Source organism: Globicephala melas, chromosome 12 (genome assembly GCF_963455315.2).
Source record: "Globicephala melas chromosome 12, mGloMel1.2, whole genome shotgun sequence".
Lineage (NCBI taxonomy): Eukaryota > Metazoa > Chordata > Mammalia > Artiodactyla > Delphinidae > Globicephala > Globicephala melas.
In genome coordinates, this window is record NC_083325.1 from 32,523,109 (window position 1) to 32,667,287 (window position 144,179).

At 42.2% G+C, this 144,179-nt stretch overlaps 1 long non-coding RNA gene across 2 annotated transcripts; it reads left to right on the plus strand.

Annotated features, from left to right (window-relative positions):
• The first annotated feature begins 11,634 nt into the window (after positions 1–11,634).
• Positions 11,635–82,422, plus strand: LOC115864046 (uncharacterized). Of its 2 annotated transcripts, XR_004043795.2 has the most exons (5): positions 11,635–12,060; positions 14,919–15,102; positions 27,548–27,703; positions 52,801–52,991; positions 82,315–82,422. It is a non-coding gene; the product is annotated as an uncharacterized lncRNA (long non-coding RNA). The 2 variants fall into 2 exon arrangements; XR_009566196.1 differs by lacking the exon at positions 82,315–82,422 and having other exon boundaries at positions 52,801–53,533.
• The last annotated feature ends 61,757 nt before the right edge of the window (positions 82,423–144,179 follow it).

The window sequence follows — 144,179 nt, forward strand, 5'->3', positions numbered from 1 at the left end:
AAAACTCATCAGTTTTGGAAATACAAACCATATTTTGCTTATTTTAAATATTAGCATTTTATAGTTTTCATTAACAATTATGTTGGGGGAAAAGTATACAGATTTTATTACATTATTCTGTAGATTTGTTCTCCTTGATTAATTTGCTATTATATTGCTTGTGCGCAGGATTTCAAGAAAATGCTTTGAATAATTTTGGTTTGCAGATTTGTTTTCCTTTCAGAGAGCAGCCACCCTCTGACCTGATGTGCCTTTTAAAGTGTTTATTTTATGGTATAATTTTAATATAGCCAGGAAGATTAGTTAAAGCTGTCCAGAAAAGGGGGTAGCTATAGTGATATCTACTGGCAATTGAGACTTAATTTTAATTCTGTAACGCCCTACTCCCAATCTTAGGCCAAAAACCAAAACGAGCCTAGCTCTTTATTACTTATCTGTTTATAAAAGGTTGAGAAAACATGCCAGTCCCTTCCCTCCGACCCCCCTCCCCAAAACCTTGAAGTCTGGCAAGTGTATCATGGCAAAATAACTGCATGCAAGATGTCAGTTTTGTAAAGTGATATATTTCAGATAGTACACAAAATTTCATGGCAGGAAAGATAAGCTTTCATAAATAAAACATTTAAGAGACTCTTTTATTATTTCCTTTCAGTTTAGTGTTGCCTTTAAGTTGTGCCGTTTCAGTTTGGCAGCTACAATAAATGATTGAAGGAAATTGAAGATAATTCAACATTTCAAGATGCTTCTGCTGAAATGAATGTAGACCTCTCCAGGGCTTGAATTTAAAGTTTATAGTAGTACAGTATTTTAAAGCCAAGTACCCAGGAAATTCATGGTGATAGGATTTGAATGAGATGATTAGGAGAAATAGAAAAGAATACCTTCAGTTTCTTATTAGGTGAGTATTAGCTATTGAGAGCCTATGTTGAAAAATGTTATTGTAAAAAGGATAGAGGCTTGTTATATGTAATTTACTATAGTGTATAATTCATCTTGGACCTTGTCCAAAGATGTTTAATTATTAAAATACAAAAGAATGATTATAACAAGGAATCATTTCTGATTTAGTGCTAGAGCAGTGGTCTGTAGACCATGTTGTAATGTATCTGGCTGATATTGTTTCATTTAGTGACCTTTGCTCTCTCTAATAATACATTCCTTGACTTATTTAAATTGAAATCATTTACTATCCCATTTCTGATCCTTTCCTTCTTTACTATTTTCCCTTAAGAAAGAAATCATTGGGCTTCCCTGGTGGCGCAGTGGTTGAGAGTCCGCCTGCCGATGCAGGGGACATGGGTTCATGCCCCGGTCCGGGAAGATCCCACAAGCCGCGGAGTGGCTGGGCCCGTGAGCCATGGCCGCTGAGCCTGCGCGTCCAGAGCCTGTGCTCCGCAACGGGAGAGGCCACAACAGTGAGAGGCCCGCATACCGCAAAAAGAAAAAAAAAAAAGCATTAAAAGTATGTATAAACATTTAGGGTGCTAGTTTCTTTTTTAGTGTTTTTGTTTTTTTCGGATATATACCCAGGAGTGGAATTGCTGGATCATATAGTAGTTCCATTTTTAGTTTTCCAATGTTCATTATTTACAATTGTCAAGGTATGGAAACAACATAAGTGCCCATCAACAGGTAAAATGGATAGAGTGAGTTCCCTGGTGGCCTAGCGGTTAGGATTCCAAGCTTTCACTGCCATGACCTGGGTTCAGTCTCTGGTCGGGGAACTGAGATCCCCCATGCTGTGCGGTGTGGCAAAAAAAACCTCACGGGCCTAGTTGCTCCGTGGCATGTGGGATTCTCCCAGACCAGGGCTCGAACCCGTGTTCCCTGCATTAACAGGCAGATTCTCAACCACTGCGCCACCAGGGAAGCCTGAAGTCCTAACTCTTAATACCTCATAATATTACCCTATTTAGAAATAGGGTTGTTGTGGTTGTAGTTAGTGAAGAGGAGACCACAGGGTGAGCCCTAATCCAATATGGTGTCCTTATAAAAAGGGGAAATTTGGACATAGTCTTGCACCCAGGGAAAACACCATATGAAGATGAAGGCAGAGATCAGGGCGTTGCTTTTATAAGCCAAGGGATACCAAAGGTTGCCTGCAAAGCACCAGACGCTAAATGAGGGGCATGGAACAGATTCTCTCACAGCCCTCAGAGGGAACCAACCCTGCCAACACTGCAATGTTGGACTTCTGGCCTCCCCAACTGTGAGGCAAATACATTTCTGTCTTGTAAGCCACTCAGTTTGTGGTACTTTGTTATGGCAGCCCTAGCAAACTAATACAATGGCCGTTTAGATGGAAGGAATTAAAAAGATTTATAACTTGGAGTGAAAGTATGTGCAAAGAAACTTCATGACACAAGATGAAAATGTAATGTTGAAGAAAACCAGGAACTTATGTAGACTTAATCTAGGACTATTTTTGAATTGGAGCAAAGATCTCAAAATTTAGACCTTGAAATGTCAAGGGTCTGTTATACTTTTTCTGAAGCCAAAGTGTTCAGACCTCTCTAGCAGGCTTTGTTAGTTTTGATTGAGTGTACCATCTTTTAAACTTTACCTTGGTTTGAAGAAACTCATTTCCCTGAAGGAAAGAAAACCCTGTCAGGTTTCCATGGGGGAGAGATTTTCACTAAGCCTATTATCATGTGCCATGTGGTCTCTTCCTAATATAACACAGCAGTCAGGTTCAAATAATGAAAATAAATACATAAAACATCTTACACAAATTGTATGTAATTTGTGCTCATCCAAGAGCACAAACCACTTAAAAAATTGCTTATTGAATTCATCTGTATAGAGATTTTTTTTTAAAGCCCTAAAACTTTTCCCCCCCGAAATTCTTAACTCTAGTGTACCATTCAGTTTTTTTTCCCTTTAAAGTTAGGTATTAGAGAACTCAGAAGTGGGTTTTTAATCTTAATGATTAGGGACCAGTTTAATTAAAAGAAATTGTAAATGTTGCTTACTGGTTTTCAGCTTTTACAATCAACCAGTAGATTAAACAGAAGACAAGAATGTGAAGGAAATCAACTTTGATAATGTAAAAGTGAAGGTATGGTAGACAGAAGTGAGGTAGAAATGGGGAGGAGGGAAGAGGGCATGCTCATGGCAGGAAACCTGGATGCTGCACGACACTGTTGGGTGAATGTGATTTTAAGTAAGTTGTAAAGGTAATAGCTATATTTTTTCTTTCTTTTTTTAAATTGAAGTATCATTGATTTACAATGTTGTGTTAGTTTCTGGTGTACAGCAACGTGATTCAGTCAAAGTGATTTCATTTCTGGTGTACAACAAAGTGATTTCATTCTTCTGTCAAAAACTGGAAGGAGTAAGGGAGTAAGGTGCCGGGAGTGGTATAAATTAAATCCTCATTTTTAGGCTGGGGAGTCAATAGACGAGGGCCAACGAAATAGCAGTGTAGGTGTGTGTTATGAAGGTAATCACCAGAATTAAAGACCAGTTATTTAAAAGTGATAATCCCTCACATGAGCAGAAGTAAAGTGGGAGCAAAGGTTTTTTGTTTTCTGTTGTGTTGTGTGCATGGTTTCTTCGGTAAAAAGAAATGAGAAAAAGAAGTTGTACTGATCAACATTTGCTCAAAGAAGCAGCACGAGAATCGGATAACCTAGTGAATGCTAGTTATTCAGTTTGTGAGATGTTAGGCAAGAAGTAAAATCCTTCCGTGACAAGGAAATAATGTGAGAATGCTTACGTGCAATAGCAGATATTTCATTGTCTTAAAAAAAACACCATGTGTATATAAAAATGTAGGCATTTAATAGTTTCCTATATGTGGGCCCAGTTTATTTTTAATTTTAATGTTAGACAAATTACATTCAGATATAGCCAGAAAAATGAGAATTCTTAGTTGAAAGTGGCTCTTTTTCTAACCTGCCTTCTATACTCTTTTGAAACTTGTAAATGTTGTTTAAGGTAAGGTGAGATACCACAAAAATAGGGTTATGTGTAAGTGATAGTGGGATCTTTGCTTGATTGTCTTAATAATGCCGAATCGGAAGAGGGATCTTACTGCACCTAATTTTCATAAAGCGAGGTTAGTTCATAGGAAACATGCTTATATATTTTTCAGGATCTGTTTTCTCACTGCAATCTAACTGTATTGTAGTGGAAATTAATTGTTCAGTATCAGAAGTTATATACGTCAGAAGTGTAGCAAAATATAAAATCTTTTTTAGGATTTCTTCTAAACAATTTAAACTAAGCCTTAAGGAATTACAATTGCTAGATTTTATCTATCACTTTTTAAATTTGTAGAAGACAGTAATAAAGACCAACCTAATAGTGTTTCCTTAATTATCGACTACTTAAATTTTTATTTTAGCATAAGTTGTTATTTGAGCTACATTACATATACTTAGCTATATTATACCTAGATACATAACATTGGAAATATCTGTAATTAAATTTCATTCTCTTACTTAGCTAGGCATTTAAAGTAACTTACAATAATTTAAATATATAACATTGAAAAATGTTAAAAGCAGCTGTTGGGAATAGTGTCAATGTGTGTTTTAATCCTTTAAGGGAGGTACCAGGTACAGCTTAATACGTATCTTCTTAGACTCTGACTTGTTAAGCTTAGTTCTTATGTGTTGCCTTGAAATTTACAGAAATATTTGAATTAATCATTTTAAGCTATAATTGTATGAGATGTCCTTGGTGCCTGTACTCCCCTTCCCTCTTATATGTAGTTTTTAATAGATTAATTAATAAACTTTTATGTTTAGAGTAGTTTTAGGTTCACAGCGGAAAACACAGAGAGGTCCCACATACCCCCTCTTGCCTCCACCACCAGACGTCCACCACCGGAGTTGTACATTTGTTACATACCCGGATGAACCTACATAAATACATCATTATTGTCCAGGGTCCATGCTTTACATTGGAGTTCCTTCGGGGTGTTGTACATTCTTTGGGTTTGGACAAATATATAATGACATGTCTCCCTCATGATAGTCTTGTACAGAGTAGTTTCACTGCCCTGAAAATCCTCTGTGTTCCACCCATTCATCCCCTCCTCCTCACAACCCCTGATCTTTTTACTGTCTTAATAGTTTTGCTTTTTCCGGAATGTCATACAATTGGAATCATGTATGTAGTCTTTTCAGATTGGCGTCCTTCACTTAGTAATTTGCATTTAAATTTCTCCATGTCTTTTCATGGATTGATAGCTCATTTCTTTTTAGTGCTGAATGATATTCTGTTGCCTAGATGTCCCACAGTTTATTTATCCAGTCACCTACTGAAGGGCATCTTGGTTGCTTCCAAGTTTTGGCAGTGACGAATAAAATTGCTGTAACCATCCACGTGCCTGTTTTTGTGTGAACATACGTTTTCAATGCCTGTAGGTAAATGCCAAGGTGTGTGATTGCAGGATCATATGGTAAAAGTACGTTCAGTTTTGTAAGAAACTGCCAAGCTTTTCCAAAGTGGCTGTACCATTTTGTATCCTCACCAGCAATGAATAAGGGTCCCTGTTTTTCCACGTCTTGCCAGCATTTGGTGGTGGTGGAATTTATTTTTAAAGCTTTTATTTGTGGATTCTGCTATATGTTTTTGTAGGGGTTCAAAGCAAAAAAATTATTTAAGTGATCAAAGGAGAGGTAGAAAATCTTACATTTCTTGATGATAAAATAGAAATGGAGCTAGGGGCTGCATCCTGAGAAGCTGGCAACTAGAACATTTCATTCTGAATAAGACTTGGGCTTTCCTTTAAAATGTGTCCTAAAATTTTTTGAATTTCCTGACTCATTGGAAGGTATTTTCAATATATTCAAATTTCTATGAGGCAAAGCATAGGAATCCTCTTCCCCAAATACATATTTTTTGTTAGAGAGAAATAAGAAATGCTTGTTAATATGTGAGTTGGGAAGCACAACTGAATTTACTAGGGCTTTGTCCTTTCCAATTGTTTTAAATATTTTTGCCATTTATCAAGATAAAGTGGAATAAGTGATATCTTAAAGTTCCTACTGGATTGCCATTTTCACTGCTGGATTCCAGGCTCATTGTTTACTGTTTTTGTACTAGTACCTGTAGTTAAAGCATAGGTTATAAATTTAAAAAATGATTTACAAATGAATAAAATTCTCCAATCATCCCTTCCTCTCTGAATAATAATTTTTCTGTGCATATGTATATTAAGGTCGTGCCTGGTCCATGTGTGGGCATTTGTGGCAGCTAACACCAGGTCCTGGCCATGGTTGGGGCAGACCTGTGTTATCTCATCTGTGATCTATACAAGCCAATTGAAGTGGGTATTTATGTCCAAGAGCACATAATTAGTGAGGCTAGGATGTGAGTCCACTCTGGAGACTGCACCTCTCTCACTGTCTCTGCCCTGAACTTTATAACCCGCCCAGAAACTGCACACAGAGGGGCTTCGCAGGAGGAGAGGACCCGGGTCATGGATGCTGTTTGCTGATTGGCTAAACCTACACTGAATTTTCAAACACTGGAAAGCTGGTTTCAGTTTTGGTTTATGTAGTCTCGGGGTTAAATTTGCACACCAACTTTGGAGCATGATTTGGAGCAATATCATATCTCTGACCCCGTGCTCTATCGCTTGTGTCCGCGACGGGAAAATCATCCTGAATTTTTGACCGGTTTTGTCAATTTGTTCTCCTGCTCAGACCGTCTTAAAAGTATTTGGGGCTTCCCTGGCGGTCCAGTGGTTAAGGCTCCGCGCTTCCACTGCAGGGGGCGCAGGTTAGATCCTTTGTCGGGGAACTAAGATCCCTCATGGTGCGGGGCGAGGCCAAAGAAAAGGAGAGAAGGAAGTCCTCTCACTGAACGATAATTGACTAACGTTTAAAATACTTTATTTGAGCCTATTATACATTTATATTCAAATGCAAATACAGCTTTTTCGTTGTTTTTTATTTTTCCACTTGATTATAATAAGCATTTTAATGAAATGGATTAGGCTAAACAGGTGTTTAAACGCCTACTACGCGCTGACGCCCAACCAGCCTGAGTCTAGGAAGAGTGAAGTGCTGTGCTCCCATTTTTGCTTGAAATTACAATCTAGGGGAGGTTTTCCCTCAATCTTTATGCAACATAAAGGAACCCTTTTTCATGTAACTGCCTGCTTCGACATTTATCCCTTTTCATAATTTGGATTTTCATGCTTTGGGTTTTCTTGAAGGTGTGTTTCTGTCTCTTCAGTTAGATTTGTCATCCTGGCACTTGCTGATCAGAGCCACTGGGTGGCAGCAAAAGAACATAGAAGAGTTCGTTTTGCTTTTGCATTCGCAAAAATGAAGAGAAAGCTATTTGGATTTCGTGGGTGATGAGAAAATAAAGTGATTAAAACTTGATATGTAACTAAAGCAGGTGAGACGCCAACACATCTCATCACTGGATGTATGTTATGGTAGTAACATAAAAGATTAAATGTATGCTTTATTGTTACCAAAGCCATATTGTAAAGTTCTATTCCAGTTTCTTTTAGTCACAAAATATCTTTCAAAATTCCCATGCCATTACTTTTTTTAAAAGTGAAAATAAGAGCCAAACTAGATATTAAGAAAAACTTGTTTAGCAGGAAACTTGTGAACAGAGATTTTGAATGTCAAGGAACCGTGGAAAGGGGTCATTTTCTTGATACCCTGTTTTAAAGATCATTCTTGGAGAAAAACCATTGAGTTTGGAGATCTCATTCATATACAAGAATTTGTTTTCCTTTTTCTTTTAAAAAATTGCTTACCAAGCAGATTTAAAGTAATGAGTGTCTTTGAAGATTTCATCCCATTTCTATAAAGTTACAATGGCTTTAGTTCCGAACTGAGCATACCTTACAAATGATATATAGCTCCAACTGAAAATGTGAAATGGAATTGAGGCAGTGACAAAGTAACAAACACTTGTTTTTTATTTTATTTTATGATTTTGTACAGATATATGAAATCTGCTTAGGTGAAAATACAGCTGTCCCTTTCTCCCAAACATTTGTCAACGTACTCCTTTAAAAGAATCTTTTAATTTTTAGACAAAATATATTTAGTCTATCTGAAAGCTTCAATGAGTTACATAAAATATTAAGTGCAGAATGGAAAGGTTGCATTTGTCCAGAAAACTGAGTATTGAGTGAAGCCAGGGTATCATCCTGGGGCTTGTTGTCAGAGGATCATGGAAGAACAGAGCATGTGTTTCTTCCCCTGTTGAGTTTGGGACCTTCCAGTTGTGCCTGGAACCTGAACCCTTCTTGATTTTATTTCTTACTGGCACATTATCATTGCCTTTTGAGGTACGTATGATATGGATCAGGTTGACCTTATGTTACGTAACTCTAAGTGGAAATGAACTTTTGGAAAGTGGGATAGTTTTCCCCCAATAATGAAGTATATGGCCATCAGAGTCTCAATGTCTAATTTCCTTGAACAGTACTCAAGAAGTCCCAGCAGTATTTATGGGTACTGAGACCTGAAACCCCAACCTGAAACTATATCTGATAACCTTCCTGGGTTTGGACTGTGGCCATCAGTGTCTGCTGTAAACCAAGAACAAGGAGAGAGAAATAATTCTTATTTTCACCATTCCCTCCTTTTGGAGCAATTTTTTTTTTTTGGAGGGGGGTGAAGGGGCAGAAGTGAAGCATGTGTATTGTCTCAATGCAAGACAGATTTATGTGAGATGTATTTAGTACCTTTAGAAACTACATAGAGTCACTACACTGAAAGAGTCTCAGTTGCTATTAGTCCGGAGTATCTGGGGGCTGAGGGTTGTAAATCCTCTTGGAAAATTTCTAGGAAAGAAAGTTCTGGGGCTGCCCTGGTGACACAGTGGATAAGAGCCCACCTGCCAATGCAGGGGACGCAGGTTCGGTCCCTGGTCCAGGAAGATCCCACATGCTGTGGAGCAACTAAGCCTGTGTGCCACAACTACTGAGCCTGTGCTCTAGAGCCTGTGAGCCACAACTACTGAAGCCCGCGTGCCTAGAGCCCGTGCTCTGCAACAGGAGAATCCACCGCAATAAGAAGCCCGCGCACCGCAACAAAGAGTAGCCCCCGCTCGCTGCAACTAGAGAAAACCCGTGCGCAGCAACGAAGACCCAACGCAGCCAAAAATAAATAAATAAATAAATAAAAATAATTTAAAAAAAGAAAGTTCTACACACTTCTTCAGTAATAGTCACCTATACATCTCCCCTGTGTCTATCATTTGGCCATGTGGTTTTGATTTATTTGTATTTGCTATCAAGATAAAGGGAAATTATAAATAAATGAAACAAAGTTCGTTTTGAAAGTAAACGATGGTAAAACTAAAGGCTGAAACTAAATATAATTTGTAGCTGTCTTTACAGACCATAGAGACTAGCTTTCAAATTTCAGGATTTATTTTGCTCGACTTATTTTTGTTGCTATTTTATTTTATTTTTTAATTAATTATTTTTGGCCGCATTGGATCTTCGTTGCTGTGAGTGGGCTTTCTGTAGTTGTGGTGAGCGGGGGCTACTCTTCATTGTGGTGCACGGGCTTCTCATTGCAGTGGCTTCTCTTGTTGGGGAGCATGGGCTCCAGGCGCACAGGCTTCAGTAGTTGTGGCTCTCAGGCTCATTAGTTGTGGCTCGTGGGCTCTAGAGTGCAGGCTCAGTAGTTGTGGCACACGGGCTTAGTTGCTCCACGGCATGTGGGATCTTCCAGGACCAGGGCTCGAACCCACGTTCCCTGCATTGACAGGCGGATTCTTAACCATTGTGCCACCAGGGAAGTCCTGTGGCTATTTTAAATTTAATGGAATTTGAAGATCCAGGCTTAAATACTGCTTCTTAAAATATATCTTGAGGAAAATATCTTAATAGAGTATTTTTTAGTATAAATTGTAGAACATCAGAAGGAACATTACAACACAGCTTTGATTTTCTTTTTTTTTTAAATTTATTTATGGCTGCGTTGTGTCTTCATTGCTGTGTGTGGGCTTTCTCTAGTTGTGGCGAGCGGGGACTACTCTTCGTTGCAGTGTGCAGGCTTCTCATTGTGGTGGCTTCTCGTTGCAGAGCACGGGCTCTAGGCACGTGAGCTTCAGTAGTTGTGGTGTGTGGGCTCAGTAGTTGTGACTTGCGGGCTCTAGAGTGCAGGCTCAGTAGTTGTGGCGCATGGCCTTAGTTGCTCCGCGGCATGTGGGATCTTCCCGGACTAGGGTTCGAACCCGTGTCCCCTGCATTGGCAGGTGGATTCTTAACCACTGTGCCACCAGGGAAGCCCAGCTTTGATTTTCTTGATTCTGTCAATGATTGCTGACTTTGAAATAAGTCACTGAAATTATGCCTGTGTTTCTTCAGCTATAAAGTGGGTACAACCATGCCCATTTTTCACCATCAACTATACAAATGCAAATGAAAGGGAGTAGGGGCTTTGTAAGAAAATGCTACTTAAAATGTTATGTTGATAGTACTAAAATTAAGATGACTTACCTCAAAACTGGACAAATTTAATGGAAAGTTTCTCTTCTAGTTTGTCCTTTATTTTCTTTGTTCCAAATAAGGTTTCTAAATTAATATTTGAAGAGGTCCTGTTGGGAAGTTAGTGTTCTCAGACCTCCACATGTATGGTTCTTTGCCTAGAGTCTTATGTACTCTGTTTGGATAGCTAAGGTTTTGCTACGTTGTTTGAAATCATGGGCTGACCCTTGAAGGAGTCAGGCAGTGAACAATTTCTAGCAAAGGACAAGGTATTATATTATATGAGAAAGTGTCAACCCTTCTCTAATTTATTTGGAGAGAGAAGACCACACCACAAGAAATAGATTCCCCTGTGTTTGTTATGAGTGGGAATTGTTCCTCTTGACTCCAGAGCAGTGTCTAGACCAGTGGCTCTGAGTTCTGGCTCCACATCACTTTTGGAGTTTAAAAAAAAAATCCTCAGGGCTTCCCTGGTGGCGCAGTGGTTGAGAATCCGCCTGCCAATGCAGGGGACACGGGTTCGAGCCCTGGTCTGGGAAGATCCCACATGCCGCAGAGCAACTGGGCCCGTGAGCCACAATTACTGAGCCTGCGCGTCTGGAGCCTGTGCTCCGCAAGAAGAGAGGCCGCGATAGTGAGAGGCCTGCGCACCGCGATGAAGAATGGCCCCGCTTGCCACAACTAGAGAAAGCCCTCGCACGGAAACGAAGACCCAACACAGCCATTAATAAATAAATAAATAAAATAAAAATTTTTTTTAAAAAAATATCACAGTTCTTTAAAAAAAAAAAAAAACCAAACCTCAGGTTTAGGAAGAACGAATCAGACTTTCTGGGCATGGTGTCCAGGCATTGGTATTGTCTGAAGCTCCTCAAGATATGTAATGACTATCCAAGGTTGAGAAGCATTGATCTAGAGACAGGTAGGGAATAATAACAACTTTGTAAAAGCCTTAAAAAGAGAACAGCCTGGGGCTTCCCTGGTGGCGCAGTGGTTGAGAGTCTGCCTGCCGATGCAGGGGACACGGGTTCATGCCCCGGTCCCAGAGGATCCCACGTGCCGTGGAGCTGCTGGGCCCGTGAGCTGTGGCCGCACGTCTGGAGCCTGTGCTCCGCAATGGGAGAGGCCACAACAGTGAGAGGCCCGTGTAACGCAAAACAAACAAACAAACAAACAAAAACGGCCTTTATTTGAAGATAGGATTATGTACATAGAAAATTTAGAAGAATCTACAAATAAATTATTATAATTCGTAAATCAGTTGAGAATACTAATTATCCAGGAATAAATGCAAAAAGTTTGGCCCAAGGCCTCTGTTAATGGATTGAATGTTTGTGTACCCCAAAAATTCATATGTGGAAACCTTAACCCCCAGTGTGGCTGTATTTGGAGATGGGGCCTCTAAGGAAGTAACTAAGGTTAAATAAAGTCAAGAGTGGGGCCCTGATCTGGTAGGATTAGTGTCCTTATACGAAGAGACTCAAGAGGGCTCTCTTGCTCTCTGCTCATTCTCAGAGGAAAGACCATGTGAAGACAGAGTGGCCATCTGCAACCCAGGAAGTGACCCTCACCTGGAACTGAATCAGCTGACACCTTAATCTTGGACTTTGAGCCTCCAGAACTGTGAGAAAGTAAATTTCTGTTGTTAAGCCACCCAGCTTGTGGTATTTTGTTATGGCAGCCCAGTCTGACTAATACAGACTCTACAGAAAACTATAAAAAATTATTGAGAGCCATTAGGGTAGACCTAAATAAATGGAGTAGTATAGCATGGATTGGAGGATAATCATTTTCTTCCAAGTGATCTGCAAAAGTACTTCTCAAACTTTACTGTGTACACAGATTTTACGAAGGGATCTTGTTCATGTGGTTTCTGATTCAGGAGATCTTGTGCATGGCCTGAGATTCCCCATTTTTAGCAAGCTGGCAGGTGACATTGATGCTGCTGGTCTTTGAGCCACACCTTGGCTACTAAAGGTGTACAGATTCAATGGAATTCCACTCAGTGCCCTAGTACCCTCACCCCTTCCCTCCCTCCACCTCTCTCTCTTTCTGTAATATTAACTAGTGGTGTAACTTCCATGATTCTCATCACATGGTCAGTTGCATTTCCTCGAATCTCCCTCCTCCCTCCTGCAATGGATTATTCTGGAGTAAAATTAGACATTATATCATTTTATCAGTAAATACTTCAGTGTGAATCTTTTTAAAGCATTAGTACAATGCAGTTATCAGATCTAAAAAAATGACACTACTTAAAAAAAATAAATATGTAGAACGTTTCCAACTCTCACCTCTTGTTTTCTTACAATTATTTATTAAGAAGGTTAACGTAGTTTCTCTTTTCCTCCGTGATATGGTTCAATATGTACGTCCACCTTCTCCATTACCCATAAAATGATAATAGACCTATAGATGAGGCTTGATGAGTTCTGGCTTTTTTTTTTCTTTTTCCAAGAATACTTCGGAGGTGGTGGTGTATACTTCCCATGGCACTTAAGAGAAGGCACATAACATCTGTTTCTGTTTTTCATGACATTAAGATTGATCAGCTTTTCACCTACTGGTTTTAGCAGCCATTGGTGGTATCTGCCCATGTCCATTATTTCATTAGGGGTTGCAAAATGGTGATATTCCAATTCCATCATTTCTTGTTTATTTTGGAATTCTTCTCCTAAAGAAGAATTTTCCCTTTCCATCCATTGTTACCCAGAGGTATAGTTCATATAGGAAAGGGGGAATAAATACTTGATTCTTTTCCTTTGTTTGCCAGTCTTCAGAATAATGATTTGAGTCTCTGGCACTCTTAAAAGGCGACTAATTTTTTAAAAAAGTATTGTTAGTCAACTCCGGATTTCCCACTTTCACTGTGTTTCAATTTTTGGTAGATATCATTCTTTTCAAGGTTTCATTTATCATCTGTGGTCAGTGGGAGACTTTTCAAGTTGTCTGCTGCATACTTTTGACACAGCCCCAGTGAGTCTGCAGCTACAGCCCCATTCACTGCTTAGCATTTATATCCTTTTCTGACCTACAGAGATTTTTATCTGGTGTTTGAGCCCAAGTTTGGATTTTTGTCTTTTTGTCTTTATACTTTATCATTGCTTTCTTTATGAAGCAGAGTGGTGAATCACTGCACCAGCTTGAGTGAAAAGTCAAAAGAATTTTTGAAATGATCATCCATTTGTAAGATACCCTGAACAATAAAAATTGGAATTTCAGTGCATGATGATGTAAGACGAAAGTTTCATGATCATGAAACACATGTAGGGAGATGAAAGGTCCAGAAAGGGTCAAGCTGAAGATGTGTGGTCTTGACGACAGGGTGGAGGAAGGGGATGTCAGAACTCCATGTTCACTGTGTACATTTCGCCACAGGTCAGCCATAGGAAAATGTTGATCATTCTCATTCTAGAATGTGAATTAGCCACTCTCAGCAAGTTATTTTGCCTTAAGTTTTAGCTCAAAGGACTTTTCCAGGTGATGTTTATCCACAGATTCTTGGATGGGGTGACCTACATACCTCATGTAGAGAATAAGCACAAACAGGTAGAATGCCCTCCCAAAGAGCTGTCCTATGAGGTGTATTTTTGTTGGACTGGCCTTTTCCTCTACAATGACATATCCAATATTTTAAGTTCTCATATTGATACTGTAGGAATAATCTGTTCATTTTCTATTTTTAAAGAATCCCCTTTTTAAATTTACATTAATTTTTGAATAGTTAATATTTCAAAAGGATGTGTGTTTCTCGTTAAAATGATTTTTTCTGTGCTGAATGAAACTGTCTGAAATATGTTTATTAATTTAAAAAGACAAATGTTTGTGTGTGTTTATTGTTTTGGGTTTCAATGCTATCATCCTTATCTGGAATAACAAAAATCTCTGCCCTTTCTCCTTCCCAAATGTTCATGATTAACTTTTTAAATTGGAGCTAAGTAGCGAAAAACAAATATATACATCAATAAATAATTATTATTTTCTGAGATACTCTTGAAATATGAAAAGTTTCTTTAAATTTACTTTAAATTATTCTTAAGTTTAGAATAATTGAGCACCTTCTTCTGGTAGGAAAGATGCTAAAATTAATCCTAGACTGATATTGCATTTTTCTGAGGAGTATTATAATTTAAATTAATTCACCTTATGTTAATGCAGTTGAAACAAGTTCAGTTTCTTTTATATGTATCACTTGAGTGGAGGTTCAGACTATTGGCATTAAAAAGTAATGTGAAAAAAAGGTAACAGAATATTTGATGGTTGATGAGGTCTAGACTTCTTAGTTATGTTGTGTATGAATCCACAAACACCAGATTTTGGAAAGCGAGTTCTCACTAAATGGACTGGGTGGTTTTAACATTCCAGTGTTGACTGAAATCAGTTAATTTCCCCATAACATTCTTGTTTCTGCTAGAGTTACTTCGCTGATAGTTTTTTTTAAATTTAAACTTAGGTCCTTTTTATAAGTCTGGATTTTCAAATTTTGTAGACAGGCGATCCAAAGCCAGGCGTGAAGTTTAGGAAACCAGGACCTCTGCCTTGGCTTCCTCCTTCTGTCACCTCCAGGAGCTTGCTGCAGGCACTAGGAATATGACTGAGAAGGCCCTCTGATTCGGAGCTTAGTGGCACATGAGATGACAGATCTAAAATGACCGTGCTACCAACACCACAAGGTGGGTCACCTCTTTCATGTTGGGTACAATATGGTTCTGAATTGCCTTGTTCTTAGTTTTGAATTGGACAGTTTAGTTGCTTGTAAGAGCTACATTTTATCCCATCTTTTAAATGCTCTTTGCATTTCCCTCTGGTATTTTTAGTTATATGTGTTTTATTCTTGTTACTAATTTAATAAATTTATTGTAAATATTCAACATGAGAGAAATACAATGTAAAAAATGAATGCGTTCAGCAATCTCATTGTAGCAGATGCTGTTGGTGGCCCCATCCACAACCACTCAGACTTGTCAGTTTCATACACTTGTCAGTTTCATGTATCACTACCAACACCAGAAAGTTCTTGCCTGTGGACTTTGCCTGAGGGCCCACTCTACCTGTGTTTGGGATGGTTGGAAGTGCTGGGGAATGAGTAACCCTTGGGATCCCTCGACCAGTGACTGACAGGATGCGTGAGTAAATATCTCAGCCTCCTTGCCTCTTGGTTGGGATAACTGAAAATAATGAATGTTCTGCAGTCTCTCCCGGCATTCCCTGTTGGAATTAAGATGAAGTTGCCCACAGTAGCAACTTGCTTGAAAACACACTTTCTAATGGCTTCCTTCCTTTCCTGGTATTACATCTCCACTCCCCTACTGAGGTTTCCAGGTATCACTTCCCAAATGAACCACTTGTACTTGTTCCTTCTGGGAGGACCTAACCTAAGGTACCCATCATCCAAGGATGACACCATGGCTTTAAATTCTCACTCTTCTCATGTGGATGTGAAGAAACTACACTGTTCTAGGGACTTTCTTGAGTGCTATTAGGCTGGAAATTTAACCAGAGATCCTGTTCATTATTTAGGAACTGAGTCAGGTTGGCTGTTCCCTCTAGACAGTCACTTATCTGGGTTTCTCCAACTTGGCACCACTGACATTTAGAGCTGGATAACTTTGTTGCGGGAGCTGTCTTGTGCATTGTAGGACGTTTAGCAGCGTCCCTAGTTTCTATCCACTAGATGTCAGGAGCATCCCTGACCTGAGTTATGACAACCCCAAATATTTTTAGACATGGCCAAAAGTCCCTGGGGGCCAGAGTTGGCCCCAGCTGAGGACCACTGAGTTAGATCCAAGTTTATGTGGGTCTAATGTGGCAAGTTTGTTTAGGGTACTTAAACGCTTTCTGATCACCCAACGGGAAGGAAAGGACAGATTGAGGATGACCTGAAAAAAATCTTTGTGGTTATCCCCTTGCATTGGAGCTACCTCCTCCCACTAAAATACATATAAAAGGTATATATTAGAAGAATTTTTGTATGGCAGTAAGGGTTCTTGGGTGGTGATACTTAGTCTGAGAGAAGTTAACATCTTTAGAGAAGGTGGCAGCTGGCTGGTGTCCTGAAGTAACTTGGGAAGTTACCACTGAATTTTGCAGAATGCCCAGTGGATGCAATTCTTCAGTAAGAGGGAGTTCATGAAGACCTGGGAATTCCTGCTTTCAGTATGCAGGTAGATAAAGAGCATTTGATGTTTCCACCTGCTGCTCTTCTGGTTTGGTGTAGGGGAAACCCAATCCCAGATGCAGACGGGAAGCCAAGAATTCTTTCCACAACAAGAGTCAATCCAGTCACATCCTAGAGCGACATAGGGTGGGAATCGAACAAGTATTTGACATACTTTGTTTTCACGCTAGGTGTGAAAAGGTAAGACTGTCCAATGCCAGCGAAATGGTTAGGGAAAAGAGATAGGTTGACATCTAGTTGATAGTTTAGGATTCCTGACTCCTCCCTCAGTTCTAGTTCTCAAAGGCTTGGCCGATCCCTTTCATATACCCTGGGAACATAGTCCAGGCTTACCTGAGCTGCACCTTTACTCACCTCAAATAGGAGATATCACTTCTCCTTTTCAAAGTGACTCCACTTTTTCCTGTGTTGAAAACTGCAGTGGCTGATTCTGTCCTCAATTTGGAATCCTGAGGAAAGGCATAGGAAAGTCAGTCTTTTCCAAAATGATTGGATTGTCATGGGAAACATGCTACTGCACCCTCTGTTTCATGGTTGACGGTGGTGATTCTCAAAGTGTAGTTCCAAAACCAGCTGCAGCACCATCTCCTGGAAACTAGTGAGAAATGCAGATTCTCAGGCCTATCCCAGATCTGTTGAATTAGGAACTCTGGAGGTGGGGCCCAGAAATCTGTTTTGTAACAGGCTCTTGGGGGTGATTCTGGTTTGTACCCTCAGGTTTGAGATTATTGGTCCATGTTATAGGGGAAAAGGAAAAGTGAGGATGTGACTTTCAATCAGGCTTCTGCTTGGATTCCTGCACCCAGGGAGGGTCCTTGTCTTCATCTCGTTGCCCATGGAGGCCCTGACACCAGGCCCTGAGGCCGATCACCCCTCCCATAACTCAGACCTCTGTGTAGCACCAAGGACATAGACACGGGGAGTGAGACTTCCTGGGACCAGGGAGCAAGGCCTGCCTAATTCTCAGTAACAGGCAATGATATCCCTTTTGGAAATGTCATTGCAAACTGCCTGCCAAACACAGCGCTGGGTGAACAGTGGTGCTGGCCTGTGGAAATGCTTCCTCTGCCCGTTCCCTAAAACAAATGAGAACAATGGCCATCTTTAAACAGTGCCAGGCACCGTGTTAAATCAGCCCTGTGTGTGTAAATTTCATTTAACCCTCACAGCATCTCTCTGTGGTGGGTACTTGCTATGGACTGAAAGTCTGCACCCCTCAAATTCATATCTTGAAGCCCCAACCTCCAAGGTAATGGTATTTGGAGGTGAGGCCTTTAGGAGGTGATTAGGTTTAGATGAGGGTGGTCATGAGGGTGGATCCCCCACGGATGGGATTAGTGTCCTTATAAGAAGAGGAAGGGACCAGAGCCCTCTCTCTCTCCACCATGTGAGGACACAGTGGAGAGGGGACATCTGCAAGCCAGGAAAAGCAACCTCTCCAGAACCCGCCTCTGCTAGCACCCTGATCTCAGGTTTCCAGTCTCCAAAACTGTGACAGATAAATTTGTTGTTTAAACCGCCTGGCTTATGGTATTTTGTCATGGCAACCAGAGCAAATACAGTACTATTATCATCCCATTTTACAAATGAAAAAAGAGGTTCAAAAAGACCGAGTCACCTGTCCTGGTTCACCCAGCTAGTGAGCAGCAGAGTAGGTTTGGTTGTGGCCTGTGTGATTCTGTCCTTGTCAACCTGCAGGTCCCCATCTCCTGGGTGGCTGAGGGTATAAATCCCTGCTTTTGGCTGAAACCTTAGTGACAGGGCCCTCTTGTCTCATCCATCACCCATGCCTGGCCTTTGACCCTTCCTCAGTGATCCAGGCCTCAATTTTCCTGTGTGCTTCCTCTTGACTTCACACAGTTGTCCAATTTGGGGAGTAGCTATATTAACCTGCTCTGTTCAAAATCACTCTAAGGCCCTTGCACGGGCCTCTGTTCCCTCCTCCTCTCTTGCCCTTCCCCCATGAACCCACTCTCTCCTGGTGACTTGTTCAAGTGCCACTGGCAGACTCTCTGCTCTGAGAAGGCAGTTCTCTACCTCTCAAGACTATGCTCTCTCGTCTTGAGGCTGCTTTTATTCACTCTAAGCAGACTGGGGCCTGGCCTGTCCCTTAGAAGGTGGATTGCCATATCTTTGCATGTGTTGTCTGTGTTTGCCTTATTCTTTGGTGAGCTCAATACTGGAACCCCTGTGTATTGTCACTCAATGAGGCTGAAGCAGAATTCTGAGGAGAAGGGCTCAACTGGGTAACTTTTATGACTGAGGAAAGATGGTGTGTGTGTGTGTGTGTGTGTGTGTGTGTGTGTGTGTGTGTGTGTGTGTGTGTGTGTGTGTGTGTGTGTGTGTGCGCGCATCTGTGTGTTGCTTCGGGGGTGCTATTGGCAGAGAGGGAATGGTGCTATTCTCGATGTATCTATGTTTGTGCTGACATTTCATGTTTGTAAAACCTCACAGCTTGATGTGTTGATCCAATAAAATCATCCGGGGAGTGAAATAAAAATACCCAGAAGATTGGTGGGCAGGAGAGCTGACTGTGTGTGAAACACACCAGAAAACTCTTCTTGTCACCCAAAGCATTGCTAGAAGGAAAAAAACAAACAAACAGTCAAGGAAAGAAGACCTAGCAGGCGATAGGGGGATGGCGGTCCTGAGTTTGCCTTGGGCCTCTCATGACAGGCTTTTGTCTTGTTAGAGCTGATTGGCACAGAACTTATTAAGACATTTAGAAGTGTTTATTCCTTGGACTATTTTGGACATTATACCAACTTCTTCTGGTGGGCTTTTGAAAGGACTCTATTATGTCATTTTGGCTTGGGACCCAGGAAATCAGCCGGCACTCTTCAAAGTTGATAAAACATCATCTGTCATAGAATTTGCAGGTGTGACTCAGTTCCTGCACTAAAATATACAACAGGAGGCCAGGGCTGAGGAGCCAGCCCTTTGGCAGGCGTAACGAGCATGCTCTGAGCAGTCTGGAATCTTCTGTGTGCTGTCTAGGTTTGAAGTGACTTATTTGTGGGAGGATCAGACCTGCTACCCTCAGCACCATGCAGGCCACTCTTGCCCCTGGGACGTGCAGGAGAACCCCCTGTTGTTTCCCTGGGGATGGTTGCAGGTTACCCTACGGATGTGCTTTGACATCACACATGACTTTCATCTTCCTAAAGAGGGGAATTTTGTTGACAGGCTCATGGCACTGGTGGTGGCCGCACTGGCCAAAATCTGAGTCTTTTTTCTAGATGAGGTGGGTTCCAGGAGTGACTGGGAATATAAAGTGGAGTGCTCTTGTGTTTAGAACCTCACCTCCCCAAACCATGTGTTGCCTACAGGATCTTCCCCCCAGGGAAAAATAAGCAGGCTGATTTTTGCCCCTTGGATGAAGGGCTCCCACCTTGGCCTGTCTCCCCCAGCCTTTCTCTTGTATGAAATTCCTTTTTTTTTTTTTTGCGGAACGTGGGCCTCTCACTGCTGTGGCCTCTCCCGTTGCGGAGCACAGGCTCCGGACGCGCAGGCTCAGCAGCCATGGCTCACGAGCCCAGCCACTCCGCAGCATGTGGGATCTTCCCGGACCGGGGCACGAACCCGTGTCCCCTGCATCGGCAGGTGGACTCTCAACCACTGCGCCACCAGGGAAGCCCTGAAATTCCTTTTGAAGATGATAATGTGTTCATACTTCGGGTAGAACAGTGATTTTTCAATCTTTTTGGTCACAGGACCTCTTTATACTTCTAAATTATTGAGGACTCCACAGAACTTTTGTTTCAGTTGGTTATATCTGTTGACATTTATCATGACAGGGGTCAGCAAACTGTGGCCCATGGGCCAAATCTAGCCCATGACTGTTGTTTGTAAATAAAGTTTTGGTGGAACACAGCCAAATGCATTTGTTTATGTATTGTCTATGGTTCTTTAACGCTCTAATGGTAGAGTTGATTAGTTGTACTAGAGACTGGCTGGTGAAGCCTAAAATATTTATTATCTGTACCTTTATAGGGGAAGTTTACTGACGGCTAATATAAAAAGTAAAATGAGAAATGTTTAAATATTTATTTATTAATTCATTTAAAAAGTCAGTAATAAAACCATTACAAGAAAACAGACAACTTTTTTTAAATTGAAAAATGTCCATACTTTCCAAAATATAATAAAACAAAAAATATTTAGTGAGACTCAGAGTGGCGTTGTTTTCCATTTCTGCAAATTCCTTTGATGTTTTGCTTAATAGGGACAGCTCAGTTCTCATCTGCTTGCATTTAATCTGTTGTGGTATGTTGCTTTGTTTGAAGTGGGTGAAGAAAATCCAGCCCCGTAAAGGTATGTAGTTAGAAAAGGGAGGGGTATCTTAGTAGTCATTTCAGATATTTATGGATGTTTCCCTTTGACTACAACCAATCTTGACAAGTGGTAATTTCTAGAAGGCTGCATGTAGAATCTGAAACCATAGCAATGAAAATTTCATACTCTGTTATGTTAAAATCCACTGGTCTAAATTGTACTTTGAATGGTTCTTATACCCATGTAAGATTTTTGTAACATCATGCATTAATTATTTTGAAAATATTAGTTCACTGAGTTATTCATATCTTCCAAATGTTGACATATTTCATTTTGTGTCATATCAAAACATCACATTTGTTAATATCCCCATCGAGCTCATTAGAAGAGTCTTTAAGCTGTCAAACGCATGATGGTGCATACAGTTTTCCAAAATTCTAATTTTTGCTTGAAAGCTCAAATTTTATAATTGACATCAAACTCTGCCAGTTGTTTTGCTTGTCGGGATCTGCTCATTTCATTCATTTTCAAGAAAATGTCTGCCAAGTACTCAAATCTGTATAACCATAGTTTGTCTGTCAGTCAGCTAAAGTGGTGTCCCATTTAAAAAAGGACTAATTCAGTTTTCAGCTCTAACAATTACACAAGAGCATTTCCCAGAGACAACCATTCAATAAGCAGAAGTGCTTTATGTATATTTTTTATATATTCACACAGTATGTTATATAAAAAAAATGTATATATTCAAAGGTTGCAATGAATAAAATTAATATTTCTTACAGCTTCATAGAGGACATTTTTAAAGTAAAACTGTTTCTTCTTTCTTGTGAGTACGTGGTGGGAAAGACATACAGTACGAGGCCACTGCCTTGACATATGCTAAGGCACCAGCAGTTTTACCCTCCCCCTCATTGCTTTTGGATCATCCGTGTGAATGTCCAAATAGTGAAAAGACAAATAACATCTTACTATTATTATGAACATAGATTTGACCTTGTGGATCTTTTTTTATTGAAGTATAGTTGATTTACAATGTTGTGTTAATTTCCGCTGTACAGCGAAGTGATTCAGTTTTATACACACACACACACACACACACACATTCTTTGGTGGGAATGTAAGTTGGTGCAGCCACTATGGAAAACATTATGGAGGTTCTTCAAAAATCTAAAAATAGAACTATCATATGATCCAGCAATCCTGCTCCTGGGAGTATATCTGGACAAAACTCTTAATTCAAAAAGATACATGCACCTCTATATTCATAACAGCACTATTCACAATAGCCGAGACATGGAAACAACCTAAATGTCCATCAATAGATGAATGGATAAAGAAGATGTGGATCTTTGAAAGTGTGTCCATGGGCCACTCTTGGAGAACCTGCTGAGGTAGAAAGGGAACAAATTGAATTAAATTCTGCTGGTTCTAGGAGATGCCATGTGGGGAAAGGGTGATTAAGTCCTGTTGGGAAAATGCAATGTATTCTATGACAGTGTTGGGATTTCCCAGTGCTCATTAGCTTTTAAATGCTCTGAGAAGTCCTCGAGAAAATAAATGTCTTTGAACTTGGGATTTTTCAAACTCGTTTGGGCAAAACATCCTTTTCACTTTTTCAATATATGTGAATACCCTTTGGGAAACCATGGCTTTCAGGGTGTATACGTGGCTGTTGGGATCCCTGAAAGCAGGCTGTGATGGGCTGAGAAGTGATGTGTCGGGGGAGGGCTCGGAGAATAGGCGGACCCTGGCCTGAGACCACCCTTGGGGCATCTTTTCTTCGTTCCTGGGCTGAGTTCCTGACCACAAAGCCAGTGACTGAGCCCTTGGAAAGTATGCAATAGTGTAATCCTCCCACCCATGTGCCTACTCCTTGCAGAGGATGCCAGCAGATCTGCATTTTTCACATTGCTGGGTAGATTTTGAAGAGCTGAGCCAGGCAGAAAGGCCCAGACGTCTGCCCTGAAGGGGGCAGGTATGTCTCAGGGGTGCTTAGCAGTGAGGGGTTTATTTCTCTCTTCCAGCCCCGTTTGTGTTTACGGGTCTAGAACCTCAGCCACCTGGCCCTAGGGTTCTTGTGATAATTGGGTGCAGCCCCTTTTTAACTGTGACAGGCTGGGGACTCCGAGATGGCACAGGACTTTCTAGGGGCCATTCTCCTGAGGATTTACTCTGTACAGCCCATCCTCCGAGAAGAAAATTCCCCGTCTAAGGAAAAATACTGAGTGTGATGATTCATCCTCAGTGAAGTTGAACTTCTGAAGTTTCTTCCTCAGTTGCACTTCCTTCCCTCCTGACAAATACCTCCTGTCAATTTGTATACACACCCCTTGGTTGTGGCTTCCCCAAACTGTCCCAAGGCTCTGTGCCTGCATAGTTTAAACAGATTTGTGTCATGGTTTTTCCTACAGATAATGACAAATCTGCAAAGGGAGTGTGTGCTCTTTCTGTACAAAGTCTTTCCAAACACCCACCCAGATATTCCATCCTGTCCATGGGTCTCCTCTCTGGTTGATGCCACCAAGGTTGTGGTGTAATTCTGGGCAATCACTTCAAGAGCCTTTTGTTGGGCATCCACTGTGGGCAAAGTGCTCCCCAAGGTGTGTGTGTGTTTGGGGGAGGGAACAAAGTCAATTAAACTGCCCAGCGTGGGAAAGCAAGATGTTCACAAATATCCCTGGGGGTGAGGAAGTTGGCGGGGGTTTGGAGGTGTGTGAAGCAGGAGCCTGGAGGGCAGGGCAGGGGCACTTTTGACTGGAAAGATCCCAGGAGGCTGCCTGGAGGAGGAGGCATTTCTGGTGGTCCTTGAAGGTTGACCAGAAGGCTGCTGGGACAGGGTTTGTGTGACAGTGGGAGGTGCAGAGTGGGAAGGGCCCTGCACACAGTGATGTGTGGGTCGGGCTCAGGGGAGGGGAGGGAGGTGTGGATAGGGATGGGAGGAAGAGGGCACAAAGGCTGTTAGCCAAGACAGGTGAGAGGGAATCAGGACATTGGTGGTGGGACTGCAAAGGCAAGGGAGGGTGACCCTTAGTGTTCTCCTCTATGAATGAGTGGGGCATCAGACTGGATCCGTGGGGTGGAGAGGGCATGGGAGATGGGACCGTCCCACCCCAGTTCATTTGAACATACCCGCTTTTACCTGTTCTAGACTCTGCATTTTGGCATTGGACTCATTCAAACCAAAGATTCTGTTGCTTAAAAAATACACTGAAAATCACCAGGTAGCCTGTCTGCTAAGGCTCCTCCCATCTCTAAATGTATCCCACACTTCTTGGTAACCTCAACTTCCTGATGTTTTCCGGGTATTTTCTTATGATTCTCAAGCATTTGGCCTTTGTCCATACTCAGTGACAAGCTTCTAGAGGGCAGGGAGCTTCTATACACTTTGACTGTTGTTAAAACACCCAGCAGGGGTGTGAACACAGGCCTTCCATAACTGCCGCTGGGGTGCTGCCACCAGTGCTCTGAGCAGGCTTCTGAGTTCCCACCGTTTCCCTCTCTCTGAAAACTGGCCAGTGGGCGCCTAAAGGGTTTGATGAAAATGACACTGAACTGGGCAGGAGACCTGGGTTCAAATTCTGCTTGCCATTCCCTAGCCCTGGGACTGGGGCCATTCACACAGACTCTCTTTTTCTTGGTTTCGTTTTCAGTGAAATAAGGGAGCTTTTTTTAAAAGCCATGTTTCCCAAGTGTGACCACAGAGAACTAAGATGACAACAGGGTGTCCAGACACATTATGAAGACATAATGTCTTGTATATATGTAATTTATTATTAAAGTGTTACTGAGTTCATAGTGCCTGTTAATGGCAAGTGTAATAAAGACTAACATTTATTAAATGCTTGCTAGTTGTGAATTATGTGTGAGTGCCTGTCTCAGGTTGGACTTTCAAGCCCAGAGAAAAGAATTTGTATGCAGGAGACTCATGTAGGATTTCTCTGAGAACGGACGAAGCAGGGCAGAGGAAGAGAAGAAACCAGGCAGGGGTGTGATTTTAGGTGAAGCCCCAGTCTCAGCCTGATCACGTAGGGGGCTCTGGAGTGTAAGTTACATTGTGGAGTTTGTCCTCACTGATGGCAAGGGAACTGGGCTTTCATATACCAACCCCGGTCCACTGCGGGCTCAGGGCCACCTCAGTGGGGTGATGGTGGTGTTGGGGGCTGTGAACTCCCAGGTGCTTCTGGCTTTTTGTGTCACATCACAGAGCAGCCTTGGTAGCCTTCAAACAGTTTTCTGATGAGAGTTAGAAAGAAGATGAAGGGAAAAAGCCCAAGAAACCATGTGAATGCTCTGATGGTTCTGGTGGAGTGTTCACAGGGCCTGCTTGCTCATTCTCAGCTCACTCAAACTGACAAAAGAAATTTTCACATATTGAGATATAGGGAAGTCATTCTGGCTTATCCATGAATTAACCTGAATTTTACACTAACTAAAATAGCCTGTTTATGGCCTATCAAACACACATTGTACATGTGCTTTAATTATTAGAGAAAAGCACACACTGACCAAAAATAAAGAATGTCCATGTTAAAAATAAAGATTAAATGCCTGTCTTCCTGGGATGCCAATGCTGGTACTCCTTTAACAATAAGACACCCTCCGCAGGTGCAAGGCCATGCTGACTTGCTATGTACATGCTCTGGTCTGTTCTTTTTTATTTTTTTTTTGAAACCTTGAAGAAATGTATCCCTGACTTTAATGTTCTTTGCTCTGACAAGGTATAAAACTGTGCTGGAAACCATGCTTCTCTGGGACAGTTCCTCTGAGTAATCTGGGCAGTGGGCATCCAGGCTAGCCCTCAGTTTGGCTCAAATAAAACTCTTTTCTATTTCTTATTCTTGATTGTTTATTGCTTATTTTCATTGACAAATCCTTCCAACAACCTTGGGAAGTAAGTAGTATTGTCTCCATTTTACAGGAAACTGAGGCACGGAGAAGTTAACTTGCCTATGGTCACATAGCTAGGAAGTGGCAGACCCAAGATTCAAAGCAAGAAGCCCATGCTTTTACCACCATACTGCATGGTGCTTCCCTAAATACAGCAGCTGTCATGTGTGTAATCGAGAATATTTGGGGAAAGAGTGAACAAAATATTGGAGGGTCTGTGTGGCAGTCTAACGTTCGATGACATCATGAGCTCTTGCCAGTTTGTGCTCTGATTTCAAAGCAATTTCAGGGGCAATTTGGATTTCAATTATTTTCTGTCTTAACAGTCATTCTGACTGAAGCAATTTAAATCAAAATCATAAAGGTCCAACCGTAGTTGGTTAATAGCTACGAAAACAATGGCCAGAGGTGAAAGATTTTTAAAGAACTACAAGGCATTTCTGTTGGCAGAATAATTGAGAGATGGCTGTTTGGGCGGGAAGCAAGGTGATCTAGATTTCTAGTTTCGGTAAAATTACTTAACTGACAACATATGGTTCCCAGTCACTGTAGCAGACCAGGGAGGTGTCTTTTAAGTGGGGAACACGTGGAATGGTGCAAGATGGAAGATTCCTTACTATGGCAAAGAGAAAAGGTTGTCTTCTAGTCACTGTTAAATTGTTGGCATTAATTGTCTCTTTCCTCCCTGTAATCCTGTGTTCATGAGGACAGTGACACAAAGTTCCCATCATGGGCCACTTTGAGACTTCCATGGGCGGTGAAGCACTCTATAACTGTGCCGTGCGCAATACAGTCAATTGTTGAGGGCGCTCGGGGGAGGTCTTGACCTAGACTCACAGTGGTTCTCAATCAGGGACAGTATCCTTGGCCCTCCCCAAGGGTTCTTGGAAATATGGGAGGGATCACAGTGAATAGGTTGTCTCATGGTGAGTGTATGTGAGCTACTGGAATTTAGTTCCCAGGGGACTAGTGGTGCGAAATATCCCGCAATGCACAGGACAGGCCCACTTGAGGAAGAAGTCTCACTCGAATGCTAATGACACCAACACTGAGAAACTCTGGGAGAAGTGATTTGAAGAAAGTGAATCATATACAAGTAGGAGACATCATGGCCTCTGAAATGACTTACACTTTTCCATGTACCTCTGGAAGACCACATGTGAAATTAGATGGAGACCAAGCATCTCAGCAGCTAAGGCTGCTCAGGATGGACTTGTCCTTGTCTTCGGTAGTAAGCTCCCCAACACTGGAGGTATTCAAGAAGAGGCCTGTTGACCTCATGGGATATTGTGAAAGGGATATCCAGCCTGAAGAATAGGATGGATTAGATGATCCCTGAGAGGTATCCTAGTACCAAGATACAAGGATTCTTCTTATGGTTTATTCTCAGAATTCCAGGTGAGGCTTGGGAAGGAAGGAGTTAAAACTGAAAATCCCCCTGCATATGTGTGAGGTCTAGTCTGAGAAATAATGATGGACTGAAAGAACATGAGTCTAGTATTAAGAGATAAAGGAAAAAGCACATTGTTTTGGAAAGACCTCTGGGTGAGGAGTCATCCAGCCCTGATTCCTGTCTCCACTGGGATCTCGCTGGTGAGTGTGGTGCTGGGAGGATCACATTTTCTCTGCATCTGTCAGGTGATGGCTGTCAGTGGTTCAAAGCTCAGAATCTGTGATTCTATAGTTTAGGGGTAGACCCGTGTTCTTCTTTTTTTTTTTTAATGTGGGCCATTTTAAAAGTCTTTATTGAATTTGTTACAATGTTGCTTCTGTTTTAGGCTTTGGTTTTTTGGCCACAAGGCAAGTGGGATCTTAGTGCCCAGACCAGGGATCGAACCTGCGCCCCCTTCATTGGAAGGTGAAGTCTTAACCACTGGACCACCAGGGAAGTCCTCTAGACCATGTTCTTTGACATAATTCTACTGTGGCCTTAGGTAAGTACTTTATGATTCTTTCCCAATATGTGAAATAAAAATAATGTCTATTTTTTTTTCTAATTCACAAGGAAATAGAATCAAGTAAGCTTGACAGCCAGAATACCTACCTTAAAAGTAGAAAGGATGGTAAAGTAAGTGTCATTTTGACATTTTCCTTCTCTAACACCACCTAAACGTTCTAGTACCAGTGGGTAAACGGGTCTCACTAAGTTGTTTGCATCCTTCACAAATCCTTGATACCCTTCTTTTTGGAGTCCCGTGCTTCATCATAGCGAACATATTATAATATTCTCACATCCCCATTAAATAAATTTACATATAACAGTATGTTTTTTATTCTGATAAAATGTTTTATAAGCATTTAATTAAATTATACTGAGTTTCATATTTTGGAGATGATGAACTTGTTTTTTCTTGATCTCAAACCTTCTTGGTAGGCCCTTTAAAAACTCAGAGCTACTTGTCACTGTAACTAATAATGCTTGGTAAATGTCTTTAGAGAAAAGACTTAGGTCAGTTGGTAAAAAGAAAAAAATTCCTTTCTCAGAGCCTCCCTCTATGCTCCAATAGGCTAGCCCTTTTATTTATTTATGTTTTATAGCATTTTTAAAAATATCTATTTATTTATTTGGCTGTGCCGGGTCTTAGTTGTGGCACGTGGGATCTTCGTTGCCACATGTGGGATCTTTTAGTTGCAGCATTCGGGATCTTTAGTTGTGGCATGGGGATCTTTTAGTTGCGGCATGCGGGATCTAGTTCCCTGACCAGGGATTGAACCCAGGCCCCTGGAAATGGGAGTGTGGAGTCTTAACCACTGGACCACCAGGGAAGTCCTGGTTAGCACTTTTAGGTCAAGATGCATCTGGGCACAGGAAAGGAGGACATGGGGAGGCCATTGGTAATGGCCAAATGCCTGCAGCTAATTTGTAGGTACCTGTGAAAAGTAGTGAATGTGCATGCATGTGTGTGTGTGGTAGTGAGAGTGACAGATGAGGGCCCTGAGGGGTAAAGGGTTATGAGAGAAAGGACAGCACAGGGTCAATGGTAGGGCATGGTAAGCAGAATTCTGAGACGGCTCTCAAAATACCCACCTCCTGGAGTACACAGCCTGTATAATCCCTCTCCCCCTGCCCCCAGTTGAGTGTGTGAACATGATGAGATTTCACTCCTGTGGTTAATGTCATATGGCAAAGGTGAATGGATTTTGTAGATTTAATTAAGGCCCTTAATCAGCTGACTTTACATTATCAAAGGGGAGATGATCCTGGGTGGGCCTGACCTAATCAGACGAACACTTTAAAAGGAGGTCTGGAGGTCAGAGATGGAAGAGGTTAGAGATACTCTCCTGTTGGCCTTTGTTATGGACTGAATGCTTGTGCCCCACCCCTCTCCCCAGTCGTATGTTGAAGCCTTGACCCTTAATATGATGGTTTTAGAGCTAGGGTCTTTGGGAGGTCATTAGGGTTAGATGAGGTTGTGAGGGTGGGGCCCTCATGATGAGATTAGTGCCCTTATAAGTAGAGGCACCAGAGAGTTTTCTCTCTGTCTCTCTCCCTCCCCGCCTCCCCACCCCGAGCACATGCATGTGCAAAGGTCACGTGAGCCCACAGTGAGGAGGTGGCTGTCTGCAACCCAGCTGGAGAGCTCTCACCAGAACTCGACCATGCTGGCACCCTGATCTCGGACCTCCAGCACTGTGAGAAAATAACTTTCTGTTGTTTAAGCCACCCAGTCTGTGGTATTTTGTTATGGTAACCTGAGTAGATTCATTTAGCCTTGAACAAGCAAACTACCATGTTATCAGAGGGCCATGCAGCAGGACTAGCAGGTCTTTAGAAGCTGAGAGCCTCAGTTCTACAAATGCAGGGGGCTGAATTCTGCCAACAACCAGTGAGCTTGGACAGGAACCCTGAGGTTCAGATGAAAATGCAACCTTGTGAGATCCTGGGCAGAGAACCTAGCTAAGCCATGCCCAGGCTCCTGACCCATGGAACTGACAGATAATAAATGCGTGTGGTTTGAAGCCACTAAGTGTGTGGTGATTTGTCGCATAGCCTAGAAGACTGAGGCATACTGCCTGTTGGAGGGCTGCCTTTGCTCAGGACAAGACAAAGTTGGGGGGGGCGGTAACCTGTTTTCCGTCACTTTCCTTCTTAGTGTCACTCAGCTGAATTTTTGCACCTATATGATTCACAATATATTTCTCTCAGGAAAAGTGAGGAGAGTCTCTGTATTGGCTTCAGTATTAAAGGTCCAGCTAACCATGGACTCCATGTGTGATGGAATTTCTGTGCTGAAGCACTTTGCAAGTTTTCTTTGGAAGGTAGCTCAGGATGGATTTAAGAGAATGAGAAGCTTTTATCGGCCATGGCTTCAAGGAAAGAAGCAGTGCCATAGGAGACCAATAATTCCTTTCCGGATAATATTTCCCATTCTTCTCTCCTGTTGCTGACAGTTGCTCTTTATTTGTTCTCAAATGAATTCTACCAGTCGGCCCGCAGCTGGAAGTGTGTTTGGTCACCAGGAGGTTCTCTGCCCTGCATTCCTCCTAGAGAGATGAAAAAACTGGGAACTCACCCTGTTACTCTCGAGTTTCCTGCCTTTTTTGACTCAGCATTAAGTGGAAAGAAAGTTGAGTTTTGATAGAAAAAAAATCTCTCAGACTCTCTCCCCTTTCAGGTTAGAGGAAGAAAATGCATCCACAAACTGGAGCCCTGGTGGGTGTGAATTGCACAGTTTCGAGGAAACTTGATATTGTGTCTTTGACATCACGTTGCACTTGATTAAGGGCCGTTTCATCCTGCTGATGGAGTCTCTTTCCCCCATGACCCAGGTCCCCTCCATAATCCCTCTCTCAAAGCCTTTTCCTTTTCATTATGTGGTCGTAATTATTTCTCTGTCGAGCACATAACCTAACACCTCTCGGTGCACAGTGCCAAGGTTTGAAACCATAATAAGTGGAATGCTCACCTTTGAAGCCATTACTTCAATCATTAGAACAAAGTTTATTCCTCAAGAGGACATTAACATTTGAAAATGTGTCAACCAGAGTAAGAAATTCATCACGATCATGGACTACCTGCCAACTGGTTAAAATGCAATATTCCAATTTTCCTGGATTTTTTCAACGATCTAACATCTGACATTAGTTTACGTTTTTAAGTTGCCTTTGTTCAGTTCCTGGTAAGTTGTTTGTGAAGGTCAAAGAAGTTGATTTTTAAACACCAAACTAGGAAAGAAATGCAGCCAGAAGAAGGCAAAGGGATCCACTGAGCGTATCAGGGCTGATGGGAGAGACTTCCCAGTCCAGGAAGCCATTTCCATCCTAGTGGGACTCAAAACGGACAATGGCCTCTGCGTTTGGGCACCTATAATTTTAAACAAAAATGAGTCTGGTTGCTGTGCTGAATTTCTTGGAAGACTTTAATGAGATTATCTCTTAAGTTCAATTGGGAAGGAGTAAAGGACAAATATTCCACTTCTGCCTAGCAAAAAGCCACATTTCATCATTAATAGCATTGAAACCATTAGTTGAAAACATCTAGCAAAACAGTGTAGGTTGGAAAGTAAAAATATAAACTCCCCTAGATGTGGAACGTGGAGGTTAGTAATACGTTAACCCAGTGATTTTCTGGATGGTCTTTGTCATCAAAGTAGCACCACTTCTTTCTAAAGCTCAGGGACGGAACCAGCAAAGTGAAATGGTGCAATTAGAGTGACCTTAACCGTTCACCCTGCAGCTTCGGGGATGTATTAAAACTGGGGAATCTTTTTGGTTGGGTATTCCATAGCTCCTTGCCTGTGGATCCAAATCTCTTCCTGTTATCTAATGCTGCATGACGAACCACCCAAACTTCAGTGGCTTGAAACAATAATATTTATTTTGCTTATGAATTTGGGCAATGGGGACTTTTGGGAAGTCAACTGGGGTAGTTTGAAGGCTGGGGTTAGAATCATCTGAAGGTCATTCCCTCCGATATCTGGGGATTAATCCTGGGAAGATTAAAACAGCGGGGGCTAGCACAATTGGAGTTCCTTGGGCATCTTTCTGTTTCCATGTGTCCCCTCCAGCTTGGTGGCTTCAGAGTAGCCAGCCTTCTTATATGTCAGCTCAGCATCCCAAGGTCTACATTCTAAGAGAGAGCTAGGCTATGATCAACAATACTACACTGTACACTTAAACTTTTGTTAAGAGGGTAGATCTCATGTTGTGTTCTTATCACAATAAAATAAAATTTAAAAAGAGAGAGAGAGAGCGCCAGGGAGAAGCTATATCACCATTTGTGACCCTGTCTTGGAAGATATGCTGCATCACTTCCACTGCCTTCTGTTTATTAGATGCGAGTTGCTAAGCTGGCCCACATCCAAAGGCGGTGGAATTCCACTTCACTTTTTTTTTTTTTTTTTTTTTTTTGCGATACGCGGGGCTCTCACTGTTGTGGCCTCTCCCGTTGTGGAGCACAGGCTCCGGATGCGCAGGCTCAGCAGCCATGGCTCATGGGCCCAGCCACTCCACAGCATGTGGGATCTTCCCAGACCGGAGCACGAACCCGTGTCCCCTGCATTGGCAGGTGGACTCAACCACTGCGCCACCAGGGAAGCCCTCCACTCCACTTTTGAAGGTGTCAAAGAATTTGCAGACATATTTTAAAAGTGCTGCAAATCACTAAAATGTTTTCGAGCATCTCTGCCAGCATCTCTGGAGGCACAGTTGGTGATAAAGAGACACATGAGCCACGGCCCTACCCTCATCTAGGTGCATCTCAGCCTGGATGTAAGGTCATACCAAGTAAGATGACAGTAGAGCAGGAAAAAATGATGAAACACATATAGGAACATTATCTCTAAAAGAGATTAATTACTGAACAAAGTCAAAGACAGAGCTAGGAAATCTGAGGCTCTTGAGATGATTTCTCACTGGGCTGAGGAGGTCTGGGAGGGTAGCTGTGAACTTGGAAGCTGCAAGTAGTAGTACATTTACAAAACACTTTCACATGCTGTGTAGTCACATGGTAAGTGCATTTGATTTATATGCCGACTTTAAACCTACCCCCCTCCTAGGATGAGACCTGTGGTGCAGGGCATGAGAAGTAGGTAGCTTCATGGCACTATGGAGACCCTGACAGGAAGTGCCAGCTTGGAAAGACAGGAAGTGGGGGGGCAAGTTCTTTTCTATGCTTTCAAAAGCTATGTGCCCATGAGTCTGACCAAGCCAGGTGTAGATTCACAGCCAGCAGATATTCATTTTAAAAAAATTAAAAAGAAATTTTTTTTATTGAAGTACAGTTGATTTACAATGTTGTGTTCATTTCTGCTGTACAGCAAAGTGATTCAGAGACATATATATCTGTATCTGTATACACATATATATTCTTTTTCTTATTCTTTTCCATTAGGTTTATCACAGGATAATGAATATAGTTCCCTGTGCTATACAGTAGGACCTTCTTATCTATCCATCCTATATAGAATAGTTTGCATCTGCTAACCTCAAACTCCCAATCCTTCCCTCCCCCACCCCCCTCCCTCTTGGCAACCACAAGTCTGTTCTTTAAGTCTGTGAGTCTGTTTCTGTTTTGTAGATAAGTTCATCTGTGTCATATTTTAGATACCACATATAAGTGATAGCATATATTTGTCTTTCTCTGTCTGACTTACTTCATTTACTATGATAATCTCTAGTTCCATCCATGTTACTGCAAATGGCATTATTTCATTCTTTTTTATGGCTGAGTAGTATTCCATTGTACATATGTACCACATTTTCTTTATCCATTCATCTGTTGATGGACATTTAGGTTGTTTCCATGTCAAAGCCAGCAAATACTGATCAAAGTGCTTTGCCCTGTGCTAGATGTTTTTACATACATTTTGTCATTTAATCATCAGAACAGCAAACAGATACATTAACATGTAATAAAGTTTCAGAGACTTAATTTTAAGGAAGAATGGAGTAAATACCGCAGGCAAGCAGGAAAGCTTTAGGAAACCTAATTCTCATTTACCCTAGGGCAACAGTCCTCAATTCTTAGTTGGGGTGATTTTGTACCCTCCTGGGGGACGTTTGGCAATGTCTGGAAACAGTTTTGGTTGTCACAACTGTGGGGACGGGTGAGGGGGAAGAAAGGGAGGTTTCTATGGGCATCTAGTGGGCAGAGGTCAGGTTGCTGCTAAATGTTCTACAATGCACAGGACAGTACCCCACAACAAAGCATTATCTGGTCCCAAATGTCAATAGAAATGAGAAAACCTGACCTAGAGATTTGATAGTATCTAAAAAGCAGATTACTATAAATACTCATGAAATCTCATGCCTTCATCTACATATAAACTTTGCTTTTATTTTCTTAAATTTAGCTGTTTTTCAACTCTTAGTGTGCAAAGAATAACTGTTCAGATCTATATACATAAGACCATGTAGATATGCTCAGTGAATGTTTTAAGAGTTTTCCCAAGGGTAATTTCCTTGATATTTTTGCCTAATTGTTGATTCGAGGACCTCACTTACGTTTACAGTAACCTGGGAGTTAGCCACGGCAGAGTATAGTATCTCCATTTCATTGATGAAGAAACTGTGACTTGAAGAGGAAAAAATGACTTGCTTAAGATCCTCACAGCTGGTAAATAATTAAGCTTGGATCTCTCTCTTTTTATTCTGCTGTTCTTTCAGTTCATCTACACATGGATATTCAATAATTTAACTGACATTTGTCCAGGCCCTGTGTTATGTATTGTATACTCCCAAATGAATAAGATGGTGACCCTGCCAGAGTGACAGAGAAAGATTATTCCATAATGGCCATTCAACATTCTTTTACACGACCATGAAATGAGAACAGGCTACTATATAAAGGAACATCTAGAAAACCAGAAAATGGTTTTAGAAATAAAAATATTATAGCAGAAATAAAAACTTTACTAGAATGGTAAATTTGAGGAAATCTTCCAGAAGATAGAAGAAAAAGACAAGGAAATAGAAAAGAGAGGAGAAAAAGAAAGAAAATGAGAGAAGTACTGAGAATGACCAACATCCAACTAATGGAAGTCTCCAAAAAATATTTCTGACATGCTCTAATCTGGACCGGCTGCTCTCCAGGCCAGCTGCCCAGGTGCCATCTTGGAATCACTCTCCAACATCATTCTGGGGATTCATGGCTTTGTTCCCGTGTAGACAGAGGGAACAGCTTGAGGGAAGGCTTGGGGGTTAAAAGGAGCAAATTTGAGGAACAGAAAGAAAGTCAATGTGGCTGGTTTAAAGGACTACACAGAGAGAGGGGAGCACGAGATCTGAGTAGATACACAAGCAGAGTCAGGTCATACAATGCTGTGTAGGCTGTGATAAGAATATCTGATTTTATTCTAATAACAAGTGTATATCATTGAGGAGGTTCAGGCAGTGACAAAGGAATGACATGATATTTATGTTTTAAAAAAACCTCACTGTGTACTATTTCAGTGGTCTGTTTGGGTGCTGACACTGTATAGATTTCAGTAGGGGCATTGAGTTAGAAGAGTGTGTACCCAAGGGGTACTAAGAAGGAAGACTCAACAGGACTTGGTGATTTAGGGGATGTGGCCAATGAGGGAGAGGGACGTGTCATGACTTGTGTGATACCTACCTCTTCTGTTTTGTGATTTTCTCAGGAAGTACTGCTTCCAGGATGCACATGGTTAGAGATGGTGGGTGATTTGGTTGATTCAGGGCTGGGGTTCTGCCAGCCAGGTTGAATGGAATGGAGGCAGCAAAGGACTGGGAGAATTTACCAGGGATTAATTATAATGATAGACTATGAATTCCAGGATAAACTAAGAAAGAAATGAAAGCAGAGAGAATTGACAGAAAGTGGAAAGATATTCTCCAGTCTTCCATAGGGAAGGACTGTTATTGTGGGGATAGTTGAGCAAGTAACTTGAAAGGATTGGAATGTTTGAATTAATAATTTGTAGTAACGCAGAGTTCAAGGTGTGATTGAGGGAGGTGCTGGCTGAGCTGGGGAGAAGAGAAGGTGACTGGAAATGATAGGAAGACACTGGGATGCTGCATAGGGCTGTGCAGAGTGTGCAGTTAACAACTCCAGGGGGCACCATTCCCATAGGCTACAATGTTCATTACGCCCCTGGAGTTGGGCAATGTGGCAACTGCACCAGGGGATGAAAACAGAGGATGTTGGATGAAAATTACACATGGGTGTTGAACTCACCAGGAAAGATGGCAATAATTGGGCGAAGAAGGATACTGTGAGCCAGATGTGTAGATGAGAGTAAAGGGGAGGAGGTGGCAGGGTGAGAAGGCCTTGTCCTCAAAGGAGCAGGGATCTTGGCTGGAGGCCAGAGCAGTAACTGCCTAGAAGTGGCATTGGGAATAAGGTTACCTTCTGACAATGAGATGTGAGGGGAATGAGAAGATAAAGATTCTCATGCGGTTGTGCTCAGTGGACAGCTGAGTCTCAATATAGAAAAGGGGTGGAAGGAACTTTCTGAGACAAAATGAAATGTGAGCATTTGCTGATCTCGATGTAAGAGCTTCAGAAACCACAGTGGAAGGGTTTGATAAAGAGGGGAGGAACAGGGGCTTGTGCGTGGGGCAAGGAAATACAGAGCATCCCGGGGGTATTAATAATGCAGAGGAGAGGTTATGGAGAGGGGGGTGTATGTTGGGAGCTGATAAATGAGAGTAGTGGACAGTACCCAGGGGCCAATAAAGAGAGGTCTTGGCACCAGACTAGGGGTGGTGACAGCTCAGCAAGAGCTGAGCCCCTTGGAGGTATAAGGTGCTCCCCAGTTCTGAACATGAGTGTACTGGGGTAATGAAAGGGCAGCTTCTTAGCTCAGGCAGTTAGGGAACAGTGCCAGCTAAATCATAAAAATGGTCCCTGTTCTTTCCAATGCAGAAAAATGTCCCCTCTCCTGATTTACCAGCCATATGGCTCTGATTCTCTTAGCATTTACACAACCTTGTAATGCTAACCTTTTGCTGTGTATTTGTCTACCCAACTATAATAGAAACATCTTGAGGGCAGGAACTATACCTTTTGACATTCTGAGAGCCTGGCATGGCACCCAGTAGATATTTGTGGGTTGGTTGGTATCCTGACATCCTGTGTTTTCTAACCCCTACTCAGTTCTATTAGTCAGAAACCTCTAAGTTGCAAGTGACAGAAACCTAACTCAAACTAATGTAAGCTACAAGGTCACTGAAAGTTTATCACTGGAACCCCATCTTGCCTGCTCCCTGCCTTCTATTGTCTCTAATTTCTACACTTTGATTCTTTTTTTTATTTTTTTTGGAGGAAGGCAGAGGGAGATTTTTTATTTTTAATATTTATTTATTTTGTTGTGTTGGGTCTTAGTTGCGGCAGGTGGGCTCCTTAGTTGTGGCATGCATGTGGGATCTAGTTCCCAGAACAGAGATCGAACCCAGGCCCCCTGCACTGGGAGTGTGGAGTCTTAACAACTGCGCCACCAGGGAAGTCCCCTACATTGATTCATTCTTGATTTAATTCTTTTCTGCTTGTAGCAAAGATAGCTAGCTCTGGGCAGCTCAACTCCAGATTTATTTTGCTCTCACATTTTCTGATCAATCTCAGAGAAAAAAGAGGATGTGTGTTTCCTGAAAGCTCTGGTTCCGGTCCTTGGATGACGATGATTGGTCAGATTTGGGCTGGGGTCCCTCCTCTGAAACACTCTGTGGCCAGGGCTTGGGGTGCTCTGTATTTGTCATCACACCTGTGATGGGAGAATCAGGGCTGGGTGGTAGCCAGCCCATCAGACCAGACGGTCAGCGCTCACAGGGGAAGCACAGCAGGCATTTCCTGCGACAGCTGACTCAGCAGTGAAGGAGAGACGACTTGGGGGTCTCAAAGGAGGGAGTGTAAGGCAAGGAATGAAAGGGAAGGAATCTGCTCTTTTACTGAATACCCAATGAATACTAAGCAGTGGGCTCTTTACAGGTTCTGATCTCGTTTGATCCTCCCAACTGGTCAGTAAGGCAAGTAGGATAATTTCAAGTTTAAAGAAGGGGAATCAAAGCTTGGATAGGTTAGGTGGAAGACGAAGGTAGGATTCAAATCCAGGATATCTGACTTCAAAGGCCCCGTGCTTTCCTTTAACCCGGGTTTCTCGGCTTCAGCACTATTGACGTTTAGGACCAGGAAGTCTTTGCAGGGAAGCCTGTCTTGTACACTGCAGGATGGTTAGCAGGATCCCTGGCCTCTACCCACCAGGTGCCAGTAGCACTCCTCACCCAGTTGTGACAACCAGCGATGTCTCCAGACATTGCCAAATGGCCCTTGGGGGGCAAAATTGTCCCAGTTGAGAACCAGTGTTCTAAACCATGCAGCTCAGCGAATTCAAAGTTGTACTGCCTAAAAATCCATGACCTGCAATTGGGAAACACCACTGGAGTTCATGTCTTTACGTTTTCACATGGTTTTGTGTGTTTTAGAAAACTGTAGCATGCACATGAGTGATCTCTGAAATCCAGTCGGAGACAGTAAATGGTTTGTCCTATGAAGTAATTTTGGGTGTCACTGGCTTACGGAAATGTGTCTTCATTTGGAACTCCCTTCCAGGAATCAGTTGCAGAGTCAGACAGAGCTTCTAATATTAAGTAAAGAGAAAAGGTGGTAAGTTGCAAAGTGTTCCGCTCTGACACAGTCTAGGTAAAAATCAAAGTGGGGACGGGCTGTGCTGTAACTGTCCGCAGGAGCCACTTGGCATGTGTACCAGGTTCTGTTTCTGAGAGCAACCAGGCCGCCCTGTCTATGTGGAGAGAGGGTAGCGAGCAGGGCCTGGGTGAGCAGAGCCTGGAAGAGGAACTTGGCATGGCCCCTGCTTACTTCATCCCGCCTGCCAGTCTGAGGCGATCTGTAAGGCTGTGTTTGGTGCCAGGGACCGGCTGGGAAAGGGGAAGTAAATTCAAACAAAAGAATGCCCCTGAAGTGTCTGAAAAGAGGCTTTTAGCACCATTCTTTCAGTGCTCTCAACCAGACGGAAGGTGCAAAAATTTAAAAAGCAGCCACAATCACTTTGGAGAACGGTTTTGTGGATCCAACACAGTGATATTATCACATCTATTTGTTGGACAAAGGACTTCATTGTATCACAAAATAAAACATGTTTCTCCTTCCAGTTCCTGCTTTGTGACATGTCTTCAAAAATGAGCTTACAAAGGAGCGGCCTGGAAACTTGGCAAAGGTGATTTTTAGACAAGCGCCTTCCAAAATATCTGATTAAAAGGGTTTTCAGACTGTTTTCCTGGCCTGCTGTGCAATTTGCAAACAATCCCCTTTTTTGGTCAGTTGGGGGTGAAGGATTGATGAAAGTCTTTGAAACTCATTTCTGACATTTATAGACAAACCTCTTCCAAGTTAGTTTTCAGCATGGGCAGCAACTGAACAGGCTTGCCATTAATTATGGAGTTCACATCAGGGCCCCCAAACATCCCAGAGGGTCTAGTTCCAGGGTTGTTTTCTGCTCTTTCTCCCTCTCTTCCATTCTGGATCCTTCATGGACACCTTCCAGTGTCCTGGTGAATTCTAATTAATGGTTAGATTCTTTATCTTTAGGGTTTCATCAGATTCTCAGATTTCCCAGACACTGAAACACTCTACATGACCTGAAGGTGGAATTAATTCTCCTCAGTAAAAATCTAGTCAAGGAATTCTCCCCAGCCAAGAAATCCAGAGTCAGGATGTAAGGCCAATTTCCCATGAGTGTAAAACTGCATAGCTTATTTCAAAAGGTTACATATTGTATGAGTCCATTTACATAACATTCTCAAAATGACAAAATTATAGAGATGGGGAGCTGATCAGTGGTTGCCAGGGATTAGGTAAGGGAGGAAGGGTGTGACTTTAAAGGGATTGCATAGAGAATTCCTTTGTAGTGACAGAACAGGTTTATATCTTGATAGGGGTGGTGGTTACACAGGTCTACACATGGAATAAAATGTCACAGGATTATACAGGAATATATATACCAAAAAAAAAAAAAAAGTCCACACAAAAACTGGTGAAATTTGAAGAAAGTCTGTTGTCCTGTTAATTGTATCATCCCAATGTTGATTTCCTGGTTTTGAAAATGTACTATAGATATATAAGATGTCTGTAGAAGCTGGGTGATGGGTACACAGAACCTCCCTGTACTCTTTTTACAAGTTCTCATGAGTCTATAATTATTTAAAAATAAAAGGTAAAAAGATGAAAAAAACCCCACCCCAAACTGTATGTCTTTATAGCATCTACCATTGTAGAGATGAGATGACCCATAGTAGGTGATTAAGAAATGAATGAGATGAATTACTGAATAAATGAAAGATCTTCTGCATTATATTAATGGAAATTTAAAAGAATCATGACAATAGATGACGTTTTTTAGTACATGACAATAGATGACATTTTTGAGTACTTGATATGTGTCAGGCATTGTGCTAAGGATTTTAAGCATTATCTCATTTAATCCTCATAGGAACTTTATGAAAAAAATTGCTCGTTTAAAAGATAATTCTACATATTTGGTACAAGTGTAAAGAAAAACAAGAAAATTATGAAAGACCAAAAAATCAGGATATTAGTTAACACTGATGAGTTGGAAGAGCAATACTGTCATGAGATGGGGAGGTGGGTGTGTGGAGACACGACAGAGGTTATGTGGATATTTGTTGTATCATTAGTTTTATTGTTTTATTTTATTTTTTGTTGAAGTATAGTTGATTTACAGTGTTGTGTTAGTTTTTGGTATACAGCAAAGTGATTCATGTATATATACATACATACATTTTCATATTCTTTTCTATTATGATTTATTACAGGATATTAAATATAGTTCCATGTGCTATACAGTAGATGCTTGTTTATCTATTTTATATATAGTAGTTTGTATCTGTTAATCCCAAACTCCTAATTTATCCCCCCCTTTCCCCTTTGGTAACCATCAGTTTGTTTTCTATGTCTGTGAGTCTGTTTCTATTTTGTAAATAAGTTCATTTGTATCATATTTTATTTTATTATTATTTTTTAATTTACTTTATTTTATTTTTGGCTGTGTTGGGTCTTCGTTGCTGCGCGCGGGCTTTCTTTAGTTGCGGCGAGTGGGGGCTACTCTTCGTTGCTGTGCGCAGGCTTCTCCTGGCAGTGGCTTCTCTTGTTGCAGATCACAGGCTCTAGGCGCGCGGGCTTCAGTAGTTGTGGCATGTGGGCTTAGATGCTCCACGGCACCTGGGATCTTCCCAGACCAGGGCTTGAAGCTGTGTGCCCTGCATTGGCAGGCGGATTCTTAACCATTGCACTAGCAGGGAAGCCCCTGTATCATATTTTAGATTCCACATATAATGGTATTTGTCTTTCTCTTTCTGACTTACTTCACTTAGTATGATAATCTCTAGGTCCATCCATGTTGCTGCAAATGGCTTATTTCATTCATATTTATGGCTGAGCAATATTCCATTGTATGTGTGTGTATTTATCACATCTTCTTTATCTATTCATCTGTTGATGGACATTTAGGTTGCTTCCATGTCTTGCCTATTGTAAATAGTGCTTTTATGAACAATGGGGTGCATGTATCTTTTCTTTTTTTTAAAATAATTTTTATTGGAGTAGAGTTGATTTACAATGTGGTGTTAGTTTCAGGTGTACAACGAAGTGAATCAGTTATACATATACATATATCCACTCTCTTTTAGGTTCTTTTCACGTATAGGTCATTACAGAGTATTGAGTAGAGTTCCCTGTGCTATACAGTAGTTCCTTATTAGTTATCTATTTTATATCTAGTAGTGTATATGTCTCAATCCCATGCATGTATCTTTTCAAATTAGTGTTTTCTCCTGATATATGCCCAGTAGTGGGATTGCTGGATCATGTGGCAGCTCTATTTTTAGTTTTTTAAGGAACCTCCATACTGCTTTCCATAGTGGCTGTACCAATTTACATTTCCACCAACAATGTAGAAGGGTTCCCTCTTCTCCACATCCTCTCCAGCATTTTCATTAGTTTTAAAGTTGTGCATATTATATATATATATTCTTATAGATGTGTTATATTTATACATGGTAAATTAGGTGAGGAAGATATGTAAATATGAAAGCAAAACAAAAAAGAACCAAGGGCGATTGGTGTGACAGGAGTGGTTTTATTGAGAAGGGCAGACCAACCAGAGATTATTTGCTCCCAGTGAGACAGGCTGGGACCCGGAACCCTTTGCTGCGGTACTGCAGTGTTTGTACATGGACACACCTATCCTTGAGCAACAAAATACAAAGAAACTGTATGGGACTAAAAATAACTGCATGCATGCACAGTTGAGGCAAATTCTGGACAAAAGATACAAAGAGACCAAAAAACCCAACTGCCGCTTTTGAAGAGCCTGGAGCAAAAACAGGGTGTTGGGAGCAAAAGCAGGGTACTGAACATGCCCCCTGCACACAACACCAGCAGAGGGGTGGGCAAAACACCTAAGCCACCCCTGTGGCCAGGGTCTGCAAGTTTGGCTACATACTGTCAAGGTGGCCACAAAGAAGCCTACGCTGAGTTGCATTCCCACCACAATGTATGTTTATCCATTTTATCACATTCTTTGCATAAATAAATACAATCAATCTTTAAAAATTTTGCCATTCTGAGAGGAAAAAGTGTTTCATTATATTGCTTTAATATTCACTTCTGTGATTTCTAGTGAGGTTGAATATCCTTTCTTATTTGCCATGTGTGTTTCTTCTGTTAATTACCTAATCGTACCTGGTTTCCTTTTTAGAAAAATTGTTCTTACCGATTTGTGGGCACTCTTTATGAATGGATAGTGACTTTATTATGGTGCAAATCTTTCTTCTTGGTTTATTGCTTTTCTTTGAAGTATGTTTATGGTGTTGTTTGCCTTAGACATGCTTTAAATTTGTGAGTCATCAAATCAGTACCTTTTCCTTTTATGATTCATACATTTTATGTTTTGCTTAGGAAAACATTCCCCAAGATTATAAAGTTCTGATCTCAAACTTTCTTCTGGTAACTTTTTAATATTAAGATTTTTAATCTAACCAGGATTTATTCTTGCATATAGTGTAAGGTAAGAACCTAATTTTATACCTTTTTGCCAATTGGATAACCATTTGTCCTAATATCATCTATTATCTAGTTCACTCTTTTGTGGTCATATACTAAATTTGCATTTGGTTTTGAACCTGTGTATTCTATTTCATTGTTTAGTATCATGTGAATATCACCCTATAAAATACCGACATTTCTCACCTCGGACATTTTTTGCGCACTTGTGAATTTTAGATTCACCTTTTCAACAAGTTCCCTGTTGATGTTCTGACTGGCATGTCTCTGAGTTTATAAATTAATTATGGGAGAATTGATATTTTACAAAATTTAGTCTTCCCATTCATCTGGAAAAAATTTTTTTTAGTATCTCAGTAAAATAGTTTTCTTCACAAAGTTTGTGCATCTTTTTATTTGGTTATTTCTAGGTATTTCATAGTTTTTTTCCTCTGGGGATTTTGAAATTTCATTGCAGTTTCTATTAGATTGTTTTTTTGAAGTACAAAGCTACTGATTTTTTAAAATGTTAATCTTATAATTGGCTGCCTTACTGAGCCTTCTTATTAGTTCTCTATGTTTTTTGGTTTATTTAGTTAAAAAAAATAGATAATCACGTCAACTGACAATAATGGCGGTTCTGTCTCTTTTTCTCCAATACTTATGAGGTTTTTTTTTTTTTTAAACATCTTTATTGGAGTATAATTGCTTTACAATGGTATGTTAGTTTCTGCTTTATAACAAAGTGAATCAGCTATACATATACATATATCCCCATATCTCCTCCCTCTTGCGTCTCCCTCCCACCTTCTACTTATGAGTTTTACCCACCTTCCTTATCTAATTGTATTTATTGAAACTTCCAGAATAATGTTGTGTAGCATCTTTCCCTGTTTTGAGTTTTAATCAAATGCCTCTACTATTTCACCCTAAAGTATGATGTTTTCTGTAACTCCTGTTATCAAATTAAGGGACATTTATTTACTAAGTAAATATAGTGAGTTGCAATAGTAAATCTCCTAAATTGGAACCCTCATTATATTCCCTGAATAAACCCTACATTTTAACGCCATTACATTAAATGCCAAAACCTACTTGGCAATTTTAAATGGTTTATTAGTAAATAGAGGCCTAACTTTAAAATAATCATAGTAATAATAAAAACAGGAAACAAGAATTCAAATGTTTTCAACAAACATAGGAGGAGGCAAAGGGAAAGAGTGGATGAAAGCATGATAAGCATCTTGCTTTGTTTCAAGAGCTTGTATGTACAAATTATTTTTCAAGTTTAAAAGTTTAATAAAACTTTTAATTAAAACATTTTAAATACATGTGTTCAGTGTATTTAAAATGTGTTCAGTGTACATTTAATCTTGAGAAAAGTGGAAATAGAACATGTTATTTTTAAACCACTAGAGCAAAAAAGGAAACAAAAAACTTCTTTAATCAGCAAAAATTAAAGATGAAGGAAAAAGAAGAAACAATGCAATGATAGCTCATAGGAAAAAAGGTAACAGGAATGGAAACAGTTATCAGTTATCAAATATCAGGTAATAAAATAAAGGTGGTTATATTAAAATAGCCTATTAAATGTAGAGACAGATTGAGTTAGAGAATAAATTTCAGTTATTTGATGTACACAAGAGACACACACACAAAAGTGACACAGAAAAACTGAAAATAAGCAACTTATAACCAAAAAAAGATAGAGAGGTCAGTATTTCTAGAAAAATAGATTCCAATATGAAAGCCATTATATGGCTAAAGAGGGACATAACATGTTGTTGAAAGATACAGTCCATTAGGAAGTTAAAATCATTATGAACTATTGAGGACATTTCATATTCATTTAATATAATATTCATGCACTCTCCCAGATCTCTTAGCCCCTTGCAGTTAAATGTGCTATAAACTAGTTCTGACCAGCAGGCTCTAACTAGTGCCACTAGTTAGAGTGCCACTTCCAAGCCAGGTATTTAAGAACTGGGGTGCGACTTCCACTGCTGTCTTACAAATTGCTTAAGGCTAACAACCATGCTATTTAAATGTACTTAGCATTAACTATACTTTATTTTTATCTACCACTATTTTTTAAAACAATCCTTTCTCTTTCTTAGATTCATTTTCCATCTTAATATTGTCTATACTTATATAATCTGTTCAGAAAAGCTTTCTGAATTTTAAAACATCTGAGGACTCATGTGTATGAAAATGTCTTTATTTGGCCCTGACACTTAAATGATAGTTAATTTGAGAATTCTTGGTTCATAATTAATGGTATTTCGTGAGAACTTTGAAGACATTGCTCCACGGCGCTCTAGAGCCTAGTTACAGAGGAGAAGCCTTATGCCAGGCAGATTCTTGTTCTTCTGAACATAACCTTTTTTTACCCTCTCTATTGATTATTTAAAATTTTCTCTTAAATGCTGGAGTTCAGAGATTCCTCCAGACATGCTGAAATTATTTCTTTTTTCCCTTTTCCTTTCCTCCCTCCTTCCTTCTTTCCTTTTCACCTTCCCTTCACTCTGTCAACTATTGATTTCCATTGAATGTTTGACAATACTTCATGGCACTTCATATTTTTAGGTGAGTGCATATAAATAGACAGAATTGACAGCTCAGATATGTTTTTTTTCTAGTGCAAATGGAAATCCCTGTTTCTCTTGACGATCACTACGCTTCTGGTGGGTGGTGTTGGTGCTCGTTCTGGACTGAAGAACACTTATGGGTCCTGGTAGGCTAGACATCCCTTTAGGGCAACCAGTAGTTTGTCTTCAGATGAAGGTTAGGATCTTCCCTTGAGGTAGCCCAAAATATTTAGGGAATTGCTTTGTTCCAGCCCCAGTATCTACTCTGAGGCTCCTATGTCAAAATTCCCAGTGTCCAGAGCTGCACTTGAGGTCAAAGCCAGCACCAGGCACTCTACCTGGGCAGGAACACCATTCCTCCACTCTTAAAACATTGCCCAGGCCTATCACCTATTCCTTCTTCTATCCCTACTGCCTCTGATCATTTGATTGTTTTAGAGTTCTTTCTTGGAGGACTTCTTATTTCCTTTCTGGAAGTCTGGATTCTTTAGATCTGTTTCCATCTGCTTTTTCTAGAAGCTTCTCAAGGTTCTGATTTGCTAGTGGCAACTCTTGGTTTTTCAGCTCTGCTAAAATTATTTTGTTTGCACATTTCCTCTGTCATGTCCATGGAATTTGGAGAATGTGACCAGGCAAACCCTTTTCTTCAGTCAGCCATTTGAAACCTTCATTTGGTCTTCCTCACTCAAATAAGTCTGAGATCATTTTTCTGGACAAGCCACCTCCAAAATATTCTGCTTTGTAATAAAGGATCAGGCAGCTAGAGTTACAGAAGAAAACTAAGTTATTATCCCCAACCCCAGATTAAAATAGCCTTATTGTCCAGAAAATAGACAAAAATAAAAAAGAAAATTAAAAAAATCGAAAATCCTACCAACGTATTCATGTTAAAATTTGATGTGAATAGTTTTGAGTTGTTTATATACACACAGAAAAGTACTTTTCTCCATAAACGGAGGTTGTAATTTCCAATACAACTAATATTTATCATGCACTTAGTATATATCTCAGGTACTTTGCTGAGATTTTTTATTATTTTATTTTTACTTTATTTTATCTAGTCAGTTTTCTCACTCATCCTTCTAACAGCCCTTCACACTTGAGATTATTATTAATCCCTCTTTTGATGCTCATTGAGGGTAAGTCGCTTGCCCACATTCATCTACTACTTTTAAGCACTACATTCTACTACTACCTAATATGTATATTGTTTTGTAACCAGTTTTGGAAAACAAATCCATGGATGCCTTTTCACATCAATAACTATGTATCTATATCATAAATGGAAATTGCTCCATAAGATAATATCTTATGTATATTTTCTAATTTATTTTTCCAGAATAAACAGTGCAGTATTGCAAACTATGCACCAAATTGTATCAAACACTTACCATGAGTCAGGCATTGTGTTGGGCGCTGGAGATAAGTAAGACATGGTCTCTGACCACATGGGGTTTACATTCTAGCGTGGGGCCTACACAATTACAAATGATGACACAAAAGACTGTTTAATTACAAATGTGATCATATGATATCACTTATGTGGAATCTAAAAAAAATGATACAAATGATTTCTTACATGATTAAAAGGGCTTTATAGTATTAATAAAAATTAAGTAATAAAGTCTATTTACCTTTAAAAACAGTGCCTATGATATGTGGACTGTAAAAATATCTTTAAACTGATTTCTAGTTGCATTTTACTATAATCAGAAAAAATATTCTGCATGATATTCTTTGAAATTTGTTAGATTTGTTTTATGGATAAGAACATAATCTTGTTTTGCAAATGATCTATGTAATCTATAATGATATACTCTAGAGTTTTGGCTTATAGTATTATAACCATGATAATTTCATCAAGTTTGCTAGTTGTGTTATTCAAATCTTCCACATACTTACTGATTTTTTTTTTTTTTTGGTATTCTAGATTAATCAATTACTTATAAAGCTGTGTTGAACTTTCTCACTATAATCTGGATTTGTTTATTGGTCAAATAAAACTGTACTACTATTTTTAAAAATGTGAGAGATACTAGATCCTAGTGTAGGCTCAGCTTGCGAGCTGGTCTGACCTGGGAGGTGTGAGCAGCCATCTCTGAGGAACTGACGTAGCAGAGGGAAGTTTTACTCTTACTTGTTGGGCCTTTGGTGGGCTTTCTGACTCTATAGCTTAGTCTGCAAGATGGCGTTAAGTAGAATCCAATCTCAGAAGCCTTTGAGAACATACTAACCTAAGGACATTCTTACTAAGAATCCCTGGGATTAAAATCTCCTTGCTGTGCACAAATCATCTGAATGAATTAAACATGCAATTGAAAGGCTCATCTTGTGCTACTCGAATGCTTGGCTGTACCAGAAATAAAATGAAATCATTTTCTCTTTCAAATAAATATTATATACTGTGGGCCTCACTGGTTCCATTAGCACTATCCAGTTGCACAGAGGTGATTATATTATTTATGACACATGCAGATACTAAGAGGCTCCTTCAACTTAAGGCAGATAAGCACTGTAAGATCATTTCCATCTTGACTCAACCACCCACTATTACTAGAGTCCTCTCTCTCCTTCTAAAACCTATAGACTGGTGGTTGTTTTTGAGACTCCAGAGCAAGCAGCCATTTTCAAAGGATGTTTGCTTGCTCAAAATAGACCATCATGACACTGGTATGAGAATGCTTTGTTGTACTCTAGTTGGGTCATGATTTTGTTTGCAGGTGACCTTTCTTAAGCACTCAGGGTGTGTTGTCAGTAAATAAAATGCCTGTCAAATTAGTCACTGACCCTGCAATAAATTCTGAAAAGCTACAAAGGGAACCCAGTTAAGAAAGTCCATATCATCTTTCTCTACAATATGATAAAAATGGAAAGAACAGATGTACATGTGGCCAACAAGCACATGAAAAGTTGCTCAATATCACAGTTATTAGAGAAATGCAAATCAAAACTACAATGAGGTACCACCTCACACCAGTCAGAGTGGCCATCATCAAAAATCTACAAATAATAAATGCTAGAGGGAGTGTGGAGAAAAGGGAACCCTCCTACACTGTTGGTGGGAATGTAAATTGTGCAGCCACTATGGAGAACAGTATGGAGTGTCCTAAAAAAAACTAAAAATGGAGTTACCGTATGATCTAGCAATCCCAGTCCTGGGCATATACCCGGAAAAGACAAAAACTCTAATTCAAAAAGATGCACACACCCCAATGTTCATAGCAGCACTATTTACAACAGCCAACACATGGAAGCAACCTAAGTGTCCATCAACAGATGAATGGTTAAAGAAGATGTGGTATATATATACGATCAAATACTACTCAGCCATAAAAAAGAATTAAATAATGCCATTTCAGCAACATGGATAGATGTTGAGATTATCATACTAAGTGAAGTAAGTCAGATAAAGGCAAATATATGCCATCACTTATATGTGGAATCTAAAAAAATAATACAAATGAACTTGTTTACAAAACAGAAACGCACTCACAGACATAGAAAACAAACATATGGTCACTAAAGGGGAAAGGGTGGGGGAGGGATAAAACAGAGTATGGGATTAACAGATACACAGTACTATATATAAAATAGATAAATAGAATGGAAGGAATGGTTACTATTCACTGAGCATGCACAATATATCATGGACTTCACACACATTTCTAACCTTCCGAGGAAATTGGGGATCAATGATGTTAAATGATTTGCTTAATGCTGCTTTGTAAAAAGTAGAGCTAGGATTTGAATACAGATCTTTCCTGCATCAAACATAAGCTTTTCTTACCTGGGGTGTTTTTAAAAAAATGGCTGCAAAATCTTGACTCTTTTAACATTGAGCAGTTCGTCTACATGCCCTCCCTTTAAATCTGGGTGGGCTTGGACTGCTGCAACCAGTAGACTACAACGTAAGTGATGCTATGTGACTTTTGAAGCTGGGTCACAGAAGCCCATGAGCTTCTGCTTTATTTGCTGGAACATTTGGAACCCTGAGCCACCAGGTAAGAAGTCTTCTATTCAGATGCCACCATGCTAGGTAGAAGCCCAAAACACATGGAGTAGCCATATTTGTAAGCATCACAGCTATAGTTGACAGTTCTGGCTAAGCCCAAACTTTGAGACATCCCAGTCCAGGTGCTAGACATGCAACTGAAGCTCTAGATCATTCCAGTCCTCATCATTCAATTACCTCCAAAAGTTTGAATCTTCCTTGCTGAAGCTCAGACACTGTGAATCACGGGTAGATCATCCTCATCATGTCCTGTCCAAATTTCTTTTTTTTTTTTTTTTTGCGGTACGCGGGCCTCTCACTGCTGTGGCCTCTCCCGTTGTGGAGCAGAGGCTCCGGACATGCAGGCTCAGCAGCCATGGCTCACGGGCCCAGCTGCTCCACGGCATGTGGGATCTTCCTGGACCGGGGCATGAACCCGTGTCCCCTGCATCGGCAGGCGGACTCTCAACCACTGTGCCATCAGGGAAGCCCCTGTCCAAATTTCTGACCACAGAATCCTGAGCATAATAAAATCTTTGTTGTTTTATACCACTGAATTTGGGGTGATTTACTGTTCAGCAGTATTTTGCAGAGTCGGGACGGAACTTTGGTGTCTACTAAGCTACCTTCTACCTAATAACCAGAATCTCACCTATTTCTAGTTGAGAGGTTACACACTGGTGGTTAATGGCTAAATCTGGCATTCAAGAGGGTTTTGTTTGGCTCTCAGAATTGTGAGTTTTAACAATGATTAAATTTTACATGAAACCTGAATTTCCAGCTTCTCTGGGAAAAATCAGAAGATCTGGAGACACTGGGCTGGCATCGTGGTAAGAAAACAGTCCTGTGTTTCTGCGTAGCAGCTACCTCCTTCATGTGGGCCTTTGCTCCAAGTGTTAGAGTCCTCAGCACTCACGATTGCATTACTGGCCTTCCTGCCTGCCTGCTTACTGTGAGCATTTGTATTTGTAGACTTGAGAGACAGATACTCTTACAGCCTGTTTTTGAGTGTTGAAAAGTGCTTAAGAATTATTGTTTCTTCCACTTTTATCTTCTAAAATTCAAGTTCAGTTTGCATTATCATAATCTATTTTGCATGTTTAGTAATTATAGTGATGACTGGAATACCTTTTAATGCTATAAAATAGTACAGTTTAAAATAAACCTTAAATCCCAAATCTTATATTTAATCATCCATCTGTCGTGATAAAGATGCTTCCATCTTTATGGAAGTCAGAAGTCAGCTAACTGTTTAATTAGGGAAAAAAACCCTCTATCTTGCCCTCAGCTTTGAAAAAGAAGGCTATCCTTCAATTGTGGACTTAATGTCGACTCTATTTAGGACTTATGAATGGATTTGTTTTGGGGGAAGACCCTTCTTTACCAGAGCCCTTTCTGGAAGAGAATTTGGATTTTGGCATGGATCCATCCCCCTGTGGTTCCTGAGTTGAAACCCAGCTCTTTTGTGTAGCCATGATAAGTCATTTGATTTAGGAGAGACATCAGGGAAAGTAGCAGCTATTTACTTTGCTAGGGTTAGTAGAATACTAATGTGACTGCTTGCTAAGAGTCTGAAGGGGGAAGAGGAAGAGAAAAAGAATTTTCATATTTACTGAACACTTAACTCAGACCACAGCAGACTAACCCATATATTTTTTCATTGGCAGTCTGACAGAAGGAAATGTCTTAAATTTTTTTTTCAGTTAAACTTCAAGATTAAAGAACAGGGGAAGTGATTACCAGGGGAAGTTGTGGAAACTCTTTGTCTAGAGATGTTTAATAAAAAACGAAGCTTTCTAGACAGGAGAAATCATTCCAACTTTGGAGTGGGGCAGAGGCAGGCAATAAGGAAGGCCAAGGAAAACTTGATGACCTTTTGAAAACTCCATTAAAGCTTTAATAGTTGTTGTATATTTTGATCAGTGGCCACAGACCCATAGCAGAAGACTTTAACAAATTTGACTTGAAATTGGGTGTGTATTGGATGGTCATTACTTATTACAGCTAATAGGTGTTTACTGTTGGCATTGTGTTCTTATGAGGCTAATGCAATTTTGACACCCACCCATGGCTTCAGATTATTTCTTTGGCCCTGTTCAGCATGATGTAAATCGCAAAGGGGACTGTCTACCTCATAGGCAAAGTAACACGTAACAACGCAATGGTTTTGGCTTCTTTTACATTTAGGTTTCACATCTTAGGAGAACTGTTGAAGTCAGTACATGGATACTTGCTGAGAGGGGTTCCAGCAAGGAGCCATGGGTGCTGATTATGATAGTGATTTTGGTCATTAGAAATCAGCATTGAATGACTAACTCCAGAAAGTCATGGAGGGACACACAATGACACAGATTCTGTCCAGGAAACAAGCATTCCGTTTTCTAGTATTCCAAAAAATGAAACAGTAATACAACTTCCTTCCCATTTAGTGGATATGTGAATCTTCTTCCTTCCTTTCAAAGAAATGTTAATCCAGTCCTTTACATCGATGACTAATGCCTGTCCCACTGTGGTGGATGCTGTGATGTACTTGCTTTCCTCAGGAATGAAAAGCTTCATTCCCCAGTCTGTGGGACCATTACTAGCAGAAACCCCCCAGCTGCCAGCCCCCTCCTGGGTTTGCCTTGGTAGAAGAAAACCACACCCAAAGTTACCATCCTTCCAGGGGTAATACATATCACATCCAATCACTGATCAAAGTCAGGATATACAAAATTCCCCAAAACCACCCTCATTCCTGACACTAATTGCAGAGTTTGGGCATCTCTAAGACTACTCTCAAGTTTAATAATTCACTAGAAAGACTCACAGAACTCACTGAAATCTGTTATGATCATGGTTACAGTTTATTACAATGAAAGGATACAGATTGAAATCATCCATGGTAGAGACTCACAGGATAGAGTCCAGGAAAGTCCCACTCATGGAGCTTCCAGTCATCCTCTCCCAGGGGAATTGAAGACAGCACTAAATTCCCTAGCAACAATATGTGACAAAATCCATGGAATATTGCCAGCCAGGTAAGCGCACCTGAGCCTTAGCGTCCAGAGTTTTTATTTGGGGTTCAATCACATGGACATGGTTGACTGCCCACATGGCTGCCATCAGTCTCCAACTTCACTAGAGATCAAGCTGATACCTGTGACCCAATAAACCTACCATAAATCACATTGTGAAACTATCTGCTGTGGCCCAAGGCTCTTAGGTAAATAAAAACACTTTTACCAGGCAGGACATTCCAAGGGCTTAGTTATGACCTTCCAGGAGCTTGGGACAAAGGCAAGACTTCTCTTTGGACCAGGTTAATTTTTTTACTACACAGGACATAAAGACTCCCTCCCTCAACCTGGGACAATTTTGAAGGGTCATACTAGTTTCAGAGCTCACTGGAGGGTGAGCTGAATCCTCCTTTGAGGTTGTGGTGTGGCACGACTTGTGCCTCTACCCAATCCTGTTTTCCTCCCTTTGCTTCCACAGGTGTTAATTCCAAGCTCGCTTCCTAGTAATTCACCAGCATGCTATTCTCCAGCTCAGGATCCACTTCCAAGGGAACCCAGCTTGCAACCGTTGGTGCCACAAGTGGTCAAGAAAGCAGATGCTGGAGTGAGATTTTAGAGCTGGATCACTTGCTGCCCAGTTGCCAATAAAGAGTCCATCACCAGCAGAAGGTAAACAGTTAAGTCCTGGCACAGATAACAACATAGCAGTGCCACAGTTAAAAGTTTCACTGGCAGTGAATTAGAATTGCATGCTGGTGGAAAAGAATGCAGGTGCTGAGAAATACTGGGGCAGTATTAACTATAAGAAGATGGAACTGTGTGTCTATTGTTATCTGATGTTCTGGAAAAAGATAATAAGCAAATGATTAATCAGCAATTAAAAGCTAAGTGTGAAACCTAGAGGGCCTTCATGGTAGCATATAAATAGGCTTTCATCTCTTTCTGGCGATGGTAAAGGGAGGCAGCACTAGGGTGACCAACTATCCTAGTTTGTTTGGGACTCAGGGGGTTCCCATTATGTGGGGCATTCAGTTTTCAAACCAGGAAAGCCCAGGAAGACCGAGATAAGTTGGTCATCCTAAGTGATAAAGAAAAACGGACCAGGCCCAGTGATGCACTGGCAGAAATGATTGCCAGTCTTCAAGATCTAAAGATGCAAGATATTTCCCATCATATTCCCATTGAATTCATCAGACTGACACCTGAGAAATCCAGACAAATCCTGGAGACTGGTAGTAGACTACTGCAAACTCACCCAAGTAGTAGCTCTGATTTCTACTGTGGTCTTTTAAAAAATAAATAAATAAATAAATAAATAATTTTATTTATTTATTTTTGGTTGTGTTGGGTCTTCATTGCTGAGTGTGGGCTTCCTGTAGTTGCAGTGAGTGGGGGCTACTCTTTGTTGCAGTACATGGGCTTCTCATTGTAGTGGCTTCTCTCATGGTGGAGCACGGGCTGTAGGTGGGTGGGCTTCAGTAATTGTGGCATGTGGGCTCAGTAGTTGTGGTGCATGGGCTTAGTTGCTCCACAGCATGTGGGATCTTCCTGGACCAGGGATCAAACCCGTGTCCCCTACATTGGTAAGCATATTCTTAACCACTGTGCCACCAGGGAAGTCCCTAGTGTGGTATTTTTTGCCGAAGCAGATCAACACAACCTTGGGTACAAAGTATGAGAGGTCATTCATCTGTCAATTGCGTTCTTTTCTGGTCTTCTCAAAAAGGATCAGAAACACCTGCTATTCACTTGCAATGGACAGCAGTGTCCATTTCCAGTCTCACCCTAGAACTATGTTAATGCTCCTACTCTCTGATATAGGATAGTCAAAAGAGACCTGGGCTGTTTGGTGGAAAGAGTACTGATTAAGGTGTGTTCAGTCTGAATTGTATAGCTGAAGGTCAGATAACTTTTTAATAGAGCTGTGGGAGGACGGATCAGCTGCATCCTGAGGAACAGAAATTTCCTTCACTGAGAGAGTCCTAGCATGAACTAGCTGCCTTTTGTCATGGCCGTTACAGAAAGGAGCCATGTTTCTGATGGAGGTAGTTGGAACTGTCCACCATAAGATTCTCTGATTTGGAAATAGAGGGTGAGGAAGAGTGAAGTCGGTGAGGTTGGGGTGTAAACTTTGCAAGAACACCTTCAGGTGGTTATTTTGAGTCAGGAGCCAAGAAGTAATCAAGTTCCCATCATCTAATGGCATGTACTTAAACACAGTGGAGATGGTATATTTGTCAGAAAAGAGGCAATCTCTTGGAAGTCTACTTTTAAGAACATTTCATCCTCTTCTGGTTGTCTCTTGTTGAAAGCTCTTTATAACCTAATAGCATTTTGGCTTTATCTCTTATTCCACTTACTGCTGTGGTGACCCGTTCAGTACAGATTTCCAGCAATTTCATGGGTGCAACTCTCAGGATAGTGCTATGCTCCTCACTGTGCATCTTTTCCACTGCTGCAGGACAGGGTTCTTTAGGAATTGCTTGGCTCTCATGCATGTGGATGGGCCAACTCTTGACCAATGGACAGTAGGAGCTGATGGAGCAATGCTTCCCTAGTGGACAACATGGGCATCACACATGATCCCACAGGACCCAGTACCCAGTCTCATGTAACAGGGGCTAACTCAATAATTCATGCTTATGTTGTCTCTTTCTTCTTCTTTCTTTCCTGTTGCTTCCCACTTCTGCCTCTTGAGATCACAGCCCCAGAGAAACAACTCACACGCAAGCCTTTGTCTCAGGCTCTGCTTTGGGGGAAATGCAGCCTATATGCTGTAACATGATAGATAGGTGCTCCCAGCCAGATGTTACCTGGAACTACCTTGTTAGCATAGAGTCTCCACTGTGTGTGTGTGTCCTTCTCTGTCCTCACTTGTTTTCTAAGCTACATAAAACAAGGCAAAGGAGGTCAAGCTTCATTTGGGGCAAGACATACATTTGAGGAATAATAGCAGTGAACATTTTTGGGATTGGTCTTTATCTGCCAAGCACTGTTCTAAGCGGTTTATATACACGACCTAACTTTTACTAAATCCTATGGGGGAGGCACTATTATCGTTCCTATTTATACACAGGGAAATGGAGGCTGAGAGAATTTTAGTAACTTTAAGTGGCTTGGCTGGGGAATGGCGAAGCTGATCTGATTCCATTGTCCGATGTCAGAGCAGAGCTCTTAAATACTAGAAATCCCAAGATGCAAATCAATATTAGGCTCTGTGTGGGTGATGAATGGGGTTTGATTACCAACATTTAATGTGCAAGCATTAGCACGGGATTGTACACCAAGCTGATTTTTCTCAGGGAGCCTGGAGAGAGTGGCCAGACTCCAGCAGGAGAAGTGGAAGGTCTCATTCACCAGGCAGGTGAGGGTCAGCAGAACGGGGCCATTTGACTTCTTATTTGGCTTCATCTGATTGCTGGAAAAGGGTGAACTTTGTGATATTTATTTATGGTTATATATAATGCTTATGATTATTTATGATATTTGTAAATAGATGGCCCTGCTTGGTAATTTATGGCTGTATCTTGGGCTTTTCATCATAGAGATGGCCTTAAAAATAATTTTAGTCTGTCATTAGAGGACACATAGATGCGTGTTTGCCATGTCAGGTTTCAAGTAGGAATGGCTGGTGACACCTGGGAAAGAAAAAAAATAGGATTAGGTAATTTACAAAAGTGCTTCATTTTTCAAAACCTTCTCACTTTCCTCACTTTTTCATGTTGTACCAAAATAGAATGTTTGTCTTAATTAGAAGAAACAGGTCATGACTCTGAAGGCAAACAGATCCATTATTCTTCAAGAAATGCTCTAATCCTCCAGCCTGAGGTCAGGCTGTGCGGATAAGGGGTATACTGGGGGAAGGGACTTTTTATTTAAACTGCTGCTGAGCAAATATTTCCTTCTCCCCATCACAATCAGCTTCCAAAGCAACCCATAAATGTCTTTCTGAAGAGTATACACAGAATCCAGACCCCAGGCCCAGCCCTGGAACACCTGCTAGGGCTGAAGTATTTTAGGGTCCTTTGATGACAGCAGTCATTCACACCATATCTGCTCCCCAGAAGGAGGCTCAGCCTAACAAGTGAAGGTGGGGTTTCCTTGCAATTGACTTTTGCAAAACGAAATAGTCATTCATGCATCCCCAAGTTTGTAATATGCATGTAAAATTTTGTCACATAATGTGGAGTTATTTGCATGAACCAACTTTATTAGTTACCTGGGACTCTGGCCCCAGGTGAGAACAAAAAGAGAACCACAGTGACAGGAACTATAACTAAGGGATTCTGTGTCCTCTGGCAACTTCTGGAGGCTTTCTGAGCATGCACTAAGATCGACAGGTGATTCAAAGATGAACCAGATACAGATCATGCCTTCCAGAAGCTCACAGACTAATGAAGGAGGGTGCTAACAAATATACCTTAAATGACTAAAGCATGAGATAGAAAGAGTCAAATTTCATCACAGGGAGGAGCTTAAGAATGAGATTACTTCCAACTGAAAGGATCCAGGAAGACTTTGTAGAATCCTTTGGATTTAACCTTGAAGGGAGGGCTGGATTTGAACGCTCAGGGATTGGGCTGGGAAGAACTTTCCAGAGTGAGGGTATGGTCTGTGCAAAGGCAGAAGTGTGCAAATGTCAGCATGTGTGTGGGCAGCAGTATGAGAGCAGTGGGGAGTCCAGGGAACTGGGGAAAGGCAGTGGAGGGATTTGCCCAGTGGATGAGGGATTGTCGTGGAGACTTGTAGATAATTAATCCTTCGTCGATTGAAGCTGCGAATTGTCCAAGGTCACATGGCTAGCAGTTGGCAGTAGGGTGGATTTTGGCCCTGATCTCTTGGTTCTCAGTTCAGTAAGTTTTCTCTTCCTCACTTTGGATTACAAGAAGCTTTTAACTTTGCTTTATTTTTGGCCATCTGTGACAAGTACCTTGAGGAGCCCATTTTGGGAGTTTAAAGGCAACATGGTCCCGAGGGCTTAATCTTGGAAATCTACCAGCTTTGTGAATAGGTTTACTCTTGCTTTCTTTCCACCTTCCCTCACCCATTAGGATACCAGTGGGGCCAGGTCTGAGACAGTCAGGCTTTGGGAACAGGCACGTGGCTGGAGGTATGTGTGTGTGAGAGAGAAAGACGTGTGTACGTGCGTCTCTGCTTGATGTCTCTGTTCTGAGGCTAACTATGAATCACCTTTGGAATTTTGTTCTCTCAACTTGACATGGGCAAAAAGCCAGCACAGAGAAGAATTTTACTTTGCCCTAAAGTGTGTTTATTTCTGGGCTTAGCTGGAGCTCAGGAAACGGGGAGTGTTTCATTGACTAGGAAAGCCCTTTCTTGGGTGTTGGCTGGGTGCTGCTTTAGCAGAGAGATAGAGTCAGAGAATGAAGAACACTCAGACATTGGAAGGGATCTTAGAGGTGACCTGCCAGAAAGCTTTCCACAACAGCACTTGGCTTCCTGACGCAGGTTGGGGCGTGCCTTTCAGGGCTAGTCTGTTGGTCAACAAATAGCAATTGAGAGCTCAGTATTTGCCGGACAGGGTTGTGGAGAGGAGAGAGTGAGGTCAAGCTAGTCAAGTGCCTAGCACAGTGGAAGCACTTGGTTCAGAAATGGTAGTTTCCGTGGTATGGAGGGTGCTCTGTAGGCTGAGAAAGCCAATGTTCAGTATGTATAACTGATTCACTTTGCTGTACAGCACAAGCTAACACAAGATTGTAAATCAACTATACTCCAATTAAAAAAAAAAAAAGAATATTCTGGGGGTGGGGAGGGGCAGGGGCAGTTTTCCTGGACTTCAGCTCTGCAGATTCCCTTCTCTCTCAAAGCCCATATTTTCAGCTGACATCATCCTTATTTTACAAACTTAGCACCCAGGAAAGCAGCTGGAAGTGCACCAAAACCAAGAGTCAGTTTAATTTTTCTGTTAAACCCTTTCTCAGTTTTGAAATTTGTATCTTTGGTGATTATTTTATATGTAATTAATAGTTCTTTCTTTCTTTTTTACAAACTGGCTTTGAATTTAGCATTTGTTTTCGTTTCCTAGGCTAGCTGTAACAAAGGCCACATTCTGAGGTCCCATGTGGACATCAATTTGGGGGGACACTATCCAACCCATTTCAGTATCCATAAAGGGATTTTGGAAAAGAAGGTAGGGTACATAGTGGATGATGAATTCACATTATTGTCTTCCTTCTGCTTTTTATCTCTCTGAACTTGATTTCCTGGGGTAGCTGGAAAGCAAGGCTCTAAAGAGTTAGGGAGTTAGTGGTAGGAGCTCCCAGGCATATAGGGAATGGGCCAGGAGGGCAGCCAGCCTGGTCCTCCAGGTTGGGCAGTGACACTGGCTAGTCAGTTTTGTATTTTATTTATTTATATTTTTGGCTGCGTTGGGTCTTTGTTGCAGTGCACGGGCTTCTCATTGCAGTTGCTTCTCTCGTTGCAGAGGCCGGGATCAAGGCACACAGGCTCAGTAGTTGTGGTTCCCAGGCTCTAGAGTGCAGGCTCAGTAGTTGTGGCACATGGGCTTAGTTGCTCTGCGGCATGTGGGATCTTCCCGGACCAGGGATCAAACCCATGTGTCCTGCCTTGACAGGCAGATTCTTAACCACTGTGCCACTGGGGAAGTCCCAACTGATCGGTTTTGACTAGACACCACTATGGTTCCTTTAAACCTGTTTAAAAAGAGTTTAAAAAGCCAGATTTCTGGGCTTCCCTGGTGGCGCAGTGGTTGAGAGTCTGCCTGCCGATGCAGGGGACACGGATTCGTGCCCTGGTCCGGGAAGATCCCACATTCCGTGGAGTGGCTGGGCCCGTGAGCCATGGCTGCTGAGCCTACGCGTCCGGAGCCTGTGCTCTGCAACGGGAGAGGCCACAACAGTGAGAGGCCCACGTACCGCAAAAACAAAAACAAAAACAAAAACAAAACAAACAAAAAAAGCCAGATTTCTGGCTTGGCTCTGACATTTACGACTGATGTAAATTCGAACAGATCACAAAATCTCTCTGAGCCTGTTTCCTCACCTGTGAATTAGGAATAGCAACAATACCTGCCTAGCCTACCTGCAGAGAGTGTAGTAAGGATCAAGGGAGAGGAAGCGTGAAAGGTCCTTGCCCACTTACTGATGATCACCTCAGTGCATCTGAAGTCAGGGTGACCCTTTGAAAACACACATCAAATACTTTCACTTCCTTGTTTTAAACCATCTAATTGCTTCTTCATATTTAGATAAAGCCCAGACTTGTTAGCATAGCTTAAAAGGTCTTGTAGAATCTGGCCCCAACATACATTTTCAGACCCAGATCTCTCTAGAAGTCCTACCTCTCCCAAGTACCCGTCTCTGACTGTTCTAGCCCATACCTGAAAGCTCATTTTCTGGACCACTTATTTCAGCACTTGATTAGATTTTATCTTGAATTATTCTTTGATTCTTTCTTATAGGAAGATCTAGTCAAGTGAAATCTGCAGAAGCACAATCAATAAAAACAGAGCACTCTAGTTGAAGTTGGACAGCTTCACCACTTACTTCTAGTTGAAGTTGGACAGCTTCACCACAAACTTAGAATAAAAAGAGCTTCATCTCTTACTTTGGTGTCCCATCCTTGCTCTTTCTCTTCATAAGCTTGGCCTTGTGGAGCACTGTCTGAAAACCATTTCAGGGACTTTTGTTCAAAATGGCAGAAGTATTCTGTCTCTCCCTCTTTCTCAGATGGCATTAAAATTATAGTAAAGAATTTCAAAAATTATAAACTTATAAAAACTAAAAGTAATAAGTGTATAAGTGGGTAGTGATGGTTCATATATTTCAACAAATCTCTAGAAGGTAGAAAACATTTGGAGAAATAATTGGCTAATAAAACAGAGTAAAGAAAGCTTCAGCATAGGAATGTGTACTTGGGCTTTAGCTAAAGTAGGACGTCTGTTGCCCAAAAGAACTATAGGGAGGCTCTGTCCTTGGAGATAGCATGAATGTCAGTGGGATTGAAAACAGAAGACAAATTGGAGCTCCATGGAACTGTTGATCCCACTCTTGCTATCTTTCCTGTGCAACCCAGAATAGCCCTTGTTCTCAAAGTGAATATCTCTACAGACACTGAACACAGTCTTTGGAAGAGGACTAGTGTGAGGATTACTGCCCCAGACCAAAGCTCTCTTGATTCTGGAACTGAGGAATCTCTAGATGTAATGGATGGTTTCCCACCAGTTCATGTGAAGCAAATCCTGCCAGTTGATAAGCCAAACCCTTATTCACAGAGCTCCTGGTCAGCCATTCTATTGTTTCCTTCTTAAATATGAAAAGATATCTGATGATTATCAGAGTATTGAGAAAAGCCAGTAACTTGAAAGAGAATGGCTAAGAGAAACGAATAAAAATGAGCCTGGAGGAAAATAATTCAAGGGACAGAGGAGCACTTAAAAAAATAGTTTCCTCAAACGGACTTAAGAAAATTTTGCATCCATTAAACAAGAGAGAATGTTACAAAAAGGAAAAAAGAGATAAAATAAGAAAGATCTTGTGAAACATAAATGATGACTGCCAACAAAATAAACTGATATAAAGATTGGAAGGTGAAGTGAAGGAAATCTTAGGATAAGTGAAGGAAAACTTAGAATAAAAAGAGTGATAGAGAGAAAGAAAGGAAGGGAGGAGAGATAGAAAGAATTTGAAAGAATTAGAAAAAGAAAAGGTAGGAGGATCAATACAGAAGTAGCATTCTCTGAATAATAGATTGGCTTTAATAGGAGTTCCTGAATTTACAGAGGAAACCAGAGGAGGGGAAATTATTAAATAAATAAAAGAAAATTACCCAGAACTGGAGGAAGATACAAGTCTTCAGATTATAAGGACCTAAAGTGTTGAATGGAATAAATGAAAAGAGATCTACACCAAGACAAATAATCATAAAATTTTGTTTCATTGGAGTTAAAGAGAAGGTCTTAAAAGTTTCCTGAGAAGAAAAGCAGGCAATTTAGAAAGGAACAAGAGTCACTTAGTCTCTTCAAGCTGCTACGACAAAATACAAGAGACTGGGTGGCTAATAAAAACAAACATTTATTTCTCACAGTTCTGGAGTCTGGAAGCCTAAGATCAAGGTCTTAGTATGGTCACATTCCAGTGAGACCCTTTTCCTGATTCATAGCTGGTCCCTTGTCATTGTATCCTTAAATGGTGGAAGGGGGCTAAAGTCACTAATTCCCTTCATGAGGGCTCCAACTTTCATGAGCTAAGCACCTTCCAAAGTCTCTGCCTCCTAATAACATCACATTGGGCATTAGAATTTCAATATATGAATTTTGAGGGGACACAAACATTCAGACCATAGCAATTAGTCTGGCAATTAATTTTAACAGTGATACTGAATGCTAGAAGACATTGAGCAATCCTTTCAAAGTTCTGATTGAATGTGGCTTTTGTTCTAAAATTCTATACCTAGCTAATCTATCAATCAAGTTTGAGGTCAGAATAAAGATCATTTTCTCAAGGACTCAGAAATACTATGACCATGCACATTAGAGAATGTGTTTCAGAAAAAGAAATCAAAGGAGTGAACAAAAAAAAGAGGAAGCTATGGGAGACAAAGCCTCCAACCCAGAAAAAGCAGCAAACAAAAATCCCATCCTAGCAGCTGGGTCTCAAGTCTAGGGAGAAACTAGTCCCGATGGGAGAGGAAAGACAGGGGATGCTGTGAAAGAGGTCTTGGCCAAGTGGAGGACAGTGGAGCTTATAGGTTAAACTGTATGTTGAGAACTTTGAAAATCATGAGGCTTTTATAATGTTGCAGAAAATAAGAAAAAGGAGAAGTGAATCAGAGACTTCAGGAAGACAATAATAACAGAAGTGTACAAGAAAGGCATTGTCCAAATATAAAGCCAACTCACCTGAGGTATGATTTTGACTAGTTGATGGGATGTGAAGAGGAGAATCCATTTGAATAGATGCCAGAAATGTTACATTATTTTCTGTTTTTCAGTTTTTAACTTTCACTCATACAAATCACGAGGACTTAACTATGGTTCCAAGCAGAATATAAACATTATGAGTCTTGATAATGTAAACATTACAGGTATAGCTGTCACAGGTTGGGGAGTGGAAGAGAAGAAGAAGGAAATAGCTGTGAAAAGTTGACGGAACAAGAAGTGAGGCTTTAATATGCCACTTGAAGTTGCCGATGTCAAGAGGAAGAACTGAAAATGGAGGTGTAACTAAATTGGGATGAGGAGGGGGAGGGGCAGTAAGGAAGAGGTGGTGCAGGTGAGTTAAATTTTCCTCCATCGTAGTGGAAGTCAGTAGATAATATCTAAAGATGGTAAATCAAGAAATTGAGCTATGTATCTATTATATAGAGATTGGAAGTAACCACCAGGAGAAATAAAAATAGAAATGATTAAAAGTGCTTGCTTCTGGGAAGCAGGACTTGGTGGGGCACAGGAGGGGTCACCAATTTTCAATGTAAGTCTTTTCATATAGTATTTGATTTTTTAAACCATATATATGTATTACTTACACAACATTAACAAAGACATATATACACACAAAGAAAACTGCTGGATGACCTTTGAAACTTGCTTTTAGCCCTCAATTTCAATTATAATTAGCTGAAATTTCAGCTCAGCGGAATATAACTGTAATTAAAAATCTCAACTGCCTAATGGCAGACAATTAGCTGGAGCTGTCAGGAGCCAAAAAGAATGATGGGCAGCTTGAAGACTTTGCTGTAAGGCTTGGCAGCAAACTGCCAAGGATTCCCGCTCCCTGAGTCTGCCTTTGTGTCTTCTAATCCCAAGGAGGCAGCAGGATTTATGGCAGGATCCTTGCCTTTAGATTTCACGGCAGACCGCCTTCAGGTCTTGGCTTCACCAGTTATTGCCTAAGAATCCTTGGGCAAGTTATTTAACCTTTCTGAACTGTCAGCTGCAAAATGGGGATATCACCTACCTCGCAGTGTTATAATAAAGATTGAATAAAATAATGTAAGTACTGATCACAGCATAGTCCCTGGCACACTACAGATATTCAATCAGTGGCAGCTTAGAGAAGAACAACATTTTACATGGTTGAAACACTGTTCTGGAAAAACACAGGGCTTTTCCACTTGATAGAATTTGAAACATTGATGTGAAGTCTTCTGTTCTAGACTTTGGAATCCCCTTGTCAGGAATAGCTAATAGGCAGCATCTATGTTACCACTCTAACCCATGGCAGACATAGCTAATTGATCTCAGTATTCTTTTTTCTCTCTCTCTTTTTTTTTTAAATTGAAGTATAGTTGATTTACAATTTTGCATTAGTTTCAGGTGTACAGCAGTTTTATATATATATATATATATATGTATATCTGAAAAAGGATATATATATATTCTTTTCCATTACAGGTTATTACAAGATATTGAATATGGTTCCTTGTGCTATACAGTAGGTCCTTGTTGTTTATCTGTTGATCTCAGTATTCTTGTCTGCTAGGTTTTGATGTAGCTTCAGGATCTTTTTCAGTACAGCTTTGGAGATAACCATTATGAGTCAATCAAGATTGGAACTTGAGGTAAAAATCTATTTTTTGTCTTTGACTAGGTAGATAACAGATGCATCATGATGACCAGTCACCTTTTTCATTTTTTATACCATTTTAAAGGTTACTTTCCATTTACAGTTATTGCAAATTATTGGCTATATTCCCCGTGTTGTACAATACATCCCTGTAGCCTATCTTACACCCAGTAGTTTGTATCTCCCATTCCCTCACCCTTATATTGCCCCTCCCCACTGATAACCACTAGTTTGTTCTCTACATCTGTAAGTCTGCTTCTTTTTTGTTATATTCACTAGTTTGTTGTATTTTTTAGATTCCACACATAAGTGATATCATAAAGTATTTGTCTCCCTCTGTCTGACTTATTTCACTTAGCATGATGACCTCCAAGTCCATCCATGTTGCTGCAAATGGCAAAATTTTGTTCTTTTTTATGGTTACGTAGTATTCTGTGTGTGTGTGTGTGTGTGTGTGTGTGTGTGTGTGTGTGTGTATATACACCACATCTTCTTTATCCATTATCTATTCATCTGTTGATGGACACTTAAGTCATTTCCATATATTGGCAATTGTAAATAATGCTGCTCTGAACATTGAGGTGCATGTATCTTTTCAAATGAGTGGGTTTCTGTTTTTGTTTTTTTGGATATATACCTAGGAGTGGAATTGCTGAGACCAGTCATCTTGATGGCTGGGTGACCATATGGTCACATGCAGGTAACAGCATGCATCAGTTTTCTCTCCTGATACAGAGGGACTCCCCCATTGGTGCCTGGAACGTCATAGTTTTTGGAGCTTCATGGACAGGGTTGGTGTAGGAAGGCTTTAACAGCAGCTAGTTTCTCTACCTAAGAGTTTATCATTATTAGTAGGGTAGGAACCTTGGTGGGATGAGGATAAAGACTTGATGACTCTAGGAACATTATGGAACTATTTGGATTACAAGGGGATACATCACAGGTCTGTCCTCAAATACACTTGATTTCAGGGACTGCAACTTTCAGACACCAATCAAACTCTTAGCTCTATTAACTATTTTAATAGTTGGTCAAATATCTTTGAATTTCTTTGCTGGGCTGCTTGCCTTCCAGGCACTCTTCCCCCCAGGATACTGCCTCCTGAAAGGGTGGACCAAGCCCTTCAAAGTAGCTTTTCCTTCAGTCAGAGTAATTTCCCATTCACCCACACATGATAGCCTCTAAGTCTCTAAATCATCATGCCCAGTTCACCAAAGCATGGTTCTGTAAGAATCCATGCAGGGAACAGGGGCTGGGGAAGGAGGGCCCGTGGGTGGTGGGCTGGTAGAACCTTCTGGCGAGTCCAGTCAAAGGTTCTGCACCTGAGGTTAGAAGAAGGCATGATTTTGAACTCACCAGAGGACCAGAGCTTTGGGCTTGGGGTGGTTGGCCTTCACTGGTGTTGGTTTAAATATTACATAATGGCTGCCTCCTCTATGCTTTTTCTGAGAGAAAAAACAAACAAAATCCAAAGTCAGCCCCTTGACCTGGAGATATTAGAACCAGAGAGATTTTCAGAGGAACAAATTTGAAGCTGAAGTTGTAGACGGATCCAGAGAAAAGTGCAAAAACACACCCCTCCCATCCCTTTCACACACCCCTTCCTGGTAGATACAAAGCCGTACATAGGTGTGGGGTTCTCTTCTGCACGTCTACTCATTCCTGGCGTTCAGATGGACTGCTCTCCAAAAAGGAGACAGCATTGGAGAAGAAACACACCCACACCATTTCTGTTGGGGCAGGAGGGATGTGTGTGGGTGGGGAGAATGAGAGTGTGAAATCAAAAGGATGATTAACAGAATTTGACAAAGAAAACGACTTCTTCCACCCATTTAACACCCACATTAATCCACTTGGATGATCAAATGCAAAAGACAAAGAGAATTACAACCTTTTCCAGGCCAAGAAATAATAATTATTCAGAGGAAAATCTTGGCAAAATGAGGAATAAACCAAGCAAAAAGAGGGGAAGAGAGAAAGAGAAGAAGAACACACACACACACACACACACACACACACACACACACACACACACACACACACACACACACACACACGGAGGTGGGAGAGAGAGAGAGACAGAGAGAGAGAGGCAGAGAGTTATCGAGAGAAAAAAAGCCAGCAGTTAGGCCTTGGTGTTTGGGCAGGCTTTGTACATTTCACCTCCTCTCAGTTTAAAAGTAAAAAATAGAAAAGAGTCAAACTCTTTATATGAACCAGTAATGGAAGACTGGTGGTTGTGATAATCCCCGGTCTCCCCTTCACAGTGGCTCTGTGCCATTTTCCTGGTAGAAGTCGCAAAGGTCAGCCGAGGAGAGAGTGAATTCTCAAGGCTGTCACATGGGACCTGTGTCATTCTATACAAACCGCTCTTATTTAAGTGCTGGGTTTTATTTTTAAAAGCTCTGCTGTCCCCTGAAAGAAGGAGGGAGTGGAAGTGGGAAGAGGTAACATGTGAACAAGGTTAGAAGCAGAAAGCAAAGAGAAGGAGAAAAAGAAAGAGGATCGGTGCAATTTTCATGGGAAGCATATTGCATTGTTCAGCTTGCCTGGCTCTGTTCCAAGGACTCAATTGAAAGTGAATTTCTCTTATTGAATTCCATCCAGAGATATCATAACCTCAAAAGGCTACTATTACCCAGAGGGCTTCAGATGGAACCATTTGTTCGTGACTCTGAAATGCAGGGAGTCACAATTGTCATTTGACAACTCGGGACCCATCAGGCGGGGAGATTGTTGACATAATCGGCCCTTGGTCCCCTTCAGAGGGACCAGTTTCTCTGTATCTCAGGCCTTTTTTGCTCGGCAGGTGCAGCGGCAAGAAAACTGGGGTGTTTCACAGAAACAAACAAGAACAAAACAAAATAGGCTCAGGGTGATTTAAACATCAAACACCTACCCTGTGCAGACAGAATAAAGGATCATAGGTCGCTGTACAGGCCTGCAGGGTCCATAGGACTAAGTTTATCTTTTTAACCAAAAGAGGCAGTGAAAATAGTACAAACCCCCACGAAACTAGTAGAAAGCCAAATGCGGTCTAAATAAAGATACTCAAAGAAGGGCAAAGGCTTTGGGAGGGGGTTAAATCAAAGCTGACTTTCTGGTTTGTATGGATAGTTTTTGTTCTTTTGAACCGGTGCAGCAGAAAGTTGTATGCGATGATAGTGACGGTGGTTTTTCAAATATTTCCCACCCTGTCCCCCTCTCCTCCTGTTTCTCCATTCCCTCCTTCCTCTTTAACTGCCACCTTCCATTCATTGCAGCCTGGATTCCTTCTTCTGTTTCTCCCTTCCTTTCAGCATTAAGTAGTGGGAGTTGCTTCCCAAAGCTTCGCCCTGATAATAAACCTCTTGTGTGGTGATTCCATTTATTCTTAGATACACACAACCTGTTTTGAATGGGGCTATGGAGAGAAACTCAAATAGAATTAACTACTCTTTTCAGAAGTAGTTGAATACAAGCTTTGGTTCTCAAAATCAAGTTTCAATGACTGGCTTCTTTTGAACAAAGTGCAAAGGAATTCAGAATAATAAGTGTAGCAAGATGGAGAAAATTTTATTCACCAGTATTCTTGAGGAAAGCACTGTAGGTGTTTGGGAGAATTACTTTGATAAACCACTTTGACTGCGGATTAAGCCCCCAAAGGATGCTCAAGTAACAAAAGACAGTCACTCAACAGCCTTGGAAGGAGGGTGGGTCCTGTTACTTGGGGAGTCCTTTGTTTTGTTGAATTCAGTGAGCAGTTTGGTAAGCCAGTGCCGGAGTCCAGGAGGAGGAGGGAGGTCTGAGAGAAGAGGAAGTCGAGTTGCAGGATGTGGACGGGAGAGAATTTGAGAAAGAGAGGAGACCCAAAAGAGAAATGCCAAAGTCTTCATAGCTAAAGTGGGTGGGTGGGGGGCTATGTTTGTTTAACTTTTGATCACAAAATTTTGAAACATATCCAAAAGTAGACAGAATAATATAATGAATCCCCAGGTACCCATGGCCAATTTCTTCTTCATCTATATCTTCAATGTACTTCCTCCTCTCTCTTTTTATTTTGAAGCAAATCCAAGGGGAACTTGGAAGGAAAGCAGTACTTTTTAAAAATTTATTTTATTGAAGTGTAGTTGATTTACAATGTTGTGTTAATTTCTGCTGCACAGCAAAGTGATTCAGATAATATATGGGTATATATATCTCTATATATATATATACACACACACGTATACACATTCTTTTTCATATTCTTTTCCATTATGGTTTTTCACAGGATATTGAATATAGTTCCCTGTGCTACACAGTAGGACCTTGCTGTTTATCCATTCTATGTACAATAGTTTGCATCTGCTAATCCCAAACTCCCAACCCATCCCTCCCCCACAGCCCCTCCCCCATGGCAACTCACAGACAAGTATGTCTGTGAGTCTGTTTCTGTTTCGTAGATAAGTTTGTTGGTATCATATTTCATATTCCACATATAAGGGATATCATGTGGTATTTGTCTTTCTCTGTCTGACTTACTTCACTTAGTCTGATAATCTCTAGGTCCCTCCATGTTGCAGCAAATGGCATTATTTCGTTGGAAAGAAGTGTTTAATGGGAATGGGAACTTTGACATGGCTTGCTGTAGTATGTTCTGCCTCTTGAAAAGTCTTCCATAGCATGTGCCTTGGTCACTAATGCTTATGTGAGTAGATTCATCCTTGAGGAAATCAAGGACATGCTGTTCTGTACCAGGGTTTAAGCAAAGTGAAAACAGTCACAACACATGTGGACCCAGGACCTGGGTGATGAGGAAGCAGCTGAGAGATCTAAGTTACATAAATCTTACAGATTTCAGCTAAAAATAAAAATGGAGTTTAAAAACAAAATGTTAAAATATCTGTATACAAGTGCCTTTGGAACTTTTCTGCTCTCCACAATTTTAGACATACTTTCAAGGGTCTATTTACTTAATGAGGTGGCTTGATGATGAAGTGGCTTGAGTCTGATTCTTTTATGACTTAGTTATGAGATATTGGGCAAATTGCCCATCTCTCTGGGTCCATTGTTTACTCATATCTGCCCTAATTCACAGTGTTGTTTTGAGAGTCAAATTTGGGAAATTTTAAATATAGTCCTTTATCAATATGAACTATAGTGTCAATGTTATTGAAAAAAGAAGGGCATGATTCTCTGATCAGTACTCTAGGCCAAAAGGACTTCATCTTTTAAGTTCTCTTCACAAAGCATTTATAGTTTAGGATCTGAGATCTTAGAAGAGTTTGTAGCTATACTGTTGGCTTTATCTTTAGACCATGGTTTCCTGGGTGCCCTCATTTGACCTTTGCTTAGAAACCATTTCTAAATTTTAGTATCATTTGCCATCTGGAGAGGCTGGGAATATTCAAAACCAGCAAGTCTTGGTATCTTTTATTTTAACAGTTCTTTTAGCCTATCTCTTTTATTTTGCATTTTACTAGAATCAGCAAACAGAAACCAGGTGGCCCCTTCAACATTCTGGTTGAAAATCTTCTCAGCTAGATTACCTATTTCATTAGTTATATGTTCTGCTTTCCACATTACTGCAGATGACAGTGTTGTTAAATTTTCTACCACTACATAGCAAGGATTTCCTTTCCTCCACTTTCCAAAAAGAGGTTCCTCATTATCCTCACCAGTAGCTTCCTCAGAGTCCAAAGATCTTCAAACACTGTGTTCAAGGCACTTTAAGCTCTCACTGACAATCTACTCCAGATCCTATAGATTTGTAGCTTCTGCCCACTACTTGGTTCCAGAGCCGCTCCCATTATGTGAGGTTTTTGTTACTGTTGAACTCCAATTCCAGATTCCAAAATATGTATTAGTTATCTAAGGGTGAGCAACAAATCTTCAGACTTAGCGGCTTAGAACAATACACTTTTATTACCTTGTAGTTCCTGTGGGTCAGGAATCTGGGAGCAGCTTAGCTGGGTGGTTCTGTTTCATGGTTTCTCACAAGGCTGTAATCAAGGTGTCAGAAGAGCTGTAATCACCCGAGGCTCCACCCAGGCTAGAGGATCCTCTTCCAAGCTCACACCTGTGGCTGTTGGCTGGAGGTTTCAGTGCCTCGCTGCGTGGGGCATAGTCCTGCTCAGGACATGGTGGTTAGCTTTCCTCACAGCAAGTGATTTAAGAACACAAGGGAGAGCTACCATACTGCCTTTTATGACCTAGTCTTGGTCACTCAGTGTTGTTTTATTATTATTATTATTATTATTATATGCATTAGGAATTCCAGCCCACACTCAGTGGGAGAGAATACACACGAGCATGAACACCTGGGGGCTGTGATCATTTGGGGGGCATATTGGAGGCTGGTGACCACATCTACTACATGCAGGTTACTACATGCAGGTACTGTGCTGTCCTGGAGATAGCACAATGAATGAGATGCAATTCCTGTCTTCAAGGACCTCTTAAGGAAGTTCAAGTTGTGGGGGATATAGAGAAGTAAACTGGAAGTGTTACAGGTACCATGACAAAGTTACAGGGGCTCTGTGTGCACTGAGGCAGGGGGCCCTAACCTAGACCAGGGATGAAGGCTCCTGTGTGGGATTGTCAAGTCTTGAGCTTGCCAGGTAGATAAATGGGTGAAATGCATTCCAGGGAGAGAGGAGAATGTCCACAGAGGTAGAAGCACGGCCCTCTGGGAAATCTCAATAACTTGGCATGGCTAGAGACAGGATTTAGACAAGAGGGGTAGACTTGGACAGGAGAGGTTGGAAAGGTGAAAATTATGAAAGAGTTTGTATGTTAAGTTCAGATGTTGGAACCTTACCCTAAAGGCTATGGGGGCAGTGTGGGTAGAGAGGGGTAACTAAAGGATTTTGAGCACTCATTGAGTGCCTTCACTGTGTCAAGTAGAAAATGTTGAAGACAGTGACCTTGGCCTCCAAAAGCTTACAATTTGGTCTGGGAAATAAGACATGTGCACAATTAATTGCATTTCAAGTTGGTTCCTGATAAGAATTCTATGAAAATTATAGACAAGAAGAAGTATAGAAATTTTCTGAAGGAGGAGATCAATTTCTGGAGGTGTGATCAGTGAGGTTTCATGGAGAATGTAGTCTGACCCTTGAGATATAGTTGTGGGTTAGTTAGATGGGGAGAGAGGGTGAGGAGAGCCATTCTAGGTGAAAGTAGGAGAGGAAGAGGCATGATGAGGGCAACGAGTGGTCCTGTGTAGGTAAGAAAGAGGGTTCTGTGTAGGAGAATCAGGGAGAGGTAGGGACAGATTGTAGAAGACCCTGAATACCAGATCAGGGAGTTTGAACCATGCTTAGTGAGTGTTAAGGAGACGTTGATGACTTTTGAGCCAGGAGTGTTTGAATCTAGATTGCAGAGGGTCAATTCCCTCCCTTCCACCTCCTTTTTTGAAAATATAGTGCTTAAGGTGCTGAAGCAAGTAAACATTCCTTCCTGGTTACATCTGGAGGGCCCAGGAAGAGAAGGATCTAGAATGTGGACCTCAGAACTCAGAGTTCCATGAGCCCCAGTCATAGCTTGGGGCCCTGTGTAACAGGTAGTGAGTCCTACTCAGGGAAAACGCTCTCTCAGTCTTGGTGTTTTCGGTGCTTGTCCGATTACCATTTAGCATTTTGTCTAATTAATGGAGCTCGCAGATGTTTGGCAGAGAAGTTAATCAGCTATTAATCACCAAAGAGCTTCTCTGTAGCTTTGCTGGAAGAGTTAAAAATTGAAACTAGTTGTTTCCTGAACTCGGGTGGAGGGAAGTGCCAGAGGTAGACAGACCTGGGTTTCCTGTTGGGAAGGTTTGGCAGAAGTGCTTTGGGGTGGGCTTGGCTGCTGTTAGGAAGAAGAGTGTAGCTATTATTTTCCCGAGCTCAGTGGTGTCTAACAAAGGCAGCCTTCAGCAAGGAGAGGAGAAAAAGGTGGACCACGTGGTTTGCTGTGATGAACCACAAACCGGGCACTCCGGACGGTCCTAGTCCCAGCTCTGCATCTAGGTGGCCATGCCATGCTGGCCAGATCTCTTAACTTCTTGGGACTCAATGCTCTTATCTTTCAATGGAAGCTTTAGTGAACAAAGAGTTCCCGGTCAAATGAGTTTGGAAACTCTATATGCTACATATGCCTCTTGGAGATTCATGACAGACACCAGTATAATTAAAAGAGTGAAAATGTTGTGGTCAAATAACAAAACAAAAAAAACATGTTTAACCCAGCGCATGCCCAAACGCTTTTGATCACAGAGCGCTTTGTTCATTAAACATCTAGAAACACTAGGAGAAGGTGTTCCTGACTGTGACATCTGTTTTTCTGGTTTCTGATTCAGCTTCATTACTAGCGTTAAGTTTTCTCCCAGGAAATATTCTTGTGGGCTCTTTACCAGTAAATTTCATAACCAACTCTCTTGCCTCTCAACCTTAAGATGGTCTCCTGGATTATAAACCAAGACTCACATCTGTTTCTGAAAACCTCTCCCCGACCCGACTGCTGATCTATTGCGACAGAGGCTCTGGACCACATCTCTAGTCTGTTCGGCTCTCACCCGGCCATCCATGTCTTCATGAGGTAGCAGAATACCATGTTGGCCACGGTTACCTCTTACTGTATAAAAAGGAGAGTGTAATTTGGTAAGAGTTGGATATGAAGATCATTTGAAAAGTTAGCCACATGACTTTTGAGGATCAAATTCTGATTTTTAAGTGACAACCTCATCTTGTGAATTCATTGTTTAATTCAAGATGCACCTACTGCCCTAACTCTACCATTCTACAAAGAGAACCTATTTATTTCAGGGAGTTAGCACAATATTAGACTTTAGGGGGTCTTACTCTTTTCTTTTAGATACTACTTATCATCTTGGAATTTATCATTTCAATCTAAATCAACACTGTAGGTTTACAGCTGGAATGTGCCTTTTTGGAGACTGCATGTAAATAGCCAGAATGAGGCAGCAATCTTTGTAACTGTTAAGTCCTATTAGTCATGTTAAAGATCACTGCTTTTGTGAGAAATTAGCTAAAACTATAGAGATCCGTGTGAAGTCAAAGGTTTGCAGAAATATCCAGTGGCTCATCTTTTTTGCTCCCTTTCATGATGAATTTTAGGACAAGACTTCTCAAGGAGGTGGAAAAGATTAAGGAATTATCGAAGCCTTAGGTAACAATATCTGGTTACTAATTTTGATTCAAGCCAGTTCTGAGTCATATTGAAGTCTTAATAAAATATGGTGGAGCTGAATGTCCAGTTCCTTTTTGAACAAGAAAAGCCTGTTTGATTGTAGGCATAAAAATCTACCTAAGCATGCATCATGACTGGTTCATATTCTTAAACCAAATTTATTATCGACTTGGTTATATGTACTGAGAAATAAAACTGGTGCTATTTATTAACCGCACAGAGCCCCACAACTTTATATTCACATCTCTTATGCTGATTGGAGAGGTTTTATTTTTGCTGTTTTTCTGAGTCAACAGAATTCTTTGAGCCAATTGCCTGAGTGCATACTTCTGAGCCCAAGTTTATTTTAGGCACTGAAATGATAGTGTAATACTTTTTAACACTGTTGGAACTGTAGGGGAAGAAAAATTTCCTTCTACCCTCTTAGGTTCTGTGGCTGGCCTAGGAATTAAACTGACATAAGAGAGAGACAGCAAAAAAATGTATGCAAATTTATTTAATGTTTTCACATGTACGTGGGGTTCTTCAGAAGGAAAATGAAGACCCGAAGAAGCTGTCAGACCCCAAAGCTTACTAGTGAGGGATAAATTATGGGGATGTGACAAGACAAAGGGTTTTGGGCTAGTGGCAGTAATTTTGGGACAGTGACTATGAAATATATGGGGGGAAACTAACAGAAGATATGGGTTGTTTTAGCAGGTTTTTTGGTAGATCCACTTCAGTATGGACTCCCAGTCTCTGATGATAAGAATGTTCTCTTCTGGGTTGAGGGGGTACCTTTCTCATGGGAAATGTTATGACCTTCTTTTAGGTGGAAAGAGGAGGTCACAGAGCCTTTCCTTCATCTGCTGTTTCTCAAGTGCCTCAAAATAATCAATATGCCCATGTGGTAATATTCTGGGGTGGCATGTTCCAAACTCCTTCAAAATCCTGTTAAATGCCAAACGACACATCAGCTCATTTCACCTGGACTGTCAACTTAAGCTGGGCACAGATCACTGACTTGTCAGTATGGACCCTCGCCATAGTTATTTCATCTTCCTGAGACCTATTGTAGTGTCAAATAAAGGAGTTGGGCCAGATGGTGTCCTGAGTTTCCTTGTAGCTCTACCATTCTGTGACTCTGAGAAAAGGAAATACCAAAAAACAACTTTACTTTCATCTCCAGAGAGCAGGTAGGAAACTGGCCTTAATGTGATAACATAAATGATTAAAACTTCCCGTGAAAATAGCACTTTCAAAGTCCTCTTGTCTAATTGCTCTATCTCAAGCATCCATTTGAAAAGGTCTTGCCCTGGTATTTCTTGTAGCAAAGTTTTCCCTGTTACCAAGCGCCCTGGTATCATGCTACCATGGGTTCAAATCCCAACTTACGGGCTTTGTGACTTAAGGCTGGTTACATAACCTATCCGAGCCTCAGTTTCCTCCTTTGTAGGAGGAAGTGGACAGCTCTGGCATTTGCCTCACAGGGTTGCTGTGAGGATTAAATAAGTTAATCTATGCAAAGAGTGCACTTGGCACAGTGATGCTCTAATTCCTGGTTTGGGGAGTACAAAGCCTCAGTCTTCACCCTCTGTTGTGTGTCCTTTTTGCAGACCTTAGTTTGCATCTTGCTTAGGCAGCTGCTCTGGATTGGCTCCTATCTGGAGCCATTAGCCCCCATCCTTGTCATTGTCCTAAGAGCTCTCCTGGGTTCAGCTTCTTTGCTACTGCTTCTTACACTACCCACCCTCTACACACTTGCACATATTCACATCTTTCTCTTGCTACACACAAACCCTCTTATTACTTCTTGAAGGTAGAAAAATTATCCCGTAAGCATTTTTCTCCCAAGTACTGGTTACCAGTCCTTCTCCCTGATGATACTGTGCTGTTCCCAACACTTGAAGTTTGCACAATCGGGGTGGGCTTTGCTTTACTCTTTTTAGAAAGCATGGAGGTGATGTGAAGGAAACTCTCATTTGTAAATACTCGGGCCCAGAGGGGCATGATCTATGTCAAGAATGGATGGATGAATAGAATGTTCATTATAATGTCTATAGTCAGCATAACTCATACATTTTTTTTTTTCTAACTCAGTGTTTTGTCAAGAGACTCAAAAAATATTTTTTAATTTGAGGCTGGTCAGTGTCAAGCAGATATCACTGGGGTGGTGATGCTATCAGAAAAGTCTCTTTCTTCCATAACTGGGATTAGGAGAATCATTTTTTCCACTAACAGAGCACAGAGAAGTGGAGGATCAAAGCACCTCCATGCTAAGTCCTCTTATATGGACCATGGCCTACCCGGCCCTGGCAAGGTCTGGAATGTCTCTCTTGATATCTAAGCCAGAGGGTTCCAGACATTGGGATTTACTCACCCAGCAAAACAGACATAACACAAATCTGGCAATAGTTAATTGTTAATTTTACCAGTAAGGATATTTACAAAAAGCAAAAACAAACTCCTGTTCAGAATCACAATCATTTCATAAAAGAAAGAACTTCTTAATATCAAAAGTAGGACAAACATAATAGGAAACTCCTTTAACTTGAATAAATTTAGCCTTATAAAGAATTGATTACAATGTCCTTATTTTTTAAAATGTGCCCTGGACTGGGAAAAATGTTGGTATAAGCTAGCACCTGTCCATGGCCTCATGTTTGAGTCATACAAGGACACCAATAAGTGCAGGAAAGAAAATGAGTGAGATGAAATGAATAAATAAAACATAGAAGTTCCACTATGTCTTTTGGGCAAAATGGTATTCTATCTTTCATCTTGATTGTTATATTTCGAGTCTCCAGTTCTTATCACTTGATTAAAATGTTTCAGAATAACACACTTAAAATAGTGAGAGAATCCTTTTCCACTGATAAAAAAGCTAGTGACTTTTCTTCAGTTTATAGTAGGATGATTTGCTCCTAACACAGTTGGCCTCTGCAGTCCCTATAGAGAGAGTTCTTGCCTGTAGCCTGCTGCTGCCATTTGCATGCTAATCATTTCTGTAATTGATCTTCCCAGCTCCCTTCAAACCTGGTAGGAGGTAGCCCTGAAATTAACTAAGGTTCGCAGAGTGGGGCCATGCCAGTTGCGGGCCGGGTCACGTGGGCATTGTGGCGCTGTCAGACTCTCCACCGTACTCTGCCCTGTGACCCCACACTGGAGGATTCTGGTCAGTGTGCAGGTAAAATAGCCTTGATTGTAACACAGAGTTCATGGTGCAGGTCAGCCAGGGTTTATTGTTGCCAAAATGGAACAAGAGAAGTTTAATTTCGTCTTGTGTTAGGAGGAAAAGTAGGAGTGACGGTGGTGGCCAGGCAGCTGGTGTTGGGTTATGTACTTAGATTATATGCCACGAAAGGCTTCTGTCCATGCTGGGTCACTAACGTGTTGTGAGAGAGATTGAGAGAGAGAGAGAATGTTCCTAAGTTTAACCAAGGATCTGAATACATCCCCAACTACAAGAGCAACTGTTGTATTTATTCATGGATTATAGAGTGAAACAACTCCAAGAAACCACACACATTTCTTATTCTTACTCTCAACTTCTCCAAAGTGAAATTCATGGAGGTTTAATGACTTGCCCAAGGTCACACCCTTGGAATAGCATATGGAGTTGCACTGCCCAGTATGGTAGCCACTAGCTACGCATGGCCATTTAAATTGAAATTGGTTAAAATAAAATGAACATTTCAGTTCACTAGCCACACTTCAAATGCCCAATGGCCACCATATTGGACAATATAAATAGAACATTTCCATTGCTGCAGAAAGTTCTATTAGACAGCACTATTCTAGAGACACTTGGTCCAAGTTCTTTCCATTATTACAGTAAGATTCCCCTCCTTCCCTATGCACAATTTGTATTTGTAATTCTTGTATATAGTGGGAAAGGCATATTTTGACATTAATTTAGGAATAAAGTCAAAGTCTCCTATTCCTGATCACCTTTCAAAGTAGGAGCAACTTTTTAAAAAAAAATTTATATTGGAGTATAGTTGATTTACAATGTTGTGTTAGTTTCAGGTGTACAGCAAAGTGAATCAGTTATACATATATCCACTCTTTTTTAGATTCTTTTCCCATGTAGGCCATTACAGAGTATTGAGTAGAGTTCCCTGTGCTATACAGTAGGTCCTTATTGGTTATCTATTTTATATATAGTAGTGTGTATATGTCAATCCCAACCTCCCAATTGAAAGTAGGAGCAACTTGAGTGATTTTCCTAACTTTTCTAGGCATGGCACTTAGCTGTAAGCATTTTTCCCATCACACAGAATTATTAGAGTGTAGTTCAGCAATATCGTTGCTTTGACTTCAGGGTGCAACTTTTCCTTTAAAGCTAATATTGATCTAACAGTGAATTCTTTAGAAAACCCATACAGCTCATTGAGAAAAAATTGGCCAAGGTGGTATGGTGTCACAGATGTCTGAGGGCTTTAAATTAACACCGTAAATCTCAGTATTATGGGGGAAGAGCTAGCCAGTTTATTGAATGTCTCCCATCTGGCTGTGTTTCAGGCAACTGCCTGACTGGCAAGGAGAGTGGTAGGTATAAGGGCAGAAATTCAGGTATCAGAAAGTATTTAATAAAGAGTCCGTTTGGTGCCTATACCCAGGGATCCCATTTCAAATGGATTTTTCTTATTGAGATCAACAATAGGATATTATGCTCTTGGCAGCAGTGGGATAGGACTAGCCCAGGCTGTGGAACCCAGCTCGGCATGGGGTGGGGCTGGGGTAGGAGTGGGGTTTGGTGTATATCACAGGTTGAAGGAGTCCTGAATTCAGGGATGTAATAGTCTCCCCAGCAGGATGTGGCCTGGTGAGCTGGACTGTCCTCTGTTCCTATGGCAAGTAGGGCTTGCCTGCTGGGTATAGGCAGCTCAGAGTCTTTGGATGTTGAGTAATTGGGATGATAGAACTATGTTCTCCCTGACTGCCTTTATCCTGATATGTTATTTCTTATAAAGAATAGCCTGTCCAGGATATTTGATAGTATATATTTTCTTCCCTCAGAGCAATGTAGAATCCCAGGGTTAGAAAGCTGGAGGTGACTTTGAGATGGTCTCTGGGCTCTTGCAACTCAAAATGTGGTCCATGGACCAGCAGCACCGGCATCATGTGGGGACTCGGTAGTAAAGGAATCACCGTTTGGGCATAAAGATTATTTTACAGTGAAAAACATTTGAAATCTCATCTAAACTTTTCTTATCTAACTAAATTAGAGCTCCCAGAAAATAGAGCTGCCATTAACTCCCCTCCAAGGGAGTTCACTTCAAAGTCCAGGAAGGAGACAGACCAACTGCCCATTCCCATTAACATCAGAAACCCCAATAGAACCTTGCATACTTTCGCATTGAAGCCCTGACACTTCCCCCACTTTTTTGTTAAGTTGGTTTATAAACTTTTACCTTTGACTATTCTTTGAGCTACTCATACCCGATTTGTTTCAGATAAGGAAACTGAGATGGTTTGTTCAGCCTTTTATCCCCAAGGTAACATCATGATGCCTGGCCTTAAAAGACCCTTCATAGGGCTTCCCTGGTGGCGCAGTGGTTGAGAGTCTGCCTGCCAATGCAGGGGACACGAGTTCGTGCCCCGGTCCGGGAAGATCCCACGTGCCGCGGAGTGGCTGGGCCCGTGAGCCATGGCCACTGAGCCTGCACGTCCAGAGCCTGTGCTCCACAGCGGGAGAGGCCCCAACAGTGAGAGACCTGCGTACCATAAAAATAAATTAAAAAAAAAAAAAAAAGACCCTTCGTAAGTGTTTTCTGAGAGAATACATGAGAAGTGACTTTTTGGTAATTAGCAGAGCTGGGAGATGAGTTGCTTGTCTTGTTCAATCCCTTTTCCTCTAAATAATGCAAGAAAATCACGATTAAAAGAATAAGTGTGTGTCTGAGCTGGGATTTACACTGGTTCAGGATAAAACCACTTTTTTGGCAGAAAGAGCCATCCTCAGCCCTCAGATTCTGTCTGTGGTAGAGATCAATCAGGGCTGTTCCTCAGCACTTCTGGCTCTTTCCATCCAGGCCCACTGGAGGATGGCACTTCCCCAGAACCTTGAGGTTAGGCATGGCCATGTGACTCACTTTGGTCATTGAGTGAAAGTGATGTAACTGAGCAGGGTCCTATGGGGTCTTCTGGGACAGACCCCCCCCTGCCCCCCCATATCCTCTGCCTGCTTCTTGTTTGTAGAAAACTGTAGTCTATCAGGGCTCCCCTGAGCCACAAAAAGCTGGCTCAAGAATTAATGATTGGAAGAATGTGAACACGTAGTAACAAAAAATAGCAGTTAGGCCAGGAAAACTGGTGACAATTTAAATAGATCAGCCATAATCTTTAAGTAGAGCCACAGAATCTTTAATTCCTCCCTGAGGGACATAGATAAATGTCCCTCTGATGCACATTCCTGAGTTGTTTTGCAGATGCTAAACCCCCCACCAGATGGAAGAAGTTAACTGCAAGATGACCATGCACATGTAGCCCCCAGACTGGCTGGAGCCTGAGGATTGATGATGTCAGCCCCTGTGACACCGTCCTGTTACCTCACCATCAACAAATCAGAGAATAGTGCATGAGCTGATCACGCGCCTGGAGACTCTCTCCCTCACCTTGCCTTTAAAAACCCTTCTCTGAAAGCCATCAGGAAGTTCAGGTCTTTTGAGCATGAGCTGCCCATTCTCTTTGCTTGGTGCCTGCAATAAACTCTGCACCTTCCTTCACCACAACCCGATGGCAGTAAATTCTCTTTGTTGTGTGATGAATGAACAAACCCAAGTTTGGTTCGGTAACTGTGAGATGGTGAAGCGTTTAAGACACTGTGTGAGTCTTCATGCTCTTTCCTTGTTTGCTTAGAGATAATGAGACATGTTTTGAGTTTGTGGCAAATGGTAGAAGCTTTATCATCCTGAGTCACTGAAAGACTATGAGGAATCTCTACTGATCCACATGGTCTTCATTGTCATAAGCTACTGAGATTTTGAAGTTTCGTTACCATATAGTAACTGAGGTTATCCTGACTGATACACAGTCTCATAGATAATGCCCTAAGACAGTCCAGGCCTAATGGCTAACAAGAGACATGGGAGAGAAAATTCTAGGGTCTGGTGCTAGATTTTAAATCTCCCAATCCATTGTGAGCTTGTAGGGACCATGTCTCAGGCAACTTTAAATCCTTTGAATGGGATTGTTACAGGTTAAATTATGCCCCTACTGAAGTCATATGTTGAAGTCTTGGCCCCCAGTACCCCAGAATTATCACCTTATTTGAAATAGGGTCTTCGCAGAGGTAATTAAGTTAAAATGAGCTCATTTGGGTGAAACCTAATCCAATATGACTGATGTCCTTATAAAAAGGGGAAATTTGAAGACAATCACAAAGGGAGAACAGCATGTGAAGATAAGGCAGAAATTGGAGTCATGCTTCTACAAGCCAAGGGCTGCCAAATATTGCCAGCAAATTGTCAGAAGTTAGGGGAGAAGCATGGAACAGATTTTTCCTCACAGCCCTCGAAGGAACCTAATTGCTGACACCTTGAACTTGAACTTCTGGTCTCCAGAATTGTGAGACAATAAATTTCTGTTGTTTAAGTCATCCAATTTGTGGTACTTTGTTATGGTAGCCCAGCAAACTAATGCAGGGATTAAAAAATGTTTTGATTATTTTTTTCTTTTTTATCAGTTTTATTGCAATATAATTCACATACCATAGAATTTGCCCATTTAAAATTTACAACTCAATTGGTTTTTAGCGTGTTTACAATAGTACAATTACTTTAAGAACACTGTTATCACCCGTAAAAGTAACACTGTACCCATTAGCAGTCACTCCTCATAACCACCATCTCTGTCTCCCAGCCCCCCTCCAGCCCTAACCAGCCACTAATCTACTTTCTGTCTCTATAGATTTGCCTATTCTAGACATTTCATATAAATGGAATCATTCAGTATGTGGTATTTTGTGACTGGCTTCTTTCACCTAGAGTAATGTTTTCAAGGTTCATCTATGCTGTAGCACGTATCAATATTTCATTTGTTTTTATGGCTGAATACTATCCCACTGTATGACTATTCCACATTTTGTTTATTTTTCATCAGTTGATGGAAATTTGGGCTGTTTCCAATTTTTGGCTATTATGAATCATTCTGCCATGAACATTAGTGTGCAAATCTTCATTTACATGTATGTCTTCATTGTTTTTGAGTATATACCTATGAGTGGAATTGCTGAGTCATGTGGTAACTCCACGCTTAATATTTTGAGGAACTATAGCCCAAAGCTGTTGTATCATTTTACATTCCCATCATCAATGGAAGGGTTCCAATTTCTCCACATCTGCACCAACACTTGCTATTATCTGTCTTTTTGATTGTAGCTACCCTAGTGCATGTGAAGGGGTATTTCATTGTGGTTTTGATTTGCATTTCCTTAACGGCTAATGATGTCAAGCATCATTTTATGTGCTTATTGGCCATTTATGTATCTTCTTTGGAGAAATGTCTGTTCAAATCTTTTGCCCATTTTGAATTGGATTATCAGGTTGTCTTTTTATTGTTGAGCTATGCAAGATGACTTTATAGGTGGGGGATTTATTTCAGTAAGACTCTTAGTTTTCTACCCGGCAAGGTGATGGTACAATTTCTATTTCCTGTAGGGTTCTGAGGGCTGATTAAATTTGCTGGATATTTAGTCCTTTCCTTGAAGTAAGCATTTGAAAATGGTAGAAAGGCCAGGGAATTCTAAGTTGAAAAGGAAGAAGGAAATGAAAAGACTTTGGAAACTTACTTTCCAGTGAAGAACTTTGTCATTACAACGGTTTTGGGGGCTTTCTCCTCTTTGTAGAGAAAGAAGCCTCTTACAGCATCAGTCAAAGGAGAAAAGGCTTTTTTTTTTTTTTTTAACCTTTTCCTCCCTTTCCCTTAAAACAATTTTTTGGTGAGATTTGTGATGTGTTCGTTATTGCCTTTCATGGTTGAACTCTGGATAGAAAGGTTGAAGGTAACTTGAATAAGTCATTCACCTCCTGCTGAACAGATTCTGTCTTTGCTACCTGGACCAAAGCCTCCCCTCCCCTCCCGACTATGCAGTTAAATGTGAGCTATCAGGAGCCAATTTGCTGGAAATCTTCCCCTTAGTAATTGGCTTCATATTTCAGCTCTTAGAAAAAGTCAACTCTCATTATCACCCCTGCCTTCTCCCTGCAAGGCCAACAGAGAGAGAGGTAGAGTCCACTGGAGACAAGGAAGGGGAGAGAATGAAACTGCTGATGAATTACTGTTTTTTTTTTTCTCTCTCCTGGCTTTATTTCCAGGTGCCCTCTCTCTGTCGTGCTTCTTCAGAAAAGCATCTCATCAGCCAGCTGGGGCCTCCTTGGCAATGGTAATCGTGTCCTTCCCACCCCAGGCTCACTTTACCGAGATAGGAAGTGACAGGCAGGGAGACCTCCTGCTCTTGGGTTCTTGGGAGGGGAATACAAAGCATTATATCAGACACTGCCACCAGGCCGGCCCTTTGGGGTTGCATTAGGCAGTCAAGCATTTTGCTGCCTGCTGAATGTCATCTCATTTAACATTTTGTTAAACAGCTTCTAAAGGTCTTAACAATATGACAGATGGGCCATTGACTGGGTACTTAGGAGCTAAGTACCAGTTTGGCTGGGCTGGATTGTGTTTATTGTTCATTAAGTGTTATTTAAAGAACTCAGTCTTGATGCCTCCCACCCTCTGCCCATCTCTCAATGCACACTTTCTGCAGGACCCCAGGGTGTCGCATTAGAGGCCTGTTTCTATAGAAAAGCACAGTGGAAAGGAAAGTGTGGAGAGAGGCTCAGCAAGGAGAAGAAATGGGAAAACAAGTGGAAAGAAGTGGAAGGAGGCCGAAAAAAGCGTGTGTGTGTGTGTGTGTGTGTGTGTGTGTGGTGAGGAGTAGCTGGAAGGGGTTATGGTTCAAAGGCAAACATAACAGCCAAATGAGACAGAGCCAAGTGGATTACTTCTGCAGATGGCAGACCTTGTCCCTAATGGCTTCAATTCCAGAGAGGATCACCCTCCACCTTGTTCCCAAATTCAGAAGGAGGGAAGAGGGTGTCTGTGCAGTGGCAGCTGCTCCTTACACTGACCACAACTGGCATTGTCCTCTGTTGTGTGGCTCTTATCTTCCCAGGTCACTGTAAGTGATAAAAGGACAAGAACCCTCTTCACCTTTGTTTTCCCCAAGAAGTAGATAACAACGCCTGGTGTAGAAGAAGCACTAAGTGACTTGCTTTTGGTTGATCATGAACTTTGCCTATGTAACACAGTCAGGTTTCTGCAGTTAAAACGTAAACTGAGGCATATTAAAACTTTAAGTTTGTTTGAGCAAAAGTCAATTTGGGTTGGGCAGCATCAAATTGGAAATGGGTAGAAGCGCTCCACCATCAGGAGCTGGGGAAAGTGTTATATAGAGAAGGTACAGAAACAAAGAAAGGAAACTTTTGATTGGCTGTAGCTTAAAGCTTAAAGGCTGTTTGGGATGGCTTGTCCTTAGGTTTTGACTTCGTTACCTTCAGACATTTGCAGGCTTAGGTTTTGGTTTGCTTACATAGGTCATGGGGGTAGAGCAGAATACGCCACCCCAGAATGTGCTACTTTGGCATGTGGATAATTTTGAGCTTGAAGGCAGGGGCCAGCAGATTCAGGAAGAGCATCTTACCTCCCCGCTTCGAAACCGAGCAGGATCCTGCGGGGCCTACTGACTACAAAAGCCCCTCCATGCCCCCCTGTTTCTTATTTGTAGAAAAAGCCTTTAGTCTCCTAAGCCTTCCCTGAATTCCAAAGAGAGATTTAAGCAGTTATTAATTAGAGAAGTGAGGGCATGCAGAAATGAAGGAAAAGCAGGCAAGAAACAGTAGTTCAACAATAAAACAGAGTTCCTCCTCAAGGAATATATTGAATACATAACAGTCTGACACATATCTTTGAGTTGTTCTGCAGGAGCTAAGATACCCCACCCAGGTGGAGGATGGTGACCTCATGCTGAGCACAAGCACGTAGACCCCAGACTGGCTGAAACCGGAAGGTTGATGAATAAGATTCCCCAAATATCACCCTGTTACCTCACCACCAACCAATCAGAAGAAAGTCATTCCCCTTGCAACTCTCACCCCAAATGTTGCCTTTCAAATTAAGCCCTTTTCTGAAAGCCATTGGGGAGTTTGGGTCTTTTGAGCACAAGCCACCCATACTCCTTGCTGGGCCCTGCAATAAACAAACACTGTACTTTCCTTCACCACAACACAAATTGGCTTTGCTATGCAGTGGGCCAGCAGACCCATGTTTGGTCTGGTAACACCTTAACTGCCTAAAAGAATTTAGATATGGACCTGTACCTGGAAGAGAACTATTGTCAGAGATAAGTTTTATATCAGAAAGATTTATCTGCATGGCAAACATTTGTTTTCCAAATATTTGCTTTTCTCATCTTCCTATGAATTATCTTTCTGTACTTTGAAGCCCCAAACCTTATCCGCTTCTTCTTAGTTCAGGTGGTATATTAACCTCAATTATATGTGGAGAGAGCCCCATAGAAAGACTAATACAGTGACCTGGAGCAAGGGGCAGGGAGTCTGAGCCAGCAGAGGGGAGGGTGGACCTGAGCTGACCAGCACTGATCTTTGGAGATCATGCTGATTCCTACTGACCTGGGTTGCACTGAAAACATATTCTCATATTTGCCAAATCAGGTTCCATTTTTTTGATTTTGGGAAGTCAAAAAAGTCACATCATTAATGACTTTCTTCTAGATTCACTAGAAACAAATGGATAAATATTGGATAAAATAATAAATATATTTTCATCAAGCAGCAGTCATTTGTGCATATTTCAGGGGATATATTCCTATAGGTTTTTGTTGCTGGCATGATTGGACCCAATAAATATTCTAAGAATTGACTAAGATGGTACCACAAGATTGAGTAGAAATCACATCACCATTTCTCTCCAGGTTCTTGTGACCAGGAGCTTGAGATGTCAACCTGAAAATCACATTTTATAAATTCTTTGTTAATTGATGGGTGGTGGGCTGATTTTCCTGCTTCTGACTATGTCCTTTATGCAGTGGAATTCTTCTCAGTGGTTGAGTTTGACTTTATGTGTTGGTGGAGAACTCCTCTCTTCCCTTCTATAAATGTTTTTTCTTGCTGCCGTTCTTTCTTTCTTAACTGAAGTATAGCTGATTTACAATGTTGTGTTAGTTTCTGCTGTGTAGCAAAGTGATTCATTGATACATATATATACATTCTTTTTTTATATTATTTTCCAATATGGTTTATCACAGGGTATTGTATATAGTTCCCTGTGCTATACAGTAGGACCTGTTGTTTATCCATTCTATATATAATAGTCTACATCTGCTAACCCCTACCTCCCACTCCATCTCCCTTCCATAAATATTAATTGAGCCCCACCAACACTTAAGGCTCAGTGTTAGCTCTGTGTCGAATATAAAGAGATATCACAAATATACCCTAATTTTTAAAAGCTTGTAATTCAGCTCAGGCATAGACACAGAAAGAGTTAAATAGTAAAGCAAGACAAGGTGTCACTGAGCACAGACTGAACTTTCTATGAGCTCATAGGAGGAGATGGAGGGATGATGGGGAGAAACGATGTGTCAGGGTAAAGACATACTTGAGGCTGGCCTTGTATGGTGAGGGTGGCTCTTGGTTTGCACTTTCACTCTGTGCTGTCTCCTGGAAAATCCAGACAGCTGGCGCTATCACTCTGCTCCAACCCAGAGGACTTGCATGGCTGCTGCAATTTCTGCCATTTTCTTCTGTCCTGCCCACTGCAAGGGTTAGTGCGTGCCCTTGGTACAGCCCTCTACTTGGTTTCCAGCTAGGGGACACCTTCCCAGAGGGCACCTGGGCACTTGTCTGTGGGCAGATTACATCTTCAGCATTTTTAGAACCTGAAAAACTGGGCTGTCCTGCCATGCCTGAGCTGGGGTTTGGGGAGGCTGCCGGGGCAGCTTGTGCGGAATATATTACATATGTATCTTCTGGGTCAGAGTAAATTGGGCTCTTAAAAGACAGCCAACTTTCTGAGTGACTAACCCAGTTTTGTCTTGAGAGGTATAACTGAAATTTACTGAGAGAGACATCCTCACACATTTTTAGTGAAAGGGGCAGTTCAGAATAGACTTTGGTGATTCATCATATAGAGATGGGAAGGAGGACTTATTCATGGAAACTCACGGCAAGAGTCCCTCAGAAGGTCGTGGGTGGATATAGTCCCTCCCACCTGCCTGAGGTCAGAGAAAATAACCTTGACCTCAGGAGCCTTGCAAAGATTTGCCTAAAAAGCAAATTTAACTGAAAATTGACTGAATTGGCCCAGTGCAAAGAGAAAGTGGGTGAGATAGAAAAGAAGTGACTTCTTTTTATTTAATGTGATAAAAATCAAACGATTGTTTTTTGCATGCTTATTATATATACTTTCTGGGTTTATTTTTAATACTACATTCTCTTTTCCAATCTAGTGCTTCAAAGCCTAAATGATATTCCTTAAGCTGTAGCGCTGACACACAGTCGCAGATTCTCAGTTTATAAGCCGAGTTAGAGCCACAGCCCATATACATGTTGTCCTGTAACATTTAAAAACAAAATTTTAAATGGTGCCCCTTTAAAGCTAGAATATTTCTATAGGTAGACTATAAAGATGAAGTTTCTGGCATGTTTTGAAAAGTCAGAAACTCTAGCAACACTAAATGTAGGGTTCTGGCATGGAAACAATTACCAGGAGCTCAAATGTCGGCTTTTCCATATCAAAGGGACACACGTTGCCCTGTTGAACACAGTACCAACCAGGCTCTATTGTCTATTTCACCTAGCCCACTTTACCTATGTAAATTACCTGTCTGACCTCTGTTGCTGTTTGAGTTTGTGACCTCCCCCCAACAAAAATATATGAAGTCATTGGTAATAGGGAATAAGAAAAAGGCACAGTCCAGAAAGAACTTGAAGCATCCCTTTGGGACTTACCTCTACACTAAAACATAGATGTAATGTCCTACTGTCCATATTGGCTGCAAAATAAATATTTGTGATTGTCTGATACTTTTGGCTCAGTCTTTGACAGGGGCAATGGAATATTCCTATACTTCCAAGGGCATGAATCTGGGGTTACGGCTTTCTTAGAGAAGGTTTAAACCCTTGAGCCCTGTTTGGCCTTGGCCGGTGAAATGGAAATAGACATGCAGGGACATTTGTTATTGTTTTTCCTTTACCATTCTCAACGGCTGAACAGTTCTTTCAGTTCTCATCATTTCTAGCATACCATGGCCTTCTCTAACCCAAGATCTTTCTATTTCTCTGGGTATGTGGCTAATGGGAGCAGGTAGGACAAGATCCTTATTTCAGCCCTCAACTGCAAAATGACATATGAATCTGATGAATTTTCACATTTTGTTTTATTCAAAATGTCTCATTGCCTCCCTCCCAACTTTCTTTTGCTTAAACTTTGGATTTGAAACAACAAAATATTACAGTTGATTATCGCTCTTTAAAGTTTTTTCTTTTTCTCTATGACCAGGCTTTACAAAAAGCCATTTTACTCTAAGAAATTAGGTTTCTGGTTATCAGGAGCCCTAAATAGACATGAATTACAAGAACGTCCTTTGAAAACTCCATGCAGCACTTGTTTCATTAAATTCCATGAAGCAACCTTAATTTAGTGGAACACTGGATGGGCTGTTCTTTTAACCTATTATCACTTTGGCCAGGCCCATAAACCATATTCACGGATGATTCCATCAAGAAGGACAACAGTGGGATTAATATTATTTCAGGATACAGTAAATGCCACAGTGATGAAGCTGTTTAAGATCTGGTGCTCACGGTGTCACACTGAATGCATTGACATTTACTCTGCTATCACTTCATTTCCAATATTCCTTCCAAATCAGCCGATGCTAATGTTTCAGCATGTGTGCAGAATACAATATGGGCGGGGGTGGGGACACTGGGAAGGGATTGCATAAGTCCTTTGCCCTCCGTTTTCCTTTTGTGTTGAGAGTGGGGAACTACACTCGGAGAGTATTTGACATGCAATGGGCCTCACAATGTCAATTGTTAGGGTTGCAGAGGCTCCCAGGGAGTCGTCTTTCTCCTGCAGTTGGATCAAAATAGGCCATGGGCCCCTCTTGGCTGTGACTGAGACCGTGATATGGATCTGATGTGAACCAAGAAAGCACTGGTTGGTGTTGTTAACCTTGATGGTGTGTTGGAATTGAGCACGTATGAAAGTTCAAATGTCTATAACGGTACATCATTTAGAAGCTCTTATCTGTGGTATAATCTCCTTGACCCTTAAACTTGATGCCCCTGACAACAGTATAGGCCTAATGATACTGAATATCTGAAAGCTCATGGGTGATTTTTAGGAATCTCTTTAAAAGAAGCAGCAAAGATGTTATCCAGAATAACATTATTAATGTCTAGTCTCTTAAGGCGTCCCCACTCCTAATTTTGAAGGCAAGATTCTCAGGGTTGGGAGGAAATTTGAAGATTGTCTAGTTCACACTTCTCAAAGTTTAATGTGTCTACAAATCACCTAGAGGACTAGTTAATTCTAATAACTAGGGTCTGGGAGAGTCTAATCCAGTAATTCTGGATTAGGGCTGAGAGTCTGCATAGCATCTAACCCCCAAGCCGTGTAGATGCTTCTGGTCCGTGAATCATCCTGTTGAGTACAGGGTCTAGCCCAACCGTAGCCTGCATTCTCTTATGATGAGCATCTAGTGTACGTTTAAACCCTCTTAGTAGGAGGTACTCATATTCTCTTAAGGCCGTCTGTTCCATCTTGAATGATTCTGAATATTAGCTTTTCTTCATATTGCAGCCATGGTCTCACTCCTTGGACCTGCCAATCACTGGCCCTGGCTCTAGTCCTTGGTCCTGTTCAATACATATGGCAAGGCAAGGAAACAACTCTCCTATTGAAAAGAGGGCAACTCACCAGGTGGGGAGAGAGCGCTAACCCAGGGGTAATTTTTGTCTCCTTGGGGTTCACCATTCCTATTGACTTCACTGCCCTCTCTTGGCCCCTGAAGGCTCATGCTGGTTCTTGGTTTGCCTCCCACTCTCTGTGCCCCAATTGGATGATATTTTCCTCTCTTTTGAACTCTCACATCCTATATGTGTGTGTGTGTGTGTGTGTACATATATATATATATATATATATATATATTTCGTGTGTGTGTGCATCGTAAAATTCAATTTATTCCCTGCCCCGATTATAAATCCACGAAAGCAGAGATTATGTCTTATGCTTCTTCAATTTCTCTACAGTGCCTTGCACATACTAAGAGCTCAAACCATGTGTATTATTTTGAGTAACACATAGAAACTACTTCAAGGAATTTATAGCAGTAACACAACAAAACGTAAAGACTGTAACATAGTAAATTGTCACACTAGCTAGTAGTACCACAGGTGGATTCAGAGATAGGAAAAGTTCAGTGTAGACAGGAAGAGTGGCAAAGGGCTTTGTGGACAAAGGGGAGAGGAGTTGTAAATTTAAATTGTCTGGACATAACTCATACTTCAGCTAAGGATTCTGGGGCTAGATAGGAAAAGAGCCTAGTAGACAGTATAGGAATCCACATGGTTCCTTCCAAGGAAGTTGGGGGAGGGAAGAGATATAACTTGGGTGGATTCAAGTCAGAAGTCAGCACATTTTTTCAGTCAAGGATAGTAAATATTTTAGGATTTATGGACAATGTGGTTTCTGTTGTAATATTCAACTCTGCCATTGCAGCGTGAAAGCAGCCATAGACCATATGTAAATGAATCGGCATCAGGGTGTTCCAACAAAACTTTATGGACACGCAAATTTCAATTTCATATACTTTTCATGTATCATGAGATATTATTCTTGTTTAGACACTTTCCAACCATTTAAAAATGGAAAAACCATCCTTAGCTTGGGTGCCGTACTAAAACAGGTAGTGAGTTGGATCTGGCCTGGATTGTGGTTTGCTGATGCCTGCTTGATGGCTTGGGTGTCTGTTAAACACTTCACCAGCAAGGATTCTGGGGATGGATGATTGGAGATAGATATCACCCCTCAAGAAGAGAGCCATCAGTAGCATTCATGAAAGAGCAACTGAGGAAAGTGTGCGAGGCTAGAAATGAGGTGTTATTTTACAGGCGTGGCTGGTCCTCCTTGTGAGAGCGAGGATGTGGAGAGACTTTGATAATTATTCTCTTCCTTCTCCCAACCCCTAGTTCTCCTCCTCTTATTCCTCATCTTCTCTCCTGTGACTTTTCTGACTCCACCTTTCCATCGCATCATTTTTCTACCTCATCAAGTCTCCTATGGTGTATCCTCAGGCTTTTAGAATTATGTAAATACAAGTTTGTTTCCTTGCAAAAACATCCTTAATATTTTGGAATATGATCACTATCTTTATCTGATAAAATTAATTTTTCGGGCTTCCCTGGTGGCGCAGTGGTTGAGAGTCCGCCTGCCGATGCAGGGGACACGGGTTAGTTCCCCGGTCCGGGAGGATCCCACATGCCGCGGAGCGGCTGGGCCCGTGAGCCATGACCGCTGAGCCTGCGCGTCCGGAGCCTGTGCTCCGCAACAGGAGGGGCCACAACAGTGAGAGGCCCGCATACCGCAAAAAAAAAAAAAAAAAAAAAAATTAATTTTTCTGTATGTAATATGGACATAGGAAATGAACAGTCTGTACGAAATATTTGGGAAAGCATGTATTTTGGGGAGAAAAAGAGACAGATGCATGTCCAGAAAAAGTAGAACCAACCAGCTCTGGGACTTGGAAGAACCACTTTTTCTCAGGAGAAGCAGGGCAGAGACACTGAGTTCAGTGTGGGATGTGTCGAGCCTGCATTGCCAGGATGAAGTTTGATAACCAACCAGGGGGACATATTTAATAGGTAGTTGGCTGATCAGGTCCAGAATCTAGGAGAGAGAAATGGGCCGGAGATAGAGATTTGGGAATCATCACCCACTTTTGCAGTGGGGTGGGCCTCCGTTATTGGCAAAAGAGGGGCCGTGCGACTTCTGAGCTAGGTCATAAGGTGATATGGCTTCTGATTGGCTTTCTGTCAGGGGATGGTCACCCTGGGAGTGTAGCCACCACGTGGAAACCCAGACCACGTGGAGAGGCTACGAATAGGTGTTGTGGCTGACGACACCCTGCTACTATCTCAGCTTCAGCCACCATCAGCTGCCAGGGATGTGAATGAAGGAGGCTCCAGATGATTCCAGCCCCCAGCCTTTGGGTCTTCCAGCTGAGAGCCGAGCCAACAAGGAGCTGCTTGAATAGAAAGATAAACGTGGTCTATTTTCAGCTCTGCTCTTCACCTTGGTCTGAGCCATGAGGTCGCTGGGTTTAAACTCTGGCTTAGCATCAACCTGCTTTGGAGCAGGTGATGGGGGTTCTGGATACGTCTAGAACAAGCCACCCTCACCTGCTTCCTGCTCTGTCGGTTAATGAATGGACTTGGCTGTTTGCAGTTTGAACTGGGTCCCTTCCCTCTTCCCCATCTCTTGAGTCCTCTCCCCAGGATGGGCTTCTCCTCCTCTGCGGCCCTCTCTGTTCATGAGGACATCGTGGAGCAGTCAAAGCTGGACCAACACACAGCCAGGAGCTGGGTGGTGTCGGCTCCTCCCAGCACCGGATGCCACGCCCCCTCCTCTCATGGGTCCTCTGAGGCACAATGCGCAGGTGCAGCGGACCCGTTGTATACAGGGCTCTCGGTGTGGGGAGAGCCACGGACGACGGGCTAGGCATTTGAAGGCTTGCTTCATTTTCTGTTTCCCCTTTTTAAGACCATGAGCCTCTGGAAGCTTTGACAGCATTAACGATTGGCTGAGTGCAGTGGTCAGCCTCCCTTGGTGGGCTGAGCTGGTGAGGAGGGCCGGCATCTGGCTTAAACTGATGAAAGGCAGGAAATTCAGAATCACGTCCCGATCCTTTGTGCTTCAGTTTAGGGTTCTTCAAGGCCAGCTGACAGAGGGCTGCCAAGGCCCAGAAATAAGCTTGTTTTTTGAGTTGAGGGCACAGTGCTCAGGGTGGAGGCTGGGGGAGATCCCAGATGCTGAAGCCTCTTTCCCACGCGGTGGCAGGGGCAGGGCTGTGGGTCTTGGGTGGAAGCAGTGAGGTTTTGCATGAATTCTTTTCTGATTGGCTCTTAAGTCTTTTCTCCCGGGAACACCTATGGTCTGTGCTTTCTTTCTGACAAGATCGCTGACCAGGGAGCCACAGGCCTTGCCCCTAGCTGGCAGTGCAGCCAGATATAAACAAGCAGAGGGCAGGGCCTGGTGTCAAACATTATGTTTACTAAACAAAACCGACAAGTTCTCATTGTTGAGTGAGGACGCCCTGCAACTCTCAATCCCCCAGAGCTGAAGAGGATCCATTTTATTGAGCTCTGTAATGACAGCCCAGCTGGAGCAGCTGGGTAGTTTGTATTAACTCTAAGAGACCCAGGAGGACCGTTTTTCTTTAGGAAAATTATGTTTTTCATTTAGACCAACAATAGTCTGACTGTCTCAGCATACCTTCCCATAATCTTAAAAAGAGTGGTACAATCAGAGCCCAGATTGCTCTGCCAATACTTACCATGGCCAGAGTTAGCAAATAAAATAGGGGACACCTATAGGTAAATTTGAATTTCAGATATTTTTCTAGTATAAGTATGTCCTATGTAATATTGGGGACAGACTATTACTAAAAAAGTATTTGTGGCTTTATTGGAAATTTAGATTTAATGGAGCAGTCTGGATTTTATCTGGCAATAGGTGATGACTTTCGAAACATCCCTGCTTACATACCTGTGGTGACAGTGACTCACTACCTTTCAAAACAATCATTCTGTCATCAGACAGGGGCAATTGCTAGAAAGCTCTTCTGCATATTAAGATGGCATTCTTACACATCTGATGCTCGTGTGAACTTCTGGGGCCCCTTGGAATATGCCTAATTCATCTGCCATGTGACAACACTCCAAATGTTCATTAACAGCCCTGTGTCTCCTTGAATTTTCTCTTCTTCAGCCTGAACATCTCCTGCTCTTTAAATTTTTCCTCAAGTGATGTGGTTTCAGGGCTGCAAACCCTCCGGTGAAATGTGCTCTGGCTTGTTTAGAGCCTTTGTAATCAGGTGGGATCTGGAGGCCTGAATAATGACTCCAAAGACATGGCTTTGTGCCTGTTGTCACAAGTCCACATTCACCATGCCAGGGAAGTTCTGGCCTCCTGAGCTGGGCTTAGTCACAGATCCTTTCCTGAAGCAGTGCTGCTAGCCGTCAGAGTGGAACTTAGGAGTCGTTGGAGAAGTGAACACTCCTTGCTATAGGATGAATGTTTGTGTCCCCCTCAAAGTCCATATGTTGAAACTTAATCTCCAGTGTGATGGTATTTGAAGGTGATGCCTTTGGGAGGTGATTAGGTCATGAAGGTGGAGCCCTTATGAATAGGATTACTGCCTGTATAAGATACCCCCTTGCCCCTTCTATCATGTGAGGACACAGGGAGAAGACGGCCATCTGTGAACCTGAAGCAAGCTCTTATCAGACACCATATCTGCCGGTGCTTTGGTCTTGGACTTCCCAGCCTCCAGAACTGTGAGAAATAAATTTCTGTTGTTTATAAGCCATCTAGTCTGTGGTATTTTTGTTACAGCAGCCCAAGTAGACTAAGACACACCAAATTGGCAGCCCTATTCTTACTTTAAGTGATAGCTGGCAGTTAGGACATTAGCATCACCAAAAGTCATGTTATATGTATGGACTCCAAGGGGGGAAAGCGGGGTGGGGGTGGGATGAACTGGGAGATTGGGATTGAATACATACACTAATATGTATAAAATAGATAACTAATAAGAACCTGCTGTATAAAATATAAATAAAATAAAATAAAATGTTATATATTCATGAAACAGACCTAGTAACAAGAATATACATTTCTAGTTCAGGTCAGATTGGAATTGTGGATAAAAACATCAAGCTGGATTCAGAGATTTGTTACAGACTGATGGTGGAACTTTGGGAAAGTCACTTATGTCTCTGGCTCTCAGCATCTTCATCTGAGAAAACAAGGCATTTGATTTAATTCTCAAAGGCAGAAGACTGTTTCACATAGGCTGTGGTCATGGCTATGGCCGTGTGAAGCTGACTGGAATAAAACAGATTAAAAAAAAACAACAAAGAAAAGTAGTAATTATTCTAGATCTAAATGACTCTGTTTCTCAGCTTTCCTTGGACAGGAAAGGGTTAGAAAATTAAGTGTGGGCCGCCCATTGTCTGCGTGTCTGCAAGCTCTTCATGACTGGTCCATGACAAAGCAGTGCAGAACTGGAGAAGTGTTTAGAAACATTTAAATCCATTTGACATTGTTGTGACATCCAAGTGTATGATCAGCGGGTCGTTTCCTTCAATAGGGTGTGGACCAGTCTGGGTGCTCTTGAAGCTGTGGGTGGTGCGTGGCATGTGACGTGAGCTGTGTACCAGTCACTTGAAGTAGAACCATGTCTTGATCTATAATGGATTAGAAATAAAGAAAAAAGTCAGTTCGTTACCAGCCAGATTGAGGCAGAGCTTCCTCAATGGCATGCCATTCTTGAATTACAGGTGTGCCTAGGAGTTGTGCCCTTGGCCCATGGGGTACCTGGGAGAAGCCTGGGCCAGTTTGGGACCAGCCATTAGACCAAGTTACCTCTGGCCATGAGTAATTAAAGTACTATACAAATATTATCATTTTCTACATGTGCCTTGAAGTGAATAAAGTTGGAAAGTGCTACCTTTTCTCCAAAAAAGCAAATAGGCAAAGAGAGGACTGGGCTAATTGTTCTTTAGACCACAGCCTCCAAATAAACTGGCTTAACCTAGTGGTTCAAATTGGAAACCCGCTCCCAGGCAAAAATGTCACAACTCTTCTTCCCCCCATGTCTACCTTTCTTTTAAAATTAAATTTAGATTTATCACAGAAATATATGCATGTCCCTTAAAATCAAGCAGTACAAAGATAGAAAACATGGGTCTTCTGTACCTCCCCTCCAAGTTCTGTTCAGGTTCCCCAGAAGTAGTCACTTTCTAGTTGGAACTTCAGTGTTTATGGAAAGAGGATCCTGCAGGGAAATGCCCTGATTTCCCCACAGAACCCCAGCAGGCACAGTGCTGGAGACACCAGCACTGTCAATGCACCATTGGGGAGGTTGTGTGAAAGTCTGAACGCACAGCAGTTGGACCATGGACTTCCCCGAGGCCACCTCACCCATCCGTCACAGCCAGGCAACTCCTCCTTGCTACATTTCTTCTCACAATACCCTCTCCTTCACCCACCCTCCACAGAAGTCCAGACGTTTAAGCTCTGGCAAAAAGGAATCTGAGGGACTTTGGACTCTGAAATGCTGGGTGCAGCAGAAGGCAGAGGTGAGGCTTGGGCTGAAAACTAGAGTGTTCTGTGAATGTCTACATGCTGAACTGTGCCACCCCCAGGCCCTCTCTCTGACTTGCTATCAGAATTATCAAAGCTAGAGGTGGCCTAGCAGAGGAAATAATCAACAGGGCGGGGAGACAACCTATGGAATAAGAGAAAATATTTGCAAACCACCTATCTGATAAGGGGCTAATATCCAAAATATATAAAGAACTTGTACAACTCAATAGCAAAAACAACAAACAAACCTCCCCCAAACAATCTGATTAAAAAATGGGCAGTGGGGCTTCCCTGGTGGCGCAGTGGTTGAGAGTCCGCCTGGCGATGCAGGGGACATTGGTTCATGCCCCGGTCCGGGATGATCCCACATGCCGCGGAGCGGCTGGGCTCGTGAGCCGTGGAGGCTGAGCCTGCGCATCCGGAGCCTGTGCTCCACAACGGGATAGGCCACAACAGTGAGAGGCCCGCGTACCGCAAAATAAGAAAAAAAAAAAAAAAATGGGCAGTGGACTTGAATAGACATTTTCCAAAGAAGACATATAAATGGCCAACAGGTATATAAAAAGGAGTAAAGTAAGTCAGAAAGAGAAAAACAAATATTGCGTATAACACATATGTGGAATCCAGAAAAATGGTACAGATGAACCTATTTGCAGGACAAGAATAGAGACACAGGTGTAAAGAACAGATGTGTGGACACAGGGCGAGAAGGAGAGGGTGGGATTAACTGGGAGATTGGGATTGACACATGTGCACTGCCATGTGTAAAACAGCGAGTGGGAACCTGCTGTGTAGTGCAGGGAGCACAGCTTGGTGCTCTGTAGTGACCTAGAGGGGTGGGAGGGAGTTCCAGGAGGGAGGGGATATACGTATACATTTAGCTGATTCACTTAATTGTACAGCAGAAACTACAACATTGTAACATTGTAAAGCAACTATACCCCAAATAAAAAAAAAAAGAGGCTAAACATCACTAATCATCAGAGAAATGCAAACAAAGACCATTATGAGATACCACCTCATACCTGTTAGGATGGCTATTATCGAAAAGACGAGAGACAAGTGTTGGTGAGCATGTAGAGCAATGGGAACCTTAGGGCACCGGTGGTGGGAGTTTGAATTGGTGCAGCCACTATGGAAAATGGTATTGAAGTTCCAAAAAAAATTAAAAGTAGAACTACCATACAGTCCAGCAGTTCCACTTCTGTGTATTTATCCAAAGGAAATGAAAACACTATCTCAAAAAGACATCTACACCTCCATGTCCATGGCAGCATTATTTGCAATAGCCAAGATATGGAAACAACACAAGTGTCCATCAATAGATGAAATGGGCAAAGAAAATGTGGTAAATATATACAATGGCATATTACTCAGCCATGAAAAGGAAGGGAGCGCTGTCATTTGTGACAGCATGAATGGACCTTGAGGGCATTTTTCTACGTAAAATATGTCAGAGAAAGAAGGATGAATACTGTATGATCTTACACGTGGAAAGTAAAAAAGTTGAACTCATAGAAACAGAGAGTAGAATGGAAGTGGGGGAAATGGAGAGATGTTGGTCAAAAGGGTACAAACTTCCATTTGTAGGATGAATAAGTTCTGGGGATCTATTGCACAGCATGGTGACTATAGTTAACAATACTGTATTATTTACTTGAAGGTTGCTGGGAGAATAAATCTTAAATGTTCTCACCACACACTCAAGTAATTATGTGAGGTGGTAGATGTGTTAACTAACCTTATTATGGTAATCATTTTGCAATATACCTGTAGCAAATCATGACACTGTATACTTTAAACTCAGACAATGTTATATGTCAATTGTATCAGACAATGTATACTTTAAACTCAGACAATGTTATATGTCAATTGTATCTCAATAAAGCTGGGAAAAAGTTTAAAAAAATAAAAGAATGCTACAAGAAGATCAGAATATTTTTATCTAGAGGAGCTAAATGTCCCCAAGGAGAGACCCAGATACCAGTGTTTGGAGGACCCTAGTGAAAAGGCCAGCTGTCATCTGATTACCCTCCAGTGATCTCCAGCTGTCAGCTAGTCCCACCCTCCTATACTGCACTTCCAACAGGCTTTCGGTTGCCTCACACTTAAACATAAATGGACAGCCAAGGATCATGAGCCATTTGAGAGAGCCTGCCAACACGAAAGATAGATGCTGTAGTAGATTGATTTTGTTACTCATCCCAATTAATGTTCTCCCCGTCTTCATGTCTTTTGCCCTGTGAATCCCGCTACTAGTCTGCCAGAGAAATGTGAGAGGCACAAGCAGAAGAGCCAGGACCTCCAAATCCAGGCCATTCTAGACCAGTCAAATCCCAGTAGTCCTGCCAGACAAACACAGGTGTGTGAATATGACCAGCCAAGATCAGCCAAGCCTGACCCAGATGACTCATAGACCAAGCACTGCCGTCTCTGAGGAAAACAAAATTCTATGGCATCAAATATGTAATTTATTAGTGTGGATGAATACATCCCCTGCCTTCCCTTCTGCACCATCCAGCCCCATCCCCTTACTGCTTGAGGTTTAAGAACACCTCTTCTGCAGGTGTGATGCTCTGGACCCCATCCTAAGGAGAAGAGGAGGCCATGGACAGAAGCAAGGAAAACCAGATGCCAGACAGGCCTTGCTGGACACAGCTTCATCCTCTGGCTGCTGGTGCTACTTGATGATGATCTCCTCGGTATTTCTGTCCTTGGGTTGGTGAGAAGTCCCAGGATGCCAAGTAAAACTGGATCCTAAACTCAAGTCTTGGCCTAGGGAAACCCTTAGGCTTGTCTGTAAAGCCTGAGGTGGAGGAAACTGTGAAGTGGGTAAAATCATCTACCACACCAGCCCTAGGCTATTCCTTTCCATGGCCCGCCCTCCCTCTCTCTCTTCCTCCTCCCTCCTTCCCTCCCTCCCTCCCTCCCTTCTTTCCTTCCTTCCTTCCTTCCCTCCCTATACCCAAGGTATATACAACTCTCTCCTTCCACCAGTCTCATTTCAGGAAAGAATCTGCTTAAACTCAGGAAACATTTAAATGTTGCCTTTCTCAGTATATCTTACAATTCAAGTCTTGTTTCTAACCAGGATACAAGATTTTTACTGTTTGGAAAGAATTTTCTCCAGAAGGTGGAAATCCTTTTGAAGGGGATGGGGTTTTGTGTGTTTCAATGATCTTGAAATGCTAACCTGTGGCTGAAGCCCAGTCCTGGCACTTTTCTTTTGCCAGAAACATTCTAGAGCCCCCTGGGGACCGGAGAGAAAGTAAATAAGGAAACCTCCTAGCAAATGCACATTGTATTTTGTAATTTGGACTCTTTCCCTGCTGTTTTGCAAACAGCACTCACAGCCACGCACTGTTACCTGAGTAACAATCCTTGAGCTGGCATTTTAGGATCAAACGGGGTTCACGGAATAATTTTTTCTTTCCTGGGCCGTTGCCAGCTTTCTGAGGGATGTCTTCCTCTTTTTGATGCTAAAATAGAACTTACTGCCTCCTGGGCTGATGAAGTCTAATAAATCAGTAGTCACTACAGTTAAAGCAAAGGGAGAGCTGAGGTAATTGTCTGGATAATTTGGACAAAACAACCAACTATCCTCAATGGGTTGCAAAGTTTGGAGTTACCCAAATAGAACAATACACCGAATCTGCTCAGTTCTTTTTAGCTTCTAGGAAAGGAAAGCACCTTTTCTTTGGGGGATACTCAAATGGACTTCAGCAAGCTTTCTTGGTTGTCCCCATTCACCTCCTTGGGAGTATGGCACAGAGGAACCCCATGAATGTAATAACAGTGGTGGACGTTAACTGGTGTGTGTTCTAGGCACTGTTAAGCATTTTAAATAGATCTCATTTAGATGTCATCACAATAAGCCTATTACGATCCCCACTTAGCAGCTGTTGGACATGAGGCCAACAGAGCTTAAAGGGACTTGGGTGAGGCTCACAGCTGGTAAGTCAAAGAGCTGAGTCAGCCAGTCTGACTCCAAATCCTATCCTTGTCAACTTGAAACCTCTTGGTGGAATTATGCTCTGAGGATACAGACATGCAGAGGAATTGTGATCGGATCAAGGGAACCTGGTTCCTTAGTGGAAGACGTGGTGTATGCAAAACACCACTATCTAGCTGGATGATATAAGGTAAGAAATGTCCCTCTCTTGGCCTCAGATTCCTCAGGGGCAAATCAAAGGGTTGACCAGGATAATTTGTAAGTCCATCTCAGGTCTCACCTATGATTTTTAAAGTGGTCTGTGTCTGTGATCTTCAGTGTTCATTTCCTGAGCTCTGATTGGAGCTCAGCCCTAGCACTATTTGAGCCCTGGTGTTCTTGTAAAGAGGGATGAATTAATGGTCAAGATATCTTGTGGTAACAAATGGCCTTCAAATCTCAGTGCCATAAACAACCCAGCGTTTGTTATATCTCGTGTGTTTCGGTGTCCATTTCGGGGGTCCAGGGACGCAGTGGTCCCCCAGAATCCAGACTGGTGGGGAAGCTACCATCTCTAATGTTGAGGGGCACTCTGCCTGAGGGAAAGAAAGCTCTGGAAGGTATTACGCTGGGAATTAAATACTCTGGCCCAGAAAATGGCATATGCCTCGGTCTCTCCTGACTCACTAACCAGAACTAGTCCCATGGGCCCATCCAACCATAGCGGGTAGAAGGTACAATCTTAACCATGTGCCCCAAGGGCAGACAATTGGGAATATTTGGAGAACAGCATTAACGACCTCCTACAATACGAATGCCACAATGTCCCTTTAGAATCCTGCATGACTGGGGAGGCTAGCAAAGTCAGACAGGCAGAGCTGCTAATATTGCACTGTGGTCAGAGGGACAGGTTGGACAAGAGAATGTTTCCTTTTCAATGAGATAATGGATACTGTGCTGGGGGTGGGGGTGGCCATGGGGGTAAAGAGAGGTCACTCAAAGCCAGGTTTTCTCTAGGGTGACCTTGATCACATTCCTTCCTTTACTGTTTCTTGTAACTCACTAATTAAGATAACTAAAAATGTTACCATGAGCTAAAGTCAACATCAATTAAAAATCCCATATATATTTCACATGAAAACACATGGTCTTCAAACATGTGTGATTTTCATCAGACCTCCTCATCTGTTTGTCATTTAAGGTTCAGACCATTTTCCATATTTCTATCAAATGCTGCCTGCTGTAGATGAAAGCCTGGCAAATAACTGTGCAAAAGAAACTTTCTGAAGTTATAAATAATCAAATGCCCATGGGGGGTTGACCTCATATACAATAATACACAGAGTAATGATCAGAGCTCAGAGGGAAATGGAGCTCAATGATGGCCTTCTCTAGTAAGGAGGTGGCTGCAGCTTTGCTTACAGTAACATGAGTGTCATTTTCCTGATCCCCTCATCCTCTGGCAGGAATAGGACAGAATGGAGCTATGGAGAGAGTTGGGAAAGTAGTTGGAACACAGTTGGGACAGTGGTGTACTGGTAAGTGTTTAGCAATCAGCCCTCTGGTGAAAAAAGCTCTGGTTTGTAGTGTTTGCCAATTTCCATGGTGTAAATACCCTCACTATGGCTGGATTTCAAGGTACCCATGTGATGTCATTGAACATGGATTTAGGAAGAAATATATAATTGGCTCATGTAAGTCAGTACCACCTGGGTCCTCCGCATCACTGAACAGAGAAATTGGGATGGTTGCCTGTTTCCTGTCCTCTTCTCACCTCTAGTCCCAAAATTGATGTTAGGAGCTTAGGTGGCAGGAACTGTTCAGAGGAAGACAATGACAAGAGGGAGGCAGATCTAGTGCTGGGAAACACTGGTGACTCCCATATTGTATTAGTTTCCTAGGTCAGTAGCAAACTGGGTGGCTTAGAACAACAGAAATGTATGCTTTCACAGTTCTGGAGTCCAGAAGTCTAAAATCAAGGTGTTGACAGGGTTGTGTAGGGGAGGAAAACTTCTCCCTTATTCTCTTCTAGGTTCTTGGCCTAATAATTAAATTGGTGTAAGACAGATTAACAGGAGAAAAGCAAATTTAATTTTGTAGACATGGGAATCCTAAATATATGGGACTCTCAGTCAGGCAAGTGAGGCTTATATGCCATCCTGAGATAAGAAGAAGGGGCAAGGGGTCTAGGACTTCAAAGGGGAGGGAAAGAACTCACAGGAAGATGGAAAGAGCAATGTTTGGAAAACAATGTTTGCCATGCCATGCAGATGAGTCTTTCTGATGTAAAAAGTTATCTCTGGGGCTTCCCTGGTGGCTCAGTGGTTGACAGTCTGCCTGCCGATGCCGGGGACACGGGTTCGTGCCCCGGTCCGGGAAGATCCCACATGCTGTGAAGCGGCTGGGCCCGTGAGCCATGGCCGCTGAGCCTGCGTGTCCGGAGCCTGTGCTCCGCAATGGGAGAGGCCACAACAGTGAGAGGCCCGCGTACCGCAAAAAAAAAAAAAGAAAAAAGAAAAAAGTTATCTCTGGTAATAGTGTTCTTCCTGGTATAGGCCCCATATGTAAATTATTTTAGGCAGTTAAAGGAAAGGTAAAAAGCCCTTCTTGAGTCTGTTGGGCCATGATTGTGTTCAGCTCAGAGTGATTCACAGGCCCAAGTGGCACATTCTGGGCAGCCTGCCCTGAACCCCATCAGCTGGCTCCTTCTGGAGTCTCTAAGCGAGGAACCACCCTGCATTTCTCCTAGTTTCTGGTGATCACCAGCAATCTGTGTCACTTCTTGGCTTGTAGACATATTCCAATCTCTACCTCTATCTTCACATGCCCTTCTCTGTGTGTCTCTCTGTGTGTCTTCTCCTCTTCTTGTAAGTACACCAGTCATTTAGGGACACCCACCCTAATTCCAAGGTGATTTCACCTTGAGAGCCATAACTAATTACTTCTGCAAAGACCCTATTTCCAAATAAGGTCACATACTGAGATTCTTGGTGGACAAGAATGTCTGGGAGACACGATTCAACTCACTGCTCATATAAACACACAGCACAGAAAGGATTAGAGAGAGGGGAAGGCAGGACCAGAGCTGGCGACCTGGCCCTAACACTTCCCTCTGACTTCCCAGAGCATCCTTCAGGCTGTGATCTGCTTCCTGATTTATGATGGCAGGTCAGGAGGGGAAGTGGTCTAGGACGGCTGGGTCGCCTTCCCACTTAGTCATGCTCTGCACCTCCAAACCCAGGTGGGTGAGGAGTAGAGTGACCTTGGCCTAAGGTTCTTATAAAGCTGTGTTTGGGCAGTTGTCTCCTTATATCATCTTCCATCTTCTCCGAAGAGAAATTTTGGCAAAAATAGCACAAACCTTCAGAGATCTGTTCTTTAACTAGTATCGTACACCCTATCTGGTAGAATAGGCCCTTAATTGATACTGCTGAATGAAGGAATACAGTCAAGGGCTGCTTAAAATGGGCCTTCTCTGGAAGAAAACAGATGAGCTCTCAAGTTCAAAAATATCTTTTCAATCTAAAAGACATATTCTGGCCCATTAGGTCAGTGGAAGACAGTGACAGAGGATCAAGTGTCAAAGGCTCCAGGGACCTTAAGTAGGGCTTTCCTTGGCCCTGTAATAGGAGCCAAGAACTACCCCTCCCCACAGCCCTGATGAGAAAGCCAGCTTGCCTGGGCCTCAGAGGGCAGGGGGAGGTCACTGAGACTCCCTCAGTGGCAACTTTAAACCACATCTTGTGGGTCCCTTCAGTTTCATCCCTCACACTCCTCTCTCAGCCTGGAATGCAGAGGAAGGGAGTGGAGGGATCAGATTTCCAGGAAAGAATCTGCCTTCTGAGTTTCTGTGCTTTAGCTGAGAGCTCACACCTAGGGAAGCTCCATGGTTTGGGGCATCTGATACACCAATGAGATTTTCACATCTCAGGCCCAAATTCCTCATCTCCACTCACCATGCTTGAGATGAATTGAATTTATGTGCCATGGCTTAAGAGTTCATAACAAACACCTTTCTCTCAGGCACCTTGCCCTCTGTTCCAGCTCATTCTACTCCCCCAAGGTTGCTCTTTCTCCTGGGCCTCAGGTATGCAGTCATTTGGCTGGTTGAGCCCTGTGATCACATGAAACAATGACCACATAAAACATACCTCAATTTAGAGATAAGCACTGATGCATGCCCTGCTGCTGAGATTAAAATCTGTCCCATAAATCTCTTTACAATGCTGCATATTCCACACATTATGATGAGAAGTGAGCTAGTAAATAAATATCTGAGGAAAAAAAATTCTCACAAAATACCCTATGATTAAGAGGCTTGATCTCATTTTGCTAGAAACTATAGGAGGGGGTAAGATTTGTCTGTGATGTCAATTCCTCCTCTCACTATGGCATTGCATGGAAGGTTTGACTTTCATCACACAGTTTTTAAGAGCCTACTGTGTGATATGTGCTGGGGATATACATAGGATTAACTTGCAATTTAAAGATACAATTGAGAAGGTAATGAAATTTGAAAACATATCAATTTGAGATCTAGTTATTAAAATTCTATCTCTCTGTGTATGTATGTGTTTTGGAGTTTAGGGTAACATTGCTTAGAGGCATTTGACACACTTTTTCATATACAGTGGAATATTATAAGCCCCTAAGATTCAAAATAAATAATAATGGAATGAGACAACCATTTCCATGATCTTTATGCCTCTACCATGATGATACGTTTTCTGGAAGAAGGATTTAAGGGCTCACTCCTGCTCCTTGGGCTGTTAGTAAACCTGGACCATCTGCCGGTTTGAATCTTGGTGCTGCCCTTTTCTCTCATCCAAGGTAACGAGGAGTGTGCGTATGTGCGTATGTTTGCTACATGTGCACAACTGGGTGTGTTTGTGCGAGTATGAAGGGAGTTGGCTGGGAGCCACAGAATTTACAGAGGAAAACTAGATGTCGTGAGAGTACATTGAGATGGCAAGTCAACTTTCTTTGTCCTCAGGAATTCCTAGTTGCAAATGAACTTGGAGTTGAAGAGCCATTACATTTGTAGGATTAGATCATTGAGATGCTCCTATGTGTAAGGAAAGTGCCCTTCTGGCATGATGACTGGGTCGTGAGGTTGTGGCCTTAGACTAAGGGGAAGACAGACTGGAGTAAAAGGGAAAACCCACCCCGTGCACTGAGCTAAGGTTGGAATGGAATGGGGACGAGTAGTGGAGGAAAGCAGACCTAAGGGTCTCTGTTTCTCTCACTTCTTTGGTCCCCATCTTCTGTGCTCAGAGAAGCATGATGGAGAAGGAGAACACTGGGCTAGTGGGCTGGTAGTGGTGTGTGTGTGTGTGTGTGTGTGTGTGTGTGTGTGTGTGTGTGTGTTTGTGAGAGAGAGAGAGAGAGAGAGAGAGAGAGAGAGAGAGACTGAGAGAGAAAAAGAGGTCCCAGACCTCCATCATGACCTGGGAGGTCTGGTGAGGAGGAAGCTAGGCAACAGAAGAAGGATAGATTGAAAGACCAGAGGCCAGGTTACCATGATCTGACTGGGGCTTGCAAGGAGCCCAGAAGGACCCATCTACCTGGTGAGGGCATGGAGGAGGGCTGAGAGGGTCTGTTGATGTGCTGGATGCCTGTGGTCAGAGTGAAGAGGCTGCAGTAGGCAGGGACCACACACTCTAGTGGTGAGTGCCATCATGTTGGCCTCAAGTGCTAATGCTCCCTCCCCCCCTTCCCCAAGAAATAAGCACACCACTGTCATTACCACTTCTACTGTCACTACTCTAGGGAACAGATCTGCTCTGGGTGATAAGCAGCTGGGACCAGGGATAATCCAGAGAACCTTCTCCCTTGCTGGCAAGAGGAGAAAATGATCCCTTCATATATTAAGATGACATCTTAGGGAAAAGAAGGGGAGATGAAATCCAAGAGACCAAAATTCATCTAAATAGGGAATTCTATTTTGAAAAGATTAAGTGTCTAAGGGGACATTTTCTAAGGGATGGAACAGAAATACAGTTGACCCGTGAACAATGCAGAGGTTAGGGACACTGATCCCACACAGACAGTCGAAAATTCAAGTCTAATTTTTGACTCCTCCCAAAGTGAACTACTAATAGCCTACTTTTGACCAGAAGCCTTACCATAACATACACAGTTGATTAACATATATATTTTTGTGTTACATCTATATCTACATATATTTATGCATTCATGCCATTTCTTAATTTTTTTCTTTTTAATTTTCATAGGTAAGACATCATTTATTTCACCTTTCTTTTTTTTTTTCATCTTTATTGGAGTATAATTGCTTTACAATGGTGTGTTAGTTTCTGCTTCATAACAAAGTGAATCAGTTACACATATACATATGTTCCCATATCTCTTCCCTCTTGCGTCCCCCTCCCTCCCACCCTCCCTACCCCACGCCTCCAGGCGGTCTCCCACCAACAGTGCAAGAGGGTTCCCTTTTCTCCACACCCTCTCCAGCATTTATTGTTTCTAGATTTTTTGATGATGGCCATTCTGACTGGTATGAGATGATATCTCACTGTAGTTTTGATTTGCATTTCTCTAATGATTAATGATGTTGAGCATTCTTTCATGTGTTTGTTGGCAGTCTGTATATCTTCTTTGGAGAAATGTCTATTCAGGTCTTCTGCCCATTTTTGGATTGGGTTGTTTGTTTTCTTGTTATTGAGCTGCATGAGCTGCTTATAAATTTTGGAGATTAATCCTTTGTCAGTTGCTTCATTTGCAAATATTTTCTCCCATTTTGAGGGTTGTCTTTTGGTCTTGTTTATGGTTTCCTTTGCTGTGCAAAAGCTTTGAAGTTTCATTAGGTCCCATTTGTTTATTTTGTTTTTATTTCCATTTCTCTAGGAGGTGGGTCAAAAAAGATCTTGCTGTGCTTTATGTCATAGAGTGTTCTGCCTATGTTTTCCTCTAAGAGTTTGAAAGTTTCTGGCCTTACATTCAGGTCTTTAATCCATTTTGAGCTTATTTTTGTGTATGGTGTTAGGGAGTGATCTAATCTCATACTTTTCCATGTACCTGTCCAGTTTTCCCAGCACCACTTATTGAAGAGGCTGTCCTTTCTCCACTGTACATTCCTGCCTCCTTTATCAAAGATAAGGTGACCATATGTGCATGAGTTTATCTCTGGGCTTTCTATCCTGTTCCATTGATTTATCTTTCTGTTTTTGTGCCAGTACCATACTGTCTTGATTACTGTAGCTTTGTAGTATAGTCTGAAGTCAGGGAGCCTGCTTCCTCCAGCTCCGTTTCTTGTTCTCAAGATTGCTTTGGCTATTCGGGGTCTTTTGTGTTTCTCCTTCATCACTTTAAATATGTCCTGCCAGTCCCTTCTGGCTTGCAGAGTTTCTGCTGAAAGATCAGCTGTTAACCTTATGGGGATTCCCTTGTGTGTTATTTGTTGTTTTTCCCTTGCTGCTTTTAATATGTTTTCTGTGTATTTAATTTTTGACAGTTTGATTAATATGTGTCTTGGCATATTTCTCCTTGGATTTATCCTGTATGGGACTCTCTGTGCTTCCTGGACTTGATTAACTATTTCCTTCCCCATATTAGAGAAGTTTTCAACTATAATCTCTTCAAATATTTTCTCAGTCCCTTTCTTTTTCTCTTCTTCTTCTGGAACCCCTATAATTCGAATGTTGGTGCGTTTAATGTTGTCCCAGAGGTCTCTGAGACTGTCCTCAGTTCTTTTCATTCTTTTTTCTTTATTCTGCTCTGCAGTAGTTATTTCCACTATTTTATCTTCCAGGTCACTTATCCGTTCTTCTGCCTCAGTTATTCTGCTATTGATCCCATCTAGAGTATTTTTAATTTCATTTATTGTGTTGTTCATTGTTGTTTGTTTCATCTTTAGTTCTTCTAGGTCCTTGTTAAATGTTTCTTGCATTTTGTCTATTTCCAAGATTTTGGATCATCTTTACTATCATTATTCTGAATTCTTTTTCAGGTAGACTGCCTATTTCCTCTTCATATGTTAGGTCTGGTGGGTTTTTATCTTGCTCCTTCATTTGCTGTATGTTTTTCTGTCTTCTCATTTTGCTTATCTTACTGTGTTTGGGGTCTCCTTTTTGCAGGCAGCAGGTTCGTAGTTCCCGTTGTTTTTGGTTTCTGTCCCCAGTGGCTAAGGTTGGTTCAGTGGGTTGTGTAGGCTTCCTGTGGAGGGGACTAGTGCCTGTGTTCTGGTGGATGAGGCTGGATCTTGTCTTTTTGGTGAGCAGGTCCACGTCTGGAGGTGTGTTTTGGGGTGTCTGTGGCCTTATTATGATTTTAGGCAGCCTCTCTGCTAATGGGTGGGGTTCTGTTCCTGTCTTGCTAGTTGTTTGGCATAGGATGTCCAGCACTGCAGCTTGCTGGTCGTTGAGTGAAGCTGGGTGCTGGAGTTGAGATGGAGATCTCTGGGAGATTTTCGCCGTTTGATATTATGTGGAGCTGGGAGGTCTCTTGTGGACCAGTGTCCTGAAATTGGCTCTCCCACCTCAGAGGCACAGCACTGACTCCTGGCTGGAGCACCAAGAGCCTTTCATCCACACGGCTCAGAATAAAAGGGAGAAAAAGTAGAAAGAAAGAATTAGTAGAAGTAGAAAGAAAGAAAGAAAGAAAGAAAGAAAGGAGGGAGGGAGAGAGGCAGGAAGGAAGGAAGGAGGGAAGGAAGGAAAAAAAGAAAGAAAGAAGATAAAGTAAAATAAAGTAAGATAAAATATAATAAAGTTATTAAAATAAAAAAATAATTATTAAGAGAAAAAAAGAAAAAAATTTAAAAAAAAAGGACAGATAGAACCCTAGGACAAATGGTGGAAGCAAAGCTATACAGACAAAATCTCACACAGAAGCATACACATACACACTCACAAAAAGAGGAAAAGGGGAAAAAATCATAAATCTTGCTCTCAAAGCCCACCTCCTTAATTTGGGATGATTGGTTGTCTATTCATGTATTCCACAGATGCAGGGTACATCAAGTTGATTGTGGAGCTTTAATCCGCTGCTTCTGAGGCTGCTGGGAGAGATTTCCCTTTCTCTGTTTTGTTCTCACAGCTCCCAGGGGCTCAGCTTTGGATTTGGCCCCGCCTCTGCATGTACGTCGCCGGAGGGCGTCTGTTCTTCGCTCAGACAGGACGGGGTTAAAGGAGCCGCTGCTTCGGGGGCTCTGGCTCACTCAGGCCGGGGGAGGGAGGGGCACGGAGTGCAGGGCGAGCCTGCAGCGGCAGCGGCCGGCGTGACGTTGCACCAGCCTGAGGCGCGCCGCGTGACGTTGCACCAGCCTGAGGCGCGCCGCGTGACGTTGCACCAGCCTGAGGCGCGCCGTGCGTTTCCCCGGGGTAGTTGTCCCTGGATCCCGGGACCCTGGCAGTGGCGGGCTGCAGAGGCTTCCCGGAAGCGGGGTGTGGATAGTGACCTGTGCTCGCACACAGGCTTCTTGGTGGCGGCGGCAGCAGCCTTAGCGTCTCATGCCCGTCTCTGGGGCCCGCGCTTTTAGCCGCGGCTCGCACCCGTCTCTGGAGCTCCTTTAAGCAGTGCTCTTAATCCCCTCTCCTCGCGCACCAGGAAACAAAGAGGGAAGAAAAAGTCTCTTGCCTCTTCGGCAGGTCCAGACTTTTCCCCAGACTCCCTCCCGGCTAGCCGTGGCGCGCTAACCCCCTGCAGGCTGTGTTCACGCCGCCAACCCCAGTCCTCTCCCGGTGCTCTGACCGAAGCCCGAGTCTCAACTCCAGGCCCCGTCCGCCCCGGCGGGTGAGCAGACAAGCCTCTCGGGCTGGTGAGTACTGGTCAGCACTGATCCTCTGTGCGGGAATCTCTCTGCTTTGCCCTCCGCACCCCTGTGACTGCGCTCTCCGCCGCGGCTCTGAAGCTTTCCCGCTCAGCCACCCGCAGTCTCCGCCCGCGAAGGGGCTTCCTAGTGTGTGGGAACCTTTCCTCCTTCACAGCTCCCTCCCACTGGTGCAGGTCCCGTCCCTATTCTTTTGTCTCTGTGTTTTCTTTTTTCTTTTGCCCTACCCAGGTACGTGTGGGGGGGGAGGGGTTCTTGCCTTTTGGTAGGTCTGAGGCCTTCTGCCAGCGTTCAGTAGGTGTTCTGTAGGAGTTGTTCCACGTGTAGATGTATTTCTGGTGTCTCTGTGGGGAGGAAGGTGATCTCCGCGTCTTACTCTTCCGCCATCTTCCCGGAAGCTATCTCTTAATTTTTTTGATATTTCTAGGCTACGCAGTTTATCAGCAAGTCTTTTCAAATTGTAGCAAATCTCCAGAAAAATTTTCCAATATATTTAGGGAAAAAAATCCTCATATACCACACAGTTCACACTTGTGTTGTTCAAGGGTCAACTGTACTACTGTTTCTCAAGTTTAAGTTTCCCAGCTACCTAGCTAGGAGCAGATCCTTTTCGGGGAATAAAGAAACTTCATTTCCATGTACAACTGACTGTGATATAACAGAGCAACCGTGATACATATGGATAAAAAGAAAGTTGTGAACTTTCAAATAAAAAACTTTAATCTTAAATAAACAAACTTAAAATAGTCATGAAGCCTTTTGAAACTTTTCAGTTGTCTTTTGAGACTTTTATAAAAAATAGCCTGGGGCTTCCCTGGTGGCTCAGTGGTTGGGAGTCTGCCTGCCGATGCAGGGGACATGGGTTCGTGCCCCGGTCCGGGAGGATCCCGCATGCCACGGAGCGGCTGGGCCCGTGAGCCATGGCCGCTGAGCCTGCGCGTCCGGAGCCTGTGCTCCTTAGCGGGAGAGGCCGCAGCAGTGAGAGGCCCGCGTACCAAAAAAAAAAAAAGAAAAGCGCCTGGGAATAAGTATCCTTGTCGTACCATCCAGCTGGTATTCAGTAAGGAAAGAATAGGGGACCTGGAGCACAGCGTCCTGGCTGAACCCAGGGGGCCATGCAGATTTGGGACAGTCAGCATCACTTGGGGACACTGGTCCAAAGACTGATGAAGAAAAAAAATCCTGAGAAATTTAGTCTTCAGGGAACATTTCCCAGTGGAAGGGCTCAGAGTCTGTGGAATTCAAAGCTTCTGCAGACACTGACAGTTCTCTCTCTGGGGATGATTTCTGAGTAAGGGAGATAGGTAGTTGTGTGACCAAGACGATTTTGGTGCAGATTGTTCTGGACATAGGGGAATGGCTTAGGTGACCTTCCAGGGGTCTTGTACCTAATCCATGATTCTGTAAGTAATGAGTTGACAGAAAATTGCATTCTGTTTGGTTGGCCATCTGCTGTTTCTCCAGCGCTGGCTGATAAAGGCATGGCTATATGGGGAGAAGGTGAGCTGTAATTAATTATCTATGGCATTGATGAATTTCCTGTAAGATATTCCCCTGCTAATCCAGCCATATAGCTGCATCCATCCCCCACTCCCAATGTTAACGGTCTATTTATGGACTCAGCTCCGTAATTAAATGTTTCATTTGCAAGAATATGGTTCCTAGGAAAATCCAAGCTCTCTTTATGTGCCTGCAATAGGCTACTGCAGACGTTACATAAGAGATTAGTCCACGTTGGCCTGCTGTTCTTAGCTTTCTGGATAATCTAATGTATTATGTTTCTGGTGTATGTAAATTACTAAATGTAATGTTCGTCAGTATACCTGCTGAATGAAGCCACATGTATTGTGGGCATAATTTTAATTATTTATATGCTATAAGAATGGAAGAAATTGGAATTACAGAAGTAGGGTTCTAAAAAATCCCTCTGGTTTTCTTTTGGGCAACAACTTAATCAAATTAAAACCGTAATCGTTTTTCAACTCTTGCCTCACACTTGTTTTGGCCACCTCTTTTGTCAGCATGTGGCTATGCCCCATAAAGGCATTTCATGTCAACCCAGAGTATTTGCCTTATTAGAAAACAGCACGTACTAGATGGCTGGGTTCAAGTCAGGGACAACATTGGGGAAGCTCAAGGTTCCCTTCTGAGCTTGGCTTTTGTTCTTGAACTAGGTCCCTGGCAACTCCTGACCCGTTTTCTTCTAGTCAAGAAGGTAGCAGCTAGGTAGGTAAGGCTGGAAAGCAGAACAGGGAAGGAGCAGAGGTGAGAGGGACATGTGTATCTCTGGGCAAAGCAACATGAAAAGACAATCAAAACCAGCTACTTTTATTAACTAGCTAGAGATATGGAGGACAATTTTAGTTCCAGATGGCTGATCAGGATTGAAAGGATTTGGGTATCTATTCAAGACCTGGAGACTGTAATCAGAAATGAGTTTGTCCAGTGAGTTTTATCATATTGTGACATCTTGGTAGGACACGGAGTCTAGAATCCAAGCACCTGGTTTTGAATCCTGGTCTCATGTTTTAGGTGAGGCATCAAGACCCTTCTCAATGCCTCGATTTCCTCATGCACACAGTAGGGAGCATACTAATGCTGCTTGATTGAACTGTCAGGAAGATCTAATGGCGTGATGCATGGGAATGTGATTTATAAACACCAGCGGGTGGTGCAAATGGATGTTTTTGTCCTCCCTACATCCTTCTCTTGTCCTATAACACGTGTTGCCTGGCAAGTCATGTTTTAGTATTTTTGTGTCTGACATGGAGGAAAAAAATATTTTATGAGTTATTCCAGTTTCCCTAGGAGAGTAGCAGAATTCCTTGGAGAGGAAAAACTACCCTTTTCTTTGGGAATATACAAATGGGATATTTTGTTCATAAGACAGACCCCCTGGGCCAGTCTAGATCAGACTTCTCAAATGTCCTATGGTGAAGGACCATTTAAAATTCCAATCCATTGTGGACAGTTACTTTTGTAAAATACAATAAAACGTAGTCTTAAAAACATGAAATAAAAAAGACATACAAAGCACAAATCCTATTTTTCTTTTATTATTAAGAGACATAAAATTACTCTGGAGACGGAAAATTACTTCAGGAGACATAAAATTACTCTGTCAAGTTGTTGTAAAACCTTAACATCTGTACTTACCTCGTTGTGGACTGGGAACCAAAGTTCTTGGACCAACACCACTGAGTGGATTCCACTTTAAGGAACACTACTGTAGCTGGAAGAGATTTCAAACAAAAAGAGAACTAACCTAGTTTCCATTGAACAATCATAGGTATTTTGTTTTTGGCAGATGAGCTAGTAAATGGGTGTAAAACTCAGAGAAGGGATATGGGGGAAGGGCCTGTTTTGATTCAAAGAGAGAGAAGGGGAAAAATGACAGCTGGCCAAAGTGTAAAGAGGAGAGTAGTAGTTAAGAAATTCCACGTGCTGGGGACGATGCATAATGACAGTTTTAACTTGTTTCCTTGTTGGGTTGTGCTAATTCCCCAACCTTCAAATAGTCTGTTACACACAATGTCTGCATGTTGGTGGTGCTTGGAGACTGAGGCCGGGTCTATATCCACAGCTGGTGGACAGCAGAGAGTAAGGGGGTAGCCATAGGTCTAGCCCAGTTGGGGAGTCTAGCCCAGTCGGGGAATTCAGAGGCAGAGCTGTCCAGGAAAGTGTCAGCCTTCTCTTGAGTGTCTGTGGATGCACTGAGGTGGGCTCTGGATTTTCCATATTATGTGGGGTGGAAGCATTTGTACTTATTTGGTATTGAGAGGAAAAGGGATCCCAGAAGTTTGGAGGACAAGCGACACTCAGGTTATACTACAGATGGGAAAGAGTTCTGCTCAAATTTCCTACCAGTCTCCTGCTCATGACAAACATGGTCCTTCTTCTTTATGGAGGGAAGCATCTTTCCTCTGGTTGGGTGTGAAGTGTGAATTGCACAGATAAATCAGAAATAGTGCTTGGAAACGTGTTCTGTCTTATTTCCTAGCACATTTTTTTTTCTTTTTCTAGTAACTATCATTACATTTCTTGAGAATTTGTTGTGCCAGCCTTGTCATCTCAAATCCTTATGGTGGTTCTGCAGTTGTATAGGTTTTTAATATCCTGGATCTACTATTAATCGTTATTATGACCTGGACTGAGTTCCTTCACCTTTCTGAGTCTCAGTTTTTTCATCTATATAATGGAGATTAAAACATTGATAGCATACTACCTGATGCATACTAAAAAAAGGTAATAATAATGATGATAACATTAACAACAACTAACATTAAAGTGTTCTTGCTGTGTGCCAAGCACTGATTGAAGTACTTTACTTATATTATTTCATTTAATACTCACAATAACCCTATGAGGTTATCATCCCCATTTGACAGATGAGGACTCTGAGACTCAGAGAGGTTAAGGCAGTTGCTCACGTCACATGGCCAGTAAATGATAGAGTCAGGTCATAACCTGGGCTGTTTGACTCTAGAGCACTTACTCTTAGTTGTCTTGCTACTATACTTGCCACTCGAGAAAGAGTTTGTCATTGTTGTTATTATTATTACAGACGAAAAAACTGAGTCCCAGAGAGGCAAATAACTTGCTCAACATAGCACAGCCCTGGGCAGAGCTGAGATTGAAAGCTGCTGGCATCCTGTGCCCATGGTTGGTTGTGTGGCTGGGTCCTGGGCATCTGGATGGATTAAATGGCCTCAGTGTGTCCAGGCAGACGGCACCAAGAGCCATGCCCTCTGCACAGTAGATGCGGATGGATGAGGGCAGGGTTTGTGACCTCTGCCATCCCCTAGAGGAGCCAAGGTCTCTGCTGTGAGTCTGAGGTATGAGGTTGGAGAGCAGACTTGTTGGAGCCCAAAACCCATCCACACCCAGCTTTGATTTACATGGGGACGTTTCCTGACTCTTGGCATTGGGAAAGGGAAATAGCAAATTTGGGGTGTTTGCTTATTTCCGCCGGTAATTTCAGCTAGGAAGGGTGAAGGCTGATGAATTACACAGCAGCTCATTAAAACATAATATCCCTTTGAAGCCCAGAGCAGCAAGTGGAGAGCTGTTTTGCAATGTTGGTGGGAGACTGGGGAGTCTCCAGCTCATCCCTTTGATGCAGTTGGATAAGGTGTCGACTCTTGAGTTGTACCTTTTGGCACAGTTGAGGCAAACTTGGGGTGTACAGAGAACTCTGGGAATACAGGGCTACTAGAGAATTCCACAGAAGGAACCCCCAGGCTGAGGCTGGGTTTAGCCCAGATCCTGTCCCCAGGCTCTCGACTGTGCTCCTCCCAGCCCCCCTGGGGAGCTGCTACCTTCTGCCATGAGCCAAACCACCCCAGGGAGGTTGGGGGCCACAGCTGGCTGAGAACCCCTGTGGCCACCAGTGCCTCCATCTCAGGAAGACACCACAGGCCAAGGAAAACACTTGGTAAACTTAGCCTGGGCAGCTCTCAGTAACTTATTTAGGATTTAATGTTTCTTTTTAAACAGAGCACAGAAGGCTTGGAAAGCAAGCTCAGTGATTCCTGAGAGGATAACCTAGTTCCATGTCTTAGTCATCTTTGCTTTTGGCACCTAGAAGGTGCTCCATAGATGCCGGTCGATTTCAGTCATCTTTTGTGGTTTTGGAAAAAAGTTGGGAAACACCCCAGCCATCCTCTGTTGGATTGCTTAGATTTTGGCGGAGGCCAAGTGTTGAAATCGTGGGTTGCTTAAGACTGATTATTCCCAATTAAACAGATAGTCAGTGAACATTTATTGGTGAGGCATCGAGCTGGATGCTGTGGTAGGAGAAAGATGCAAGGGAGTTGGTGGAATGCAGAGTAGGAACGGCCACAACAGGAATAGAGACGAGCCAGCCGCAGTGAGAACACAGGGGACGGAATCAATTAGACTGCGAGACCAGGAACGTCGTCACAGAGAGGGGCACTGGGGGAAGAGCCTTGGAGGATGAGATTTTGAAAGATGTTGGGTCAAGATGGGGATTTTTGGTTAGTGTCAATGACAAGAGCACAGGCTTCTAGGCACAAAGCTGCACTGGCAAGTATGCAGTGCGGCTGAGCTTCTGGTCTGAAATGTCAAAATATAACTTTTTAAAACACCTAAAAAAAATTCTCATACAAACATCTGGTGAGCCCATGTCAAAGACTTATTCAACTCATTAATTAGGGAACCAGCAGAGTGGAAAATTGGTTCAAAGAAGAATTGGAGAGACCAAAGCATATATAATCAATAAAAGAAGGAAAGCTGAAAGAAGGCTGCACAGTTAGATACGAATCTGGTTAATGTTCTACAGAGCAATAAAGTTATAACCTGTGGAGCTATTTTTTCTATCAGACAGTATTCATTTGCAATTGTACTGGGCCAAAAAAATCATTTGTAGCTTGCCATTTTTATACATGTTCACCCAACTCTGTAGAACCTGGGCCAGAATCAATGGTAAAATGTAAGACAAACAAAATTTGCATTTTTCTAGAGCATCTGATGATTCCAAAGCAGACTTTTTTCACAGTGCTCTAAAATGACTTTGAAAAGGCGTGTAATCATCATCTTCCTTAATTTTCAAGGTTCAGATCATTTGGCTAAAAGAAAAATGTTCTGGATGGATTTGGAGGAACGTGGTGATGAACTTGGACTTGATTCTGATAAGTTTTAGCAGAATTGCTGTGATCTGTCCCAGCATATGGCAAGATTATGGGGGAAAACCAAGTGGAGAGGAGAGAAAGCAGAGAAAGAAAGCCTTGTTAGAAGGTTATGATAATAGTTCAGGCAGAAATCACGATGTGGTACTGGGTTTAGAAAGGTGGAGGCTGATATAGAGGTGGTGTGAAGATGAATTGATTTCATGGGAGCTGTGAGGGAGGAAGTTCAGTTCCACAAATGTTTATTGTGTATTTACTATGGGTCACTGTGATAAACACCAGCAGCTCAAAGAAGATTAAGATGTTACTATTGTCCCCCAGGAGCTTAAGACATGAAAGATTATTCTCAGTTCCATGTGGAAAGGCCAATGGTGCAGATATGTACAGGATGAATAGGGTCAAGGTCAGATCAGGGAGGATACCCAGAGAGGGTTTTCTAAGGATCACTGAGTATCACCGGGCAAAGCAGGAGGTTGGAAGGTGCTCAAACCTTGGGTACACATTGGAATCACTGTGGTAGCCTACAAAACTCCTGAGCCTGCTCTACACCCTCAGAGATTCTGATTTCATAGAATTTCTGGGTGTGACCTACTTGCAAGGAAGGAGCTTTTAAATCTTTCCAGGTGATTCTAATGTGCAAAGTGGATAATACTTGAGATGGAAGAAACCACAGGAGCATGGGCAAAGAGGAATTACGGAGCCTGGAATGTGCTGGGAAAGAAACATAGTACTGTAGTACCTCAAAACAACAGTTGTGATGTGGGAAAAGCTGGGAGGAGAGACTGGGCTGGCTGCGATAGTGGCTGCCATGCAGAGCCTTGTCCTGTCAGCGTAGAACCACAGGTCATGTTACACATATTCTACTCTGGGAGATTTGGGGCCCGGAGCGCCATTAAGGACCTGAGGTAAGGACAGAGAACTTGAGAAATTATTCTCATCCCAGCTCTGCCTTGAATTTGTTATGGGACCTCAGTTTCCTTATATGGAAAGTGAAGAGTTGAACTTGATGGCCCCTAAATTTCTTTCAGTTCAAGAGTTGCAAAATTCTCCTTTTCTGTCATCAGTTTGGTTTTACTGATGCTGGGTTGTGTTGTACTTGAGACATCCATGGTCAGAACCTTAGGGAATATCTATTTAATTAGAATGACACTGTTTTTTAAAAATTCTAATCCAAAGAGTGCTACAGACTTGTAGAAAAAAGGAAAAATTAAAACTCTACAGAAGAATATAAAGCAAAAGTTTCTCTTCTAGCATCCTGTGTTCCATTTCCCAGAGCCTCTTGGGATGGTATGTTGTGTGTCTATATCAACATTTTTTTCTTTTTGTGTATAAGCATATATGTATGCACATTTAATATTGTACACAAATGGGACCATGTTGTGTAAATTGTTCTGTAACTTGTTTTCACATTTCGATATATTTTTGACATCTTTCCATGTCTGTGTATTTTTTTTCAGCTTTGTCTTTTTTTTTAATTGAAGTATAGTTGATTTACAACGTTGTGTTAATTTCTGCTATACAGTAAAGTGACTCAGTTATACATATGTATGCATTCTTTTCTACTGTGGTTTATCCCAGGACATTAAACATAGTTCTCTGTGCTATACAGTAGGACCTAGTTGTCCATCCATTCTATATGTAATAGTTTGCATCTACTAACCCCACCAGTCCGTCCCTCCCCTACACACCCCTTGGCAACCACAAGTCTGTTCTCTATATCTGGGAGTCTGTTTCTGCTTTATAGATAGGTTAATTTGGGTCATATTTTAGATTCCACATATAAGTGATATCATATGGTATTTGTCTTTCTCTTTCTGACTTACTTCACTTAGTATGATCATGCTAAGTGATTATCATACCATGTCTGTGAATTTAGAATGACCCCATACTTATTGCCAGTTGTGTGATACTCCATGGTATGACCCCATAATTTCCCTAACCTGTGATAGCCCTTTAGGTTGTGTTAGTAGTTCACTGTGTTGTAATATGTTTCAGCGAACCTTCTCGTGTATACATTTGTGTAATTTTGGAAGTTCTGTTTATTCATAGGACCAATCCTTAGACATGGAATTACTAGGTCTGTGGTTAAGTATATTGAAAATTTGGATAGGCATTAACAAATTGTCTTCCAAAATTGTTGTACTAATTTATATGCCTAACTACAAGTTCCTCATTCCCTTATAAATGCTGTGTATTTTTCAAATTTTAAGTTGTTTACTTTTGGAGATGGAAAATGGTATCTGTTTTAGTCTGTATTTATTTCATAAGAGAGGAGTTGATTACCTTTTCATATGTTCATTGGCTATTTGGCTTTCTGTTCAAACTTCTATTCCTGTTCTTTGCTCTTATTGTTTTTTTCTTGTAATTTCTTGTAATTTGGAATGTTCTCTTTATCATACACTAAATTTCCACATACATTTGCACTTGTTTCTGGATTCTTTATTCTGTTCCAATTATCTGTCTATTCAAGCATTAATATTATACTGTTTTAATAACTGGCTTTATAACACATTTTAATATCTGGTAAGACTAAGTCATCCTCAATTACCCTTCCTATTTAGAATTTTCTCACATGTTTATTTTTTCAGATGAACTTTAACATTATTTTATCAAATTAAAAAAAAGCTCTACTGGATGTTTTTTTGTAATTGGAATTGAGTTACTAGATAAATCAGAACTGTCATCCTTATAATAACAAATCTTCTTGTTTAAGAAAGTTTATTTTACATATTCAAATGTTTTTTGTTATTAAATGGAGTTCTCAAGTTTTCTTCATATAGGTCTTGCACATTTCTTAAGTTTATTGTTAGATATTTTATAGTTGTTTTTGTTCTTGGACAGATGATTCTTTTCTTCCCTCCATCGTATTTTGCATCTTGTTTGCATTAGGAAAGCCATTGATTTTTGTATATTCTGGAAGAATTATGAAAAGAGGCATGAAGGGGAAGAGAAGGAGAGATGTGGGGGGAAGAATCAGGAGACTGCAGTGGAAGCTAGGGGAGGATGCATTTTGAAGAGCAGGATTTCAACACTATCAAATGCTGTCAAAGTCAAGTAGGAGGGAATGGGACCTATACCAGGAGCCAGCTGAGAGAGTGATGCAGTAAAGATGAGAGTGGTTAGGGATCATGCAGGAAAGAAAGACATGCTACTCTTCCTTGTCTTTTATGTGCTACTCATTGCATTCATCAGAGAGTCCTCCACATGTGATAGAAAAATCCAGAAGCTTGGATGCCTATGTGATGTGTGTGTGTGTGTGTGTGTGCGTGCGTGCGCGCACATGCAGCTGGACAAGGAACACAGGTGCCAGTCTCAGAATCTGTGGGCTCACATGGGAACTGATTATCAATGGTTTCATTTATAGTGAGCATGCTTCCAACCCTAAACTGGCATGCAATGCAAATGTGAAAAAGTTAGCTTTCCCTGATGTTATAGTGGGGTCAACTGGAGCATGGATTTGCTTTTCCTGGGAAGTGAGAGCAGTAGATGAATAGTAAGACAGTTAAAAAAAATCTTGTTTCAAGTGAAAAATTTTTCAAATGGCACCGGAGTTCCCCAAATGGCCATAAATCCCTGACTTGGCAGGAATCTAGCCTCTCTTTTCCTGTCCATGTTTAGCAGCCTTGCCACCAGCCATCAAGGTTCTGTTAGCACAGCAGGGTGCAGGAAGAAGAGCTGCTTGATTGGCATATGGCGTAGCTCTCTCCTTGTTGCTTTCTGTTTATCCAGCTTCGTGCTTTGGCAATATGGCGACTTTCACTGGCTGCGATGTTAGAGAAGGGTAAAGATCTATAAATATCATTCCACTTATGAAAAAATCCTTCCAACAACTAGACCCTGTGAGCAAGCCAATTAATTGCCAAGAAAGCTGACTTCTCTACTTGTAGGGCCTGTGGTGGTGTCCAGCTCTGAAGAAAGGAGGAGCGTTGACATGGAGGTTGATGGTCAATCCTTGGTACTTAACTTTAAGACTATAGAATAAGAATGGGATTTACCCATGCTTTGGAGGAAAGGCTCTTTCACAGAATGGAACTGACTCTCAAATTCTAGGGGAGGATTTCTCAGCTTGCCAGATAAAATACAGAACACTAAGTTAAATTTGAATTTCAGATAAACAATGATTACAAATTATTCATACTTTTATTTGCTAACCCTGGTCTAAAATACAGATGTCCATATAATATGGGAAATGGGTGAGCAAAGCTCAGCTGGACTTTACTGGGTCATCCCATAGGCTGAGGCCTCTTTGGAAAGAAGCATTAAGGGCTAGATATCCTAGACATTTATTGGATTCCAATTTCTGTCCATTCTTTGTGTACTGAGCCTCTCATATCCATCTTGTTGACTCCATTCCATTGCCACTAAAGGGGTTCCAACTATCAACAGCATTGACCCCAAATGTTCATGTGCTCAGTGATTTACTCTAGAGGGAGTTTTCCCTTTGCAGGGAGCTCCTGTGTGGCTTTCTGCTTGGTTTCTCTCTCTCTCAACACTCCCTTCACACCATACCACCCCACCCTGAGCACAATCACCTGAAAATGATTCCCCAGCACCACTTTGTCATGTCCTATGGTGACGTGCTGCCAGTTAAGCCCACCCACATATAGAACTTGAACACCATCTGTATGTGGCCCAGGATTTTCAGCGGTGGAATTTTCTCTAGCTCAGTTGCATCTGGGAGTCTTGTTCTGAGTTCTTAGGAGCGGATCTTTCATACCCCTTCACCATTCTTCGCTCAAATAACACTTGCTGGTTGATCGACTCTAGTGGATCCTATCAGAATTGGCCACATTTACCGAGTGGGAAAGTTGTTTTAGGCCCGATGTTCTTGTGCTGGAGAAGTTCCGAGAGACTAGAAGACACTAAATCCTGCTTCCACTTCTGTGAGCCCCTCTCCTACTCTTGTTTCCAGTTCGGGGGGCTGAGAAGGCAGAGATCTCTGTGTTTAACTCCTGATTGAGACAGCTGGGTTAGCCAATGTTCCTTTAAACTCCAAAACCAGCTTAAGCAGAGAGGGACTCATTAAATGCTGGTGATAAAACTGAATTGAGAAGTTTACTCTTTGAGTTCCTGAATTCTAGATTTTGAGGTTGAAATCTATGGTATATTTGGAACTCACCATTTGTGTCTATGATCTTGTTCAATAGAATAATCTCCTTGGCTGCTCTATTCAAGAACATTACGAAGATTTGGTGGAAGTGAGGGAGAGAAGTCGAAACCAAGAATAGTAACACTACTAATAAAAATAGCTGAAAACTATAATCATGATAATAATATAGTGTCCACTGTGTTTCAGGTGATTTATACCTACTTTTCTTTAATTCCTACAACATCACGAGTAGGTGTTTTTTGTTATTATTTTACAGATGAGAAAACTGAGGCCCAGAATGGTTAAGCTATTTTGCCCACAGATAAAAACTACAGATAAAAACTAGTTAAGTCCTGGATCCAGTATTGGAATAAGTGTCCTTCTGGCTGAAATCCTAGGTTTATCCAATATACCAAGTTACAGCCCTCTTGTTGATTATTGGGGGGACCTTTTGCAGAGTCCAGGGTCCACTGAAGTGAAATGTGAGGGCTGGATCGTAGAGCCTGGGACCCACAGGTCAGCAGCACTTCACTCGGGGCTCGTGTGACTCCAAGACGAAGAGGAATAAGGCAGCGGAGGCCAGCTCCTGGGGGTCTGGAACGTGATGTGAGTCCCCAGGCAGGCTTCTCTGAAACCAGCCCCTGCCATGACCCTGGTTAATTACTCTGTAATTAACAGACAACCAAATTCCTGCTGTCCCTGGGTCCTGTGATGCTCCTGGAGGCTGCCGGCAAACACAGGGCAGTGGTAATTCTGGTGAGCTTGCCCCGGGGCTGGGCAGGACGTCCTATCGAATGATTATCATCATGTGATGAAGCCCCAGTGGTCCCCAGCCTGGCCTGGCTTTCCAGCTGCTGTGCTAGCAGACTTTTCTTCTGGGGCATCCTGGAGCTGGAAACCGCTCACGTGGATTACACACGCGCTGCTGCCAGCCTGGCAGCTTTACTGAGCTGAAGACCTCCCTCGCTCGGCTTGATAGCGATCGAGCCTCCCCGTTGGAGTTTGTTACCTGGGAGCTGTCCAGATCCAATGATGAAAACTGGCTGAGGGGTAGTGGTTATGGTCATTACCGGCAGCCCATTAGAGGAGTACTGGCAAACCCGGGAGGCACTGAGTGTATTTCCAGGGCGCTTTGGGTGCATTGTTTTCCCTGCATCACTCCTCTTAACCTTCCTTGGCTCCATTCTTTTCTTTCGAGTTAAAACTCATGGGAATATGAAAGGGGGTGGAACCCGTGGGTTTCGGTTTCCCAGTACAGGGCTCCTGGGTGGTGGGATGGGATGAGATGCTCTGTGCTCTGAAGGTAGGCTGAGCCCCTTTCACCTCTCAGGGAAAGAATGTCAGCTTTGTTGTGAGCCAGTGGACTGAGTCACCAGAGAGGTCAGTGTGGCTAGAAACTGAGTGCTTGCAGGGTTCCTCTGGGTCTTCCCAACACAGGGAGAAAGGAAGCCACCTTCTCCAGGAGGGCTGCATCCAGGCCTTTCCAGGCTCTCAGGTTGAACCACTTCCACAGGTAACCTGTGCTCATGATTTGGGGATGGAAATGCAAATGATCAGTCCCCACACTAGACCTCCTGGATCAGAAGCTCTGGGGTTGGGCCTGGCAGTCTGTTTCAGCAAGGCCTTCCATGTGATTGCAAGGCATGCTCTAATCTGAGATCTCCTTCTTTAGACTAAGGCTATCCAAAGTGTGCTCTGTGGATCACAGCATCAGTATCCTAAGAGGTTCCTAGAAATCCTGTATCTCAGGCCCACCTCTCTCTCAGATCTGTTAAATCAGAATCTGCATTTTAACAAGTTCCCTGGGTGATTTGATGGCACTTTAAAGCTTCAGAAGCACAGCTTAGAGCACTGTTTCTCAACTGCACCTCATGCTCAGGCCCCACCCCAGACCAATTAAATCGGAATTTCTTGGGGTGATGCCCAAGTGTTGGTGTTTATTAAAAGTTTCCCTAGTGATTCTTATATACAGTCAAAGCTGAGAGCAATTGCTTTGGACCACCACAGGCTCCAGAATCACAGGGGGCTATGGCTGTTAAAAAACAAAACAGGGCTTCCCTGGTGGCGCAGTAGTTGAGAGTCCGCCTGCCGATGCAGGGGACGTGGGTTCGTGCCCTGGTCCGGGAAGATCCCACATGCCACAGAGCAGCTGGGCCCGTGAGCCATGGCCGCTGAGCCTGCACGTCCGGAGCCTGTGCTCCGCAACGGGAGAGGCCACAACAGTGAGAGGCCCGCGTACCGCAAAAAAAAAAAAACAAAACAACCAGCCAACAATGCAACGATCAGAATAAAACCAATGACGTGGAGTAGAGCTTCCCAGCAATATGGAGGGACACATTTGTGTCTCATGGATGTGTTGGGTGGATGTGGAATTATTGATCCCATCAGGCCTTGGAGGCGACAGGATGGGACCTGGGTTGCCATGAGCAACCTTTTACCCTGGGGACTATTACAAATATCAATTTCTATGTATGCCATGGCAGGAAAAAGGAAAACATGCTATAGGGAACCCGAATAATTCTATTATTACTGTATTAATGTACTAACTATGGCAATGTGTATGCGTAAGGGTTGCAAGAGGGAAATGCTAAAAATCTAACGCTGGGATGAGAGGGCAGAAATATGCCTTCAGATGTTAGATGACTTCCATAATTCAAATCCAGATACTTTTCAGATCATCATTGTCACCGGGTATTTATTTAGCATTCTTGCTATTTAGAGGTTTCCTAGCAATTATCTAATTATTTCTTACAATAGGCATGGATTATTTTTCCTTCTTTGGTGATGAGGAAATTCAGCCCCAGGAAGGTTAGCACTTTTTAAGGCCAGTTAAGAAGGGACAGTTGAGGGGTGAAGAGGTGTTTCCTTAACACCCATTGGAAAGGTCTGGAGATGTCACTTTCCACTTCAAAATGGCAAATGCTACCTCTTTGGAGGGGGTGGGGGGAATCAGCTCCCTGCTTTCAAGCAGGGACTCCGTGTTCCTACTGCTGCCTTTGGTCCTGAAGGTGCTGCCTGGAGCCTGGGGCTTCCTGGGAGTATCCCAGGAAAGCTCCTAAAGAGGAACTGTTAGCTAATTACAAAGCCTGACTATTGTTTGGCTGGCCTGTGTGTGTTAACCCGTCCCCCTCTTGCGCAAGTTTTCATCCTGGTGCTGCAGGAACATATTGTAATTATGCTAATCATGCTGGCCGGGCAGCGGGTAGGGAGGGGGCCCCTCTTCCTAATAGCTTCCCGCTCCTGGAGCAGTTGGTTGTCTGCCCGAGTCCCCAGACAGGCAGAGGGGAGGCTTCGGGGCAGGGGCAGGCGGGGCTGGGGCTGTGTGGGGCTTCATGTCCTCAGGCTGCAAGATCTACCTGGTTTGCAGGGAGGGAGGGATCACGGACAGCCGCCAAGGATGGGTCTCCTGGGCAAAGGGACTTCTGCTGGATTCACTGGGGACTGTATTCAGGACTGGCTCTTGGGAGTGTGTGAAAGAGGCAAATTTTCATTGATGACCTTCACCTTGTCTTTGATGGTGATGGCTCTTCCTCTTCCCCTCTCCCTCCCCACCTCCTCCTACCGGTCCCCTCCTCCCTCTTCATTTCCTCTTTCCTGAACCTCCAGGCACACAATGTTTTGCTGCTGGCTTGGGATTTGTTGGCAGGCAAGTTTATGATTTAGACATAATTAGAGCTATAGATACAGATACAGATATCGACATAAACATAGCTGTAAACATTCTCAGCTACAGAAGACTTGATGAACATTTGACTGCTAAGGACAACTTGTTAGAAAACACAGTGTTAAATGAGGGAGATATTTTCAATCAAAGCGACCTGACCAGTGGTTTTTTTTTCTTTCATAAAATTTTTATTTGGAAATAATTCAAATGAAGACAGAAGTAGAGAGACTAGAACAATGAATCACATATATTACATTTCCCAGATTCAACAGTAATCAACATTTTGCTACACTTGTTTCACCTGTTTTTTTTTTACTGAAATATTTTTTAAAAATCTCAAACATTATGTCATTTTAGCTCTACATTTTATTAGGTATGATTATGCACAATCGCACCTAATAAAATTAACAGTAATAAAAATAAAACAAACAAAAAAATTAACAGTAATACCTGTGTCATTTAGTATGCAGTCCATAATCAAATATAATTCTTACAAGAAAGTCAGCTTAAATGCTCAATATTTTTCTTTTAATACTAAGGGATTGATGCCCTCGTTACTTTCTTTTTCTTTTTTTTTTAACTGAGGTATAGTTGATTTATAATGTGTTAATTTCAAGTGTACAGCAAAGTAGTTATATATCTATAACTGAATATACTTATTCTTTTTCAGATTCTTTTCCATCAGAGGTTAATATAAGATATTGAATATAGTTCCTTGTGCTATACATTAGATCCTTGTTGTTTACCTATTTTATATATAGTAGTATGTATATATTAATCCCAAACTCCTAATTTATCCTTTCCCCCTGTTCTTTCCCCTTTGGTAACCATAAATTTGTTTTCTGCATCTGTGAGTCTGTTTCTGTTTTGTAAAGTCATTTGTATGTCCAGTGCTTTTTAAATGATATGGGTTATCACAAGAAGATTGTTAATGATTCGCACCAGGGACTTCCCTGGTGGTGCTGTGGTTAGAAATCCACCTGCCAATGCAAGGGACACGGGTTCGAGCCCTGGTCCAGGAAGATCCCACATGCCACGGAGCAACTAAGCCCATGTGCCACAACTACTGAAGCTGGTGCGTGTAGAGCCCATGCTCCGCAAAAAGAGAAGCCAACACCATGAGAAGCCCATATACCGCAATGAAGAGTAGCCCCCGCTCGCCACAAGTAGAGAAAGCCCGAGCACAGCAACGAAGACTCAATGCAGCCCAAAATAAATAAACAAACAAACAAATAAATAAATAAATACATTTTAAAAAATTGTGTAAAACAAAAACAATTCACACCAAAATTCATTTCTTCAGAAGAGGACTGACTTTGTTTCATAAGATAACCTGGTGGGTCACTGGGAGTTGAAAAGATAAGTCTCAGGGAAGTTTCTGGAAGGAGAGGGTGTGCTTAGGAGAAAAAAATGGGCATGCTTAGGGGAATGGGAGAATTTGTTGTCTTGGGGGCAAAAGGAAAGGGAAGCAGGAAAAGGAGCAGAGGAACTACAGGGTAGAAAGGGGAACTACAGGGTAGAAAGGCTGACAGAGTTTTAAACACAGGATTGATGATGTATTCTGGATTTATTATTACATTGTCTGTGCTCACTTTTTCTAGCGCTGTCCATCTTCACACTTCAGTAAAGTGTGCTTCACACGGACTTCATTGGTGAGGGTGGCTGTGTATGCTGTGTACATGTGTGTCCATCCAGGGAAAGGAGACGAGCCCCACACCTGAGTTGACACAGACTGAAAAGGAGCTTAATCAGGGGTGACCTTGAGACAGTTAGCCTCAGGGCGTCTATATGGACTTTCTCAGGTTGTGTAATGCTGGTCCTCGCCCATTGTAAGTGGATTTTACAGGGCAACATGACACCAGTTGTCATTCTGGGTTGCATTGGAGTAATAGCTCAGAAGCCAACCCCTGACTCTGTCATCGGTCAGAGCTCTGCAATGATCTTGTTTTCTGCTTATGTTTAGTTTTGTATGTTTCCGTTGGTAATTTCATATCCAGCTGTCAGGAAGACCATGGAAGGACTTCTTTTTTTTTCCCTTCTTCCTTTTTGCATCACGCAGGTCTTTATAGCTGTAAAGGACGCCGGGGAAGTGCTAAACTCTGTGTAACTGGCAGATGGGTTTCATTTAGCTCCATGATTCTTCTGTGGGATTTTTTGTTCCGTGTTGGTCGTGAGACTCATGATTCAATCCAAAATTTCCTTGCCTCAACTAGACTGATTTCTGGTCCCATGAACCAAGAGTAGAATGAAGATCATTAGTTCAATTTATGTTGTCTGTCAGTCCAGAGCAGCTGGGTCCTCAGCACTGTGCTAGGTTTTAGAGGAGTGGGAAATGCACAAAATAGAAAACACAATTCCTGTGCACAGGGCAGCATATCTTGGGGGTATATCTAATCTCTTATCCTTCAGTCTCTGTCTCTGTAGATTTCTTTCCTTGAACTTTCCCCCCTTTTCCCTTTGTCTTGTTTTTCTCCTTCCGTTTCTTTTCTTTTTCTTCTGTTTCTGTTTCCTTAGGATGTCTTCACTCACATTTTCTACAATTAAATATTTTCCTATCACTTCTATGGTCTTATCTTTTTTTTTTATTTGATTATAGATTTTCAAGCAGGAAGCAAGGAAAACATCTCTTCAAAGCCTGACTCCTGAACTGTCGCCCATGGGTTAGTTGAACTTCCCTCTCTTCAGACTATGTAACCTTGCCCAGGTATTGTATCTCAAATGGTCCATTATCTGAAAGACTTCCTAACAGTGGGTGTTCTGACCTACCAAGCAGTATGAGCTTTTCCCATCACCATTCACAACAAGCTAAATGCAGGGCAGAATTTCAGTCCTAAATCAGAATTACCCTGGATTCTTGGCACTTGAAGCCAGATTGCTAATACCTAGTGATTTTATTAGGGTATCTCTTGTGGGAGTGGGCTGGGTTTTTTTTCCATTTTATACGCCAGTTAAAAGGAAAAAAGGAAAAGCTCATTCCTCCAAAAAAGGATTTTGGCAGGCGGATAGGATGATTCTGGAGCAGATGGTTTAAATATTATTTACATGTTATTTAAAGTCACAACATGACTTTATCTTGTGGATATTCCTACAACATTAAATAGCTTTTCAACTTGCAATTCTTATCAAGAGTCGATCAATGTATTTGGAAAAAGAGAAAACCTAGGTTGAGTTGTTTTCCCTAGGAGAAGAGAAGCTTGCCACTGTAGCGTAATGTCTACGCAGTGGATGGGAAAAAGAATAACCACAGTATTTTCTCCACATCTTCTCCAGCCTGTAACCTGGGTTACAAAACCACTGTCCCCCAATATGTGGTTATTGACCTGTTCAAATGACTGCTTTCATTTGCTACTTCAGATCTAATCATTGAATCTAGTGGGGACCACATTTGTTTACCACGTCCAAGTGCCAACAGCTTTCTCAACTTTGAGGTTGGGACAGTAATTCAATGGAAAATGGACAATAATACAAAACATCATATAAAGAAGGCAAATCTCATTCTATTTTCTAATATTATTTTAAGAAAAAATAATGACTAGAAAATAGAAAAGGCATTTAGCTGAGAAAACCTGAGGAAAAGTCCTTGCTATGTTCAATCACTTCTTGCCACATTTTAGGCAAAAGTCAAGTTGAATTCTTCATGTGAAGCTAATATGGAAAAAAAGGATGACTCAAAGATGTATAAGTCAGGATAGGCTAGGTTATGCTGTGGTAACAAATAATCCCCAAATCTCAGTGGCTTAACATATAAAGACTCATTTCTTCCTCATGAAAATTCTACTAGTGGTTCAACTTGGAGCTCTTCAGGAAGCTCCTTTCCAAGAGATCTAGGTTGCTTGCATCTGTTGCTATCTGGAACACATCTTCCATTTTGGTTCCTGAGGCATGGGAAGGGCTCAGCATACCAGCTCTTCAGTGCTTCATCCCAGAAGTGACATACATCATCTCCGCTTGCAACTCGTTGACCGTAATTAGCCACAGTGCTCCTCTTAACTGCATCTGAACTGGGAGATGTGGGGAACACGTAGTGAGGGCTAAATGACTCTGCCTCAAAGCATAACTGGGACGAATGCTATGTTAAGAGGGTCTCATTTTGTTAATGACCTGTATTTGTGTGGTAGGAGTGTTCTAGAGAAGCTTGCAGGGAGCTGGACTGCTGGGAGGTGCAATGGTCAAGGCCTTCTCAAAGGCAGAAGAGCTGGAGTCAGCTCGTGCTTGCTTGGACTGCTGGGTTTGGGTAGACACGATTGTGGGAGACATTTCGAGGCCACAGGCAGAGGGTCTGATTGCCTTCCTGGGGGACCACCTACCACGCAGGGAGGCAGGTGTGCTGGAGGGTCTGATGCTCACCCCTTAAAGTCTGTAGATTTGTGAGGCCCCTTTCCAAGGCTGCCTAACTCCTCGTAGACACGAACCATCTCTGTATGTGGTCTGCCCAGATGCTGAACTCGCAGAAGGCCAGGACCATGCCTTCCTGGTTGTTGTGACTGCAGCAGGGTGTAACATGAGTACTAACTGGGTACTAGCTGAGTAACCTGGGCGGCCAGAGTGAGGCCATCAGTATTGCTTCTGTTGTATAAACTAGTACTTCTCAAATTTTGTTATGCTTACAAATGACCTAGAGATCTGGTAAAACTGGAGATTCCTGTTCAGTAAATCTGGGGCTGAGCCTGAGGTTCTGCACACCTCCTGAGATTTCGTACTCCACATAAAGGTATTAACTGAGGATTCCAGTTGGGTGTGTTAATCCACTGAGGCTCAGTTGTCTGAACACAGCAGAAGGTTTTCCTCGGAAATGGCTGGTGTCAGAGGTGATCATTTCAATCTGGTTATTCCTATTGCCCAGACCACTGAGCCTTAAGAGAAGAAGAGGCCTCTCTGGGCTGAGCTCTTTGTGAATATATGAATTCTCAGTACACCTGGTTTTGTTTTCCTCTCTTAAGGCATCTGACAGGCAGTTAATAGCTCATGAAAGAGCCGTATCCAAACTGTACTTTGAAGGAATCAGAAAGTACTGCTTTTGAATGACTTCCTTCCCATGGCAACTCCCAAATCCAGTCCAGCAAGAGGCCTGGACGCTAAGTGGCTTCTTCAAGCCTTCAGGTGGTGTCTGAGCAAACGCAAGGGGCAATCAAATTAGCCTAACACTGGCCACTTCCGAGCACTCACTCGAGATGACAGTTTCAGCTTCAAAAGAGGTATGCAAACTGGAATAATGAAATGTTCCATTTTATTAAGTTCCTGGCCAGAGGGAGGGATTGTATTAGAAGAGAGAAAAGGTGGGGATTTTTTAGCGTGATTTCTGTGACGCTGATAAGCAGTAATTTTTTGCAGAGGGGGCAAAAATGTAACCCACTGCAATAAAACCATTTTCATAATACCGTGGGAATGAGTTTATTGCTCCGAGGCAGGCATGCCTCCTCGTGGCAGCGTGAGCCTCCGTCTCCATCTTTCATGGGTCAGTCCGACGTTTTTATAGTGCTGAAACAAGAGAGAGCACTTATGGTGCGGCCCTTCTCCATCTGTGAACGGTTAGGGTAGAGGCCACCCCATTGCTTTCACTTTGGGTCTGATTTCTGTGTCAGCTCGGACTGGGAGTGACACGGTGGGAGTGGGATGGCTCATGAGGACAGCTGCACCATGTTTTCAGACCATGAATAGTTAGAAGGACCGAGAGTGAATGGTTTTTGCATGAATCCGAGGAGGAAATACCATTTCCTCTCCTTTCTGGCTCATCAGAACCTTGGCCACGCTGTGTTGGCCTTGCTTTCCAGAACTTTGTCCAAGTTCATTTCCAGAAAGTGGGACTTTCCGTCTTTCACTGGACCTGGTATAAGCCCGGCCCTGAAACAGCAACCCAGAGAGCTGGTTAGATGCACAAATGGGAAGAAAATGTGTATTTTATGTGTGTGCCTCCACATTTCGGCCTCTGCCAGTAGCATCCATGTGACTTGTGGTGGAACACGTGTATTTTCCTATCATTTCACTTCAACCCCTGCAAGATCTGTTGGAATTGGGAAAATTAGAGAGATGAAAAATCTTGGTGTGAGGCTGACGATGTAACTGAATGGAAGAGATTTGCTTCTTTCCATCCTTCTGATGGGTTCTATTGATTTTCGGTGCAGTCGGTCTCGTGAACAATTATCAATGGGAAAATACAAGCTCTTAGAGGTAATTGCCGTTGCGCACAGAGTCACTTACAAAGAGGACGTATGGATAGCCCTAGGCCAGAGGTGGGTTCCTGTAACTCAAGACTGAGTGTGGGTGCAAACTTGGGCAGGGAAGCTTCTACGAGAGCAGGAATTCATGGAGTATTTGGGGGAGTTTTAATTTGTTCAGTTTCTCTCAGTTTCTGAATGCCTGTCATTGCGTTTTATCTTTTTCCTTTTAGGAAAGCCAGATGAGATAGGGCCAAAAGAATTCTGAGCTTTGTTAATTATTGTGGGTGTCTTCCGAGCTCAGAGTCCTGCATGGCTTAGCTGGGAGCTTCATCCACCATGGAAGGGAGCTGGGGGGGTGGGAGTTGGACTATTTTTGTTCAACAGAGTAATGTTAGTGGATATACTTTATTTAGCACTTTTCTGTACCATTGCATCCTTTACTTACACTGTTTCTAAACCCAACAGTCATCTTGTGAAAGAGATGTTGTTCACTCGTTTTTTTCAGATGGAGACACTGAGGCTCAGAAGGTTAAATATGTCGCTCAGGATTTATGGCTGGTCGGTAGGTAGTAACTGAGTCAAACCTCATCCTATGATCCCCCCACCCCCCATAGGATGGGGTTTGACGCTCAGTTATTACCTACCCACTAGCTACAAACTTATGATATTTCTACTGTGTCATATGATAAATCACTTTAGTTTGTGAGGACTCAGCATCTAAACTTCTGCTCACAAGGAGGAAAGATTTTCTGAAAGAAAGAATAATAATTCAAGAACATGTTGAGAATGCACTCTTAGCATTTATTTGTTGGCGTTTATGAGTCACCCACTCTGTGTAGAGTTCCGCTCTTGATTGTGTCAGAGGAGTGGGGCTGGAGTGGGGATTGGTTACCATTGTTTCTGGAATCCCTGAATCCGGAAGTGACTTCTCCTTCCTATTAGTATCTTGACATGTAACTGCTTGAGCCACAAGCTCACCTGTATTGTTAGTTACCCAAGCTTTGTGATGGAGAATCTTTGTGTTTTCCTGCCGTGAGATTCCTGGCACTGTACTTAGCAGATGCTTGACGTACGTTTGATTGATTGATGGATTGACACAGTATCTGCTTGGGTTCTGCTTATACTTTAAAAGACAGGGCATTTTGAGGGTGAGACAGGACAGACAGCTACAGACGGATGCACTGATAGCTCTGCAGAAAGTACCATCTGAGGCAGCTGCAAAAGACCATCCATGAGCCAGTGGAGAAAGTCCCATCACGAGAGGAGGGAGTCTGGCACAAATGCACGTTGCACCTCCGATGGATTGAAGCCTGATTGTGGACCACAGCTGTGTCTCCGATGGAGACTGTCGGAGCTTCTGGCTCCTAAGGATCCCATTCAGCTTTAGTTTAGGATGATAGTAACTTAAACTCCAACACTGGGATGGCCGCTGATCAATGAAATGAGCTGGCACTTTCCAGACAGATCCGCGAAATGAAATACCTCAAACTGACCAGCCCAAGAACGTTTTTCACCGCCTAGCCATCCCTTCTGAGCTATTTAGAGAGCAAAGTAAAAGAAATTAGAACTTCGAAATTGCTGCTTCTCCGGTGGTAACCTCTCTGGGACACAGAACGAGTTGCGATTTATCCAGTTTTCCCACATAGAGAATTGGCAACACAGCTGCACCAACCACAGTTAATGAGTAGAGACGCGGTAGGTGCTGTGCTAAGTCTCTCTCTTTTTTTAAAAAAATTATTTATTCCTTTATTTTAATTTTTGGCCGCATAGACTCTTCGTTGCTGCGCGCGGGCTTTCTCTAGTTGTGGCGAGCCGGGGCTACTCTTCGTCGTGATGCGCAGGCTTCTCATTGCGGTGGCTTCTTTTGTTGTGGAGCATGGGCTCTAGATGCCCAGGCTCAGTAGTTGTGGCTCATGGGCTTATTTGCTCCGCGGCATGTGGGATCTTCCCAGACCAGGGCTCGAACCCGTGTCCCCTGCCTTGGCAGGCGGATTCTTAACCACTGCACCACCAGGGAAGTCCTTGTACTAAGTTTCTTGATCTCATTTAATTTTCACAGCAAATGGGCAACATAGCAATATTTCCATTTATTTTATAGATGAGGAAACCAAGGCTCAGAGAGGGAAGTAAGTTACTCAAAGTCACACAGCTAGAAGGTGGCAGAAGCCGGACTTGAATCCTAGGTCTATTTGATCCAAAGCCATGCTCTTAAATGTTATATAAACCGCCTTTTCCCTTTTCCGGACATCACTTCTTAAAGAGAAATGTTCCTTTACAAATTGCAATTTGAAGACGGTGGGTTAGGTTCCCAGCTGTTAAATGGTGTTTCCTTATGATTTGGGAGATAGGAAACATAAAAATCATTTTCTGCTATTTCTCAGTTTGGTAGCCATTTCAAGTAAACTAACAGTTGGAATTGTTTTGTAGGAGAAATCCATTCCCCTTTGAGGTCTGTGGTAGAAGGGCCACCAGTAGAATTTAAATTCCATCTAGATGTTGGACTGCCAAGGTTACCAGCCCAGATGGCCAAGACGAGGGTAATCAAACCAGGAAGGTCTGAAGGAGAAATGACGAGTGGGAGGGAGAGGAAGAGGGGTTTGACTGGACATGTTTCAAACACTGGAAGAACATCCAGGGGTGAATGTTGAGCTAGAAGATGCAAGAACATGACTGATGCTTTGACATGAAGTCGGCGTGTGGCGAAAGAAATGGAAGGTCAGTTACATGTGTTAGAAGTGAGGTCACTACAGGGCACAGGATACAGAGGGAAGGGGGCAATCAAGGTAAGAATCTTGGGAGGAAGAGGTATGCATAAGGGAAGGTGAAGGTGTTCAAAGCTAGGAGAAGAGGAATTATGCAGGATAATTGTTAAGAGGGCCTACTCAATTGTTAGATGGCTAGGAGCAGTGTCTACCACAGCTGAGCATGCATGCATACTCACGTGACCTTGGACCTCAGCCTCGGCATCCACGGGAATGGGTATGTATGGGCACACACCCGTACACATACAAGACTCTTCAGGGCAGTCTTATTCCTAATAGCCATGTGTATGCCGATAGCCCAACAGATAATAAATTGTAACATATTTAATTGTACATAATTATAATAGTACACAGCAATTAGAAAATGAAATACTATACCTGCATCAAGATGGATTAATCTCACAGACATAATGTTGAATGAAAGAGTTTTAAAAAAGAATTCATAGAGATAGTGAAAGCTGAAGCAGATTGATTTTATCTTCTCCCTGGAAGAGACATTTGGAATTCCAGTCCTCCTCTCTGGAGTATCTATAGCAAGTTTATCCTCCCAGCTGCCGCCTTGGAGGTGGATTTTATTTTTTTTTCTTTTAGCTTTTCAGGAACCTTTATCCAATTAAGGGAAGAGAAATTCCAGTGTGCTTCCAATCACCATTATTGTTTTTTTCATTTTGAAAACTTTATGGTGAGGTATAATATTCATAAAGTACAGAGATTACAAGCACCCAGTTCAATACTTGTTCACAGACTAAACATCCCCTTTCATCACCAGCACCCAGGTTAAGAAATAGAACATGACCAGAACCCCAGAAGCCCCTCTCATGCTCCTTTCTAGCCACTCCCCCTTCCACCAAAGGAACACTTCTGACTTCTAACAGCATAGATTAGTTCTGCCAATTTTGGGGATACTTTTTTCATATTCTTTTCCATTATAGTTTATCACAGGATATTGACTGTAGTTCACTGTGCTATACAGTAGGACCTTGTTGTTTATCCATTCTGTATACACTAGTTTGCATCTGCTGAACCCAAACTCCCACTCTTTCCCTCCCCCACCCCCTTTCCCCTTGGCAGCCACAAGTCTGTTCTCTATGTCTGTGAGTCTGTTTTTGTTTTGTGGGTAAGTTAATTTATGCCATATTTTAGATTCTACACATAAGTGATATCATATAATGTTTGTCCTTCTCTTTCTGATTTACTTCACTTTGTATGATAATCTCTAGGTCCATTCATGTTGCTGCAAATGGCATTATTTCATTCTTTTTTTATGGCTAAGTAGTATTCTGTTGTATATATGTACCACATCTTCTTTATCTATTCATCTGTTGATGGACATTTAAGTTGTTTCCATGTCTTGGCTATTGTAAATAGTGCTGCTGTGAACATAGGGGTGCCTGTATCTTTTCAAATTAGAGTTTTGTCTGGATATATGCCCAGGATTGGGATTGCTGGATCATGTGGCAACTCTATTTTTAGTTTTTTGAGGAACCTCCATACTGTTTTCCATAGTGGCTGCCCCAATTTACATTCGGAGGTGGGTTTCTTTTTATAAGCCCTAATAGAATATAGAATTGGCTTCTTTTATTTCATTTGCAGGTCCTTTTACTCTCCAACCACCAGAGTGAACATAAGTGTTGATGTCACAGAGATTTTAGATGGGTCAGACTGGACCCTGGTTCTCTGAGGCCTTTATGACTGACACCTGCTCAGTCAGAACTGGTCTGGGTCACGTGTGGAGATTCTACACCTGGTCTTTATTTTGCAGTTTGACTTTCACGTTTAGCCCAAAACAGTCACTCTCTGTGGAAGACTCCAAATGAAATACAGAAATTACAGTATCCTTATTAAAGGTGTTGTTGTTGCTGAGTGTGAATTTTGTGAATAGGTTTGCCCTCTATGCCCCAAGGAATCATGAGTGCTAATTTAGGAATCCTTTTTGATGTGGTTTGGTTGTGAGTTCTCTCTTTGAGAAATTAGCATAAATTCTCTCTCTCTAACATGAGGCATCAGTGCTGCAATCCTTTTCCTTTTGCGTCTAATAAGGCAAAGACTCCGCAGGGTTAATTAATGCCAGCGATCATGTGATAAGATTGAGCCAGCCGATGCATTAATTAATCACACAGGATGAACAAACCAGCCTTTGAGGGGAGAAAAAAGAGAACAAGCATCTCTAGCAGGAGAGCGAGGGACTGAGAAGCAGGGAATCTGTGAAACAGAGATTCCTGACGTCTGAAGAGAGTAGCCAGTGGCAAAGGCTGGAGGCTGGGATGAGGAAACTGGAAGAATGGAGTTAGCAATAAGAGGCTAAAAGTGAAGACCTGAGGATGGCAAATGGCAAAGTCCATGAACGAGTCAGAGAAAAGGTGGGAGCCCCGGCTGAGTAGGGAGGAGCATTCAGGCAGCGTCCACCTGTCATAAAGACGTTGAAATGAAAAGCAAAATCCCCCTCCCCCAAGCAGAAGCGACCGAGTACTTCCAATCATTTAGGCATTTTGTGTTGGGGTGAGAGTGGGTAAAACATCTAAGAGATGGAGGAATTGTTTACTCTTCAATCATTCATTTTAATTCAGTGGAATTAATTCACTGGAAACATAGTCTTTAAGAAATGATTATTATTCCCTTTTTTATTGTGGTGATTTAAAAACATATACAAAAGTGGAGAGAATATTATGATCCCCAAGGTGCCCATGACTCAGTACTAACAATGATCAATAGTTTGTCATGCTTGGTACATACTCATTTTAGGAAGATGAGTTCAGGGGAATTTTAATGAGTTTTTGTATTGAAGAAGAGCCTGTGTCTACCTTTCAATCTCATTTGCTCTTTTAAATCAAAATAGCCCCCAAATATCCAACGGAGAGATACTTGGGGGTTATTTTTCCCTTTTAGGAAGCAAAAGTTGGCACAATTAAGGGAGCAGTTAGCAAGACCCGCTGGGGTTGGGCCCCATTAGGGACGAGACCTCAGCACCAGATGGTGGCCAGGCAGAATGGAAAAGGATCCTGGCAGGTTTGGGTGCCTCAAACCTTCTCCTTGACCTGTTGGACCTCGGTGCAGGCATCCTGGGGCTCAGCATCTCTTGACCGTCTTATTAACAAGGTAGCTTCAGAAAATGTTTTGCTGGACTCATTCACAATAAGTATGGATGGCTGGTACATTTCATATCTGTTTGCTAGGAGCATCTTCACTGTAACTGAGAAGAAGAAACTGGACAAAACAGAAATCTGTAACTGTGGAATTGCAGGTGTCAGACAGCAAGTTAGGGAATTTTTCTCTGGGGTGCAGGGCCTGGACCCTCAAAATCACTAGGGTAGGCTGCCATCTCTGTCTACACACAAAGTGGCCCCAGCGTGTTATTGATGTCCTCGACCCTTAAGGGGCCAGTATGTCTTTGGCGCTCCTTGGGCTCAGCTCCCTCCTCCGGGGGCTGGTCCACCTTGGCTAGTGCTTTCAGGAGCCCTTTCCGTGGCAAGGTCAAGAGCTTGGGGCTGTGGTGACCGCTGTGGATCGAGAGAGGAATGTGCAGCTGTTCACTTTATTTTCACTCCCTCCTGTTCGTTCCCTTGCAAGAGTTCTACCCGCTACTGCCTTCTGAAATGATGATTAATGGAATCCTCTTCACTTTTTCTGAACCCTTGGTTTTTCCTCTTAGTTCCTGATTATTTTAATTCTGCCAGGCCCTTTTTCATGTCTGTTGCCGGCTGGCCCTTGTTTTACAGTCTGTCCTTTCTCCTCCCTATGTCCTTTTCTATCCCGGTCATATCCTCTCTCACACTCTCCCTCTTCTTTGAGCTTGCACAGACTGGAGCAAATTAAAATATACTTTTAAAATTTTACTAGCCCAATTATTCTATGTTAAATGAAGTCAGGGCAGCAATCACACTGATCTCGGAAACCCAGGCAATTTGAGGACAGAATAAAAACACCAACTCTTCTTTTCCTTCCTGGCCACTTGCTTTAATATGGTTTTATCTTAAAGAATATTATGGATTTAAACATGGTATAAGTCACATTAAAATTCTTCTTCCCAATGAGAAAAAGGTAAATTACCAATATTTTTGAATGAATTAGTATATCTTTTGAGCATTTCCTAGGTGCATAGCATTATGCTGATCGTCTATACCTTTTGACTGGTATTTTTCGAAAAGGCTGGTATCCTATAATCCATCTATAGAAGTAAGAAAAAGAAGAGTGAAAGTATTATGCACGTATGAAACCATGAAATTGTCATATGGTTTACCTTTAATAGTTTAGCTTGATTCTTACCTTCTTCATGAAGATTTCCCCAGTCATCATTACCAGAAGATCCATTCTTGAATTCATCCATCCTTTTATCCAACCATCCATCCACCCACCCATCCATTCATCTACCCATATATCTTTCCTTCCTTCCTTTCTTCTTTCCATCCACTCACCCACCCACCCACCCACCTGGTGCTTCCTCTTTGTAAGCAACTGTGCTAATGTTGGCCAAGCGAAGAATAGTATAGTTTTCTGCCCTTAAGGAGCTCACAGTTTGGTAGGAGAGAACTTGTAATAATAATAGCAGCTAACATTTATTGAGCTCTAACTATATATCAGGCATTGCAATAAGCATTTTAAAATACATTATCTCATTTAATCCTCAGAGAAATTTTTGAAGTACCTTTTACAGGTGAGGAAAATGACTGCTGGGCTAGAAATGTTGGATACGAAGGCTACTTTGACTTTAGGAAGTGCTTTTCTAAAGCCCATCAGCCTTAAATCTGATAAGCTCCATCCCATAAAACCCCAAGTGCTTGCGTGTTTAATTCCTATATACTTTCACGCTTCTTCCACTGCTAAGATATAGGAGAGGCTTTGGGGGCCACCACTGGATGTCCAGACACAGACAGCCCTCCCTGTGGGGACATCTTCTGCAAAGAAGGCTTAAGTGGGGACTCTGCTATTCACAGTCACACAGCAGATGAGCTCAAAATGGAAGGGATCCTGGCTCCGTGAGCCCAGGTTTTGAAGAAGTTTCTCTTCTATTGATCTCATTGTTTTGACCTCTTCTGTATTTTAATGATGTGAACGTATTTTTACACCCCAATTCTCTTCATTTATTTTCTCTGAGCGGCAATGATGGCAGTTGCAAAGCAGCAGCAACTTTGGAAACACAGAGACGTTAAGTCATTTGCCCAAGGTTATAGGGCTAGGAAGTGCCAGAGTGACACTTGAACCAAGTATCAAGATGCTTGTCTCTTGTACTTAATTTGTTCCACTCACTTGGCGCTTATTGGATATGATGAGCTTGTAGTACAAACAGCAAATGCTTGGAGCCAGACCAGCCTGGGCATGAACGTGCCCTCTGGCACTTGCTAATGTCCTCATCTTGGGCAAGTTAAGCTTTTACGGAATCCTCATCTGTAGAAGTAGGATAGTGGCACCTACATAAAAAGGGCTGCTGTAAGTATTAAATGTGATAATGGATGCAGAAGCACCAGTGTGGTACCTGGCACGTAGAAGACCTTCTATCAATGTCTGTCTTCTAAATCCTTGTCTCTTCCCTCTACTGGATTTTAGTTCCCCAAGGACATATCCCTGCTCCTGGTGGGAACTCAGGAACTTTGATTAATGAATAGGGCTCTGTAGGGCCTTGGGAGGCCAACCTTTGTCAGTGCTTAGTTCACCAATTAACCCTCCACTTTCTCCTTAATTATAGGAGTCATGCAGATATATTGTAGAACACTGGTCCCCCCTCTCAACTGGCCCATCATCATCATCATCATCTTCAAAGCCTTCAACAAAACAGATTCCCTAGGCACAGTCTTCACCTGATAATCTCCCAGTTGATTTATGTGATCCACCAGTTTGAAGAGCTACTAACTCCAAGGAGTTTCATTTTCTCCAAAAGCCAAGTGTCCTCTCTAGGGAGGCCAGATAAAATATAGGGTGGCTTCGTGAAATTTGCATTTCAATGAAACAATGAATGCTATTTTATGTTAGCATAAGTATGTCTCAAATATTACACAGAACATATTTATGCTAAAAAATATTCAATGTTTATCTGAAATAAATATTTATTTATCTTTTTAAATAAATAAATCCTGGATTTTTTATTGGCTAGATTCGGCAGCTCTGGTGCCATAGTATGAGAGGCACGTAAGGAAAAGGGGCCGGTGTTTTCATGCACTTTCGATCGCTCTCTGAGATGCACAGAGTGCTCTAAGGTCAACTTCCCCCTCAATAAAAAACACGAGTTGTTAACTTCCCCCTCAATAAAAAACACGAGTTGCTAGCTGAGGCTCCTGAGGTCTAACTTCTTCCCCGCCCCAGGCATTATTTTGCAAAATCCACAAATGAACGTAGATTTAGGTGTCGTGGTGGGAAAGATTTTGCTTTGAGAATTTCCGGCCCCTGAGGTTCCAGGCGGCCACCCTTTCTGTCATCACCCTGGGGACAGCCTGAGACAAAATAATGCTACTCACATCTCCTCTCCCAGGACTCACCATCCGCCTCTGTTGCTGTAAGCACTGTGAATCCTCAGCCCTCTCTCTTCTTATTTTATTTTATATTTTTTGTGATCTGCAAAAGCCTGAAAAGATGAAAAAAATGTTCCGAGCTTAATCGAAAGTCTATCTAATAATAGTGAGTCCTGCAGCGGGGTTGTAAAGAGTGCAGACCATGCGCACTTAACCGTAATGGTCCCACAAAGTAATGAAGACTCAAGTGGTCCTTATTAGGTATCCAGCTGTGAATCAGGTCTCATCTAACATTCTGATTGCTGAAAGAAATCGGTAATTGATGTGACAGGATGGCCATTATTATTATTATTACTTATTTTTTTTAAATCCAGACATAGCAGCTAGAGGCCGGCTCCCAGCTTCCTCCGGGTATAGCAGGTGTGGAGGGCGAGAGCTGCCCTTCCATTAAATCTTCCAATGGGGGCTCTAATAAATTTTGCATTGAAATAAGTAATGACCACATTTAACGACCAGTTTGTCTGAGTGTTAACAGCTTGTGAGCCAACAAACTGGTCATTAACAGGTGCTAACTTCTGCTTTCTGGTTTAAACAATCCATTCTCATCTCCTCCCCTGTTTGGGGGCTTATGCAGATTGCTGGCTGGTTTTTCATTTTTCCTGTGATCTGTCGCTCTTGTTAATCAGTTCGATACCTCTCAGCTCATGGCGCCTCTTTCCTAGGACTGTTTCTTCTATAGTCCATGGATGAATGAATGTTTTAAAATTCATTTTTTTTGATCCTGAAGGATGAATGCATGCTGGTAGAGTTTGGTCCCAGAATAAACTAGGTGAAAAGTCCTAAAGAAAAAGTCACTCTTTTTTTTTTTTTTTGCGTTATGCAGGCCTCTCACTGTTGTGGCCTCTCCCGTTGCAGAGCACAGGCTCCGGACGTGCAGGCTCAGCGGCCATGGCTCACGGGCCTAGTCGCTCCGCGGCATGTGGGATCTTCCCAGACTGGGGCACGAACCCGTGTCCCCCGCATCGGCAGGTGGACTCTCAACCACTGCGCCACCAGGGAAGCCCTGAAAAAGTCACTCTTGAAACATAAAATCTCCTACTCTGAAGAAGGAATGCAAATAGCTTAAAAATATCACAGTTTGAGGCAGCATTATGTCTGCTGAGGGGATGGGACAGAGATTATTGTCTCTGTGATAGAAATGAACAGACTTTTCTATTGGAAGAGCATGTGATTGACCCACCCACAGTCCAACATGTGTCTGTAATGAGACCGGGCCCTCCTGAGAAATCTCTTTCTCAGTCTCCCTTGCTTTGGTTTCTTTGCTCTTGCTAGATCATGAGCCAGTAATAAGGGACATACTTCTCTCAACGTACCCTTGAAGGAATGGGGTTGAGAGAGTGGATTTGGGCCTTTGGTCCTATTAGCTCCGATTCATTGCATTAGCTTCCTGTAGACAGAAGGGGAGTCAGAACACAAGCAGTCCAAGTTCTGCCCAATGGGCACCATCTTCACCATCTTGCGTGTATGGAGGCTGCACTGGATTATATACACTGTTCTCTCTCAGGCAGCACTTCTCAAATGATTTGTGGCGATGGGCCATTAAAAATGTTTTTTCAGTGGATTGCAGACTGATAATTTGTAGAATACAAGCTCATGTGCTTGGGTGTCCTGACAAGGTCAAATTGCTATACACGTGTATAAATGCTTTCTCCTACTTTCTCTACTTATCCTAAGATGGTAACAGATAATGTGTAACCAGGATTGGTCCATGGACAACACTCGGGGCTGCACTCTTCTCCTGAGCTTGAGTCTTTCCTTTCTGATGGAAGAAAGCTGTGGACTAGCCACACCCTGCCATGCTCTTTTCCTTGGGATGGCTTTAAGGGGGAAGTGTGGGCAACGAATGACTGGATGGATTTCTGACACTTGTCTCAGCTCCCGATACTTTGAGCACAGTCTTCTATGATATTTGATCAACACAAATGAAGCAGCTTAGTCATCAAAATCATTTTCCATCCTGGGTGTTCTTCAGACCAGAGTGGCCAGAGCACTTGTCCTGATAAATCCAAGCCCAGGAGCAGAGTTGGTGTCTGGGAAGGGAAGGGAAGAGTGTGCTGGGTCCTCTCACACATGGAAGAGTTTTATAAAATGGGGACTTTATAAGGTTCTGTGTACTTTAGAAATGTTAGAATTTTAAAACTTAATAGTGAAGCTCATAGGAATGATGGGAACAATCTGTGAGATGGCATTTAAAGGCACAGTGAAGTTTTCTTCTCACATGCTATGAACGTCTAATTGTGTTAATAAGCTGCAAGGTACCATTTACCTTCTTGTTGATGGTTATTTTCAGTTTGCCGCAGGATCTGAAATAGAAGTGCACTGTTTAAAATTGTAAGTGGGGTTCAACATGGTAATACATTTCTTCTAAAGGTCACTTACTTATTGTTCAAAAAATATTGAAAAGCAAAACTGTTAAAAGTGAACATATATTTTCTGAAGACTCCTTATTGCTTTGTATTGCTTGGTACAGCAATAAGCATATGAATATCCACTTTATATCAGTGGCTTTGTTGAACTTGAACTGAAAAGTCCCTGTGTTCTAATTCTAGATTTTGGAGTGCTTGGGTGGGCATTTGAGTAGAAGCTCCTTTCCGAGTGGGAAATGGGGACTGAGAGATTTTACACGTGGTAATCCATGCTGTAAGGGGAGCTGAGGTCACTAAGTGACAAATATAAAGGAGAGATGGGACAGCTGGGGGGGGATGGGGATGAGGCAGGAAGAAAAGGAACGAACAGAAGAAGAGCAACACAGGGATGCTCTCCTTGCACAAGACCGGGGGGAGAATGTTCCAAAAGGGAGCACATTCAGCGCTGGTAGAAGCTGCAGCAGGATGAAAGGTGTGTGGGTAGCGGACACTTTTAATGCCCTGTGTGTCCTTTGGGTCTCCCTCAGGGTCTCTGGGTGTCCCTTACCCAGCCTAGATGTGCTTTTGGCTCCAACTGCTGGCCCCTGTGACGTTTCTTGTGAAGACCGCCTTCAGGCTCCTGGTATGACTTTGCTGGCAACATCGGAGGGGAGCAAGTGCCTGGAATTACCGTCCCACCCGAGCCCGTAGCCCATGACTGCCAGCTGGGGAGTGTGAAAGCCCCGCTCCCTTGTCTTAAGTCAGGACAAACCCGAGGAATAATTTATACTCTAGAACTTCCCCCTGAGACTTTGCTTGTTTTCTTTTCCCACATTGCCCTGCTTCCCCCACTCCCTGACCCTGTTTTTCTCTGGAGCATTGCTTTCTCTCATCACTTGTCTATGAATCCTCATTGCAGGGTCTGCTTCTAGGGAATGGGATCTATGATTGAGTGGTCTTGGGAGAACACTCTTGAGGGTGGAACAACCATTAGTAAGTGCTTAGAGGGTAGAGTGCTGAGAAGTAGGTGCCAGGTTGGAAAGGGTTGAGGAGGGACTGGATAAGGAGCTGGCTGGAGACTTCAGTAGAGAACATTCGATGGAGAAGTTTGATGGTGGAAAGTTCAAGAGAGTGACAGGGTCATACAGTCACAGAAGTTTGCTTGCTTTTTAGACTAGAAGAAATCAGAGCCTATGGATAGTCAGAGGGGATGAGATTAATGAGAGGGAGAGACTGAAAGTACTAGAGTGGGATGGGAGGCTGAGGTAGGTATAACCGTGGAGAGAAGCAGTAGAAGTGGTCTCCTGAACGTAGGAGGGAATGGGCATTACAAAGGAGACAGCACTCTGTGTTGTCTGACACAGGTGTGGAGCGGAAGCAAGAGAACTCAAGGTGGAGAGTAACAGGATGAATAGGAAGGATGGCAGAAGCCAGGCTAGGAAGGATGTAGGGATGACATAGTGGGACCCCTTCCTCTCACAGATTATAAAGAGGTTCAGAGCTGGAGTCGCTCAGCTAGCAAGGCGTGGAGCTGACACCAGGAGCAGCTCTCTTCATGGCTTCTGTCTTTCGTTGCTGTCCTAAGCTGCCAGGTCACCTGCAGAGAGAAAGCCATACGAGAGTGAGGGCTTTGGACGGTGGAGGGGATGTTACTGAACATCCTCCTTCCCAGGAAGTCCTGTGCCAGCAAGAGACCAAGAAGAAGGTAGATTCTTTCTCTCTCCTAGAACAACAGGTGGTCCTGAGTGCCACGGACACACTCGGCATGCTGGTTCTCAACAAAACAGGTTTTTGCCGAGAAAAGCTTCTTTCATTCCCAACTGAATTTGGGAGAAAATATTCCGAGATGG